This window comes from Taudactylus pleione, unplaced genomic scaffold (genome assembly GCF_031769625.1).
Source record: "Taudactylus pleione unplaced genomic scaffold, aTauple2 ptg000195l, whole genome shotgun sequence".
Taxonomy (NCBI): Eukaryota; Metazoa; Chordata; class Amphibia; order Anura; family Myobatrachidae; genus Taudactylus; species Taudactylus pleione.
This window is the reverse complement of record NW_028284597.1, coordinates 392,125-536,303: the sequence shown is the minus strand read 5'-3', so window position 1 is coordinate 536,303 and position 144,179 is coordinate 392,125.

The window sequence follows — 144,179 nt, the reverse complement described above, 5'->3', positions numbered from 1 at the left end:
GCTGAATCGTTTTTGTTTTTTTTTAAATGTGAGGGGTTTCCCCCCAAATCCGTAACCAGCCCCAAACCTTTAAGCCTGGGCTGATTTTTGAAAATTGGGGAATACAATAATGTTCCCCATATTTTGCAATAACCAGCACCGAGCTGAGCCAGGAGGTGCTGGGGTAATGCTATAGCAGGAAGACACAAAGCATGGGATCCCCCTGGCTTACTACTTACCAGTTAGTCCAGGGCTGTAATCCATTATAAAGTCAGGATCCCTCAAAAATGTGATCACCCTTCCCAATAAACAACCAGCCTGAGCTGAATTCTCAGGGCTCTTCACCGCAGCCTTGGGAAGTGGGTGCAGGGATAATGGTTTATAGATAGTTAAATAATATTGTACTTTACAGACAGCTTACAAGTCCCTGCAAGCCTGACTCAGCATGATGACAATTCTGGTATCTGATATGTGATATCTGTAGGAGCACAATATGGATGCATAGGCCTCCTTTATAGTATGTAGCAGCCAATGCAGTTATGCATTTAAATATCATATCAAGAGAAAATGTTCTATAAAATTAGCTTATGCAAGGTATATAGTAAAAAAATATATATACTGTATATTATCAATTATTCCCAATGCAACAGACACTTTGCACAATGAAAACAAATGTCAATATTTAAATTGGGCCTGATTCCGATTTGTACAGTATTGCACAGCCACATGCAGGGGTCTTCAACCTTTGTCCTCCAGCTGCTGTGGAACTACAGATCCCAGGATGCCCTGCCACAGCTTTAGCATGCTGTTATATCAAAATGGTGGCAGGTAATGCTGGGATGTGTAGTTCCACAGCAGCTGGAGGTCAAAGGTTGAAGACCCATAGCGGATTTGCAATACTGTAAAAAAAAAATACAAATGCAGCAGAAGTTGTCCGTAGGAAATAGACATGTCTTGCATGTATTCATGATCTAAGTACAGCATCGGCACAATTGTCACAGCGGTCACTGTCCTCGGCCAGTCTGTGTAAGCCAAAGCTAACTAAAAATGGCCGTCAGAACTGGTCAGCCGGGTACAGGAAGTCTGCATCCAACGACGCAGACCCTGGGCCCGGCATTATTACAAAACTGGGATGTCACACCCCGATTTTGTACAATGATCCCAGCCACCACCCTTCAAAAACTGCAGCATGTCAGTCTTGCAGCGGCTAAGGGAGGACTACGACCGATAACACAGGACCCATTCTGCACATGGACAGACCAAGTCCTGAGCATGTGCAGATTCCCAAATATCGGATTTGTACTTAAACCATCGAGTTTGCATACAATAATCAGGTCCTGTATCATTACTTTATGCAAACTGCTAAATTTTACACACATTATCAAAGCAAAACATTGTATTAAATTTAGGGGTGTGCACCGGCCACTTTTCGTGTTTTGTGTTTTGGTTTTGGATCTGGATTTTTGTTCTTGTTTTGGATCTGGATTGGTTTTGCCAAAACCACCCTGGGTTTTGGTTTTGGATCTGTGTTTTTTTGGGAAAAAGCATAAAAACAGCTAAAATCACAATTTTTCTTGTTCCTAAGCTATTATTAACCTCAATAACATTAATTTCCACTAATTTCCAGCCTATTCTGAACACCTCACACCTTACAATATTGTTTTTAGGCCAAACGGTTGCACTGAGGTAGCTGGATGACTATGCTAAGAGGCACAAGTGGGCGGCACAAACACATGGCCCATCTAGGAGTGACACTGTAGTGGTATACAGGATGGCGGTTTGAAAAACTAGGCCACAAAGAGTATATAATACAAAGAAAAAAAAGAGGTGCAAGATGGAATTGTCCTTGGGCCCTCCCACACACCCTTATGTCGTATAAACAGGATATGCACACTTTAACAAACCAATCATTTCAGTGCCAGGGTCTGCCACATGACTGTGGCTAAAATGATTGGTTCATTTGGGCCCCCACAAAACAAGCTGGCAATTAATCTGTCCCTGCACAAAATGGCTCTACAGAGGCAAGATGTCGTCCTCATCCACCGATTCCTCACCCTCTTCAGTGTTGTGCACATCCTCATCCTCACAGAGTATTAATTCGTCCCCGCTGGAATCCACCACCACAGGTCCCTCTGTACTTTCTGGAGGCTGGTCTTCCCAGAAGAATTGATAATTCATTTTGATGATCTTCTCCACATTTTGTGGAAGCAACCTCCTATGCCTTTCGCTGACAAGGCTCCCAGCTGCACTAAACACTCTTTTGGAGTACACACTGGAGGGGGGCAACTTAGGTAAAATAGAGCCAGTTTGCCAAATTGCCTCTTTTTCCTGCCAGTACAGGTAGGGACTGTCTGACATCCCGACCTGGATAAATATAAACCAGGGAGAAAAGTGTAGTATTAATCAATACTTTACTGTAGTATCATAAATAAAGGTATGTTACATGAATCAATTCAATCATAACATGAAACAAGGTAGGTGTATACATGAAAAAAACAATTAATAAAAATCAATGAATGGAAATAATAAATGGAAATAATAAAATGAAATATGCAAATGGTACCAATCATCAGTGGCTCTAGTTGGTGTCCACTTTCCCTAGGTGGGTCCTTTGATAGTTGGACTGGATGACCAGGTATTATAGTGTCTTTATGTCTATTAGAACAGAAATAGATCCAAAAGAAAAGAAAAAAGTCTAAAAGTCGATTGGACTTGTTGCAGTGGCCTCCCGCTGATATTGATAGATGGTGAGACTTCGTGATGATCAGTGTGGTGCAGGACAAGTGTATGGCTGGTGGGTTAGAGTGAACTTGTGCAGGGCTGTGTCAGGGTCTCCGGACTTTTTTACCTTGTCAGACTGCCGGGTGCATGAGTGCGTCTTGTGGTCTGACAAGGTAACAAAGTCCAGAGACCCCAACACAGCCCTGCGCAAGTTCACTCTAACCCAACAGCCATACACTTGTCCTGCACCACACTGATTATCACGAAGACTCACCATCTATCAATATCAGTGGGAGGCCGCTGCAACAAGTCCAATCAACTTTTAGACTTTTTCAGGGGTATTCAATATGGGAGCGATAACATCGTTTTTGCGTTAATATCGCACTTTTGACGTCATTATCGCAGGTTTGACTTTTACACCTTATTCAATTTCAAGGACTTATCGCAGTTTTGAAAAGTGTTTGATAAAAAACGGGGATAACTTTTCACCATTGAATAGGTGTCGAAAAAAAGTGCAGAATTGGGGTTTAGGGGTGCAGGCTTAAAAAAAATAGCCTGCACCCCTGGTAATGACATTTAAAAAAGAACTGTGTCAAAATAGGGACACCCCAAAAAATGTATTTAAAAATTGGGGTGAAAAAAAAAATGGGAAAAAATTGTTTAAGAATAGGGAAATAGGTTCAGGGCTATTCTGCAAGTATGCGGCAGGTGTTTTGAAGAATAGAATTATAGCGGCAGGTGCGCAAATGCAGAATTTTTAAAAACTTACTTTAGGGACATAAAAATATGCTAGTACCCATTTTCATGTACCCCAAATTTGATGGGACCACTTAAAAAAATGAAAAAAATAACCTAAGTGCTCTTCTGCATCACTTCTTCAATGTCAAGAAAAAAACAACTGCTGCTGCTATTTAAATCCCCGACTTTCAATTAAAGGCTAAAACGGGGGTACCCATAGTGATCCCCCATGTTTTTACAACTTTAGGGGGGTCTTACAATTTTTTTAAGGAAAAATTCGTAACTTTACGCAAATCCAACTTCGGAGTTTCCCGTTTTCGTTAATTTTATATTGAATACGGGGATAAGCGGGAGCGCGCCCGATACTTTAACGCAGGTAAAAACTCCGATATGAAACGTTAACTTCTACAGTGAAGTTAACGTTTCATATTGAATACCCCTGTTTGTCTTTTCTTTTGGATCTATTTCTGTCCTAATAGACATAAAGACGCTATAATACCTGGTCATCCAGTCCAACTATCAAAGAACCCACCTAGGGAAAGTGGACACCAACTAGAGCCACTGATGATTGGTACCATTTGCATATTTCATTTATTATTTCCATTTATTATTTCCATTCACTGATTTTTATTAATTGTTTTTTTCATATATACACCTACCTTGTTTCATGTTATGATTGAATTGATTCATGTAACATACCTTTATTTATGATACTACAGTAAAGTTTTGATTAATACTACACTTTTCTCCCTGGTTTATATTTAGACAGTGATTTATTCCATATATAGACTGGTATATACACACCAGACATATACTATTCACTAAGGCCCTCATTCAGAGCCGTACGCTCTGAGCAGAGCGCACGCTCTGAATGAGGGCCGCCCTCCATAATTATGGAGCGTCCTCCTGGACGCTCGTATAGCTGTGGGTCACCACCCACAGCCTATACGAGCGTGCAGTTTGATGGCCACGATGGTCTTGACCATCGCGACCATCGCCACTGCGAGCCGGAGCCTGTGGTTGAGTTTTTCAACCGCAAGGCCCGGAGTGATTTTGGCTCTATCAGAGCCAAAATCACTCCCACTGACATCACTAGTGATGTCAGTGGGCCGGCTTCTGACGGTAGGCATTCCCTTGGGAACGCCCCCGTCTGGGAAGCACGCCCCCGGCACGCCCACCAAAGGGGGTGTGCTGTCAATCAACATCGACAGCATGCCCCCTTTGATCAGACACAACGAGTGAAGGAAAGTCCTTCGCTCGTCGCGTCTGGCGCATGCGCACGACGGAGCTCCCGCCGTCGTGCGCATGTGCAGTGCACAATATCGACCCACTTGTGAGTGGACTGCCGCTTGCGAGTGGGTCTGAATCAGGCCCTAAGGGTGAGCGTGGTAAAATCCTTTTCAAATTCCTTCTATCATGAGAGGACAGGCAACACCTCTTTCTTTTTACCAGCAGCACACCCAAACAAGTTATATATTTTTTTTAAATCACAAGTCCAGTGCGCAGAGATTGAACATATTACTATGCCTACTTGGATGCTGTCACCGATGTAATCCTCCACCATTCTTTCAATGGTGACAGCATTATATGCAATTACAGTAGACATGTCAGAAATTGTTGGCAGGTCCTTCAGTCTGGACCAGATGTCCAAACTTGGTTCTGACTTCCCCGCATCACCGCCAGCGGGTTGCTTAGGATATCTAAGTTGTTTCCTGGCAGGCCCAGTTGTGGGAGAAAATAAAGAAGCTATTGCCATGTCACGTTCTGCTTTAGCTGACAGTGTTTTCACCAGCAGGAGCCTGTCATTTTTTTTAAAAATTCTGCACCTCCAAATTTATTGTGTGAGCAAAACATGGGATGCGCTGGAATTTACCCAGATATATAGCCCCGCACAATATTGATGGCGTTGTCAGATAGCACAAATCCCCAAGAGAGTCTAAGGCCCGTATTCAATTTGAAGCGTTAAGTCCGGATCCGCGTTAAGTTTCCGCTGATGACGTCATTATCGCCTGTTTTGGTATGACCCCGTATTCAATTTGAAAGACTTTCCGCCTAGGCAAAAAGTCAATGCAATGTAATAGGCGGTAAAGTATCGCCTATGAATGGCAGGCGAAAAAAGTGCAGAATTGGGGTTTTAGGGTGCAACATTGCGGGAACCCCCATGCAGCCTTCAGACAGTCCCTTAAAAATAATCTGCGTAAAAAAAAAAACCTTAAGGACACCCCAAAAAGTTACTTTGAAAAAGGGTGCAAAAAAAATGTTGGGGTACAAACTTAAAAACTGGTGAACTTGACTCTGGGGGGGTCCCCAAGCATGCCCCAATTTTTTTTATTGCAGATGTTGGCAGCAGGTGGATTTTTCACAATTTTTTCAACTTCACTTTTTCAACTTTAAATATGCTGACCCCCATTTTCAAGTAACCCAAATTGCTGGGATAACTTATTTTCTGGAAAAAATACTCCTAAATACTATTCTGCATCAGGTATAGAAAGACGCTATTTAGCAGCTATTGAGCCCATTTAAAAACACCAAATACCTTCAGCAAGCCAAATCGGGGGGTACCATAGTGAACCTCCATGTTAGAGCATCATTTGGGGGGTGTCAGGCTGATTTCCCCAAAACTGACAGTACTTTCCGCTTGTAAAAGTATCACCGGGTCCCGTTTACGCGTACTTTCAAATTAAATACGGGGTAAAGCATGCATGCGCCCGATACTTTTCCGCTTCTAAAACAGGCGAAGTCGGCGTTAAGTCCGGGCCTCGTTAATTTAACTCAGCTCAAATTGAATACGGCTCTAAGTGGGGTAAGCCATTGGGCGATGATTTCCCTCAGTTTCTCTAAGAGGTTGTCGGCAGTGTGCCTCTTACTGAAACCGGTGATAGAGAGTGTAGCCTGCCTTGGAACAGCTGGCATTTCTGAGATGCTGCTACTGGTGACACTGCTGTTGCTGTGTAAGGCGATACATCTACCCAGTGGGCTGTCACAGTCAAATAGTCCTTAGTCTGACCTGTTACACTTGTCCACATGTCCATGGTTAAGTGGACTTTGGGTACAACCACAGTTTTTAGGACACTGAGGACACTTTTTCTGACGTGATTTGGTACCAAGGACACCGGATGCACGTCTAACACCAACATAGCTGTCAAGGCCTCAGTTATCTGCTTTGCTACAGGATGACTGATGTCGTACTTCATCCTCCTCACAAAGGACTGTTGGATGGTCAATTGCTTAGTAAAAGAAGTAGTGGTGTTCCAACTTCCTCTATGGGATGATGAATGACTCCCAGCAGCAACAGCAGCAGCGGCAGCAGTAGGCTTAGCAATGCAGGATCCTCCAGAGGAATCCCGGATAGGAGAGGCGTCAGTGATGCCAGTGACATGTCCTGCAGGACTACTTCCAATGCAGATTGAGGAGGAAATTGACGAGGAGGGAGTTGCTGGTGTGGTTTGCAGGTGCTTGGATTCAACAGGACAAAGGGATATAGGTGTCCCTGGACTGCTTATGGTCTTAGCCACAGTTTCTGAACTTGACAGTGACTTTTTATGAATGCGCTGCAGGTGATGTGTAAGGGAGGATGTTCCTAGGTGGATAACATCCTTACCCCTACTTATTACACCTTTACTTAAGCTACATATGGCAAGACAGTTGTTGTCCGGATTTGGATTTCCAGACCGAAGAGGTGGATTTTTTTGGTATTCTGCCCAGGCATGACGATGGGCTTTTTCATCCCACGGACAACAACTGTCCCCTAGTGCCTGATTTAAACAAACCACATCACCATCAGAATCCTCCTCATCAACTTCCTCCTCAGCGCCAGCCACACCAATATCCTCATCCTGTTGTACTTCAACAGTGACATATTTTTGAATATCAGCAACTGGACTGTGGGTGCGCCTTCCAGCACTTGCAGAGGGCGTGCAAGTGGTGGAAGGAGCCACCTCTTCCCGTCCAGTGTTGGGAAGGTAAGGCATCGCAACCGCCAACACACTTGGTCTCTCCTTGGGGATTTTTGATATCTTCTTAGAACGCACAGTTCTTTGCTGTGCTTTTGCCAGCTTAACTCTTTTCATTTTTCTAGTGGGAGGAGGAAGGCTTCCATCATCATGTGAAGCTGAACAACTAGTTATGAACATAGGCCAGGGCATTAGCCATACCTTGCCACTCCGTGTCGTAAATGGCATATTGGCAAGTTTATGTTTCTCCTTAGACTATTTAAATTTATTTTTTGGGGTAATTTTACTGAACTTTGGCTTTTGGATTTTACATGCCCTCTACTATGACATTGGGCATCGGCTTTGGCAGGTGACATTGATGGCATTTCATCGTCTATGTCATGACTAGTGGCAGCAGCTTCAGCACTAGGAGGAAGTGGTTCTTGAGCTTTCCCTATTTTAGCCTCCAAATTTTTGTCCTCCATTATTTTAATGGAGCGCATTATTTTTATGGAGTGAATAACCCCTGTAAAAATTATTTGGATGAATTAAATTACCCCTTTTTATTTGGAGTGAATATACACAGCACACAGGGCAGTCCCTGTAAAAATTATTTGGATTAATTAAATAACACCTATAAAATTATTTGGATGAATTAAATTACCCCTTTTTATTTGGAGTGAATATACACAGGGCAGCGTACCCCTACACCACACATGGCAGCCCCTGTAAAAATTATTTGGATGCATTAAATAACCCCTTTTTATTTGGAGTGATTATGCACAGGTCACAGGGCAGCGTACCCCTACACCACACAGGGCAGTCCCTGTAAAAATTATTTGGATGAATTAAATAACCCCTTTTTTATTTGGAGTGAATATACACAGGGCAGCGTACCCCTACACCACACAAGGTAGCCCCTGTAAACATTATTTGGATTAATTAAATAACCCCTGTAAAAATTATTTGGATGAATTAAATCACCACTTTTTATTTGGAGACTGGAGTGAATACACAGCACAGGGCACCATAGCCCTACACCACACAGGGCAGCACCTGTAAAAAATATTTGGACTGAATATACAGCACAGGGCAGCACCACTGGACTGGACTGGACTGATACAGCAGACCAATTACCCCCAGACTGACAAAGCAGCACAGCACCACTGGACTGGACTGATACAGCAGAGCCGGTCTCCCCCAGCCCAGACTGATACAGCAGCACAGCACCACTGGACTGGACTGATAAAGCAGAGCAGGTCACCCACAGACTAATACAGCAGCACAGCACCCACAGACTGATACAGCAGAGTAGGTCGCCATGCCACGCCACTTTATCACAGACACTAGAGAGACACAGCCTCTCACTACCCTCTCCAGGACTGGAGTGAAGATGGTGGGGTGGGAGGCGCGAAATGTGCAAAGTCCGGGTCTCGCGAGAATCCGACACCAGGATGAAGACGTTTTGCCTCGTTCCAGAACCGGGCCTGGTGGGAAACCTGAGCCGGACTCGGTTCCCGGCTCAGATCGGGAGGGCTCGGGGGGGTTCGGATTTTGAAAATTCAATCCCGCTAATCCCTAATTAAAATAAGCAAAAACTTTATATATAATACATATCCAGACTATGGCACCTTAGTGAATCATTTATTAAGCATATTGAAGTTCAGTGTACTTATTCTGGTGCATGGAACGGCGTTTGGGCCTTACTCAGCAGTGTATCGGGAATCTGCGCAGAAGCCTGAAACGTTCTTCTCATGTGCAGAAAGGGTCTGTGATCCCACATGCAGACTGGCAGCAGACTTTCATTGATTGACAGTCTGCTGCCGTTTGTGGACAAGGAGGGGGTGACGATGACATCCTTTTCATCCTGCCTGCGTTCAGCTTTGCAATTGTGATCCTTGCTAAATCAGGCCCTATGTTTCATATATTAACTATATTTTGGAGGAAGATGTAACAGAACCTTCTAAAGAGGTCAGGTGAAGAAATTGTCCATAGCAACCAATCAGCTTCTCGCTGGCATTTATCTATTTGACCTACTTCTGTAAAATGATAGCTAGGAGCTGATAGGTTGCTATGGGAAACTTTTCCACGTGTCCTATTTAGAAGGTTTGATAAATCTTTTTTAGTAAAGTTTCTTTTTTCTTTCAGTAATGAATATTGTTGACATTCACATAGAGGGCCTGATTCAGACCCGGTCGCAAGAGCTGAGCGCTCGCAACCGGGTCGATGTTTGCCCACTGGGCAGGCGCACGATGGAGCCGGCTCCATCTTGCGCATGCGTGAGACCCGGCTAGCGACGGGTGCTCCGTCGCTCTGGGTCTCGCAGCAAAGGTGTCGAGTTTTCGATGGTGATTGACAGCCCGCCCCGTTTGGTAGGCGGGCAGGGGGGGTGACTGGCCAAAGTGAGGCGTTCCCGAAGGAACGCCTGCCATTTGGGGGCGGTCCCACTGGCATCACCAGTGATGTCAGTGGGAGAGCTTCCAGCTCTATTAGAGTCAAAAGCTCTCTGGGACTTGCGGCCACGAGACCCTATCACAAGGGTCTTGTCGCAAGTCCAATGGTCGCGATGGTCTTGACCATCGCAACCATCAACCTGGCCGCTCGCAATGGCTGTGGGTGGTCACCCACAGCTATGCGAGTGGCCAGGAGGCCGAACAAAAAAATAAAACAAATGCCCTAATTCAGAGCAAGCGCTCTTTCAGAGTGTCTGTCTCTGAATCAGGCCCATAGTTACATGAAAAAGATTTTTGCAGCTTACACTCTATCTTTTAATTACTTGTCGTCCCTTTAAAATTGCTGCTATGGCTTATCCTTAGAAACTGTTAAACAACAGTCGGTACACCTCTGTATTTCTCACTGCAAGCAAATGTATCTGACAACAAATTAGATAATATTAAATTAGCACAGTTTATTTTTTTGCTTACCTATTCAAATAAAATCTATTGCACTCTACAGATGAATAAGGTTTCATGTGGTCTTAACCTGGCAGGTTGATAAGTAAAAATTTAATTTTCCAGTGCAAATAAGTGTGAAATTAACTACATAGAAAGACTGCATTACAATCGTAGTCTCTTTATTGACTGCTTTCAGGGACACTTTACAATGCAATCAGTTTAAAAAGTCAGGTTAGTCAGATAGTAACAAGGCAGAAAAAATATGCATAAAAAGCAGCTAAAGTTGGAATTAACAATTTTGCTCCATAATATTTAGGGCAATGGTGGTGAATCGAGGAGGAGGCTGTACCTCTGTATTCTTCCATTATAGATCCTATTATCCCTGTCACTTACTCCTTCCAAAGTGTCTGGGCATAATACCGTAAATAGATCTATTTAGCTGAACTGCTAATCTGGCTTCAAAAGTCCCTGGTTTCTAAATATACAGTATAGGGCTCAATCCAATTTTCTGCGATGATCTCATGGGTGTGAGTCAATTCGACAAAAGTCGCACTTGACGGCAACTGGAATTCGTATAAAAGTGCTCACAGCCCCATATGGCTCTGAGCAAAATTATGTGAATTCGGGCTCAGAGCGGGCTTCAATGGGCACGTAAACAATTGGATTGACCCTTAAATAGCAAATTATTATTATTATTATTATTATTATTATTATTATTATTATTATTATTATTATTATTATTATGTGTTGTAGATATCTTATGTTTGTAGTTCTGTATAGTAAGCTGTGTTTTATGATACATTGTATAAATATGCATGAAGAGGGGCATGGGCATGCCTAAAAACTATTGTTAGTTTCAGTGTATGGGTACCAGAACCTATTAACTGCTGCTGGTCCTATAACCTATTAGCAGAGTAGTGGTAGGGTCAGGGAAGATGTGCAACCGAATCACACTGGGTTAAGGTTATGTAAATAGTCCCACTAGATAACAGTCAGTACACTGGGCCAGAGTGCTTAAGGTATTAAATGTGTTGCACAGTTTTTTGGTGCTGGTGGTGGCTGGTCTACATGTGGTACAGCATAACCAGGTCTTATGTTTGTTGAACCAGGTAGAACAACAAGTAGCATAATCAGGGGCGACAAGAAGGTGGGCAGTGGGTAATTACCTGGGCCTGGGCTTGTTGGTAGGGTCCAGCGGGTGCTGGGTTTGATCCTCACCCCTTCCCTCTTACCTGTCAGCAGCCCAGTACACACTGTTGTATGCTGGGCTGCAGTGGGAGACCAGGAAGACTGCTACCACTGAGCAGCAGTCTCCTCTCCTCTACCTGTGGGGGGAGTGATCACACTAATCATGCCCCTCCCTGGTTTTACGCCAGGCGTAGGGGCTCACAGCGCAACCCCTCCCCAGCAGCACCAAATAGTTTTAATTTTTTTCTAAGGGGGCAATGACCATGCCTCTCGTAAATAGGCCACGCCCTCCAATAGTTATTGAGCCCGGGCTTGCTCTCTACTGACCTGTGCATAAGACACAGGGATATAATAGTGTACAAAAAGTAGTAGTGATGGAGCATAAGAGTATTGCTGGTTATTGTAGTCTGTACAGTGTAAGAATGGTAAAAAATGGTGAATAGTAGCACTTTTCCACTAAAAATGTAGTGGTATTGTACACTTGGGGTACTTTGTGGGCTCTGCAGGGCTGGTATATCTGCAGGAGTCTCATTCACTAGGAATGCCAGCAAGGAGAGACATGCAAACAAGTAGAACAGTCAAATTCCACTTTCAGTAGTCCAAACAGTAGGTTATTTACAGATGTAAGTGGCTGGCGCTATGTTCCCTGTGAAGTCTAACGATAGACCCAGAATGCAGCCAGGAACAGCAGGATCTTTCAACATGGCCCCTCAAAAAGATAATTGTATTGTGAAGTAGTTCCGGCGCTTCCTGTGATCTAATGAAAATCATTTATTTTTGGCATTTTTCTCCAAAAAATATATGAAAAAGAAAAAGAAAACATATAGTGGAACACTGTAACAATGTTTTATAAATTGTGAAACGTTGATATAAACTCACCCATTAAAAGTAAGTTGTAGAAGTTGAACTCATTTTTCAACGTGGTCCTGCGGTGGTTGCAAAATGCATTGCTGGCCTGTAAGGTGAGGTCTTCAATTCCTCCCACACGTAGTGTTGTAAATGGGGAAATAAATACAACAAGCCTCCATGGTACAGATCAATTTACCCAATCAAAGATATTACACAATATGTAGTGTATTCACCTTGAATGGGATATATTATACAAGTTGGACATCATTCATTTTCTCATCCCGATGTCCGTCGGTATATTACTATGGGTCCTTATACCCAGTTCAAAAATAATTGTGGATATAGACTAATTTCTTTATAAAACAGTAATTTTATTTCTTAATCTGTATATGATAAAAAGGTCTTAGCGGTATGTTGTTACTTTGACCAGACCTCAAAAGACATACAACAATTTCTGTTTAAATAAAATTTTTAAATATATAAAAATGCAAAAATCAAAAAATAAATAAAGCAAAGATAATTTCAAATCTTAAAAGTAGAAAAAGGAGAAATGAATGAGTGGAGCATTCTAATAATGAATATCTAGCAACATGTTTCTTAGATCCTACGTCTGCTTCGTCAGGCTGGTAAGGCAACTGCACGTACGGTACTTTTCTATCTAATTCTTTTGTGGTTGGACACACAATCTTTGATACTTTTAAGCTTCCAAGACACTTGTATTTAACTTTAAGACTTATACCAGATTTTTATTCTTGCCAATTGCTACTTGGTTTTGGACTATGAAATGTCTGAGGTATACAGCAAAAAAGTCCAGCAAACTCCTCACTGTACTATCTTGGAGGTTTCCTCATGTTACTCCTCATGGAACTCCTGTTTCTTGAATGGTTATCAGATTCCATTTTCTGACACGCCTACAGCTCCAGGCATGTTTAGCATCACACATCTCTGTGGTTGTACACTACTCTGGTTGTCTTTAGCTTAAGTAGTCTCATGAAACACAATGTTTCAGTATCCTAGCATGATCCACTCGAAAAATTTCAAATCAAGTTTGTATGTTATCGCTTTAAGTACATTAGCAAGCTCTGCTTCCAAATACAAGTAAATGACTGATGTCTATTTTTTTTTACCAGTCCACGCATTCAATGGTATCTTTGATTGCCACTGTAGATAATCAAATTTTGAAGTAAACAGCGCTTTGTACTGCTTTGACCCAAAATCTTTTGTCAAGACTTGCATCATTCAGCGTAGCTCGAGTTTTTCAGCTATTGTCTTATTTGGCCTTTCACAAAAGTTCTACAGATTATGAGGTGTTCTGTAAATTACCAGCAAAAAACAGGTTTAGAACTTTGATGGCACATACAGGGTGTTTGCATAATACTTTTTTTCCATCTACTATACGCTTGTTGAACTGTAACAATGCATTGTTTTAGGTTGTGCATAAGGCTGGGTTATTCCACATGTTTTTCTGTATATATTGTTTGCTGTGCTGATATGTTTTTACATTGTAATTTCATCTGACAATTCACCTGTTTTGTTGATGACAATACATTTATATTGTACTTAAGCAAAAGATAGCTGATGCTGTATGCCTTTTTAGTTTAACGTAGTTGGCTAAATATTTATTCTTGTTTTCTCCGCTATTGTCAGATCTTAGAACTTTCAATTTCAGACCTGTTTGGTTTTCTATAAGATTCTTGTACACTTTGAACTAACTTGTTACCTAACCTTTATCCTTTAGAAAATAAACATCCTCATCCAACAAAAACAAATGAAACGCCAACCATAAATAACCTGTATGCAGTCAGTTTGTTGAATGTTATATTTTTGGTAATATAACTATTACTTAGTAATATTTTTTTAAGAATGGCATTAATATATTAATTCTGCTTACTTTATTATCATTTAACTAGTTCTTTTAGTATTGTACATTTTGTATGTATCTTTTGTCAGGTGCTCTGTCTCTAAATAACAGGGAGAACTACAGATGCAAAGGTGTATCTATAATGTCTATGGGTTGTGTGGGACACACAGGCCCAAGGGCCAGCGGGGGCCCACACAGCAAACCCTGCACCCATATTTTTACTACTTACCTACCCAGAGTCCAGAATCAGCACTAACAGCGCATGCGCAAATCGCCTTTAAAATGACAGCCGCGTCCATTTTCCCAGAATTTTGTACATGCGTAGTAGAGAAATTTCTGGGAAAATGGCTGCCGTGCAATTCTCCCAGTGATCTGTGCATGTGCAGTAGACTCTGGGCACTAACTGTGCTGCTGCGTTGTGCTCAGTGCACTATTAGCCGCTGGAGAGAGAGGGTTGGGCTCCGGACAGAGACTGAAAACGGGCCCCCTCCTCTTACAATGCCCTGTACAGATGATATAATAAACATAAACACAACTATAAACAGTACTCAAGTAGGGTACGTACTCACATCTGGCTCCATGGTGTTTCATGTTGATCTCACTGAGACCTGCTGATTGATGGCCCTGTGGTTGCCATTCCTAAAGCTGGGTACACACTATACGATATATTAGCCAACCTTGCGATCCATGATGGATCGCAGTGATCATTATACAGTTTTTAAACCCAATTTCATTCAAGTCATCATTTGATAAATTGTGTGGTCACATCTTCCCATCTGATGTGCTGAACATTAGATAGGACGATGCAATGTTTGATGCAGTATAGTTATAGTAAGCTTGAAACAATATATTGCATTGTTGTATAGCAGATCCTGCAATGTGTATTAGTACACAATCTATAGATCCATTGTATCACCACATTGCTCGGGAGCTGGATTGCTGAGATGTGTACTCAGCTTTAGGTAGCTACAGAAATGTGTAGTTTATTGAATGACTAAGGGGAGTGACTAAAGCTGGCCACACACTAGAACAACTTACATCCAACCAGCCAACTTGTTGATTGGTTGGAATAAAAATCTGGTAATGTATGGGAGTAAATGATGATCAGAAATTTACTCCTAAATGCCAGAAAACAGATGAAAATGGTCGTCAGACAAGTTTGTTAAATGTTTGATTTAAACTATTTGTTTATACAACAGTTTTGGTCCATTTTTCAGCGTCTGGGAGCAAGTTGCTGATTGTATTCCTTACCAGATTTTCATCCCAACCAATCTACTAGTTGGCTGGTTGGACAGATAATCTTTAGATGTGTGGCCAGCTTTAGCCTTAGATGGAGACAAAGTACCAACCAAACAGCCTAATTGTCATTTTTCAAACATAGCCTGTGACATGGCACCTAGTATCTGATTGGCTGGTACTTTATCGCCATCCAAATCTTAGTAGATAGACCCCTAAAGCACTGAAGAAGGCTTCTATAATTAAAAAGGATATATGGACCATATGGGACTATGACAATTTACCAACATTGAAGCAAAATCTATCTATCATCCAGGGGTGTAACTACCATGGCTGCAATGGATGCGTTTGCTATGGCTTCCAGACTGCCTTCCCTGCCCCCTTGTCACAACAACAAAATCTGGGGAATAAGTGACTCAGCTGCGTCCACTGAGCACAAAAGAAATTTGTGCTGCACAGAAGTATATGCCCTATACAATCAGTCACACCCTGCCTGTTACAAAATAGAGGTAGCAGACAGGCACTCTATCTACTTAGTTAGTGGGCAGAGCCTCTTCTTGTGCATAGTGCAGTGTGCACATGCAGATCCCCCATTAACCTCTACATTTCCCACTGACCTCTACTCTGCTTGGCTGCTCTGCCTCCTCCAGGTAAGGAAGGGAGCACTGCTTTGTCTACTGTACCTGCTTTATTCTCTGTTGTAACATGCTCCCTCCATGTACTCCTCTCATTTGTATCTGCTTCTACTTCTGTATGTGCCACTCTGTCTTCCACAATTTTTTTCACAATTTAGTATTTGTATTTTGACTAATAGACCCATAAGGTTTTCTAAAGTGCTTAAATTGCTTGTAATCTTAATTATTATGATGATGATTATTATTACATTTATTCATGCGTACTGTGCAGAACACTGTGTGAACTTTTTGTTTATCATCTTTATTGTGAACTTTTTATTTATCAGCTTTAGTATTGTGGGTGCCCCTCTCTGGGCACAGTTTGTCAAGTAATGATTTTCTAAAGTCACAGAACTTCAGCAATTTTTCTGGCAGGTTTTAAAATAAGATTTCATTACAGGCAAAAGCAGACATGGTGACTTGGGAAATATGTTTTTTCCTACCCAACATGATGGGTTTTACCATTAAGAGAATTGTTTCTTAATTAAGCTGCCGGGAAATTTGCCAAATAAGCAGGAGACTTAAAAAATGCGTCTTGATTAAAAAGGGCGTCAGTCTTCTCTGTGTGGATGTTTTTCCTTTATTTACTTTGCCTCTCTCCATCCCCTAATCATTTATACCATATATTTTATTCTTATTTTTATTATCCTTTATTTATATGGCACAACAAGGGGTCCATAGCGCCTTACAAAGTACATAAACAGAAGCAGTATGAAAAACAACAAGAAAAAAATTACTTACAGTACAGAACATTGCAGAACATGGACAAGACATTGGTGTATCTATAATGGGTTCAGGGTGTGTGGTGCATATAGGGCCCTAACTCCACAGGATAAAGGGTAACAGTGGAGATCATGCCCATAATGTTGGGGGAACAACCGCTGTTCAGAGAGGTGTCTCTCTATAAGCATTAGGGCAGGGGCCGCTTTAAAAATGTCGCTATGGGGCTCACAAAGTTCTAATTATACTCCTGCTATCATCTGTCTATCTAACTGTATTGCTGGGCATACAATGTCAAATAAAATGGCTGACACCCAGCAGATATCGTAGTCATACACTGTAGTTATATGGCCATGATATCTGTGTTCCTCCCCTGGGCAGGAGACATTTTCCTGTTCCTAAAGAAACAGGGGAAATGTTGTTCGGCTGTGGTAGTGCATACACTGTCAAATATGGCCAACCAATGATTGAATGCAACCCAGCATATATGTCAATCACTCCACATTTGTAAATCCAGTGTGCTATGGTGTATATTTAGTGTGGTCCAGCTCATATATAATTGCTTCACACTTTAAGTCTTTCTGCCAATTGCAGGTGGCACACAGAGGTATTGCTGCGGAGGTGGTGCGGTGGGCACAGTAATTTATAAGGTAAACTGTACCTGTTAATCCAAAGGGTAGTCCCGCTGTGTTGGTTTACCTTATATTTCAGGTTAACTCATCCGCTGTAAGGACAGTGCGGCTCATGTCGGGTTCGATGTATCCGCACTGTTCTTACCACGGCTGTCTTACCACAGCTGTTTTATGTTTTATGTTGTATTAATGTTGTAAACAGGTATTAGACTATATTTATCTATTTTTGAGTCATCATAAAACTGTTTACTAATACTCATCGCATATAGCGATTCTCATACCTTTATTATTCTGAATAAACTCAATATATAAATATTTTAGATCAAGTATGACTCTTTCTTCTACCTTACATATTGTAATAATTTATCATTTTCTACAGCAACCTGTATGATTGTTATAGGGCTGTAGTATGCGCTTAGTGCCTTTTCTTTTCAATGATCGAATCAGTCTGGCATGCTGGACGATTTCAGCATGTTTGACAGACCAATCTCCGCTGATTTGTTGCGGGCTAACACGGTGCGATTATTGGCTCGATATACTCATAATCTGCAGATCGGGCCAATAATTTCATAATGAATGCCCGGCATGTATCTGTCTGTCTATCATCCTGTGGCAATTAAGAAATGACTCTGCTTTTTTCAAAGTAACCATTGTGTGCTGCTTTTCAAAAAAATAACTGAGGGGGTACAGGGGCTTGTGTATGCCAAGGTGGTGTACCCCTGCCCTAAATGTGGTCTGGGCATGTAGCAAAGCATTGCACTAAGGCCCAATATTCAACAACAATATATTTTTTTATAGCGCAATTAAATTATATATAAAAGCATTAAAAATCAGCTTAGTCTTTAAAAAATAAAAACATACTTAAATCTTTGAAATTTGCTCTGAAGTTCACATGTAAAAATTTATTTTAGAATTTTTTTACAGATTTTATTTATTTCCTTTTTAAAAGGATGTTTTAGGTGACTAAAATATTACTTCTGCTAAAAAACATCTTGGTACTATAACATTATATTACGATTATTCTTCTTTTAGTGTAAAATTATTTCTTAAGAAGTAGCAGGAGGCAAGAGGGAAACAAAATAAAATGAATTACACTTCGACTCCCTGATAACGATTGCAAGTTATATTCTTGCTGCCTATGGCCAAGCTCCAGTATATGTCTGTGACTATGATGCTGAAACCACAGGAGATTATGCCCGGGCTCTCTTTGCCACCGGTTATATATCAAAGAAACCATAACACAAGACTCATCATTTTGACTTGTCCCTGGCAAAATGCAAGACACAAACAAGATAAAAATGTAAAGGATTGCTATGTCTAAAATACAAATGAATCCAATATGAAATGGCAGTTTACAACATTAAATTTTGTATTATTGTTACCTATCAACCTATAGATAGCTACAAGCTAATGGGCCATTCCACAATGACTGTTAGCAGCATGCCTCCAGCAGCAGACCCTTAACTGGCTTTTAACTTAAGTGTAATTAATTTCTTACAGCTTTTGAATTATATATCTATATATATATATATATATATATATATATATACACACACTATTTCTAAACATAAGAGGTGCTATTATGCTGAGACTTGTAGTACCACACAGAGAAACAACAAGAATGAGTTTGAGATCGGGGGCATGGGACCCACTGGGCTAGTGTGGCTGAGCTGTTTCAGAGCATCATTTTGAGTGAACTAATTTAACATTTGAACAGTCACTTTTTAGCACTTAAATTACTATTTTTTACTAATGAATCACATTTTATTATTTGAATTGCTGCTTCTTACTAATGTAACTCTATTTAGAACCTATGCTGCTACTTCTTACTAATGTAACACTATTTAGAACCTAAACTGTTACTTCTTACTAATGTAACACTATTTAGAACCTAAGCTGCTACTTCTTACTAATGTAACACTATTTAGAACCTAAACTGCTACTTATTACTAATGTAACACTATTTAGAACCTAAACTGCTACTTATTACTAATGTAACGCTATTTAGAACCTAAGCTGCTATTTCTTACTAATGTAAATGGGCCTATCCGTTACACGACTTTGTGAACAATCCGACCAAAACCAGGAGGTTTTGGTTGCATTGTTCACAAAGTCTTGTAATGGATAGCTGACAAGGACCAGTGATGCGTGTGCACGTTGGGTCCTTGTCGACCCCGACTATCTACTGAACATGCCCGTCAATCTGACGACGCTCGTCAGGTTTGGCATGTTCAGAGATAGGAAGTCGGGCTCCTGCACTGAATGATGTTCAGTGAACGCTGTTCAGTGCGGGCACCGCACCCTGGCGACCTGAAGGTCTGAACGCTAGACGTTCTGTCTTTTAGGTCGCCTAGTGGATAGGCCCCATAACAGTATTTAGAACCTAAGCTGCTACTTTTTACTAATGTAACAATATTTAGGACCTAGCTGCAACTTCTTACTAATGTAACACTTTTTAACATTTAAAATGCTACGTATTGCACACTGGTGGTGTTCTGGGGTGGTTTGTTTGTATTGGCCTGGGGGGTCCCATGTTCTAAACTTGAACTTTAGAAATGTTAGGGATCCACCTGATGAGGTCACCATGATGTAATAGGTGGGCTTGCATTTTTGGCTAAATCTCATTTGTACTCCATGCTAAATTGAAGAGTTTAATATAAGTGTTCTGACTATTAGCATTCTTAGTTCTTAGAGTGTGCACCTGCAATTTTCTTTATTCTAAGTTGTACACTTCTCTGTCACATTACTTTTCCCTGCTCAGGCTAACTCATGGGTATGGGTGCAAGGAATCCATTGATTGCCATAAAAATGATTATGTATTAGATAAACCTTGTCTTACACATGCTTCTCTTCTTCTCAAGTATATACAATAGGCTCTTAAGCACATATGTTTGTTTACTTTTAAATGGTATGAATATTCATATCAAGATGAATGTGAGGCAACAAGGTGCTTTTTAAGAAAGATAAGGATGATATATTGGAGTACATAATTGCTTAATTAATGTGATTTTGGACAACTCTGTGAACTGATTAAAATAATTATTTTTATACAACCATGTGAACTTCTCATTCACTACAGCTGATCTAACTGTTGATGAAGTTGGAACTCTATATAAAGGACTTAAGCATAGATCACAGATACCATTGAAAAAGCCTTCCTTAAGATGGAGAAACGCATCAGGGGAAATGCATCAGTCATTACACAAGTCACTATTGGGCAGGTGCACTTTCCTACAAGGAATATACACCAGTGTCTATCCCACAATGTATAACAGGACCAGCCAGCTGGAGCAAAGTGGAAGTCAGCACCCGGTTATACTGTATAGAGCGATCACCGGCCAAACCGCATACAACGCACTCACCACCCTATCTGCCTGCAGTAAGAGAACTCCAGGAGAACTGAGGAATATCATAACAGTCATATCTGCTTAACACTGACTGTCACAACAACAGGAATAATAAATATCCACTGGATACATAATTATCAGATTTTGTAACACATGGATTCATGAACATTACATTTACAAAAACCTCAAATTATCATCATATGAGTGAACTTTTTACACTTTATTGGAATTAAGGAGAACATTATTCCCTATACTTAATCATTGATGTGCCTGGCAGTCACATATGTAATCTTATATTTTATATTGACAAATGTAATAAATGCATTTTTTATGCTGATTCCAAATGGTTTGCATGCTTATTACTAAAGACATTACAATTATTAATTCAACGAATTGTTACAGTTATTTAGATATAACAGCACTGTTACAAGGGGTCCTTGCACATGCAGATTTGATAACAGTCACATGTTGTAGATATAGGTGTTGGTACAAGTATGTGTTGAATGCAGTGCAGTACAGTGAATTCTTAGAATGAGTTGAGCACCAGACCATTTTTTAATGGCAACAATCTGTACTTTATTTATACTGATATATCACTCCAGCACATGATTTAGGTCATAATTTGTATATAACTACGTCAAACTCTTCATTCTTCTTGCATTGTTCTTTCATTGCCGCTTTTTCACTACTCACAGGGTGTCTTCAGCTACCATTCCACCATTTATAAGTGGTATCAGACTTCAAAAGGGGTAGTATCACATTCTACTTCTCTTTGATCCTCAGTGCACAACAAAGTTTGCCTTTCCACAAAGGTCTGTTTCTCTGTACAGTACTGTGGGGTGTCTGTATGGTCTGTGTTGTGAGGTGTCTGTATAGTGGGGTGTCCGTATAGTGGATACATTATACTATACAGACACCTGATAGTGTAGCCTCTTCACACACATAGGCTAACACTCACACATAATTTTCTTTAGCCTTATTACCTCACAGTAACCCCCCATTTAATGGCTGCTGGGGCTATACTAGATAAGGATACTTGCCCCATATCTTCTTCTGGATTCTTAGCCCTCTTCCTGGGAGTCTCTTACTCTCTCCCATTATTGGGTCTCGCATTGCTCAATTTTCTCCTATATCTCTCCTGGGCATTGGGTGGGCATCATGGCTCCTCCAATTGCCCCATTTTTCTTCCTTGCTGGTGGTGCCCAGAAGCTTCCTCCCAGTTCCCCACTTCTGAGACTTCTCCCTTCTAACTGACATTTACGGGTTTTTAAAATTGGTGACAACTGTCAGACGGTTTTGTGATAAGGGATAGTATATTATCAATGTTCACTCTAAGTACATGATTGTCACTTTATGTTTTTAAATTTGATATGACATATATGTATGGTTAAGGCCACTATTGGCAGGACACGTGCGGAGCACTGTTAGTCTGTTTGTCCCACTATTTTATGTGATGTACTATCCTATGATTGGCTTTAATCACTTACATTGTGATGTTTATATGGTCATATTTTAGTGTGTATGTTTAGTTGGTTTATGTTTATCTCCATGGTTATGGGGGTACAGTTGACGTCACTTCTGGTGCAACTGTCTGTGGGCAACAGACACGGGAACGGGCGGGCTTCTGTCTTGCTGATTATGCTGTATAAAGGGGGTAAGTGTACACATGTCTTTTGTTATTGGCTTGATAAAAGTGATATTAAAAGCACTGAAATGTTGCCTAATCAGCCATGTGGTGTTCACGTTTTGTACCCGGAGTGCCGGCATATGGACTACATCTATAGGTAAGTATATTAAGCTGTGAGGGCTTATTGTTCAGCACTCTGCCCCAGGAAGAAGGTGCCTGTGTGCACCGAAATGGCCATCATTATATGCCTAATTACATATGAAGAATCTTTTTTGAAATTGCACTTTATGTAGTATTTGCACTTTTGTGGAACTGATTGTGGGACATATGAATTGTACAATATAAAAACCTCTTTTTGCAATTACATTGGTGTGCTGATCATCTACTTTGGGCTGCTGTTCTATTTTAATTCTTTATGGTTATGCACCCTATCATTGTGTCAAGTTTGAGTGTGCAGGTTTTCTGCTTTTTTCTATGAACAATGGATACATCAATGGCTGAAACATTTGACCTGATGGGCACTAAGCATTTTTGTGAGAAGGATATTTTGGAAATATTGTTTTCTAACACTGAATTATTGCAATTTGACAATGACAGCCCAAAAGAAGTTTACAATGATCTCATTAAATTAAAAAAGAGACATGTGGAGCTTTCATTGCATGGCTAAACCCTGTCGCAGTACCACAAAGAGAACTTAATACCATGTGATTTTAGGATTAAAAACCAGCTGACTTTGGGCAGAAATAACAAAGACTTTTCAATTCTCTTTAGATCTCATGATATCAGTTATTCAACAGGTCAATTTGGAGATCAGCCTATTGGAGAAAGAAATCAATTTGTGTGAGGTCATTGGTTTGGAAATACTCTCCAAAGATAAAGAAGTAGAATGGTTGACTAAGTTGATTATGTCTGTGGCTTCTTTTAAAACTGAATTGTTGTCTTTTAAAAAAATGAAATATTAAAATGTACGTGATGATTATAAAGAAGGGAAATTTTACCAATGGTTACAGGGAAGAGATATAAGATGCCCCTGAACGTCAGGACAAGGTAATAGGAGGCAGCGTATCAGCAGATCATATACTGATCTAGATTCACAGACCTATTATAGTGATTCAGATAACAGTAATTCTAGGGGTCTTTTTTTAAGAGAAAAGAATCTCCCACATGGTCTGGAAAAACTTTAGACAGAAACCCTGTAGGAGGGGAGGAAGGAGAAACAAGTCAAACCAGAATCAAAATTACACGAAACAGAGGCAAAGGCAGGAAGAAACAATAATCTTTAATTTGTCTAAGTATGTTCTATCAGCAGGTGAGATGGATGTGTTGTCAAAGGGGTTAACATTTGTGCAAACATATAAACAAAGAACTTTTGATATTGAATTGGATTTATATAAATTTCAGCGACAATTAAAATTAAAACATGTTTTTGGTAATAAGGAAAATAAGGTTGAAAATTCAGGGCACGTTAGAACTAAAAGCACTTTTGAACCTAATATAAATGTCCCCTTTGTTGACACATCTCATTAGTAAAAAAAAGATTTAATGCAATTGATTGCCAAACAGAAAACGTCTTTCTCTAACCTTTCTCCCAGTCAGAGGCAGTCAGTTACTGCTTTGAAGAATAACAGTGAAATCATGATATGCCCCGCCAATAAGGGCTGGGGTATCGTTATTTTAGATAGAATAGATTACATAAGTGAGGTTTCCAGACAGTTGTTAGATGAATCCAATTATGTTAAGTTACGAATGGATCCTACATCAGCTTACAAAAAGGAAATTGATAATGTGATTGATCTGGGGTTGAATAATCGTTGGTTGGCTGAACCTACTGCAAGATTCCTAAAACAGGATTTTCCAGTGATACCATTAATTTATGTACTTCCAAAGGTCCATAAAACACTGCACAATTCCCCCGGGAAGGCCGATAATTTCCTCCCGGGGGTCATTGTGTCAGAGTCTTTCACAGTACGTAGACTTTTGGCTTCAGCTTGTGGTGCAGCAGACAGACTTTTATTTAAAAGACACAACCCACTTTCTGAACAAATTGAATACATTGTCTATACCCTCCAGTGGCATTTTATTGGTCACATTTGACATTGTAAAAGTATATACTAACATCCCACATGATGAAGGGATGGAGGCTGTGAGGGAGGTGGTCACCTCCAGTCCACACTACAAGGGTCCACCTGTTGATTTTTTGATGCTGTTGATCCATATTATTTTGCATAAAAAATATTTTTTGTGTAACAATTAATTTTTCTTGCAATGCCGGGGAACCGTGATGGGTTCGAATATGGCCCTGGCATATGCTAATTTATATATGCAAAGTTATGAGATAAAACATTTATTGGTGCAACCATTATCCAAACATATTTTGTTTTATGTTTGTTTTATTGATGACCTGTTTGTGGTGTGGACTGAAGGTGAGGTGGACCTCCTAAAGTTTTTAAATGACTTGAATTCTATCGAGAGTACCATCAGATTAACCCTGAATTTTAGTTCATCAATGATACACTATTTAGATGTGATGATAATGATTGAAGATGGTCATTTTGACATTTTGGTTTACAATAAAGCCACAGACAAAAATATGTTACTTGCAGCAGACAGTTTTCACCCTCTCTCATTAAAGAAAGGACTTCCTTATTCACAGCTCATATGGATAGCCAGGATAACATCAGATCAAACCAAACTGCCAGTTGAATTGAAAAAAATGGGTGACAAATTTGTCCAGAGGGGATATGATTTGACAGAAGTACAAGAGGCAATTAAGAGATGCATGGAAGTAGATTGATCAACACTGTTGAGATCTGATGTTAGAGAACAATCTGAAAACATCAAAATACCAACCACATATTCAATCAGTTCCACTATTTTAAAATGTGCAATATTACGCCATTGGCACATAATATAAGATGACCTAATCCTGGGACTCATGTAAAGAACCTCTGATGTTTTGCTATAGATGGAGAAATAATCTGAATGATTTAAATACCAGATCCGATGTGAGCTTGAAGAATCCCACAAATTGGTTGGCAACAAAAAATTTAGTATTTCGTTGTCCAAGGTGCATCAATTGTAGGTTCTTGATCACAGGTAAAGCCTTTGAAGATCCTGTGACAAGAAGAGTGTATAAAATCAAGCACCAACTCGCGTGTGAGAGCAAATTCATTGTTTAGGCGATTAAATGTCCATGCAATCGCATATACATTGGTAAAACTATCAGAATGCTCATAGAGCGGATGGCATTACACCGCTCTTTGATTAAGATAGTCTTTTTGAACCTGGATGGCAATACTCCCCCAGTGACAAGACACTTTGTTGAGATAAAACATAACCCATTGGATTTTAAGGTTATGCCTATAGATCATATTCCACCAATGAAAAGAGGGGGTGATCATAATAGAAATTTGCTGCAATGTGAAAGTAGATGGATTACAACCTAAAATCTACATCTCCAATTGGTTTAAATGAGGAGCTTAGTTTGTCTGGTTTCTTATAACCAGTGATTTTTCATGTGTGGATTTTCTTTTACTTTTGTTGTCTTTTTATTTTCATTAATGTACAACATGTATATGTTATATGATACCTGTCCACCTATTCACCTATCTACATGTGCTCTAACTGTCTTATGTATAGCGATTGCTTTATATGTGACCAATACTTAAATTAGGACTTGCAGTACATGCATTGTCCTTTTAGCAACACAAGGTTTGGCTTGCTCTCACTAGCCTGATGTTGCTTAGCAATGCTGGTTGTGGCTTGCATTCCAGTCTAGAGAGGAAGTCTGGTATTGTGTCACTTCCGGTTTCGGAGTGTGGATGCGATGCAGCCTGTATCAGGCTCCCATGGCACTTGATGGCATTCTTCACAGGTGAGCGCTTGTTGGAGGTTTGTTGAGGGAGGCTAGGTAAGTATATTAAGCTGTGAGGGCTTATTGTTCAGCACGCTGCCCCAGGAAGAAGGTGCCTGTATGAAAGGAAACAGCCGTCATTATGTGCCTAATTTCTATATGAAGAATCTCTTTTGAAATTGCACCTTATGCAGTATTTGCACTTTTGTGGAACTGATTGTGGGACATATGTCTTGTACAATATAAAAACCTTTTTTTCCATTTACATTGGTGTGCTGATCATCTAGTTTGGACTGCTGTTCTATATATATATATTTATATATATATATATATATATATACAGAAAGATAGAGAGAGAGATCAATTTGCAGATAGAGAGAGAGATCAATTTGCATTTCAAGGTGAGAAGTTCATGCTTTTTCTCTATGAATCCCCTTGCTGCAGTTGACATTTCTCTATGTTTGGAATTCCAGATTGCGGGAAAAACTTAACCTACCAACTGTAGAAGTCTTGTGATAAATACTTCACTGTTTAACGCATAGAATTGAAATGTAAACTTCTGCAGCTGGACCTTGTTTGAATGATGAAGCCTAAAGACATCTTTCATCATCAATAGTTTACCTTTGGTCTCCGCTCTTGTTCTGCAGCTGATGGCAGGGTTGTATTGCTCCAGTACCACTTGGACACCCATGCTTTACCTAGTTGAGTACTAGGACTTATTAAAAAGATTGTCCTTTTAAAAGAGGAATAATTGTAAAAGAACCATGTCCAATACATAACCTAGAAAGACAGTGTAACCTGAAATGACAAATTCTAAAACCTGTGACTTCCTATTGGCCCATATTGATCCGTTCTCTTTTGGTAGGAGTGAGAAACCAATCTTCCATTATAACTGTCTAATACTGTAAGGTAATAAATAAAAATGTCTTGTTTTTACAAGGCATGGTCTAACAATTCCTGTTACCCAACCCTACAAAAAGATATAACTAAAATAATAATAATAATAATAATAATAATAATAATAATAGATATTAAATAATACAGTATATCCAATTTAAACATAGGTTTTGAAATAATAATTAAAAAAAACAATCCACAATTAATTTATCTGTGCTTAATCTTTACGTTTTGGTTAAAACTGTTAATTTTAAAGTTTATACAATGCAACAAAGCTATGGAAAATATGAAACATTCAACTTACTAAAAGTAACAGTTGGAATAATATAAAAATGTTTCTGTCACAAATGTCCTTTAATATACACATTTTGAAAGGTTGACAAAGTTCTAGAGGCTTGCATTTCCACAGCTAATATGCTTTATCTTATTATACTTTGTCACTGACTTAGCATTTCAAACAAGAATAGTGACAGATTTGAAAGCCTTGTTTATTTTTGAGGTGACTTTGAAATCAGTAGACCATCCGAGTAATTGTGTTTTTAAATCTGAAATGTGTTTTGAATTTTAAAAGAATTGATAGGAATATTGCTGTGTTTACACTGTGCTCAATTGTGAGTTCATTCTTTTTTATTTTTTGGAAAATGCATTTATGTTGTATATAATTGAAGTTACATTTAGACAGTTTAGTGCAGTCAGTACTGATCATATTATGAAAAGCAAGTTGCAGCATTACAAATAATGCTTAGTTAAGTTACATAATTAGTAAAGTATAGTTGGAGCAGACTTTATAACACAATGAATTGCATATTATGAGCTGCTATATTTCACAGACCACAGATATTAAAGGTCAGTATGGAAAATACACTGCTCAAAAAAATAAAGGGAAAACTAAAATAACACATCCTAGATCTGAATGAATTAAATATTCTTATTAAATACTTTGTTCTTTACATAGTTGAATGTGCTGACACCAAAATCACACAAAAATATGATTGGAAATCAAATTTATTAACCCATGGAGGTCTGGTTTTGGAGCCACACTCAAAATTAATGTGGAAAAACACACTACAGGCTACTCCAACTTTGATGTAATGTCCTTAAAACAAGTCAAACTGAGGCTCAGTAGTGTGTGTGGCCTCCACGTGCCTGTATGACCTCCCTACAATGCCTGGGCATGCTCCTGATGAGGTCGCAGATGGACTCCTGAGGGATCTCCTCCCAGACCTGGTCTAAAGCATCTGCCAACTCCTGGACAGTCTGAGGTGCAACGTGGCGTTGGTGGATGGAGCGAGACATGACGTCCCAGATGTGCTCAATTGGATTCAGGTCTGGGGAACGGGCGGGCCAGTCCATAGCATCAATGCCTTCGTCTTGCAGGAACTGCTCACACACTCGAGCCACATGAGGTCTAGAATTGTCTTGCATTAGGAGGAACCCAGGGCTAACCGCACCAGCATATGGTCTCACAAGGGGTCTGAGGATCTCATCTCGGGACCTAATGGCAGTCAGGCTACCTCTAGCGAGCACATGGAGGGCTTTGCGGCCCCCCAAAGAAATGCCACCCCACACCTTTACTGACCCACTGCCAAACCGGTCATGCTGGAGGATGATGCAGGCAGCAGAACATTCTCCTTGATGTCTCCAGACTCTGTCACGACTGTCACATGTGCTCAGTGTGAACCTGCTTTCATCTGTGAAGAGCACAGGGCACCAGTGGTGAATTTGCCAATCTTGGTGTTCTCTGGAAATGCCAAACGCCCTACACGGTGTTGGGCTGTAAGCACAACCCCCACCTGTGGACGTCGGGCCCTCATACCACCCTCATGGAGTCTGTTTCTGAAAGTTTGAGCAGACACATGCACATTTGTGGCCTGCTGGAGGTCATTTTGCAGGGCTCTGGCAGTGCTCCTCCTGTTCCTCCTTGCACAAAGGCGGAGGTAGCGGTCCTGCTGCTGGGTTGTTGCCCTCTTATGGCCTCCTCCACGTCTCCTGATGTACTGGCCTGTCTCTTGGTAGCGCCTCCATGCTCTGGACACTACGCTGACAGACACAGCAAACCTTCTTGCCACAGCTCCCATTGATGTGCCATCCTGGATGAGTTGCACTACCTGAGCCACTTGTGTGGGTTGTAGACTCTGTCTCATGCTACCACTAGAGTGAAAGCACTGCCAGCATTCAAAAGTGACCAAAACATCAGCCAAAAAGCATAGGAACTGAGAAGTGGTCTGTGGTCACTACCTACAGAACCACTCCTTTATTGGGGGTGTCTTGCTAATTGCCTACAATTTCCACCTGTTGTCTATTCCATTTGCACAACAGCATGTGAAATTGTTTGTCAATCAATGTTGCTTCCTAAGTGGACAGTTTGATTTCACAGAAGTGTGAATGACTTGGAGTTACATTGTGTTGTTCAAATGTTCCCTGTATTTTTTTGAGCAGTGTATATATAAAAAAAAGTTACCATCCAACATTTCAAATTATACCAGTATGTTCTATTGTTCTTGGATTTTTAGAACTGCTCTTATAAAGTTATTTTGTTACTTCGGTAGTGGGACTGTTGGTCCACATGAAGAAGTATCTACTGTACCCATCACTACATAGTAGAGATGTGCTACTGTCTTTTGGATTTGGATCTGGATTCATCTTCATGTTTTGATTTTGCAAAACCACCCTCAAGTGTTTTGGTTTTGGATCAGGAAAAAAAATGCAAAAAGTTTTCAAAAACAAAACAATGTTATTCTTGCTATCCTAAGCCTGAAATTCGGATTTAAAATCTGAATTTCCAAACCGCTGGAAGATCAGACCAGCAACTTGGATTTATCCAGATCTCCTCATGAGATTAGAACTATAATGCGCATCTGTCCGGATTCACGAAATTCAGGTGGATTCGGAATTTCTGGAGAACAAAACCACACATCTCTACTACAGAGTCCCACCCACTATCTCATTAGGATCAATTACATATGTGTCCTCATACACTGTGCTTGAGTCAAACCAAACAACCCCTGTCAGCACTCCAGGACCCAGGCAACTGAGCATCTTTCTCACTTAAAATGTGCATCTTATTTGAATAAATAAAACAACTGAAAGCGACAAAATGACTATTGACTTGCACTGATCAGGTTCATGTGCAACATTTGTACATCTGAATCTGTATAAAAAGGACTCTGATGCGAGGAGCCGCGGCTTTTTCTTATACAGAGTTCCGTTGTGCTTTACCTGCATCTTTGTATGTTCGGTATACCAATGGTCGTGCGACTAAAGTCGCAGCCTAGCTTCTCTGTTAAACTGTGAGCGGTATTCGCTGCATCCGCAATGTGACCAGGATGCAAAATATAACAAAAGATTACAGTGCGCTATTCCTCAAAGAGTATCTCAGTCCTGCAGAGCGTCTCACTCATGTGACGTATAGATGTTGCATGTATGAGGACACATCTGTACATTCTGCTGATGTTAGTTATGATAACACAATGTATGTATGCAGTATTCTTTGCAGTAAATTTGTGCCTATTTTGTAACATATTCTGCATCAGGCACTAAATGAGCATTACTACAATGCTCATTTAGTGCCTGATGCAGAATATGCAGATACATGATACAGTATAATGTATCTTACATGACGCATCTGGATGCTGCAGAAATGTTGAAATTGAGCAAATGCAACACTTGCCATAAAGAGAGACCTTTCAGTCCACCATAAAGTGAGACCTTTCAGTCTTTATGGCTTACATGATATTTTTGAATATCAGTGCCATCATATATACAGTACACTTTCAGAATGAGCATCACGGGGATGATTTAGTGGTTGCTAATTTTTTATGTGCAAATATGTGTCTTCACAGATATATTTACTTGTCTGTATTATACACTAAAAACACATTAACCACTTAACTGTCTAATAGTTTTCCAAAAATATCCCCCAAATTGTCAATTTTTGTTATTATCAAATTATGTAAATAATAGCTCTTTAAACCTTTTTCAACATAATTTTTTTTTTAAAAATGCTATTATAATAATGGAAAAAAAACCTAAAATTTTGAGTACATTTTTGATAAAAATAATTATATAGTTTTAAAAAACGAAATACTAAACAGTTAGTGGTGGGGGGAATTGGTAGGACGGAGCAAGGGGGAGGTGGGGTGGAGCGGGGGACAGGATATAGCTGCAGGATGGAGAGGTGGCAAAATGGGAAGGGGGCACAGTGGACAGGACAGAGTGACGAACGGAATAGGGACAGAGACACACAGTTATATAATATATATAATGTTTTCATACATACTCACACACACACTATGTTTTGCAACAAAAGCGAAGCCCCTTTACAAATTGTTAAGAGGTGAGGAATTTTCATTAAAATAGTGGGCAGAAACACAAGGAGTGGCACATTCTACCCTGAAAAGAGATCTTTCCTCTGCCCCAGTGCTTATATATATATTGGGATATGTTCAGCATTCCGCCACAGGGGATACCAGCACTCAGAATACCGGTGCCGGAATCCCAACACCTGTCAGAATCCCAGCACCAGCATCATTACTTCCGGCATCCCAAATGTAAGTAGCAGGGTTGGGGGGAGGGTTAGTATTAGGGGTTAGGGTTAGGAACTAGGGAGAGGGTTAGGTACTAGAGGGGGAGAGTTATGTTTAGGGTGCGGGGAGGGGGAGGTTAGGTTCAAGCAAAAGGGAGGGAAGGTTAGGGTAGGGAGAGGGGGAGGCTTAGGATACCTACCAACAAGTGTCGGTATCCTAATAATGTTGGGGTGCCGACATCAGGATTTTGATTGCCGGGATTCTGAGCACCGGCATCCCGTACCCATCCCTATGTATCTGATACAAACATATACACCTCACATACTTACATACAGTATACACAGGGAAGAGGGACTGCTGGGTGGGAGACTGGGTGCCCAGTCACTTATACCCTGTGGACAGAGTGGAGCCGCTGCTGCCGGAAGATGCTGGGCTGTGGCTGTGCTTGACAGTGGTCTGGAAACTCTGGGGGGGGGAGCCATGGCCAGTGCCAGGTGGGAAGTAGTTTCATCAGGACACTGAGGGCGGAGGTAGCCAGCAAGACATGGATGGCAGGGATGGATTGGGGACTCGGGGTGCCATGGAGCTACCTGATCACTATGGCCACAGTTATCAGGACACTGGGGGAAGAGGTAGCCACGGTTGCAGTGCAGTGTTGGATGGGGGACTAGGAGTGCCGGGGGATTATCTAATCACTGTGGTCATCTGTGATCGGGACAAATTGGAGGTGGACCCGTGGGTGCAGAGGAGCTGGGAGGTGGGTGGGTGATTCTGACTGGTCACATCATATGAAACCATGTCAGAGAAAGTCCAGCCTGGTGTGGTCGCATCTCATGTGACCACGCAAGTCAAGAGATTAAATCAATAATATCTGCCTTTTGTAAAGGCAAAATTTGGGCTTGGTAAGCAATGTACAGTATCTAAAAAATACCCACAATAAGATGCATCTAAATAGGTTTGTAATAATGTGCATATGCATGATATTTCTGTACTTTGCACCTGATCTACCAATGGAAAGCGATGTAAGAAAGAGATGTGCACAGCATAAAATACTGATGTAGTGTATGCACAGTTTGACAAATATTACGTGACATGCACAATTATGATGTTCAAATACACAGACATCGAACTCTATATAACCCCCTTAATACTCTATTGCAGAGGTTCCCAAACTCTGCCAATACAGTCCATGTTTTAAGGATGTCCATGCTTGAACACAAGTGACTTACTTAGTATCTCGGTCAATTTGATTTAATCAACTGGACTCAGTGGCAATTGCAGGATTTCTAGAGGAAGGGGGGGTTCCAAATGCTTGATTTTAGAGCGAGTGTGGCCAGTCCATGAAAAGGGCATAAATAACAATTAACCAGCTTTAATATGGATCATACAAAGTATATTGTGTGTCACAATTCCAGCATATACAGGACCTTTGATCACAGTAAGCCATTAGATGGGGCAGTTGTGCCATTCTGCCTGAGCTGAATGTTTTTATTTCAGATGTGGGCACCATTCCAGAACATTGGAGCAAGTCCGGGAGTTTGGGGGAGCAGCAGAAGAACATAGCTCTGCCCTGGAAATATATGTATAAAGGACTTATTCTAGTGTATTATTATACAGTATTAATAGTTAACCCTATTGATGGTCTACAGCAGTCCACCCCTAACAGTGCATGTTTATCAGATCTCCTAGATGATGCACAGTTGTATTATTGACTGAAACATGCTAAAAATCCACAGGTGGTGCTAATTATTTCATTTGTGATATTAAGAAGAACATGCAGCACCAGTAAAATGTTATTATACTTCTATTGTGGTCATGGTGTAGGCTGGGGAGGGGGATTGGGTTCCAGGCAACTGGAACCCCCTTGCATTTACCTATGGGACTCGCGAATATCTGTAAACCTTGGACTGTAATGGCAGAGTTTGGGAACCTCTGCTTTATGGTAACACCAACCTACAGATTTAAATATATTGTACTGTATAGTATATGGTGAATAGAACTGCTTATCTCACTGGTTGATAAAATAGTTTTGATTGCTCAGAAAAGCAGCTTTACTATTTTCTGTATACTTACTGTATCTTTTTCTGAAAAACATTTATTGCTGTACATAAACCAGGAACACTATATAAAATTTACTGAGGACAGGGGCGTATCTACCCCTTGGCAAGGGTATGTAGTCAGGAAGCCGACTGAAGGTAAGTCGGGTGGTGGGCATGGACAGCTGCGCGGGGGGAAGGTTAGGAGCTCCAGGGGGGACTAAGGGTTAGGCACAAAAGGGTTAGGGTTAGGCTATGGGAAGAGGGGGTTAGGGTTAGGTACCCCCAGGGGGAGGTTAGGGTTAGGCACCCCTCAGGAGGGATAGGTTTAGGCTGCAGGGATGGGGGGGTTTAGGTTTGGGCACTTTAGTAGGGGTTAGGGTTAGGCACTAGGGGGGGAGGTTAGGGTTAGGCACCACTAAAGGAGGGTTAGGGTTTGGTGAGTAGAGGGTTAGGTATAGTTAGTTAACTTACCTGTCGGGATCTTTACTGCTCCTGGTCTTCCGATGTCGGAATTTGAACTGCTGGACATAGGTCCAGCAGTCATTCATACCGATTCCCTTGGCAAGGATGGCTCCAGGGGTGCCAGCCGAGGGGGCGCTGTCTAGTGGTGTCACCTGTGGCCATGGGGTAGAATCAGGACAGGACTGGAGTCCCTAGCCTCCCCCTTGCTCCTATCCAGTGCCGATGCTAGAGCCATACAGCCGCTGGTTCAATGAATAAAGTCATGACGCCATGCGTGCCTCATTGCTGCACTGAGGAGCCGGCCACAGCTGCAGTCCTAGAGATGTAAATATCTCTGGGCTGCGGGGGCTGGGGGCTAGATGCCAGGGGGCCGGGGGTTGGAGCTGGGGAGACAGAAATGGGGCTGACTGATGAAACATATGGGGGCTGGCTGGTCAGACAGAAGGGGGGCTGGATTGGTAGAAATAGGTGGGTGCTGGATACAAAAGGGGGTGCTGGCTGATGATACAAAAGAGGTGCTGGCTAGTGAGAAAAAATAGGGGGTGCTGATTGGAGACAGAACGGGGTGCTGGCTGGTGAGATAGAAGGGAGTGCTGACTGAATTTGGAAGGAAGGTCCCTGGGGAATCTGACTTGGAGAAACAAGAAAAGTTTATTATTATTATTATTATTATTATATTTTTTTACATTAAATATCTACTGAGTGTAATTATTCAGAAAATATGGGGGGGGCTGTCTGTCCATTACATTGCCAGAGGACCTTGGACCTCTGGATACACCCCTGACTGAGGATAGCATTGTGTAAGAATGATGTTATCTGAGAGTCGAGAGGCCAATACAGCAGATTCATAATAAATAAAGATTGTTTTATTCCTTTGCAGAGAAAGATGATCCCAGCAGCTCTGATTTTGAATTGCACACAATCAGAGCAGACAATCAGCATTCTCTACCTTCTGTCTCCCACCATGTTGCTCTACCCAGCACACAGTAAAAATGGCTGCATTCACATGTGCAGTAGCACATCAGGTTGGAAGTAGAACCTCCATGCAGAATCTGGATCCTAGTGCCTAGCAAGTATGCACAATGAGAGAGATAAATGTATTCCCCCTATGTAATCAAGCATATATAGTTATAAATAATACTGATCTCTGATTATTGCTTTAATATCTTATGAACTAATAACCTTTGCTGGGAATGTGTGTTTCTGCATGTTCCCCTTTGTTTAGGATCAGCTGATTTAATCTGTGGGTTATTTCCCCTGCTGTCTCGTCTAGAAATTTATAGATGTTTATAATGTAACAAAAGTCTTGGTGTCATATGCTTAAGGTTTAAGACCATCTCAAAAGAGGAAGTGCACTAGACTCTGGAAATACCCTTGTATCTAAAGATTAGTATGTGTCTTACTTCTCCGAACCACATCCTGTTTTCTGTAACAAATGAGATACTGTGTGTTTTAAAGAATCTGCTATATTAACCCCATCGGAATAAATGAGCTTTCAGTCTCAATCTCTTAAACACGACTTGCTGTTTAATTTATTGGGGCTCCCAGTCGACTGGTAAGGGGGAAACACAGAACTGACAATCGAAGGGACTTGGTAGTGAAACATCTCCTGCATTACATGGGGGCTCGGAGGAGGGAGATTTCTTGATCTCGATCCAGGATTTCTGGGACCAGTGCCGCTGCTACAGAATAGATGACACCACGTCCGCCTGCTGTACACAACTACTGACAATCCCGGGTGAGTGATTTCAAAGTTATGATTTCAACTTAATTACTCCGTCAGTGTTTGTTTACTGCCTGTGAGACAGTCTATCTATATGTAGTAAGTATACCTGGTATATTTTGAACCCAATTGTCTGTTTCTGAATTATTTTCATGATACAGTAAAAATTAATGTTATATGAATGCCATGTAATAACTGTTTGTGTACTGTTACTCTCTGGTATAAGAAAAATATTAATGAATTCAACTGTCAATTGCAATCTGTAGGTTCTATTGTACATTCTGGTGTTTTACAAAACAAGGATATTTCTTTTGTGGTCAGTATTGGTTGTCATGTTGATAAAGACATAATTGACAGATTTGTAGGACAAGGGTTTCCTGATTGTTTGGTTGATTTACCTATTAATTTTGTACCTCTGCAATTTGAAATACTGTGTTATAGTGATAGTAGAAAATTTCCCCTGTCAGTACAAAGAATTATTGAAAGAGGAAGTCCAAGTGTTTATTCTCAACGTATCAGTCAGTGGCAAAAGAAAACGAACAATATACATAGAAAGCTCAGAAAATAACAGATTTTAGACTAATTATTACAGTAATCTAAGCAGTGCGATACAGTTGAGTAGCCCACTACAGTATTATCCCGTGACCTGATCCCTCACACAGATAATGGGTGCACAAGTTAGTACAAGGACTAGGGAGTTTAGTCCCCTAGAAATAATTTGTCAGAGAGAGGGCGTGAAAGCTCTCAAAGGTATTTCTGTTATTTTCAAAAGAGCAGGATTTCCACCTGAAGGTACGCTAGACCCTGACAAATGGAAACGGTTCAGAAATAATAATATAGACTGGTTGACAAAGAAGAGTTAATTGGACACTGTCACAATATTGCAAACAGTTACACAAGAAATAGAGGAAGAGCATAGGAAAAGGTCTGATTTAAATGATGTTATAGATAACCCACCACCATATGTACCAGTTAGACTGGCAGCTCCATCAACTGCAATACAAAATGAAGTATCCACATTAACATCTCAGAACTTGTATCCCAGAATTGACTTAAATACCATTCAAGGGTGTGGTATAGAATCACAAGATAAAGTAAATCTAGATATAACTAGAGGAAGAGAATGTACGTTTTGTCATTTTTGTGTCCCAGAGGGTTCAGAGAAATGTCCTGCTTGTGATAACTGGGTATCACCTGATGCCCCACCATGTAATCAAGGTAGTAATGTAACTAATACTTCCCTTACAAATAAACAAAAAATGTCATATGTACTAAAAAGACTGGCACCCCATAACATGAGTCCTTGTAGGGGTACAATAGCGGGACCAGAGGGACATCACATTTTACCTATAAGAGTACAAACATCTCCAAATCCCAGGTTTAATGCAGAACAAGTAGATCCTGCAAATGGTCCTGAATACATTGAACAAGAGGTATATAACCCATGGTTTCAATCTGATATGTTAAGAATTGTTAATGATTTGCCTGATATCAGACGACATCCACATACGTTTTATCAGAAAATGGAACAGGTTAAAACTATTTACAGACCATGTTGGGTAGATCTGGAACAAATTGTAAAAGCATCAGCAGGACATAGAGAATATGATAAAATGATTGCAATCATTGTTCAGGGAGTTCAACAGGGCAGACCAGAAATTGTGGCACTTCCCGCAGTAGGAACAAGATATAGCCAACATAGTGGAAACTTGTTACTAAATAGAATACAATGGAGATGTGCAGAGATTCAACAAACTGCTCCAGCTGCACCAGATTTAGTTCAAAAAACAGACACAGTACGGGCATATTATGATAAACTAATTACTAGACAGGAAGAAGAAGGTTATCCTGTTACAGAAGTAGCAGGAGCTAGGCTGTGTAAAACGAAGTTTTTGAATGGACTTAGAAATGACTTGAGAACTCAGTTATTTCAGATCAGACCGGAAGCCATGGTAATGGATATTGAAGGAATTTTACAAGTATTGGAAGGGATTGAGGATGTTGAACAGGATAAGAAAGACCGGAAAGCTACAAAAGCACAGGTAGTGACGGTGAATCTGGTTCAGAGTCAGCCACCGCGGCAGAGAACAACTGCAAAGCAACCAACTAAAGGTTATACACAGAGGAAGCAGTATGACTCCCAAGGTAATGATATGGCAGGCAAGTGTTTCTTTTGTAAACTTCCAGGACACCAAAAAAAGGATTGCAGAAAGCATCAGAAATATTTGTTATCACAGCGACAGATGTCTGAACATCCGTACACTGCAGGAATGCAGCACCCACAAGCATGAAGATATACAGCTCCCGTGTCATCAGTGCCTGTCTTTGCTTCACTTCAGGATAACAATACACCCACAGGTACTGTCACTGTTACTTTACCCACAGGACAAGAACTCGATTGTGTGATTGATACCGGAGCTCAGAAATCAGTTTTTATGCATGATCAGATCCCCCCTCAACTTCTTACTACAGAGACAATACAAGGCACAGGTCTGGGAGGTCAAGCAATGCCTCTCAAAGAAAGTAAACAACTCTTTTTGCTTATTAATGATGAACCTACTCCAGTTCCAGTGGCATTCCTTACCTCTCCCACCTGTCCGGTGAACCTGTTGGGAGCAGATATACTCGCACTTATGCAAGCCTCAATACAATACACACCAAAAGGAGTCAAGTACACCAGCAATATTCCAAATGAGGTGAGCAATAGTATTGAGGCAGCCATACAAGTTTATCTATTTCAGGAACATCCAGCAATTGACTCGCTGCCACAATGGATTTTAACTGTACCTGACAGACTGTAGTCAAAAGGAAAGACTGATGTGGGACTTCTACAAGTGCAGCCAGTACAACTATCCCTCAAACCAGGTACCATACCAGTCTCTGTTAAACAGTACCCACTCACACCAGCACTAGAAAATGCTATTTCACAACAGCTGCAAACATACTTGGACATAGGGGTCATAATACAATGCAGGTCCCCTTTCAACACCCCTCTCTTCCCTGTAAAGAAGCGGGGTACAGGAAAACAAGGAGAAGTACAATACAGACTGGTTCATGATTTGAGGGAAATAAACAAGAGACTTGTAGTCAACACCCCAATAGTACCAAACCCACAGACTCTCCTAAATCAGATACCACCCTCAGCAAGATGGTTCACCATAGCAGACCTTGCAAATGCTTTTTTCTCTGTTCCTATTACAACAGATTCCCAGTGTCTACTAGCATTTACACATAAAGGAAAACAGTATTGCTGGACACGCTTGCCACAAGGGGGTGCCACTTCACCAAGTGATTTTTCTGAAGCTATGTCCACAATACTTCAAGCATGGAGACCTTTATTTGCAGATGAAACTCAACTCATCCAGTATGTTGATGATTTACTGCTTGCTACCACATCTGAAAGCAAGTGCCAAGAAGAGACTGTATCCTTGTTAAAGTTCCTGGAGGAACAAAACTGCAGAGTTTCCAAAGAAAAACTACAACTAGCAAAACAGAAAGTGATCTTTCTAGGGCATTGCATCTCACACGGCACAAGGCATTTAACAGAGGAATGGAAGAAGCTGATATTACAAGCCAAGGTACCAAAGACTATAAAACAAGTCCGTTCCTTTTTGGGTCTCCTAGGATATTGCCGCGAATGGGTCCCCCTAGCCTCGGTATTCATGCAGACACTGTATGACAGCACCAAAAAGGAGGGCCCATATCCCACTCCCCAGCAGATGGAAGAAGCAGTGACGCAACTCAAAGTAGCTGTCACCACTTCCCCGGCCCTAGGCTTACCTGATTACAGCAAACCCTTCACCCTCTACTGCCACGAAGAAAAAGGCCATGCACTAGGAGTGCTCACCCAAAAACATGGACTGAAGCAACGACCAGTGGCCTACTACTCCAGCAAGCTAGACAACATTATCCAAGGGGCACCTACTTGCATCAGAGCGGTAGCAGCAGCAGCAGTCTTAAAAGACAAAAGCACAGACATCGTACTTGATCATCCGTTAACTATTCAAGTACCCCATGCAGTAACAGAAATACTTCAACAAGCCAGAACTAAACACCTTTCAGCAGCAAGGCTAACCAAATATGAAGTGGTATTACTCAGTGCAACTAGCGTAACTATAAGAAGATGTACTACCCTCAACCCAGCCACTCTCCTTCCAAGCTTACTCGAGCAACAAGAAGATCCTGAATCACTAGATTCAAAAGGAGGGAGAAATATGGTCTATTCAGACTTATATGCCTGCACTGCAAGTGATGAAGAGCAAAATGATCAAGTAAGGGACGATAAAATATACAACTCAAAAATTTTTTGACTGTCATGATTGTCTGGCCCTTATGGATCAAGAAGCCTCATCTTTACCACATGTTACAGACACTGCTCTCCCAAATGCACATTATGAACTGTTTGTAGATGGCTCTAGATATTATGACAATGGGACACCTTACACAGGATATGCTGTAACCACACAAGATGACATCATAGAAGCAGGACCACTACCCTCACATCTATCAGCACAAGCAGCACAAGAGACAGGGAAAAATTGGTTAGAATGTTTACCAATAGCTCTGTTTAGTATAAGAACCACCCCATCTAAAGCCACAGGGCTGTCTCCATATGAAATTTTGTTTGGGACTATCCCTAAGATAGGATGTTATTATCCACAAGAAATGCAACATAAACATGCTGACTTAACTGCATATGTAAAAGCCTTAACTGAAAAACTTACATCTCTGCATTCTCTAGCTTTTGCCTCTCTCCCAGATTCTAAGGCAGATCTCAGTCCACATCAGCTGCAACCAGGTGACTGGGTCTATCTGAAAAGACACGTCAGGAAATCGCTGGAACCCAGATATGATCGGCCATACCAAGTGTTTCTGACTACTCCAACATCGGTGATAGTTAAAGGGAGAGAGACTTGGATTCACGCGTCACATTGCAAACTCACTAAAGTTAAGTTTGATTTTTAAAAACAAAAAATAAATATGATCATGTGGAAAGAATTAATGGGTCCTAATCCAGATAGAGGTGTGTGGGGATGCATTATGTGTATAATGCATCCCTATAGTGCTCACCTATACATATTTCTTTGGAATAATGATAATAGAGGCTGAGGAACAGAAGAATTTTACTCAAACTAATCATACCTTGACAAGAGGAAAAAGGGACGTTGCAGTGTGGCCCAACTCAGTTATACAGTCCCACATGATGGTAGCTCGAGCATTGAATTTGACTGATTGTTGGATATGCACACATGCCCCAGTCAGTGCTAGGTGCATGCATTGGGTAGCAGTACCACTGACTTTATCAGAGCTTAAGGAACTTAATTATAGTCTGGGCAGCACATATAACAAAACGATGGCAGAGACTCCTGTCTCATTTATGACAGCATATACCATCGGATATCCACAATTCTGCATAGAAGCACCTCCAGTCACAACGAAACGAATCTTTCCAGATGGGTTCGTATTAACTCCTACTCAGGCACGAGTAGGACAGGTAAAATGTTCACAGGCCCAAGTAAATTTCACAACAAATTCCACTCATAACAAAGGATATGATCTAGGATGGTGTGACAAAGGACAACTGGTAGTACACCGAGAAATCAAAGTACAGATTAATCAAACCAATGCAATTATACGAGAGTGGTTCAAAGCAAACGATTCATGTATAAATAATCGAGACATATTAGGCCCATACTCCCAGAACATAAGTGAATATCGCAGAATAACCCGACACAGCAGAGATTCAAGTGTGCTTCAAGTGGCATACGGAGTGGTTCTTGGATATACATATATCCTAGAACAAGGGTTGTATTTTCTGTGTGGGAGACGTGCTTATAAGTGGATACCTTATGGGGCTTCAGGCATGTGCACTATAGGACGAGTCATTCCTGCAGTGCAAATTCAGAAGGAATATACTGTAGAACAGGTGCAAGCTGCCCAACATACTCACCAATTAGCCCGCCGTAGTATAAAGAAAAGTAATACACATGCACATGACTTAATATTCATTCCATGGTATAAGAAAATGGGCTTAGCACTAGCAGGAGGTACAATACAGAATGCACATAACATAGAAGCCCTAGCAAAACTGCTAGATAATGTAACCCAAATATATGATGAGACATTTAGATTGGTGCTGGATGATGTAAAATGATAAAGAGGGAAGCCCAGGCACATAGAATGGTAATGGATTACTTGACAGCAAAAGAAGGAGGAATGTGCATGGTAGTAGCAGAATCCTGTTGTAATTACCTCAATAGAACTGACTCTATAGAAGAAGCTATAGAGGAACATTTAGATAAAATACAGGAATTAAAGGAAGAATTCAGGAAAAAACACAATGACCCTGAATATGACATTTCCACAGATGGATGGTTTTCCTGTCTCAATCCAGCTAACTGGTTTAGTGGGATAAAAGGATGGATTGTGGGCATTTTGATGTTCCTTCTGAAAATAGTGAGCCTAGGATTATTGATATATGTATGTCTTAAAGTGTTTTTCTGTTGTTTTTCAGTTTGTAAGAAACGTGTGACTAACACATTGGACTCCTCCAAATACAAAGAACTGCAGAAGAGCTGGGCAAAGAAAAGTCGTGAACAGCTTACGAGAATGGATATGTGTGATTCGCGCCTTTAAGCCCCCCGCTCGGACAGTATGATTAGCATCATCTCAGTGGGGCCATAGCCATTAGCACCATTCTTCCTAAACTGTTTGCTTAACTGTATGATAGGTAGACAAATTGTACTGCCAGAAGCTCAACTGCTAGATCAGATTAATTATAAAAAGGAGGGAATTGAGAGAGATAAATGTATTCCCCCTATGTAATCAAGCATATATAGTTATAAATAATACTGATCTCTGATTATTGCTTTAATATCTTATGAACTAATAACCTTTGCTGGGAATGTGTGTTTCTGCATGTTCCCCTTTGTTTAGGATCAGCTGATTTAATCTGTGGGTTATTTCCCCTGCTGTCTCGTCTAGAAATTTATAGATGTTTATAATGTAACAAAAGTCTTGGTGTCATATGCTTACGGTTTAAGACCATCTCAAAAGAGGAAGTGCACTAGACTCTGGAAATACCCTTGTATCTAAAGATTAGTATGTGTCTTACTTCTCCGAACCACATCCTGTTTTCTGTAACAAATGAGATACTGTGTGTTTTAAAGAACCTGCTATATTAACCCCATCGGAATAAATGAGCTTTCAGTCTCAATCTCTTAAACACGACTTGCTGTTTAATTTATTGGGGTTCCCAGTCGACTGGTAAGGGGGAAACACAGAACTGACAATCGAAGGGACTTGGTAGTGAAACATCTCCTGCAACAATGAGGAGACAGTGCAGGAGCACACTGCTTTCTAACAAAAAGATTTTATTTTTTGTTCCATATTGAGGTTAATTTTACACCATGATCAGCCCCCATACTGTAGTAATGATAGGAATCTCACATTGCTGTTAAAGGGATTTTAAGAATATAGGGTTGTTTGACCATGTGTAATCAATATATGTGTCATATCACCAGATACCACTATCAAATTGGTAGCCCCTCCTTATTCCTTTCCCCTGCTATATCCCAATGGTTTATATTTATACATTAAAGTATCTGATTTGGGATTACTTAAGGTAAACTTGCAATGCAATGCTTGTATGTTAAGATTTACCAACTATAAGTAGATGGCGTTTGTATTAGGTAAAATAAGGTAGTACGATAAGTACGGGTATTGAAATGTACTAATAGGTAATATTGAATCAAATGTAAGCTAAAATAAAGAGTTTGAGGTTTATAGAAGTTCAATTTTAGAAAATGCACAGTTTAGAAATAAATGTTTTTAAATTCTAAAATGACAACCAAGAAAGTGCTGATATACGATCTGTGATTTGCTGCTGAAGGTAGAAAACATGTTTTTGTCTTATGATGCACTAATGCTTGTACTGAGTTGTAATCATCAGGGTCCACATGTCAACCATCAGGTGCTACCTGTCACAAGGTGGAATGCATTCTATTACCATGGGATAGCAAGTCATTGTCTCTTGGCCTGGTCGAGTACCACCTCCTCATGTCAGAAATAATCCAAGAATTGCAATATCTCAGAAGCCCCGTAGCCGGCTGCCTGCAGCCCTTCCTTGAGGGAGATACAGCGCCTACCACCGTCATTCTAATGTGGCACTTGTCACGAGCCAATCGGAGCTTGTGGAGCAGCAGCCACTGCTGATTGGCTGCCAGTCCACGAGCTCGACTGGTGCCACAAGCGGCCACATCAGAATGACAGTGGTGGGCACTGTATCTCTCAAGGCCTGCAGGCGGCTGACTGCAGATGCAGGTGTATTGCTTCAAATCCAAACCTGCTACACCCTTCAATTCTGCTCCCCAGGCACGTGCTCTGTTAGCCCCAGTTGCAGCCCTGCATACAGTACAGTATATGGCTATATGTAATGTTATTTAAACCTAGACTAGTTGAATAGTGAGCTGGAATTGTATTATGTTATGCAACTTTGTGATCAGACCTACAGTACGTGAGATTTTGCATGTGCTGCATCAAAGGTTACTTTACTGTGATTTTTGCTGACTGAAAGATAACTGAAGTACCTTTAATTTGCCTCAATCCTTTGGCATGGACATTATCAGTTATTCTCTGTTTAATATCACCATATCACCACACAATGCTTTAGGGGACCTTGCTCATCTCACTAAGTAATGTACTGTGGCTCCCTGTTAGTACTCCTCAGCACCTCACACCAACGTAACCACATGCAGCAGCCCTAAGCTTGCTGAATAACATTATCAGCATACCTAAATATATAAATATATATTTATATACACACCCCCACACACACTGTTATATTACAGAAAATCAACAATATTGACCAATTGTATTTTAAAGGTATGTTGTCTTTAATAAACATATATTAAGCCAACAATTATGATGTAGCTGTTCCCTTTGGAATATTTCAAATAACTAGTTCCACTTGGGAGAAGCAATCTCAAATAACTGCTTCCCCAACAGATTTGAAGGAACAAACCCAGCGTGTGGTTTGGCAGATACCCTTTTGTGAAAACAATGCTTATTGCAGAGTTGTACAAATAAAAAATGTATAGTCTTTCCCTGGAGGTCTGGCTACAAATCCTTTTTTTAACCACTGAAGAATGGAATTAAACTGAAAAATTCCTTGTGGCTCTTTACTTCTAAAAGCTGTAGAAAAATATTAGCAGTATTCATTGTTGAGTGAAGTGTGTAATGATTAAGTACTGGGGATTGTTTAGAAAGCAAGTGCAAATGTAAATGAATATTTAGCAACTATTTGCTTTTATTTAGTCACTTAAAATACTGCAGATGCATTCAAGGTACTTACTGCAGATTACTGTATTAGCAGAGTATAGCGGAGTGCGTCTGGGCACCTATTGGCAGAGTGACCAGGGAAGGACACTGGTGTCTGTAACATGATAAATTGTATGAGGTAAATATATGTATATAACCATAGACAGTACATTGGCTCTAGTTGTATAGGGTGTTAAGTGAGTTGCGCAGCAGAGGAGATGGTGGCGTTAGTCCACATGTGATACAGTTTAACCAGGTCTTTGGTTGTAACCAGATAGAAAAACAAGGTGGCAAAGGGATGAACAGGTACAATAACAATGCTGTAGCAGCCTGGAGCATAAAAATATTGCTGGGCATTGTAGTACTGTATGCCCGGTAGTTAGTGGCGCTATAGTTACCACTTAGTAATAGCAGTGGTGGTAAGGGGTACTTGTTTAGAATAGTTGGATGAATGATTTCATATAAGATTATTTGTGAAAAATGTATGATTTACATATCAATATATACATGTACATTCCTTTCATTTGAACTAAACATATTTGATTGCAAAGTAACATCCACATGTGAAAAAAAATATTTATTTTCTAAGGATTTACTTTATTTTGCTATATAATAATCATTGCTCTTCTCCAGCAAGTCTTGGTACTATAATGGTTCATACTCATCTGGATATTTTTCTCTTCTATGCGCAGTCCCTCGAGGTAGCCCAACTGATGGTAGCAACTGTCCATCCTCCAAAACTGTAGAAATATGAAATGCAAAATATTAGTGAATTAATCATGATTCATTTACAGTACAATAAGACATCATCACTAGAGATGAGCGGGTCCGGTTCTCTGAGAACCAGACCCACCCGAACATCGCGATCCGAGCCAAGATCTGAGTCCGGCTTGGGTTCTCCCGTCTAACTCAGATTGCAAAACGAGGCAAAACATCATTATCCACTGTTGGACTCTCATGGGATTTGGATTGTATATAAGTCCCTCCCCGCGGTGATCGGCGCTATTTGCTTGCTGAGTACCAGGCTGTCAGGGCTGCTGTTTGTCCAAGGGGGGCATTGTTGTCCAATACAGGGGTGTGCAGTGCTGGCCTGTGTTGTCCAATACAGGGGTGTGCTGTGCTGGGCTGTGTTGTCCAATCCAGGCAGCGTGTGCTGTGCTCGGTCCAGGGGGCTGTTGTCCAATACAGGGGTGTGCTGTGCTGGGCTGTGTTGTCCAATACAGGGGTGTGCTCCGTTGGGTTTTGTTGTCCTATCCAGGCAGTGTGTGCTGTGCTCTGTCCAGGGGGCTGTGTTATTTATCATTGCTTTGCTAATCCTGGGTTGTGCTGTGCTTTCCATCAGTGGGTGTGCTTGTCCAGGGTTTTGCTGTCCATATAGTGTGATGTCAATCCAGTGTGCAGTCTGTCTGGGCTGTAAGAAAAAAAATAACTAATCAGTTTTAAAAAAAATAAAAAAAAATAGAGATAAAAAAAGTTACAAATATTTTTTTTGTGCTGTACCCCACACTGTGAGGCTATATGCCGTACCCCACCAGTGTATCCAAAACACTGGAACGCAGCTGGCCATCTTGTGACACTGTAGGTTCATCATACTGCAGTGTATACTTTGTAAAGTATTGTGAGTGACGCTGTCGGTCAGTAATACTGCAGTGTAATATTATTCATACAAGTATTGTGACACTGTTGGTCAGTAATACCGCAGTGTAACATATTCATAAATATTGTGACAATAAGTTGAAACGCAGTGTACTATTCAACACATATTGTGACACTGTAAGTGGTAGCACAGTATACTCATAAAAAATAATGTGACACTAAGTGGAAATGCAGTGTTTTATTTCTAAAAAATATTGTGATACAGTAAGTTGAAACGCAGTGTAATATTCAACACGTATTGTGATACTGTAAGTGGTAGCGCAGTGTATTCATAAATAAAATTGTGACACTAAGAGGTAGCGCAGTGTATTCATTAAAAATATTGTGACACTAAGTGGTAGGGCACTGTTCAATTCATAAAAAATATTGTGACACTGTAGGTCATTCATACTGCAGTGTAATATTAATATTGGTATAAATTGACTTTATGCTGTAGCCCACTTAATTCGTGTTTGTTAATATGAAGAATGATCAGTAGAGAGGAGAGCAGGAACCACATACTAATGCTGGAGCTGCTGCCAGTGCCACCAGGCATGATGATACTAGTCCGTCTACTAATGCCGATGCCCATGGACATACAGGGCTTACAGGGCTTAGGTCAGGGCATCTAAAATCAAAGAACCAATCTTTTACATTGGTAAAGAAAAAAAATCAAAGGGAAAGTTATCAGCAGAAAGGCAAAACTGGCAATATGCCTTTCACCAAACGAAGTGGCAAGGAAAGGCTAAGGCCTTGGCCTTTATTTATGACTGCCTCTTATGATGATGTAAGCCCTTCTCCCTGTAGATGATTCAAAAAAATTTAAATCTTTAAGGCACAGGAGCCAACTGTGTGCTCAGAAATGTCACAAATCCCTGAGGAGAGAGAGTCTAAGTGTGTCAGTGGGTGCCATGTGTGAGCTTGACATTTCCAAAACTGTACTCGAAGAGGAGCCTCCTTCCACCACTTGTGCATCCTCGTCAAATGTGGGGATGAGCAACACAAGTCAACATGCTGACATAGAAATCAAGGATGCTTCTGTGGAAGTGCACCAGGATGACGCTAATAAGGATGTTGATGATCAGGATGCTGATGATGAGGATGTTGTTGATGAGGATGTTATATGTGTAAATCAGGCCCTAGTGGAAAGAGTTGTTGCCCATGGTAAGTAAGAGCCCATTGTAATGCCTGGGTATAAAACAAAAATCCACTTCTTATGTTTGGAATAATTTCTACCCAAATATGGACAACAATTGTCAAGCCATCTGTACACATTGTACATGCCAGAGTAAGTAGAGGTAGGGACCTTAACCATCTAGAAACATCCTTCCTGTTTCATCATCTGCAGTGCATCCATCAAACATCTTTGCAAAATTCTCAAACTTTGGCTAAAAAAGTAACAAGCAGTCCAGCATCAGCTAGGTCCCTTCTCTCTGCAAGATCCAAACACCTGGCATCTTCATCAAAAATATCCTCAATCATGACTGGAACTAGTCCTGCATCCAATTTGATAAAGCTAACTCAGTCCTCTCCTATCCTGGATTCCTCCGAAGAATCCTTGAGCGCTACGCTTGCTGCTACTGCTGGGAGTGGATCTTCATCCCAGAATGGGATCAGGAAGACTAGTAGTAGTAGTTCAAAAAACAATTGACTGTCAAGCAATCCTTTGCAAGGGGGAGCAAGTATGATGGCAGTCACCCAGTAGCACATCGGAACACTGACACCGTAACATCTATGCTGTTATTAGATGTGCATCCAATATCCACCATTAGTGCAGTGGGTTTTAGACAGATAAGTAAGGTTCTGAGTCCCCACTACCAAATACCATCTAGGTTCCACTTCTCTGAAAAAGCAATTCCCAGCCTGTACAGGGATGTTAAAAAAAACTTTATTAGTGTCCTCCAAAATGCTGTTGTACCGACTGTACACTTAACCACAGATATGTGGCCACGTGGAACAGGACAAACGCAAGATTACATGACTGTTACAGCCCACTTGGTGGGTTTATTGCCTTCAGCTGCACCAATATCATCAGCAGCAGCATCTAAGAAACAGCAGCTCATTCAAAGGCAGGCTACTCTGTGTATCACCAGTTTAACTAAAAGGCATACAGCTGACAACCTCTTAGAAAGCTCAGGGAAGTCATTGTAAAATGGCTTACCCAGTTTGGACTCTCCTTGGGATTTGTGATTTCTGACAGTGCCACCAATATTGTGTGGCCATTACAGCAGGGTGAATTACAAAATTTCCCATGTTTTGCTAACACAATAAACTTGGTGGTGCAAAATTAAAAAAAAAAATTACAGGGCCGTGCAGCAGATGCTCTCTGTGGTCCACAAAATTTCTGGACATTTTCACCTTTCAGCAGGTGCATTTAATAGATTGCTGAACCTGAAAAAAATTTATTTTGCCCTGTCACCAGCTGAAACAAAAGATAGTTACAAGGTGGAACTCCAACCTTATATGCTTCAACGGATGGAGGAACAGCAAAAAGCCATCCAAAGCTTCACAACAAACTATGACATAGGAAGAAGAGGGGGAATGTACCTTACTCAAACTCAGTGGAAAATACTTTCTGTGTTGTGCAAAGTGCTGAAACCCTTCAAAGTAGTTATCTGTGAAGTGAGTTCAGACACTGCCAGCTTGAGACAGGTAATTACCCTAATTAGACTGTTGGAGAAGCACTTTGAGAAACTGAAGGAGGAGCTGAAATGAAGCAATTCCGCTAAGCATGTCGGACTTGTAGATCAAGTCCTTTATTCGCTTCACCAGTATCCAAGGGTTGTCAGGATCTTACAATCGGATCAATACATTTTTGGCAACCATGCTAGATCCTAGGTTTGTCATGTTTCCCTTCTTTCTTTTCAGCAGACAAAGATCTGAAGAGATGCAAAGATCTGTTGGTAAGGAAATTGTCAGCCCAAGCGACATGTGATGTAGCAATGGCTCCTCCTTCAGTTTCTCCAGCAAATGCCGCTGCCAGGAAAAAACTAAACTTTCCCAAAAAAGATCCCACTGGTGATGCAGATGATTCAACACAACCAAGTTTTGACATATGTTTGGGTGTAAAAGAATTGCCTACAGTTATTGAGACTTCTACCATCTGATACAGTCACCATTCAAAGAATGGCTGAGGACTATTTTAATGATAGAGTCCAAATAGGCATGTCAGACAGTCAGTTTCACTACTGGCATGAAAAAAAGGCAAATTGGAGGCCCTTGCAAAACTGGCTTTGCTTTACTTGAACTGCCCACCCTCCAGTGTGTACTCAGAAAGAGATTTCAGCACAGCTGGGAACCTTGTCAGCGATCGGCGAGGGAATGTGGGAAAGATGATGTTCATTAAAATGACCTACAAATTTCATGAGGGAGACCTTTACCGCCAATTACATCCAAAAATTACAGAGGCACCTGAGGCTGTAATGGTGGATGATGATGTACACAATGATGAGGGTGAGGAATCGGATGATGATGGTGATGACATCTTACCTCTGTAAAGCCAGTTTGTGCATGGAGAGATCATTGCCAGCAATGTCAGCTGCCCATTGGTAGCTTGTTTTGTGGGGGCCCAAACAAACCAATTGCTTCAGCCACAATTGGCAGTCCCTGTCACTGAAGTGATTGGTTTGATAAACTGTGCATGTCCAGTTTACTATATACAACATAAGGATGGGTGGAAGAGCTCAAGGACAATTTCATCTTGCACCTCTTTTCTTTGCATTATGTGCTGTTTGGGGCACTGCTGTCTGATATTTTTCATTTTATAGTTTATTAAACTGCCATCCTGTCTGCCACTGCAGTGCCACTCTGTGCCATGTTTGAAGCTTAACTGACACATGTTAGTGCCACCCACTGCTGTCGCTTAGCTCATTAAGCCAGCTAGCTCGATGCAACCTTTTGGCCTAAACTGGATTAAATCAATATTGTGAGCTGTGAGGTGGTCAAAATTGACTGGAAATGACTGGAAATAAATGGTATTGAGGTTAATAATAGTGTATGAACAAAAACAGGCCCACAATATGTGATTTCAGCTTTTTTTATGCTTTTTTTAGAAAAAATACAGATCCAAAACAAAAACCAAAGACAAAGCAAGCAAGGGTGGTTTTGTATAACCAAATCCAGATCCAAAACTTTGAAGGCAATCCAAAATCAAAAACGGGTGTTAGCGCACATCCTTAACAATCACACAGTACACATAACATGTGTCTGAATGCAGATTGGTTGGTGGCCATGGTTTTAAGACATTTTTTCTATAATGTTAGGGGCCAATTTTAATTTATGTATCCAACTATAGTTTCACATTTGTGTCAAAATTAAGAAAACAGAATGTAATAAAGTACAATTAATGCAAAAACACACATGCAGTATGTTTGAATGAAGTCACACTCACACAGTAAATACCCTTTAAAACATTGATTCATCTAGGTTACTATTATCCACAAAGGATATATAAAAACAAGAATAACAGATAAGAGGGGATTTGCCCAATGAAACCAATCAGCTTCTTAATGTCATCTCATAGACTGTGCGAGATAAAGAATATATGCTGTAGAAGCTGATTGGTTGTTTTGGGTTACTTCTCCATTTTATCTCTCTCCAAGGCTTGATACAGTATACCTCCCCCAAGAAGAGAAACGTACTGTATCTCCTGTTGTGGTTCATTCTCACATGGTCCTGCCTTCTCTAACAGCTCCTCATCATCTGCCCCCCCCCATCTTGGTCTCAAGGGCATAAGGTTCCAGTAAAACACAAAAATAAATGTGTGAATGTAGGTTATTCTGCTGTAAATAAATATTGATATAGCTGTAAGGCTAAATGATGTCCAATGTGAGTGTCACTTCTGTGGTACACAGAAAACATTATTGTAACTCCTATTTTGAAGAATCTTCTTGTATTTTTAATTATGAAAACTAGTCAAAAACATTACTAAAACCCAGATATTTTTGAATACTTATGCCAGTGAATCTCACTGCAGAGTTATGCTATTTGCTCAGATTGTCTCTGTTGAAGATTGTTCCACCAGAGTTGTACAACCAGCATTGTGATAGCATGATGAAACATTCACTGGTTAACTCCAGGCAAATCTTGCATTTAGCAGCCCTGTAGGCCACATATTAGAGCCGAATGATGAAGTCATATAGACTTTCCACTCATGGATTGGATGAGGAGAAGTAGTTTCTCATAGTTGAAACTTCTTTCTCTTATGCTTTCAACTGATCAAATGTTAGATAGAAACAGTTGCAGTGCTAATTGGTTGCCTGGGATGATGACTGTCCTTGTCAACCTCAGGACACTTCGCCAAAAACCCTTAACTCAAATTTCCCTGCTGTTTAATGTAGTATGCAAGCTGTATGTAGCATGGTATAGCCATAGGGGTTGGGAGCATGACGTTATGGAGTGTATCTCAGTTCCTTCATCAAGAACCGCTACAAGGTGGTATGAATTCCCCATAACATTGAGGCCATTTAATTGCAGCATTAACATGACTAGCTGGGATATGGAGGTGTAGTATTGAGTTTGGTACAGAAACTTGAACCAAGAGAAGTAGCCAAAGTTCAGAGCCACAGGCACTGGTTCCGAAACAATAGACAAAAGGTCAGGGTCACAGTAAAGGATTGAGGACAGGTAAATATAAGTGAGGAGCACAGATTCAGAGACAACTAGCAAGTAAGGTTCAGTATACAAAGAATAAAATGATGGAGCTAGGAGAACACAACGTAATGAGCTGGAACTTGATCAGTGCTTGGAAAGAGCATATATGGCCTATACATTTGCTCCAGGATGACATCACCACCTACCGCCTGCTCCTTTATATCTGAAGCAGTGTCTTGCAGCTGCAAGTAGAATAAAATGCAGGACCAGAGATTGCTGAGAGACAGTGGACACCCAGCAAGAATATCACCTTGTTGCTTCACCGGATAAGATAGTGCTAAACACTGTGCGTAAAGACAAATCTACAGTACTATCAGCCAAAAATTAAAATAAGAGTATTTTATTTTCATATTATTGTCCCAGCTTACAATGTCTTTGCTATTTATTTTTTATGATATGCACAAACAGAATGGTAATTTGATTTTGTGAACATATTTTTGTCAAATCCTCACTTAAAAAAATGCATTTTTGTTTCCAAACATTCATTTGGTTTGTATATTAACATAAATATAGATGATGCATTTAATTAGTACTTGCACCAATTTTCTCCTTAAGATGATTTAACATTTATCTCTAAACATGCAGCATATCTGCCTGTTTTGGCAACATACTGTACATAGCCCTTCATTGTTTACAGGAAGATGTCGTTTAGTTTCATATATGTTAGGTTGAGACAAGAAGAGTGTAAGCAAGACTAGGTTCATTTACAAAATATTTACCAGAAAATTATTTTTGTAGCCTACACATCCTGGAAGACTGGGATTTTTGCAATGCAACACGCTTAGCCTCTACAATGTGTCAACATTCTCCTGGCAAGCAACTTAGCCCTCTTTCTTCAATGGCACCCCATATGCTTATATGTGATTGCACACAGAACGATAACATCACATACCACATCCGGTACATGCATGAGGACTCCTTCAGACCGGTCAAGGCATCTAAATCTTGATTTTAAAACATCAAAAGTGCACCCAATGATCAACCTGATAAAGGTTGTACAGTATGTTTGTTCCTTGTCTGTGTCTGGATGTAAAATAGAAGTGAGCAGAAAAGTTGCCAAATGTAGGGGCTATCTCCTGAAAGGTAAGGAAACAAAGCATATGTTTATACTTGTGTGTTGATTAATTTACAGATACAAATGACAAATGTCAGTATTATTAACAAATCAGGCCTTAAAGTAATGTTTTTTTTTTACTGTACAAATATCGTTGAGTGGCTTATCATCACCGCTCCCCATATATTTTACAACACAGAGAAATTGGGGCTGATTTTGCATGTAGCGCACAAATACTTTTTCATTGTTCTTACATAGAAATTTGGAAATGTAGTTATTTCTTTAATTATAATTGTTACATAAAAAAAACCTTAAAGGAATGTTTTTTTTTTTAAGTCAGTGGGACAAAAGCTATGTCTTGTGCTAAACACATGACATGATGATACTGTAATGATAATAAATATAGTTTCCTTAGAAGACACATACTGTATTGTACATGCAGGGTAATACTCCAGATAAGACACAGTCCATGACTAGAGTAATCAGTTCATTAAGGCCCTCATTCAGACCCAGACGCAAGTGACCGTTCGTACGTTCGGCGTACGTAAAAAAATATTTAAATTCAAGCACTCGCTCGTATTTTCGCACGCAGCCAAACATCCTCCCCAAACTCAAGCGACCCCTCCTCTAACTAACGAGCGTGCCAAATAGCGAGCGTACATCCCCGAAGTGGCTTGAAGGGAACGCACGCACTAGTACTACCCGGAAGTTGGACTGTCAGATTTCGATTAACTGCTCATTTATTCTGCCTACCTCCCTCAATCGTATCATGCCAATCAATATATCAATTCGCTAAATTGGGTTTTTTTTTTTTTTTTAACACAATGCAATAAACTTTATTCATGTCCGTGTTTGTGTTTACCCGCAGAATACGTACGGATGAAACATTCGCTTTTAATTGTCAAAATACATGTTAGCCCCAATTAAATAATTGTTCTATTTGTTTTTCTACCCGCATATTTCCCGGAGTTCATTTCTTTATTTAAATTTGCTTACGCATGTCACTGCATCAAGCCTATCATAAGTCTCAAGAGATTTCTGGCCCTGTTGAACACATGACTCATACACTAACCAACAGAATTGGTCCTGTTAATTACCCAAATACATTAGCCAATCAAAAAATTTTGGGGCACTTTATTAAAAATGATTTTTAATAAAAACACCATTGCCATCATGAGAGCCTCCGCATTCACCAGGCGCGAGCTGCTGGTGCTAACGGAGGTCATGGATAGGCGGATCACCAGCCAGCCTCCACCCATCACCAACCGCGAAAAACGTTCCGCATATGCGGAGGTACGGGCCCGCCTGCGCTCCTTCGGCTCACGCCGCTAGATCGGGCAGCTGGAGCGCAGGTGGTCGGACCTGCAACGGCAGACGCCCCACTTGCTGGCATGCTTTCGCATGCAGATCGCCGAAAGTAAGTTTTATGGATTGTGGTTTTCATGTTTGTCTTTGTGGCCCTAACTGCGTGTGCATGTTTTCCCTGTATTTCATATTTATTCATTGTACTCATATCTGCATGGCCATGTTTTCCCTGTATTTCATATTTATTCATTGTACTCATATCTGCATGGTTCGTTTTTTTGGGGTGGATTCGAAAATGGTTTTTTTCACGGATTTGTGTTGAAACTAACCACAATTTGTTTCACATCTTTTAGGGGCCCAGCGAAGACTACGCCGCCATCGTCCGGCCAGACGGCGCTCACGGCCACTCTCCCCAACCCCCAGCCAACACTCCACTACCACTAATTCCCCTATTCCCCACTCCTCCCCAGCCTTCCAAGACCCTCAGGCAGAAATTTCGGGGCTCCTTCCCCTCCGTCCCAATTCCCCCTCTCCTCCAACCACCCCTTTTAGAATTACCCCCTCCCCGGAGTCGGTAATTACCCCACCCCGATCTTTGGGGAATGGAGGCACCTCCGAGGAGGACGATGGAGGGCCTTCCGGAGCTGGCGTTGTATCTTCCGGTATGTTTTTCTTTGCGTTTTTTTATCGACACAAACTGTTTGTATGTAATCATGTGTGGTTCCTTTTTTGGGGTTTTTTGGCTACACTTTTGGGGATTTTGGCGATTGCCTTTACCTGTTACTGCTGATTTCAACATACACATATCACACCTGTCGGAATTTGTACATTGGCCTTGTATTTTTGGCCTACACCATTTTCGTTTGATGTGTTTTAATGGTGTAATTATGTTTTTTTTGGGGGGGGTTTTGGTTTTGGCTTGTTTTTTAATGTGGTTTCAGTATTGTTGTATTAATCCCCACACTTTTCTCACCAACAGAGGAACAGAGGCGTCGGGCAGAATTATCCGCCTGTGTGGCCCGGATGCGCCACAATATAATCGGTGTGCTGGTGGTCCTTGACCATATGTCGGTCCTCCTTAGGGATTATTTATTTATTTTTTTTGCCCATTTTATAAATAAAGTGTTATTTTCTAAGTAACGTTCTGGCTCATTCGTTTTTTCTAAATCACAGATTGTTTACCCTGACATAAGTAGACTGTTCCTGCAAGGATTTCCATTTTTTGACACTAAGATTGTGTGTTGTATTTTTATGTAAAACAGCCACAAGAAACACCTAACAGTAACAATCTCATTTCCCTTTTTTGGTGTAGTAACAATTAGATATTACTACATTTTACAGGTTCCTAGTTGGGGTGCAAGCTGCTTAGGCCAATCTTACGAAGCCAAATGATTGTACAGGCTTCCTTTGGGTGTTGGTTTGGACCCTGAAAACATATTACATTTTAGCTCAACTGGCGTCAGTACTGGATTACCCCTTAGTCAAATGTAACGTGTGTGAACCTGGTTACACTTGCTTGTAATGTTCCAAAAAAGGTACAACATTTCACTCTCAAAACATTTATTCACAACATAACTGAAAAATCAAAGTGGTCACTCACAAACAAAACACACAGTGATAATCACAAATACAACACATACCAACAAAACCAAATAAAAAAACAACAAATCAAGAACTGGTTGACGAAGGACCATGCCAACATGATTCCACAAATATGGCGTTGCAATATGGGTTCCATAATATATCCCCAAAATTTCCACATACAGGTTTTTTAAGGGTAGCAGGAAGTAGTCATCGTTGGAGTGCCAAAGATTATGTGAAAAAACAGAAGATGGAGAAAATAAAAATAAATAATTAGATGTTCTCAAACAAACCCTACCACATTACGTATAAACAATGTTGTTTTGTCAATAATTACCTAAAAAATCTGGCCACCACATCATTGCATATGGCCCCCCCACATACTGACCTCCGACCAACCTCGGGGGGGCCATCCTCAGGTAAGGCATCCTCTGGTTGCATTGGGACACCACTCCTTATGGCGATGTTGTGAAATATCCCACACAGGACCACAATTTTCGAAACCATATCCGGCAAACACATGAGCTCGCCACCAGAGCGGTGGAGGCATCTGAATCGGCCTTTTAAAAGGCCGATACAGCACTCAACCACTTGCCTGGTGGCTGTAAGTGCGGACTTATACTCACTTTGTGGCCCTGGTGTGGGAGCCAAATATGGAGGGAGCAGCCAGGGCGTGCAAGGGTAGCCACTGTCTCCTGTGAAAAAGAATAGTCAACATCAGGCTCACTCTGTATGAAGCTTAACATTGTTATATACTAAAGGTCTCCACTTACCCAGAAGCCACGCATCACCAGCTTGTAGGTTGGTTAATTTGTGCCATATCCCTGATTGCCGGATGACGATGGAGTCATGTGCACTTCCTGGTAATTTTGCATTCAGGGACAGGATCGGGAGGGAGGCATCACATACCACCATTACATTGAGGGAGTGATAGTGTTTCCGGTTTCTAAATATTGCCTCCAGCCGTGCTGGAGGCTGAAGTGGTATGTGAGTACCATTCACAACCCCTGTGATGTGTGGGAAGCCAGCTGTTTGGTAAAAATTGGCCTTTGCCACACTAAGGGCACCCATATCCAAAGGCATTTGAATAAAATGATGGAGGTGCTTGAAAAGGGCCTCCATCACTGCCCTCAGGATCCGGGAAAAGGAGGATTGTGATATGCCACCACTATTCCCACCGTTGTTTGGAACAATCCTGAGGCACAGAAATGTAACACCGCCATAAATTGCGTAAGTGGTGGTATTGCTGTAGGACTGTTAATTTGCCGCACAAGATCACTCTCTATTAATGAGAGAGTGTCTATGATGATTTTTGGAGGAAGACGGTAGCGTCTTAAAACCTCATCATCGGGCATTCCAAAAAGGGTGACACGTGTTTGAAATATCTGGGGCCTTGCACGCCTACAATGCCTATGCCTGGGACGAGATTGAGGTTGGTCGGCTTCCGGGAGCAGGGCCAGAACAATCCGACCCATATCAACCTGAAATTGAATGTAACACAAGATTTGAATGTCAGGCTTTTAACCCCCCCCCAAAAATTAAATTTTTTACTTAGCTTGAAGATACCATCCATTGATGCTTACATGCTGGGGTATTGTCATGATATGTTGAAACTGGAAATAATCACAACATAAATATACATCATTTTATGCTGGCCATTTCTGTTTCAAAAATTTAAGCAAGACAAAATATAAAAGGGGACACACACACATTTGGGTAAAGAACAAAACGACGTTGCGCACACTACGTCAAATTGAGGCCATATGTAAGCAACAAATGCTACCGAGAAAACACAAACAATTTTAAGGGATGAATAAGCATTTCACAAAGCGCTAATTAGTTCGCAAATACAAGTCACAATAGTAAGTAGTAAAAATTCGCTAATTAGTTTGCAAATACAAGTCACAATAGTAAGTAGTAAAAATGCGCTAATTAGTTCGCAAATACAAGTCACAATAGTAAGTAGTAAAAATGCGCTAATTAGTTCGCAAATACAAGTCACAATAGTAAGTAGTAAAAATGCGCTAATTAGTTCGCAAATACAAGTCACAATAGTAAGTAGTAAAAATGTGCTAATTAGTTCGCAAATACAAGTCACAATAGTAAGTAGTAAAAATGCGCTAATTAGTTCGCAAATACAAGTTACAAAAACGCAGCGTAAATAAAAATAAAAAAAAACAGATTTCGGATTTGGAAAAACAAAGGTTACATGTGTAAGGCCAACCAAAGTTGCGTAAAGACAAACAAGAACATTTCCAAAACAGTTTAACAAATGAACTTACCAAGAGATAATATATAAGAATCCGGATCAAAAGGTCTTTGGGGCAGAGCCAAAATAATACCTAAGAGAGATGAAATGACGGGAAAAAAATATTAGAAAATTCTTAACCAGAATGAGAGACAAATTGACCCAAAGTTAGACTTCCCCAAACTTACCAAAACTGGAAACGACCAAAAAAATTCAAAACGAAAAAAAACGAACGGAAATCAAAAAACGAATATTTCCAAAAAAACTACTTCCAAAAACGCAAACTCCTACACCAGCCAACAATCAACTCCAACCAACGTAACCTCCAACATTCAAAAAACGCCACCTCGAATCGAGACGCCCCAAGCCATAAATAGTGTTTCGTTTCCCGCACAAATTAAGGAGGGATCATAGGAACGCACAATCAATGATGCGGCCGCAAAATAAGGACGCATGTATAAATACGTCACGAGACAAAAACAAAATTCTGCTGTATTTCTTGTTTGGAGATCAGACATGGCTACAGACCAGGGAAACAATGGACAACAGTCTGGCGGTAAGTATTTCATGCATTTTGACTCAATGATTAATTAGAAACATAATATTGTGCAAGTTGTGAAGTTGAGAATTCTCCAAATTTACACAAATAGGTGAGGAGGATGACATGGAAGAGGCTGCTGGGCCCATTATTCCGGGCAAAGCTGCCAAAAAGAAAAGGCAGCCACAATTCACAAGAAAGGAGATGGAGGTTTTGATTCAGAAGTGTGTGGACATCCTGCCACAGGCAGACAGGAATATGAGTTCAAGCCAGAAGTGGAGAATGTGGGAAGAGGTAGCCGTTGAGGTCAATAGGGTGGGTGATTATGTCCGTCTAGCCCGGGATGTCAAACGGCGGTAAGTAAACACTTGACCACCCTAAAACCAAAAACAAAATCAAATAAAAAATAATGGTTCCTTTTTCACCCACAGATGGCAATACTTCAAATATCGCCTGAAACAAAAAATGGCGGACAGGGCTAGGCATGCAAGGGGGACAGGTGGAGGTCCCACCCCTGTGTCATTGGAGTTGACTGATTTAGAAGAGCTGGCACAGGGGTGTGTGCAGGCTGTGGAGGTGTTTGGCGTGTCCAACATGGATACGGACATGCCAGACTTTGCGGCTCCTCATGTTGTCCCAGGTAAATATTGTGATGTCACCAACTCTGAAATGTTATTGTGCCAATATGTAGATTCTAATGTGAGTCTTTTCTCATTTTTCCAACAGAGACACAGGCGGATGAGTCTGCTCCAGAGGGGAGCCTTGGCCGCAGAATTTCGGCAGGCTCTGCAGGGGATGAACCAGTACATCCGGCTGAGGACCCTGCAGAAGCCAGTCCAGGGCAATCCCCCTCGCAGGCAGTGTCCCTCCTCACAGAACTCAATTTTAAATCGGATTTCCATACGGAGATTCTGCAGAGGATGGACGCCAGTCTGGTACGGGTGGCTGAGGCCCTGGAGCAAAATGCTGCTGCCAACGTGACCATTCGTCAGACCCTGGCGGAAAATACCAGGGCCAACATCCGCATCGCCACTGCCCTGGAGCAGCTCGTTCGCCAGCACATGGTGGAGCCGACCTCCCTTCCTGCCGGAACATCAGCCAATCCTCCACCTCTGGCACAACATCAGCCAATCCTCCAAATGTGCCTAGCCCTGTGCCTAGTCCAGAGGCCACAACATCTGCCTCTGGACAGGCCAGCCCGATGACATCCCGGACCCGGTCTGGCGCCCTCCCCCCCCCAGCCAAACGGCCGAAAAAACGGTGACAGCATTGGCTACTTTTCCCACACTCCTTCTGTGCTTGCCTCATATTACTTTCTGGCCAAAATTTCCCTCTCCTTTCTTGTAAATTGTTTTTAATTTTTACATTTACGTTTACCAAAAATTTATTGTTTGCACAATTAATAAATATTGTGGAATGAACACTGCCAAAAATGTTTTGGTTAAATATGTGCATTTATTTTTTGGGGGATACCAATAAATTTACAACAAATGTACGACTTTGTATTCTGACATTATTGTAAAAATGGGTTACATTTAATCCGGACCCACAAGCCAACAACGTTCAACGTAAAAAATTACACATTGGAAAAAAAGGGCTCGTTAAGGAACGTTTAAAACATTACCTAAGGACGAAAAATCACCTTGCAAACACAAAATGAGGCACCAAACCTAAACATGATGACATTATTGTTACAATAGTCCAAACACAACACATTGCGGCCAAAATACACCCCCACAAATGTACGCTAATTGATTGTGTAATCCAGACATTAGCAGCTATGATTTCCACCTGCGTTCGGTTTTGTGCTATCCAAAAAAACTGCTTTCCAAACACATACCAAGCCGGGTTTCAATCAAACACTAATTGATTTTCTGACAAGCCGTGATTAATCGATGCTACATCGTGGAGGGCCGGAACGGAGGAGAAGGCCATCGCCACTGTGGTCGAGTTATCCAGCCCCTAAGCTGTGCGAGCATTTTGAAGGGAAAGAGGATCATCCAGTGACGTATGAGTTGGTACGAACACATTTGACGTTCGCATTTGTTAATGTATGTACGCCCAAAAAACGCCTCGCCACGCATGCGTTTTTCCATCTCCTCCCCTGTCAACACCCAAAAACGCCCTGTTCTGTCAATCACATTTGACGTGTCACTTCCTGTACGTTATTTGACTAACGAGACAAAATAAGCTCGCAATCTGCCGTACGCACATGCGCAGTGTAAGACCGACGCATGCGCGGGTAGTCAACATCGGAACGCAACGAGCGGCTCTGAATGAGGGCCAAAGTCTCAATGAACATACCGTACTTGTCAGAACATTTCACTCAATTCTGTAAACTGCCACAAATATGCGAATGCTCAATCAGCGAATCATGATAAACCTAATGACAGCAGTGTTGCCAGCTGTGCTTGTGATTCAGAAACCATTCAAAAAGTTTCAATGAGTTCAAGTTGCCATCGATGGTCATCATGTTATCATGCTGTATTTGTATTTGCCCTGTAACTGGAGAAAATTATACAAATCTGCCAAACTGCTGGCCTGTCTGGGTCACATTTGTGCTGGAGGTCCTGAGCAACAGGAAACTCCACCTGACTGCGCCTTTGTAAGATGTTCTCGTTTAGCCATCTTACTTTGTGATGATATAACACACCAGTATTCAGAAGCTCCCATTAATAATCTAAATGGGGTCTGATTCAGAGATAGACACAGTAGCTACAGCCGCATTGTCTTGTAAGCAGTGGCTGTGCTAAAATGTGGTAATGCGTCAGGAGGTGTCTTGTGTAAATAGGCGCCTCCTACTGGCTTCTCTGATATGCTGCATTGTCTGATGATGCAGCATTGGTTTATCTGCCTGGCCATCAGTCATCTGAGTAGCCCCCAGGTTACGCAGGATGGCCGGGAATTAAAGCTGCTAAAACCAGTAAAGCTGCATCCAAGGTTGCAGCTACTGGCTTCAGCATGCCCAGAAGGCGGGGCAGACCCGCTCCCATTTTCTGAAATGCTGGCACTGCGACCATCGTCACAGACATAGATCTGCAAGTTCACAGTACAGGCCCTATGCACAGTGGCGTCACAAGGGGGGTGCGTGCCGCACCCAGGTGTCAAACGTCGAGGGGTGACACTATGGTGCAGACTCCCCCTCAGTGACAGGAGCCAGGTGCAGCACTGTATAATAAGTGCAGCACTCGGCTCCTGAGAACTGTGAGGGAGCCGGCTGGCACTGCAAACAGGGCAGTCCGCAACTCCGGCAACCCCCCTTGCCCCCCAGTAATAACAGGACCAAGGGGATTCGGCCACAATGCCATACCCCCTTCCCATGTCCCTGTCCACGAGGCCACACCCCCTTTTTGGTGACGCGCGACTGCATATCGTTCTTCCCCGCACAAGGTGACACCTCGGGGGAAGGACACCACTGCCTATGCATGTGCAGATCAATAGCAATCGGAGATGTATGTAAACCATCGGGTTTGCATATATCTCTGAATTAAGGCCCTCATTCAGACCCACTCGCGAGCGGCTGTCCACTCGCAAGTGGGTCGATGGTCTGCACTGCGCATGCGCATGACGGAGTACTTTCCTTCGCTCGGAGTGTCTTATCAAAGGGGGCGTGCTGTCGATGTTGACTGACAGCACGCCCCCTTTGGTGGGTGTGCCGGGGGCGTGCCTGCCAGACGGAGGCGTTCCCAAGGGAACGCCTACAGTCCGAAGCCGGCCCCACTGACATCACTAGTGATATCAGTGGGAGTGATTTTGGCTCTGATAGAGCCAAAATCACTCCAGGCCTTGCGGTTGAAAAACTCAACCGCAGGCTTCTGCTCACAGTTTTGATGGTCGCGATGGTCAAGACCATCGCGACCATCATCCTGCACGCTCGTATATGCTGTGGGTGGTGACCCACAGCTATACGAGCGTCCAGGAGGACGCTCCATTTTAATGGAGGTGGGCCCTGATTCAGAGTGAGCGCTCTGGTCAGAGCGTCCGGCTCTGAATCAGGGCCTAAGCCCATAGTCTCATAGGTTGCTAAGAGATAAGACAGACAAAATGTATTATATGACTCACACACACAAAATACACACTTCAGCTGTTAGTAGGTTTAGAGATTATCAAACCATTTTGTTGAATACGCTCTAAAATACAAAAATTTGTCTAAATTTCCTTGAACTTTAAAACTAGTAAAAAAAAAAATTGACAAGACAAACAGGTTTAAACATGCTCTAGCCAGTTAGCGTTTAAGCCTGTTCATAAATGTGCATGAAAATTTGCACATATTTTAGATAAATTGGAATAAAAACGGTAATTTCTGTTGTGAATTTCAAATGTGAAAAGTGAAACTTGATTGATTAAATTCAAGCACTACTGTTTGCTGATAAAATAATTTCACATTAAATAAAAATGCTATTTTTGTTACCCTTACATTTCTTTTACAAAAACCACTAATTTTACCACAAACCTTGAGCAGCAATAATAAAAAAGCAAACTTTGAATGTAATCTGTGAACCATGAATCACAATTTTGAATAAGAGTTCATAGCCAATTCTGTCAAACATGTTCAGTACAATTGGATTAGTGAAATTTGATCAAATCTCAATCTGGTTGGAAATTTTTGGAGCATCTCTAAATCTAAGATCCAGAACATGGACCAGATTCAAAGTCCACAATCAGTCAGGTACTACCCAGAGTCGAGGAACAAAATCCCAGTTAAAGATGCAGTCAGCATCAAAAACTGCAGGTCAGTAGAATCAGCATTCAGGCATAGTTAAACATTTGAACATATCACATAGTTACAGTACGAATTTAACTTACGTATAGACATAAGAGAAAAAAGCAAAGGGCATAAGCTGAGTAAGATAAAGTCTGATATTTTGAAAAAGACATCCTGAACAGCATTTCAAAGAAAAATATATTTAAATGTCACATTTACGGAGATATCTTTATATTTGGTAGATCTCTGAAGTTACCACCCTTGACGTCTTCCCAAATTTTGCAGAGGTCAGCAAGTGTTTAAAGCTCTTTAAACATCAATTCTTCCAGGGGGAGTTGTATCAGATCTTTGAGAGAGATAAAGTGGGTAAGTTGCTGATAGCAACCAATCAGCTTCTAACTGTCATTTTATAGATTGTGTTAGATAAATCATAGCTAGAAGCTGATTGGATAAGCTGCACATAACAACCAATTTATTTCTCTTGTTTAATGCATATCCCCTTATTTTCAACAGCAGCATTTTGCACACCTGTATGTATCAGGGTAAATCAGCATTGAAGCCTAGTGACTTACAATGTATCAGACTATCAGTACTACAGTACAGCCACACTATTTGCTGGTAGAAGTAAAATTATTTTTGAGGGTTCGTATATCTCTGATAACGAATGGAAGCAGGTAGAGTATTGGTATATGATGCATCCAACTGATGTCAGCCTACATTTCTACACCAGTGCAATAGAGAAAAAATCATATCTACAATAAAGACACAGACATATTTATGTGGGAAAGGGGTCAGCTTTATTTAATTATTTTTTGACAGGAGGAAAAAAATATGGTGGCAAAGAAAGAATGGCCTTACACACAATATTGACATATTGCCAAATAATCCAATAAAATGCATAGATGGGAGCCTACTGCCAGTCCATCACCAACAACTCAAGGCACGAGATAAGATTCTTGGATACAAAGATGTTAATCAAGCCACACAACAAATATCAGTTAAAAATACATTTATTACAAAGTAAAAGAAAAATTTAAATATAGTAAACACTTAACTTGATTGTCAGATCATCTACTCAGAACATAAATGGTTTCCTTCATAGGAGCCCCTCCAACACCTTGGAGCTGGATCTTGTACATCGACCAATATTCTGATTGTATACTGACAAATGACAGCTTATATAGGAAAAAAATCTCATACATAATCATTTTAACAAGTATAAAGGTCATGTTTGGAAATATACATAAATATTAATAGTCAGAAGGGGGCACTGTTGCCTCAATTATGAATGTTGGCAATCTCAACAACAACTTGACTATTTATGGTGTAAGTACTCAGATAAACTGAAAATAAGACAATGATTAGGTATTTTTGGTCTCAGTGAACTTTTTCCATTTCTAAATTATCTCTGTCTAAAATACCCTATACAATTTCTGACCATTTTTTAATGGCTGATACATTTATAACATCACTGCACACAATAGGGCTTTCAGCAACCATTTTCTTCACTCCAGTTACATTGGGTGTGCTCCTATAGAGACAATAGACCTTCCATCATTATTATAAACAAACAACTCCCAAAACTGATCCTATTAACTGTTACGATACTACACAAATCAGACCATAAAAAGGGGACACCCCCTAAATTTTTTACCCTTGCTCCTAAATGTATTCTGACACAACCTAGTAGTTTAACTTCAGACAGTTATACTGTATGAAATGACTTCAGTCTTCATTATAGCACTCTGTGGAAGGGATGTAGTTATTATCCCAGCTATTGAGATGCATGCACTCATAATGACGATGCCGGAATCCTGACTGCAGTCAGAATCCAGGTGCCAGCATACTGACTACCAGCATCCCAATAATAAGTATTGGTGTTAGGGGGAGGGTTAGGATTAGGGTTAGGCACTAGGGAAGGGTTAGAGTTAGGCACTAGGTGGATGCAGTGTCGGATTGGGGAATGAAGGGCTCACCAGGGAATGCAGTGGTAGTGGCCCAAGTTTGAGGGGTGTGGCCAGCCACCAGAGAGGGTGTGGCTATCCCCCACAGAAGGCTTGGCCAACCATAACAGGAGATGCAAAGGACAGGGGCCCTTTATAAAAAATTGGCAGGAAAGCTACTTTTGGTGTAGTTTCCATAGAAACAAACCACGCAACCAACCTCATCCATGATCCTGCTCCATCAAGTTACCCACCACTAGAGGTGGGGCACTCAGGCAGTGGGGCCCACCAGGGATTTCCCCTATACACCTGTGGGCCAGTCCGACCGTGGATGTTAGGTTTAGGCTGAGCGAAGGGAAGGTTAGGGTCAGTGGTAGGGGAAGGGTCATATACTTACCTCTGTCAGGATTGTGACCCAGTTGGGATGCCTGTGTCAGGATTCTGACCACCAGGATCTGGAGCACAGGCATCCCATACTCAACCCATGTGGAGTCACACAACTTTCAAATGTTACCCCTCAACTATTTCTTCTGACTCTATAAAGCTGTCTGATGCAGCAGAGCTTCCAACTAGGGAACTTCAAAGTTGCACCCAAGTCAGCCACAGATGCAGCCACACTCCTTGCATCACAGGCCTTATCTGCTTGTGAAAACAGCTGTCATCACTAACAGCACACCTTGCACAAGCCCTCTTCTTGGTGCAAGAGAGCCATCTGAAATCAGCTTAGTGCATGGGAAACCCGAATCTGATGGATGTTTGCAAATACTCAACACTGATTAGCACACTATTATGCCTTCATGCTCACAACCTGCCCTCAGAACACTTATTCTGCATGGAAACACCAGTTACACCTGGCTCAGAGGTGACACGCCTGAGGTTTGGATTTGGTTGGTACAGGCGTGGGGGGCTGAAGAGGAGATTTGGGAGGTGTGGATGAAACTGGGTGGCTTGAGGGAACTTGATATATCATACTGAAGAGATGGGCAGTATTGGATTAGGAACGATGATGCTGGAATGAGAGCTGGATCTGTTTGAGACCGATATTGATGAATTGAAGAACTTGATCGGTTTGAGACCATTTTTGAATTGAAGAACTTGATCTGTTTTAGACCGATGTTGATGAATTGAAGAACTTGATAGGTTTGAAACTGATGTTGATGAATTGAAAAACTTGGTCGGTTTGAGACCGATGTTTAAAGATATTGAATGGAATCGGTATTTGGAGATATCAAATAGGGCCAATATTTGGAGATATCGGATGGGACCAATGTTTGGAGATATTGGCTAGAACCGATGTAGGCAGATAGAAACAAGTATCTGTTGTAAAACCAGACTGGATTGTTAGATGAAATGGAGACTTGTAACCAGACTTGGAATTGGAATTACACGGACTGAAACCATTCAAATACAGATTACCTGGGAGCTTAGCACAGACCTGTAACTTCAGCAGAAGAGATGTACTGGCAAAAGAGGCTGGTCAGGAAATGGTATTTATAGGGAAGGATTCCCAAGATTGGATGCTGCGATCAGCTGGTCTGGAAGCAGCACTCTGAGTGGAGGAAGAGCGTCAGGTGACAGATTCCAACATGGCTGCACCCATACTGTGGTTTATGAGGGAACGCTGACATGCAGTTTGTGTGCCATCTTGTTGGGAATACCCCCTGTGAGCAAGAGACTGCAGAGAACCATCTCCATGCTCAGCAACTAGACACTGAGTGGATGGAACAGTAGCAATGTGCAGCATGAGTGGACCTCTGTGCTATCCGGGAGTGATGCACAGAGCGAGCGGACCTCAGCGCTAGCCTGGACAGAGACCGGAGAGATAAGAAAGTGGTTTCGAAGGGCTGGAGCATGACATTAGGCATATTACTCTGAATCTCCCATAGTTGCTCATAGTTACATATGCCCAGAGAACAACAGCAAGCTCAATCTGCAAAATTGACAAACATGTAGCTTTGAATCAGCCCCTAGATTACCATGTACTAAAGTAGAAAATAATTGTCACTACAAAAAGTATACAGTGCTCATCATCTTCACTGCTGGTTGATGGGCTATGCATTTCATGAGCAGTTTGTGTACGCTCTTCATTCTTAAAATAGCAGAGTGAACTATTTCCCAACTAAACATGAATATTCCTTCTGCAGTCCTAACATTGTGGTATAAAAACAGATTGGCAGCTATTCTAGAACACTAGAATATGTTTAACACAGTGTTTATCACATTTGTTTCAAGCATTACCTGGTAATTACTGTTTGTCATTGCCAATGGAAATATATTTAATATATCTTTTATAGGACTCATACAGAGAGACTTCCCAGAGGAGTATGGGAGGAGAGTAGGAGTAAGCTGCTTAACACTTGAAGGGCAACCATAATATACAACAAAGCCATTTTTTGTATTATTTTGAAACTGAAAAGTGCTACTCGAGTGAGCAATTTGTTCACAAAACAGCGATGAAAAGTAATTTGAAAGACAGTAAATTTCCAATGAAGAAAGAATAACACTCAAGGCCTTTTCAAAAAGATATATTAAAACACAAATGTCAATATCTATTCTGTCGTAAATTTCTTTATGTGTGTAGTTTGAGCGTTTATTCAATGTACAAACCTGCATTCTTCTCAAAGTACTCAGATATATTAAAAAAGTGAAATTATTCTGTTTCTTGGTTCGCTTTTAGTATATAAGACCAAACTGGATTGCAATATTTGACAGATATATGGCTCTTTCAGGATATATATTTCAGAGACGGCAGAATAATAGGCATTTTAATCTTGAAACCACACGAATTCCACATAAAATAAACAGTCTCTACTAAGTTCACTATGTTTGTGGTGCTCCATTTCGTCAAAGCCTGTAGTATATATAGAGCCCTTAACTTATTTATTTATTTTCTCAAGGTTATGCCTATTTTATTTGTTCATCCCATGTCTTAGCGGTTTATAAAATAAAAGGTAGAAAAATAAAACTTTTGAGTTCGAAAGGTATCAAAAACAGGACAGTGAAACTTTACTTCAAATTATTTATACAAGATGAGAGAAATCGACATAATTAAAGAACAGTTCACTATAGAGTAGCTATGTTAGGCGTCATTAGAGAAGACCTCTGCATCTACATATACTGTATGTTCACCTATGTTTAAAGTTCTGTGTGCAAAAAGGATTCATAAACATGGCTGACCTAAGTTTCTGTTTTCAAAATGGCAGCCATGGTGTTATTGAATGAATGAACCATTATTGCTTCTGAGAAAACAGAAGTGTGGCCGGAGGCCGACCACACATGATTAAAATGGCTGCCAAGGCATTGAGTGGATTAACCCTCATGCCATTGCGCCATTTTTAAAAGGAAAGTGTAAAAGCACACTGTACATGGTTTATAATAAACTGTATTAAAGTATATATGTATTGCTGTAATGCACTGCAGGTGATCTGCAATGCATTAATGCATGAAGCAACGTATATTTAATAGGCTATGCACTATATGGTTTAAATGTATATTTTGTAGCGAAAATGCACTTATAAGGAATGTATAAGTTGTTTTGTTTTAGAAGGCTGTAACATTTAAGTCAAATGGTTATGAGACATTCTCACCTCCTGACATAGGAAGTGATATGTTAATTGTCCTGACCTATGATAGTGGTCAGACCATTGTGTAACAAAGCTTTCTTTGAAGTGCATTCCAGATTAGACCTGGCTAGAAGGTTTCTGTGTGGTGTGAAGAGGGTGAAATGGCCTGAGACTATCTGTCCTGTGTGTGTGCACTTCTGGGGGAGAGAAGTGTTTGTTTTTTCATGATTATTGCAGGAAGACCAAAGCGAATATTATTGCTGGTCATCCTACATAGATATTTTGTCACTGTGTGATAAATGTATCAAAGGATGAAAGTAAATGACCAGTTCCTGTGGAATGTGAGTTGTAATTACTTTTGGGATAGATGGTCTGATTGGGTTACAAGACCAACTGTGGGTGGATGTCACCGTGCTGTATTATGTGTTCTGACTATATATACAGGGCCTGTGAGCCTCTGTTGTGTGTGTACAACCCTGTAACTTCTTTGAGGAGAAGAGCTGTATGTGATTCCTGTATGTGGTACATCTTTGGAAATCCTTTGTGGAGAATTGCAGCTTGATTTCTGTGTGATATTCCCCTTCAGATGGAAGGGAGGGTCTTCTTTAAGGCATTGAGCAATAAACATCTTGCCTGACTTCAATTGTATCTCAATCCTGCGACTATCAGAATTGCGCCAAACGCTATTCCGTTCTCCGGCTGTTCTGGGTAAGAGCTCCATGTCTCCAAGTTCAAGTCCTCTGCCAAGCTACCGTGCAGACCTGGTCCATTGCGAGGGATCAGGAGGAATCAGCCGACACCAATCAGGGGGTGTGGCCGCAGCTAGTCAAACGCATACGCAGCAGAAGCGGTTCCAGGTAGGAGCCTGAGGGTAACGTAAAAAGCAGTTCCAAATGCTGATGGTAGAGCGTTACATGCCCACGGCGCAGTGGGCGGAGTCAGTGACAGGCAGTCACTGACGGTGAGCGGGAGTCCAAAAGCGCTAATCCGTGACCAGGGACAGCCTAAGCGAAAGGCGTCTGGTCACAAGAAGCATACTGTACATATGCATTTCTAAAGTCTCCTCTGTACATCCCAGTTATTCAGTCCTCTCATTAATAGGATGTTAACACTGTTCTGGTTTCAACAGGACAATTCAGAACAATTCTGCGTCCTGTACAAAAAGGGGAAGACCCAAATGATTGTGAGCTGGGCTATGCCTGACTACAATGATGTTGGGGAAATTTAGGCTGGTCTGTACAGTTCCGTGGTATAACCTGGGTGGATTTATGGAATCACTTAAAGTATCTTTTTATTTCTAAAAATTTTTTACGGGTATGTACCTCAAACAGATGTTTAAGATACTTCTGCTTGACATAAATTCAGACACAAAAAACAATAGTATATGGACACATTAATGGTTCCAATATAAGGTTCATATCAACAAAAAGAGAACTCAGTTGGCAAATACAGATCTTACTGTTAGGGCTTGCTGATGTAAGGTTTGCCAGCAATGCATTCAGTGCTAATAAACTGGATGTACCATACAACTGATTGCTATCCATGGCAGCATCTCTTCCCTGTTCATATATGAACTTCATGTTTAGCCAACATCAAATAGACAGTTGCAATATATCATATCAGTTTGCCTGCATGTCATAGCACTGGCTTCTCTAGGTTGGATCCTAGTACAATAATTTCTATGTTCAGAGCACACTGGTGCCCGAATATTGTTGTAAACAAAACATGATTTTATTTAAATATCATAACAAATGAAAGTTTACTTCCCACACTATATAATTCCCTTGGCCTATGTTCCACTTCCATTTTTCTAGTCATATTTCGGGAAGCAGTCGGGAAGCCGGCGGACGGAATACTGACCGTCGGCTTCCCGATTGTCTAATCCCAGCAAGGGGTTAAATGACAGGTGTCGAAATCCCAACGCCTGTCATTTTACCTACGCCAGGAGCCCGACACCCGTCTTACCAATCGAAGGTAAGCCGGGCGATAGGCACGGACAGCCGCAGGGGGATGGAGGGTTAGGTTTAGTGTTCTCAGAGGGACAGGGTTAGGCACCCCCCTGGGACTTTAGGGTTAGGCTAGGGGAAGGGGGGTTAGGTTTAGGCACCCCCGGGGGGGAGGATAGGGTTAGGAACCCCCCTCCCCGGGGACTTAGGTTTAGGCCACGAGGAAGGGGGGATTAGGTTTAGGCACTTAGAGGGGGGATTAGGGTTAGGCACTTAGAGGGGGAAGGTTAGGGTTAGGCATCCCTACGGAGGTTTAGGGTTAGGGGGTAGAATAGGTATACTTACCTGGGGACGATCGGGATTTTCATTGCTGCCGGGATATCATACTGAATCGTCATTTTTCTTACTTATCACATTGAACTTACAAAAAAATTAGGAACATTTTTCGAAACTGCCCCACAACAGATTCATCTTATTCTGCAGTTACTGTAGCTGCAAAAGTTTGCACATGTTCGTGGCAGAATTTAGCCTTAAGCTTTATGCATGTAATTTCCCTATCATCATTATTACCTTCACAATTCACCCTTATTATACCTGAATTGTCCCGGGAAGGGATCTGATCTGCTTGCACGGATGGCACTACCATTTTTTTTTTATCGCACAGTAGCATGGGATGCAACCTCTGCCTTTCAGGCTCTCACTGATACATCCCATTTGACTGTGTCCTCCTCTGTCCCCATGATTTTGCAAATGGCTAGAATTGATTAACTCTTGATGGTCCGCTGTCAGGGACCGCCAACATTTCATGCCCGTTTTACGCCCAAGATTTTTGGATTGTATGCTCCAAATACAAAAGTGCAAAGAGGGCGATGCTGAGTACTATTCCACTAATATTTTCGGGTGTAGAGATCAGCTGCAGTAAGTTAACTGATGATCAGTACTATCTAGGACTGGGGGCTACTGCCATTGAGAAATCTGTTGCTCTGGGTGGGTTGGGAGGGTGGGGGGGGTTATGCTACAATAGGAACATATGGACACTGGGTGGGAGTAAATACTACAATAAAGACCTGTGGACAAAAGGGGTGGGGGTAATGACACTTGGGGCTGGCAATGCTACAATGGGGACATATGGAAAGTGGGGGTAATTCTACAATGTAAACCTATGGACATGAGTAATTCCTTTAGGGGTTCCATTGCCACTGAGTAATGGCACTGAGGGATCTATTGCCACTGGGGGTGTACTGCCACAATGGTGACATATAGGGGCATATTTAATTAGCCGCAGGGTTTACCACATGGCTATTTGCTGCGCTGGACCTATTCAATTAGCGGGGATACCCCTAGCGCGAGTCCCCACAGTTGGACTTTACCTCGCAACTCATGGAGGTGTGAGGTAAAATCCACATAAAAACCACCGAATCGCGCGCCGGGAAAAACCCATTGATCCGCAGTTTACACAGAATCAGTGTGTTTCCACGTGTGAGTCACGATTTTTTGGTGCGGGAATAAGGCCATTTTATTGAATAGCTTTTCCCCGTACCATGGGGATTTTGGCTGACAATTCGTCTTGGGGTAAACCCTGCGGCTAATTGAATATGCCCCATAGACACTTGGGAAGTTGGGAAGCAAAGGATACCTATGGACACAAGGATAATTCTACAGGGACATTAAGACTACAGTGAAGGGGACCAAGGAGTAAAATTTGTCAGGAGGCACATCATTCTTATGTGTGGCCCTGGTTACCAGTACACAGTCAGGTCTGTATGACAGTTGCAATGAAAAGTGAACAACAGTTGAAGAGTTAAACACATGCAGAGTTTCTCAAAGCAGTCCTTCAGAGTGTAGCTAAATGCAAATGTAGATATTGGGCCTGATTTAGATCCACTCACGTGTACTGAGCACTCACAAGCGGGTCGATGTTGGCCAAGTGCGCATGCGCACGACGGAAGTGGCTCCGTCATGCGCACGCGTGAGACCCAGATAGCGACGGGCAAGCCATCGCTATGGGTCTCGCTACAAAGGGGGCGTGTTGTCGAAGGTTAGTGACAGCACGCCCCCTTTGGTGGGCGTGCCGGGGGGTGTGGCTGGCCAGAAGGAGGCGTTCCCATGGGAACGCCTACCATCTGGGGCCAGCCCCACTGACATCACAAGTGATGTCAGTGGGAGTGCTTTCAGCTCTGATAGAGCCGAAAGCACTCCAGTGCTTGCAGCAACGAGACCCTACCACAAAGGTCTCGTCGCAAGCCTGATGGTCTTGACCATCGCGACCATCTTCCTGGCCACCCACTATAGCTGTGAGTGGTCACCCACAGCTATATGAGCGGCCAGGAGGCTACTCTAAAAATTCAGAAGGCCGGCCCTGATTCAGAGCGAGCGCTCTGTCAGAGCGTCCGGCTCTGAATCAGGACCATTGTTCTGATGAGCACTTTAGAAAAAAATTGTATTCTATGGGGTCTTTTCATCATCCCTTAATTTCTACAAAAGTGGATAAATATGAAACTTTTCCCTACTTTTTGTAAAAATTAAGGTGCGGAACCAATCATTAAGTATGTAATGCAGGATAGGTTGGGTATGGGATGCCGGTGGCCAGAATCCAGATGTCGGCATCGTAACAGGGTTAGAATAATGATACTTATCGGTCAGTATTCTAACCCTCCCGCACTCCCTACCATAACCCTAACCCTACCTCCCCAGTGTCTGACCCTAACCTCCCCTCTGGTGCCTAAACATTACCTCCCCCTCCCCGCACCCTAAACCTAACCCTTCCCCTTCCAGCAATTTAAACCTAACCCTCCTCCTAGTGCCAAAGCCTTACCTCCCAGTACCCTAAACCTCCCCCTTAGTGTCTAACCCTAACCCTCCCCCTTGTGCCTATCCTTAACCCCTATCCCTAGCCCTAATCCTCCCTCTAACCCCACTACTTACAGTTGGGATGCTAGCGGTTGGGTTGCGGGCACTAGCATTCTGACAGGTGTTGGTGATCTGGCACCGGCATTCCTAGTGCTGTCATCCTGACTGTCAGGATTTGAGCCAGATCCCCGCAGGAGATATCATTGATATCTCCTTGTTATATTTCATCCCCAACAATTTCCACAGTCTCCTTCAATACTTTCCACAGTACCCATACTATAGTATGGGGATGTAGTAATTATGTAATTCATCAAGTTCGGAAAAAGCATTTTTTTCGGAACTTGTGAGTGGTACTGTACACCATCCTGATATGGCGTACAGCCCCTGACAGTTTTACAAGCTGCTGTTTAGAAGGTAGCTTGTGCAGTAAAGGGATCTTTTCAGATCCCTCCAGTTATGTCTACTCACCTCCTGCATCTCTGGACTGTTACTGGTTCAGTCCAGGCTCCACGAGCAGGCCCCTTGTGCTCACCTGCATGGGCCCCAGAAGGAGCTTATGTTAAAGGTGCGGGGGGTTGGTACTGTGACAGGCACCACAGGCAGCGAAGGAAATGATTAGTAATTACAGGCAGGGGGAGAAGGTGGCTACACTGAGCAGCAGCGGTAGCCACAGGGGGTTTTCACTGAACAGCAGCAGCGACCGGGCAGGGAAAGGCTGGTACGGATATTGTCGGCTATGGGGGGACGGAGGCTTGCTGGACACTGGCAGCCGCACGGGGGTGGCATGGTTAATTACAGTGGTGGGGAAAGCAGGGGACATATAGTGGCAGCAAGGGGGGCTAAAATTCTGGTGGGGGGGTGTCTGGGGTAAAAGCTAGCAGCAGAATTAGAGGGTGGGCATATATATATATATATATATATATATATATATAGACTAAATAAGGACACCATTACACATATTCTGCAGCTTATTTAATAATACATATGGGCTGCATATACATGTCATCAGTATCACACTTTACATTATTATCACTTTAACATGTCTAACAAATATTTTACTTGCTGCGGGTATTAACACCAGTCATATGTGGCCACTGTCATCAATGTTCCTGGTATTTGCAGTATTTTACCAAAACTTTCCCCAAGTCATGTTCCAAACAGACAAGGTACCTTTCTAATACCCCTTTTACACCAGAGCTAAAACCCGGGTTATTGCAGCTTTAACCCGGGTAGCTCCTTGGTTTAAAAGGGGACAGGCAATCCAACCCAGGTAACTTGCATGGTTTAACACTGGAATCACTCCTGGAACCCTGCAGTGTAAATGGCACAATCCGGGTCACGATGACCTGGAGCGCGCCGCATGTCGGTGGCGCTTGGAGATGACATCATCTCCAAGCATCCACTTCCACGCCGGAAGAGCCGGGTCACTGCAGATCCGGCTCTGGTGTGAACGGCGCTGACTCTGAAATTTCCTGGGTCGGCATCGGCTACATTCCGGGTCTGATCCGGTTTGGAACCCTGTTCCAACCTCCGTGTCAGACCTGGAATTTAGGTATAAAAGCAGTATCACCAATAGAAAAATTTAATTCTTTCCTTTCCAGAAGACTCACGTTACAGGAACCAAAGTATTTTTAACCCTCAGCTATGCACTTTCTGATAGACATTACCCTCCCTCTTAGTTGGTGAAACTTTGGCAAATATCAAAAATGATCTATGAGCATAATTTGTGCAATGTGACATTAACTAACTGCTTCACACCTTAACAAGGGCACCATTGGATTGAGCCACAAATGTTCACATGATGTCTACCAGTACCTGCATGACTTGGTTCAGAAAAAAAAAAAATCTACATAAAAGGATTCTTTAAGCAGGTGGTTTTACAATAAAATTGTCATTTTATAGCCTTGCCCAGGTTTTTAGAACAATAATTAGCTCAACATTTAGCTTAGTGATGTGTAGAACAAATTAATTACCTTTTAATTAGAGAAATCCCAAAACTGGGGAATGTTAGGGGCCCTCGAGGATTAAACTTTACACTTCGGCTTTGTATCATTAGCGCAATCTTGTTGCAGAATCCTTTCAAGATTCAAGGCTGGCCATCTTTTATTTCTGGACTTCACAAATTGCAGTACTTTTAATTTATCGAGCGCTGGTTGTAATCTATCTGTACCATTGTCCTTTGAAAACCGCAAGACTGTAGTTCATAGAGCCAGACGTACTGTACAGGAGCTGCTCTTGCAAAACATATCGAACAGTGCTGCGTTATCAGCTGTGTGTAAATACATGCTAACCATTCTAAGACTTGGGCTCTTGTCCTTGGGGCCTGGAAAAGTGTGTTTTCCACTAGATAATTACCCTCCTAGGGAGAACCCCACTAATAACTCACATCATCTCTCTCTCGAGGGCGATTATCTAATGTAACACAACTGATGAAATGCTTTGATGCTGTACAAAGAGGAGGAAATTAGCTGAAAAAGGTTCATGTTTACACATCAGCTGCAGTTTTAGTCTTTCCTGCTGTTGAAACACTTACAGTAGCTTGGGATAAGAAATATATATATATAAACCTTCAGTCAATTATTAATTACTGATTAATGAAAATTACAAGAGAAACATGTGCTTAATATTATGTTGATGAGATAAGTACAGTAGATACGATGAGGCATTTCTTTTGACATTGTTTAAATGGTTGATACAATGTCCCTCCAATTTGCATATGTCTTTTAGTTACAACATAAAGCAAGTTTCACACTGGTGGAGCAATTTGATAAATAGGGTCTTTAGGCATATTTATTAGAGTCATTGACAAAGATGTAAAAGATAACAGCCTACTGTAGCTGGGATTACGATTACTTATTTATTAACAATGTGAGGCTAACTTGTAATGGGCAGATTAAATCTTATTGCTGATAGTTGCCATTATTCTGTGCAAATGTTTTCCCTTTAACCATTTATAGCAAAGTATTGTATCTGTCAATGAGGCACTTTATATTAATAATAATAATAATAACAATAATAATAATAATAATAATAATAACAATTATTATTATTATTATTATTATTATTATTATTATTATTATTATTATTATTATTATTATTATTATGTTGCTATTATTATTATTATTATTATTATTATTATTATTACATTGTTGCTATTATTATTACTACTATTATTACTACTACTATTATTATTATTATTATTATTACTACTATTACATTGTTGCTATTATTATTATTATTATTATTATTATTATTATTATTATTATTTGAAGGTTTTGAATTTGCTACATTATGGGGGTTATTTCCTAAAATTAGGTAATACAATTGAGCAATGTTTATCGCATGCAAATGCATCTGAGTCACACTGCAGCTGCGTCCCGATTTATTATGTAGATTAATGTAATCAGTGGATTAAATAGTTAATTTCTACATAGGCATATAAGTTACAAACACATATACCCCTTGCTAGGCCTCTTGAGGTTTGAAATGAGATTGTCTTATTACAGTTGCTGTTTTTCCATAGAATGGTCAAATGACCTTTTGGGGTCAAATAAGCCATAATTTGAGGGGTCTAGCTCTTCCTATCATTTCTATTGCAACTATAAGTATAATGAGCCATTCATAGCTTCTATGTTCTTATCAGTTAGATACATTCCATTGGAATGACCATCATAGAGATGTAGAGATGCTAAGCATTATGGGTAATTAGCAGTGATGTCCAGACTCTACACACAAAGGAGCCTTGAAATAGAGTTCATCTCCAGACATTAGGATACGTCAATACTGTATGAATTTGTCTGGTAATATCTTAGTGCTTACAGAGCATGTGCAATAGAGATAAGTTTGGTCAATGCTATGCTGGACCAATGAGTGCTTGATACCTAGCACTGTATGTAACTAGTATGGGCTTAATATCCGAAAAGCCAACACCACATACTAAGGTATATAAACCAGAGGTACACAAAGGACCCATTAGCTCATGTATGGATCTAAGACTCTGCAGTAGAGGTGCCTGAAATGTAAATTGAATTATCTGGGCGTTGGAAAATGATGGGCTCCCCAGAGGAGTAGATAAGATGAAGTACATCTTTTGCTGAAGATAATGATTTACCGGTGTCATCTGAATACATAGACAAAAGTTGAGTATACTGTATACTTTGTATGTTGTTTGTTGTTTGTTTGTTACTTGTAAATAAAGTGTGTTCATTTGTACTCACTCATATTGGTCACATGTGTGTGCTATTTCATTTCGATTAGAACGAAACCCACCATTATGCAATTTGCAGATCACATTTAGATGCACGTAAGCAGAAATGTAAGGGGCATTTCTGGAGGATGATTGGGAGGTAAAAGGGGGTGGCTAAAGGAAGCACAAAGGTGTTGCATCTTATGGAGTGTCAGAGGTGTGTCATGGGCGTGCTGTGAAGAGCGGTTACATACTGTACAGTACAAAGATGCTCATATAGGAGGCCATACTCAGATGAAGAAACTACAGCTGCCATAGGCCAGGTGAAGTTTAATGATGCAACCAATTTGGTATTTCAGCATCTATGGATGCTGATAGTGGGAATCTTCTCTTGCACATTTGGACGCATGGATCTACACAAGGGAAGGACTTTGTAGTGGTATTCACATAAAGATGCAAATGCAATGGCAGAAAAAGACGCACGTCCAACTCAGAATTAGCACCACTATGGATAAGTGCTGTAACCAGCTTCATAGGCCAAGGCATATTATGAGTTTAGTGGGCTGCTGTACAAGAGAAGAGTTTGTCCCCTTAAACTCCCCTTAATGTTGTATAAGTCTTGGGGGAACATATGAGACAACTGGAAAATGTGTAAGGCCAGGGCTATCATGAGATATTTCAGGCTCTGGTGGTGGGAGTTTTTGCCAAGCATGTTGGGTGTCACCACACCCCATTATGAATACCAGGCCTCCAGCAACAGCGGTAAGCCACTAATAGTGGCATGGCAACAGTATCTTGGGGTTGTGACTGATTTTCCTTAGAAAGCTCCCATTCAACTTTATATCACTCCCACTCTTAGTTTCTTAGGTAAGGCATTAAAATGCTCCATGCACACTTATTTCTTGTGACATATAACATTTTCATTACCTGCTGCTAGCAGTACTTCTTGTTGGCTGGATTTTGGAAAAGTGCAACCATGTTAGGAGTATAGTTAATATTTACCTCCAAATGAACACTCAAGGCCTCCCCTCCCCAACCAGTCCCAAGATTATATCAATAACGCTAGCAATATACCTTCTAAGAATGTGAGAAAATGATAGTTTCTGAGGAGAGAGTGATAAACAGAAGGGAAGGGCAGAGAGGGGGGGTGAGAAGGAACACAGGTGAAATGGAGGTGAATACCAGGAACGGAGCCAGCTGGATCATCAGAGAGGAGTGGAGATCAGACCCTGCCCTAACTGGCTGGAAATCCTGCCTCTCAGTCAATCACAAGTCCCAAACTGGTGTATCTATGGCCTGAGACCCCTTTCTCTCCATTGCATCTCATCTGTGGGCAGGGGTCACCAATAAGAGAAAGGGTTGCTGCAGAGTAACTTTGGGGGTCATTCAGACCCGCTCGCGAGCACAGGACGCTCGTAAGCGGGTCGATGTTCCCCCACTGCGCATGCGCACGACGGAGGGAGCTCCGTCGTGCGCATGCGCGAGAATCGGCGAGTGACGGGTTCTCGGTCGCTCCGGGTCTTGCACCAAAGGGGGCGTGCTGTCGATGTTGATTGACAGCATGCCCCCTTTGGTGGGCATGCCGGGGGCGTGCCTGCCAGACGGAGGCGTTCCCATGGGAACGCCTACCATCTGAAGCCGGCCCCACTGATATCACTGGTGATGTCAGTGGGAGTGATTTTGGCTCTGATAGAGCCAAAATCACTCCAGGGCTTGCGGCAGCGAGACCCTACTGCAGGGTCTCCGTCGCAAGCGTGATGGTCGCGATGGTCAAGACCATCGCGACTATCATCATGGACGCTCGCATATGCTGTGGGTGGTCACCCACAGCTATGCGAGCGGCCAGGAGGACGCTCCATTTTCATGGAGGAGGGCCCTGATTCAGAGCGAGCACTCTGGTCAGAGCGTTCGGCTCTGAAACAGGCCCTTTGTTCACTGCATACCCTGCACTCATTATTAATATGCTAGTCTTCATATGGTATCTTTCAGTTTTTAAACTACACTACTCATACTAGATCAGGGGTAGCCAACCCTGGTCCTCGAGAGCTTCCAGCAGTGCATGTTTTCCAGGTCTCCTCACAGAATCACAAGTGAAATAATCAGCTCCACCTGTGGATCTTTTCAAATGTGTTAGTGAGTAATGAATACACCTGTGCACCAGCTAGGTGGTCTGGAAAACGTGAACTGTTAGTAGCTCTTGAGGACCGAGGTTGTCTATCCCTGTACTAGATGATCTGACCATTATCAATAGGGTCTATAAGGAATATTTACAATTGTAATGGTTTATATGGGTTATCATACATTTATACAGATTGCATAAGGGGCACTTAAACAAATTTGTGCAATTTATTGCTGTCAGCAGCCTGGTCTGCAGGCTTCAAGATTTTAAAAGTTAATTTCACCTTGCAAGAAAAATGTAGGAGATGCATGATACTCAATTTTTTTAATTTGAAAATATAACACCTAGCCTATGTAAGGATATTAGGTACACCAAGTAAGAGTTAATAAAGAGAACGGTAGCAGCATATGCCAGATAGCCAAAGTCCAGCTTTGTAATTTTCATACCTAGGAGTATATGTACTAAAATGCTGGTTTTTAGAAGTGAAGATGTTGCCCATAGCAACCAATCAGATTCAAGCTATTATCTTCTAGAAGGTTCTAGATAAATGTTAAGAAGAAAATGATTGGTTGCTATGGGCAACAACTCCACTTCTAAAAACCATCACTATAGTAAATATACCCCTTAGTGTGTGTGGCCATGTCTGAGGGTCATACAGTGAGATTAGACCATGCTTCATTGGCATATTCACAGGGTTATGAGTTTTTGTCTGACTGAATTTGCTGTCATTCTTAATCAACATCTGTTGGCTCCCCAGGATTCAGCTGCATTTTGGACCAATTTATTTGTATTTACAGTATGACCAATTAGATCTAAACTGGCATAATTGGCCATCTGAAGTGCAAAATTTTGTGCAACTTACTAAATCATATCCTTCTGACCATGTATTTAAATGCTTTTTTCTGTTCAGTACATATAAATCTACTTTCATATTAAATTATACAGATATGGTATGTGTGCTCTGTGGCATATTGCAAATATTGTGGAACTCAAGGTGCCAGCCTTTATGTCTTCAGAGCTGATGCACTCCCATAGTCTCACATATTCTGGTAAGAAAACACATAGGGTGTCATTCAATTAGATTCGCACCCGCAATAAAGTTTTGCATTCCGGACTTTTCGCCTACATCACATTTTTTCGCCGCGGAAACTTTTCGTGCGCGTACCCTCTATTCGCCCTTTTCAATTCCAAAAGACGCGAAAACAGCGACACGCAAAGTCAGAACAGGCGAAAAGTAGTCTCAGAATCAGGGAAATCAGCCTGAACCACCCAAAAAGATGCAGAAACATTGGGGATCAATGTAGTAGTGCCCGATTAGCCCTGTTAAAACTGTTTGAGGTACTTATGTTAGCACAATTGCCACTAATTAGCGTCTTTGCACAAGTGGTAAAGAATGGCATAAAGCAGTATTTTTGTGAGAAAATAAGTAGCCCTGTCAAATTTGGGGTACCTGAAATGGGTGCAAGCATATTTTAATTAGGGGTGAGCGGGTTCGGATTTCTGAAATCCGAACCCCCCCGAGCCCCCCCGATCCGAGTCCGATCCGAGTCAGGCTCGACTTTTCCCGCCTGACTCGGATCTGAAATCGAGGCAAAACGTCATCATCCCGCCTTCCGAGTCTCGCGGGTTTTGGATCCTATATAAGGTACCCGCGTCGGCGCCATTTTCTCACTCGGCTGTGGACAGTGAAGAGGGAGGGTGGGAGTTAGGGCTGTGTAGTGTAGTGTAGTGTAGTGCTGCTGTTGTCCACTACTTCAAAGTCCATAGGGGCTGGCTGTGTTGTGCTGCTGTTGTTAATAGGGGCTGTGTCCACTACTTCAAAGTCCATAGGGGCTGGCTGGACTGTGTTGTGCAGTCAGTTCTCCATAGGGGCTGTGTCCACTCCAAAGTCCTGTGCAGTGTCCCAGTCCTAAAGGAGTGCTGTAGTGTTGTCCAGGGGGTGCTCTGTCCATCAGGGGTGCTCCCCCCAAGTGCTAAAAAAATAATATATTTTCTGTGTTTGTGAATTGTGTGCGCAGTAGCCGCACGTGCATCAACAAAGTAGTGCCAAGCGTGCGCCTGTGTCATAAGTAAAGGGCCGGCTGGCTTGACCGTTAAAGGGTGCTGTAACCCCCGAAAGTACACTCCAGTCCAAACCAAAAAAAAATTATTTTCTGTGTTTGTGAATTGTGTGCGCAGTAGCCGCACGTGCATCAACAAAGTAGTGCCAAGCGTGCGCCTGTGTCATAAGTAAAGGGCCGGCTGGCTTGACTGTTAAGGGTGCTGTAACCCCCGAAAGTACACTCCAGTCCAAACCAAAAAAAAAATTATTTTCTGTGTTTGTGAATTGTGTGCGCAGTAGCCGCACGTGCATCAACAAAGTAGTGCCAAGCGTGCGCCTGTGTCATAAGTAAAGGGCCGGCTGGCTTGATCGTTAAGGGTGCTGTAACCCCCGAAAGTACACTCCAGTCCGAACCAAAAAAAAAATTATTTTCTGTGTTTGTGAATTGTGTGCGCAGTAGCCGCACGTGCATCAACAAAGTAGTGCCAAGCGTGCACCTGTGTCATAAGTAAAGGGCCGGCTGGCTTGACCGTTAAGGGTGCTGTAACCCCTGAAAGTACACTCCAGTCCAAACCAAAAAAAAAATTATTTTCTGTGTTTGTGAATTGTGTGCGCAGTAGCCGCACGTGCATCAACAAAGTAGTGCCAAGCGTGCGCCTGTGTCATAAATAAAGGGCCGGCTGGCACGACCGTTAAAGGGTGCTGTAACCCCCGAAAGTACACTCCAGTCCAAACCAAAAAAAAATTATTTTCTGTGTTTGTGAATTGTGTGCGCAGTAGCCGCACGTGCATCAACAAAGTAGTGCCAAGCGTGCGCCTGTGTCATAAGTAAAGGGCCGGCTGGCTTGACCGTTAAGGGTGCTGTAACCCCCGAAAGTACACTCCAGTCCAAACCAAAAAAAAAATTATTTTCTGTGTTTGTGAATTGTGTGCGCAGTAGCCGCACGTGCATCAACAAAGTAGTGCCAAGCGTGCGCCTGTGTCATAAGTAAAGGGCCGGCTGGCTTGACCATTAAAGGGTGCTGTAACCCCCAAAGTACACTCCAGTCCAAACCAAAAAAAAAATTATTTTCTGTGTTTGTGAATTGTGTGCGCAGTAGCCGCACGTGCATCAACAAAGTAGTGCCAAGCGTGCGCCTGTGTCATAAGTAAAGGGCCGGCTGGCTTGACCGTTAAAGGGTGCTGTAACCCCCGAAAGTACACTCCAGTCCAAACCAAAAAAAAATTATTTTCTGTGTTTGTGAATTGTGTGCGCAGTAGCCGCACGTGCATCAACAAAGTAGTGCCAAACGTGCGCCTGTGTCATAAGTAAAGGGCGGCTGGCTTGACCGTTAAGGGTGCTGTAACCCCCGAAAGTACACTCCAGTCCAAACCAAAAAAAAAATTATTTTCTGTGTTTGTGAATTGTGTGCGCAGTAGCCGCACGTGCATCAACAAAGTAGTGCCAAGCGTGCGCCTGTGTCATAAGTAAAGGGCCGGCTGGCTTGACCGTTAAAGGGTGCTGTAACCCCCGAAAGTACACTCCAGTCCAAACCAAAAAAAAATTATTTTCTGTGTTTGTGAATTGTGTGCGCAGTAGCCGCACGTGCATCAACAAAGTAGTGCCAAGCGTGCGCCTGTGTCATAAGTAAAGGGCCGGCTGGCTTGACCGTTAAAGGGTGCTGTAACCCCCGAAAGTACACTCCAGTCCAAACCAAAAAAAAATTATTTTCTGTGTTTGTGAATTGTGTGCGCAGTAGCCGCACGTGCATCAACAAAGTAGTGCCAAGCGTGCGCCTGTGTCATAAGTAAAGGGCCGGCTGGCTTGACCGTTAAAGGGTGCTGTAACCCCCGAAAGTACACTCCAGTCCAAACCAAAAAAAAATTATTTTCTGTGTTTGTGAATTGTGTGCGCAGTAGCCGCACGTGCATCAACAAAGTAGTGCCAAGCGTGCGCCTGTGTCATAAGTAAAGGGCCGGCTGGCTTGACCGTTAAAGGGTGCTGTAACCCCCAAAGTACACTCCAGTCCAAACCAAAAAAAAATTATTTTCTGTGTTTGTGAATTGTGTGCGCAGTAGCCGCACGTGCATCAACAAAGTAGTGCCAAGAGTGCGCCTGTGTCATAAGTAAAGGGCCGGCTGGCTTGACCGTTAAAGGGTGCTGTAACCCACAAAGTACACTCCAGTCCAAACCAAAAAAAAAATTATTTTCTGTGTTTAGCCGCACGTATATATCAAATCGATATAACATAAATGGAGGACCAAACTTTCTCCGATAAAAATAAAATAGAGAAAGATCAAGAACCACTTCCTCCTAGTGCTGAAGCTGCTGCCACTAGTCATGACATAGACGATAACATGCCATCAACGTCGTCTGCCAAGGCCGATGCCCAATGTCATAGTAGAGGGCACATACAATCCCAAATGGCAAAGTTCAGGAAAATGACCTTGAAAAAGACATTTAAATCAGCTGAAGAGAAACGTAAACTTGCCAATATGCCATTTACGACACGGAGTGGCAAGGAACGGCTAAGGTCGATCCCTAGTATGTTCATGACTAGTGGTTCAGCTTCACATGACGATGGAAGCACTCCTCCCACTAAAAAAATCAAAAGAGTTAAGCTGGCAAAAGCACAGCGAAGAACTGTGCTTTCTAAGAAGATATCACAAATCCCCAAGGAGAGTCCAAGTGTGGTGGTGGTTGCGATGCCTGACCTTCCCAGCACTGGACGGGAAGAGGTGGCTCTTTCCACCATTTGCACGCCCCCTGCAAGTGCTGAAAGGAGCACCCACAGTCCACTTGCTGATATGCAAATTGAAGATGTCACTGTTGAAGTACAACAGGATGAGGATACTGGTGTAGCTGGCGCTGAGGAGGAAGTTGGCGAGGAGGATTCTGATGGTGATGTGGTTTGTTTAAATCAGGCTCCGGGGGAGACAGTTGTTGTCCGTGGGATGAAAAAGCCCATCACGGTCATGCCTGGGCAGAAGACCAAACATTCCACCTCTTTGGTCTGGCAATATTTCTATCCAAATCCGGACAACAACTGTCTTGCCATATGTACCATATGTAAAGGTGAAATAAGTAGGGGTAGGGACGTCAACCACCTAGGAACATCCTCCCTTATACGGCACCTGCAGCGCGTTCATAAAAAGTTACTGTCAAGTTCAGAAACTTTGGCTCAGACCGTAAGCAGTCCAGGGACACCTAAATCCCGTTGTCCTGTTGTATCCAAGCGCCTGCAAACCACACCGTCAACTCCCTCCTCGTCAATTTCCTCCTTAGTCAGGATCGGAAGTAGTCCTGCAGGCCATATCACTGGCATGACTGACTCTCCTATCCGGGATTCCTCCGGAGGATCCTGCATTGCTACGCCTACTGCTGCCGCTGCTGCTGTTGCTGCTGCTGCTGGGAGTCGTTCATCATCCCAGAGAGGAAGTAGGAACACCACTACTTTTACTAAACAATTGACCCTCCAACAGTCCTTAGCGAGGAGGATGAAGTACGACAGCAGTCATCCTGAAGCAAAACGTATAACTGAGGCCTTGACTGCTATGTTGGTGTTAGACGTGCGTCCGGTATCCGCCATTAGTGCAGTGGGATTTAGACAATTGATGGAGGTAGTGTGTCCCCGGTTCCAAATCCCGTCTAGATTCCACTTCACTAGGCAGGCGATACCGAGACTGTACAGAAACGTCAGAAAAAGTGTCCTCAGTGTCCTGAAAAATGCCGTTGTACACAATGTCCACTTAACCACGGACATGTGGACAAGTGGAACAGGGCAGACTAAGGACTATATGACTGTGACAGCCCACTGGGTAGATGTATCACCTTACGCAGCAACAGCAGCAGCGTCACCAGTAGCAGCATCTCAGAAACGCCAGCTCGTTACAAGGCAGGCTACGCTGTGTATCACCGGTTTCAGTAAGAGGCACACCGCCGACAACCTCTTAGAGAAACTGAGGGAAATCATCGCCCAGTGGCTTACCCCACTTAGACTCTCCTGGGGATTTGTGATATCTGACAACGCCACCAATATTGTGCGGGCATTACATCTGGGCAAATTCCAGCACGTCCCATGTTTTGCTCACACAATAAACTTGGTGGTGCAGAATTTTCTGAAAAGCGACAGGGGCGTGCAGGAGACGCTTTGGGTGGCCCGAAAAATTTCTGGCCACTTTCGCCATTCAGCGACTGCGTGCCGAAGACTGGAGCGCCAGCAAACACTCTTGAACCTGCCCCGCCATCACCTGAAGCAAGAGGTTGTGACGCGGTGGAACTCAACCCTCTATATGCTTCAGAGGATGGAGGAGCAGCAAAAGGCCATACAAGCCTATACATCCACCTATGACATAGGCAAAGGAGGGGGTATGCACCTGACTCAAGCGCAGTGGAGAATGATTTCCGTGTTGTGCAAGGTTCTTCAGCCCTTCGAACTTGCCACACGTGAAGTCAGTTCAGACACTGCCAGCTTGAGTCAGGTCATTCCCCTCATCAGGCTTTTGCAGAAGCAGCTGGAGAAAGTGAAGGAGGAGCTAAGACGGAGCGATTCCGCTCGGCATGTGGGACTTGTGGATGAAGCCCTTCATTCGCTTTGCCAGGATTCCAGGGTGGTCAATCTGTTGAAATCAGACCACTACATTTTGGCCACCGTGCTCGATCCTAGGTTTAAAGCCTATGTGGTGTCTCTCTTTCCGGCCGACACAAGCCTGCAGAGGTGCAAAGACCTGCTGGTGAACACACTGTCAGCTGAAGCGGAACGTGACACGTCAACGGCTCCTTCTTCATTTTCTCCCGCAACTGGGGCTGCCAGGAAAAAACTTAGGTATCCTAAGCAACCCGCTGGCGGTGATGCAGGGCAGGCAGGACCAAGTTTGGACATCTGGTCCGGACTGAAGGACCTGGCAACAATTTCTGACATGTCTACTGTCACTGCATATGATACTGTCACCATTGACAGAATGGTGGAGGATTACATCGGTGACAGCATCCAAGTAGGCATGTCAGACAGTCCATACCTGTACTGGCAGGAAAAAGAGGCAATTTGGAGGCCCCTGTACAAACTGGCTCTATTTTACCTGAGTTGCCCCCCCTCCAGTGTGTACTCCGAAAGAGTGTTTAGTGCAGCCGGGAACCTTGTCAGCGAAAGGCGTAGGAGGTTGCTTCCACAGAATGTGGAGAAGATGATGTTCATCAAAATGAATTATCAGCTCTTCCAGGGAGACCAGCCTCCAGAACGTACAGAGGGACCTGTGGTGGTGGATTCAAGTGGGGACGAGTTAATACTTTGTGAGGATGAGGATGTACACACTGAAGAGGGTGAGGAATCGGTGGATGAGGAGGATGAGGATGACATCTTGCCTCCGTAGAGCCAGTTTGTGCAGGGACACATTAATTGCCAGCTTGTTTTGTGGGGGCCCAAACGAACCAATCATTTCAGCCACAGTTGTGTGGCAGACCCTGGCGCTGAAATGATTGATTTGTTAAAGTGTGCATGTCCTGTTTATACAACATAAGGGTGGGTGGGAGGGCCCAAGGACAATTCCATCTTGCACCTCTTTTTTTCTTTGCATTATGTACAGTTTGGGGCCTAGTTTTTCTAACTGCCATCCTGTCTGCCACTGCAGTGTCACTCCTAGATGGGTCACGTGTTTGTGCCGCCCACTCGTGTCGCTTAGCATAGTCATCCAGCTACCTCGGTGCAACCTTTTGGACATAAAAACACTATTGTGAGGTGTGAGGTGTTCAGAATAGACTGGAAATGAGTGGAAATTAAGGTTATTGAGGTTAATAATAGCATAGGAGCAGAAAAACCTACAAATTCTGTGATTTTAGCTGTTTTTATGCTTTTTTTCAAAAAAATACAGATCCAAAACACAAAACCCAGAACCCAAAACACGGAAGGGTGGTTTTGGCAAAACCAATCCAGATCCAAAACACGAAGAAAGATCCAGATCCAAAACCAAAACACAAAACACGAAAAGTGGCCGGTGCACACCCCTAATTTTAATGTCTCTAAAATGTAGTTTTAATAAAAGTGAAATTCCTCAATCATAAAATCAGCATTGCACCTGCAATCCCAAATACACTTGACCCCTTCTTAGAGCACCCCCAGACCCTTATTTCGCTAGTTTGTGAACTTGTACCCCCACTTTGTGCTTTTTCACCCCAAAATTCAAAGTACTCCTTTGGGGGTGTCCTTAAGCTTTTCCTGGAATTTTTTGATGCAGTTGTCCTTTGGGGGGGCTGTCCTAAGGGTTCTGAGTGGTTTCCCCACCTTTGCACCCCAAAATAAAAATGTTGTACTTCTTTTCTCCTGCTATTCAGTGGCAAATCTGTTTTGCCTATTACATTGCATTGCGTTTCCGCATACGCGAAAAGCAGATAGAATTGATACAGAGATAAGTTTCCGACAGGTGAAAAGTCACAATCAGCGATACTTTTTCACAGATCTCGGCTTTTCGCTTCTAATTGAAAATGGCCCATAGTTGGAACTCTACTGTGTGATATTTCCAATAACTCTCTGGATGCCCTGAACTCAATGCACATAAACATATTATTTAACCATGATTAAGTGATGACTCAAGTCCTAAAATGACATTAATGGAGTTAACCACTGCCTCAACTCCCATGGGTAACGAGTTTGCCTCTGGGCGCCAAGTATTAGGGGAAAGGACAGCATAAGTAGTGGCTTTGTAGACCCAGCAATGCACTACCTGGTGCCTTAGAGCATTAAAGTGGCACACCATGACTTTTTACTTAGGCTACACAGCTTGTTTCTGCAGCATCACGAACAGGTTAGGCTATGCTGCCGACAGAAAGGGATATAGTTTGGAAGCCGACAGTCTAAATGCCGACCGCTGGCTTCCAGACTTTCTAATCCCAGTGTGGTACTAATGACAGGCATCAAAAACTCGACGCCTGTCATTAACCAGACGCCGGAAGACCGACACCTGGCATACCGAACGAAGGTAAGCCGGGTGCCAGGCACGGACAGCCGTGTGGGGGGAGGGTTAGGTTTAGGGCTCCCGGGGGGACTTAGGGTTAGGAACCCCCCCGGGAGGGTTAGGTCTAAGCTAGGGGAAGGGGGGGTTGGGCACCCCCCGGAGAACTTAGGTTTAGGCTGCGGGGAAGGGGGCATTAGGTTTGGGCACTTAGAGGGGGGATTAGGGTTAGGCACAGGGGGGGAGGTTAGGATTAGGCACCCTAAAGGAGTGTTAGGGGGTTAAATTAGGTTAGTTTATAGTTACCTTTAGGACGATCGGGATCTTCTCCCTTGTCGGGCTGCCGCTGTCGGTATTTGAACCGATGGCCATGAGGCAGGCGGTAATACCTACTACACCCGACAGCAGAATGTCTACATTTATAATGTTGACATGGATAGAATATCAATATGGAAAGAATGTAACATGTCATCATTCGCAATGTCAATACTGACATAATGCTGACATTGGCAGACAACCATAATGTCGATAGTCAACATTAGGGTTAGATTGAGTTAGGATACGGATAGGGTTAGGGTTTCATTCATATTGAATATAAAATCACATTCTCGACATGCTGACAGACATTTATAATGTCAATATTCTGTGAATGTCGCCACACTGTCCATGTTGACATTTTGAATGTCGACATTCTGCACTGCGACTTTTTATACCACACATGAGGTAAGTGGTTGGGTTGCTGTTAGGGTTGTCCATTGAAGCAGTCTCAAAGGAAGCTTTTTACCATCATTAGGGATCCATTGACGGTTGGTCACACCTCCACAATTAAACCTCTGCCACCAATGTGCCATATCAGACCTCACCAATTGATGGTAAAACTATTGACCATAAGACACAATCTATTGATGGTTGCAAAACTATTGATGTTCAAATAACATTTGATCAATCTATAGGGCTGATTCAGAGTTGAACACTATGCCGATGTTATCACAGTTGAGCAATTATCGGCAATCTACACATGCGTCTAAGTCACACTGCACATGTGTCAAGGTACATTACCATAGTTGCTCTCAATGACAATAATTTGTATTAGCATATTTTCGCCCAGCCACAGCTGCTACAATTGCAATAACGTACAGGTCTGAATCAGGCCCCGTGTTGGTAAATTAGTACTTAGCTGGGATGCCAAACATCATTCTGCTGAGTGGTATGTTTGGAGTGGAACTGGGACTGCTAAAGGCCAAATTCCTTTGGTAGAACGTGATAATTTGGCCAAATGAGAAATGGGGCAAATATTTTACAATATACAGTAGTTTTGAACATTTTCTAGTATTTGTTTTTAAAAGGTAACTGCATTTTTTTTTTAATTCTGCAATTACAGTTACACATTTTATTAATAGATAATTTCAATTTAAAAAAAATACTAGATTTAACTCTTTATGCTGGGTACACACCGACAGATAAATTGGCTGATCAATTGAACGGCCGATATAATTTGTGTGCATCGGTCAGTGTGTACCAGCAATAGATCTGTGAATGACATAGGGCCTGATTCAGACCCACTCGTGAGCGGCTGTCCGCTCGCAAGTGGGTCGATGTTCTGGACTGAGCATGCGCACGACTGAGCATGCGCATGCGCCAGACGCGACGAGCGAAGCAAAGTCCTTCGCTCGTTGTGTCCGATCAAAGGGGGCGTGCTGTCAATGTTGATTGACAGCACGCCCCCTTTGGTAGGCGTGCCGGGGGCGTGCCTCCCTGACGGGGGCGTTCCCACGGGAACGCCTCCCGTCAAAAGCCGGCCCACTGACATCACTAGTGATGTCAGTGGGAGTGATTTTGGCACTGATAGAGACAAAATCACTCCGGAGCTTGCGGTTGAAAACCTCAACCGCAGGCTCCGGCTCGCAATTTCGATGGTCGCGATGGTCTCGACCATCGCGGCCATCAAAATGCATGCTCGTATAGCCTGTGGGTGGTGACCCACAGCTATACGAGCGTCCAGGAGGACGCTCCATTTTCATGTAGGCTGGCCCTCATTCAGAGCGTGCGCTCTGCTCAGAGCGTACGGCTCTGAATGAGGGCCATTGTTCACAGACATATCGCGGCGGCTGTGCTGCACAGCTGATGACCAATATATATATATCATGCCAACCAACCATACAATTGCTGCAGAGGCTGCTGTGGAGGGGACGCAACCCCAGCCAGATATATCTTTAGATGGAAGTGATGGTTGTTCAGGGTGTATGAACAACCATCATTTGCAGATATATCTTTCAGGTGTGTACCCAGCTTTATAGTACTTCAAACATCTATATGTTGTCATTTAGGTTATTTCTCCTGAAGTTTGTATTTTGTATCAAGGACACTAGTGGTACAAAAAAAAGTAAAATAAATAAACAAAACACAAAGCAACACAAAACCTACACATTATAATAATGTTTTCACTTTACACAATGTAAGATACAATGACTAACATTTCATGTTCAAATAAAAAATGCACAGTCAAAAGCCCTGCTCTTTCAAATGTCAATTACATATTTTCACAGATGGAGAGAGAGGGTAAAAAAGTGACATTAAATAATACCAATCACTATTGTATTACAGTCTGTTTGTTTTGTTCAAACACATAATTATATTGGCTTCAACTGTTTTACATTGTTCAGAAATGAAAATGTCAGCATGACAAACATGACAATCACCTCATTCACCAAGTGGATCAATCTGAATTCGCTTAAATGACAAAGGTTTAATAGAGTCCATTTATGAATTTGAAAGTCTTTTGTTTATGTTATGTATAAATAACAATTAATCTAAGTCTTGCCGGCATGAGTAGTTTCTCAATTTGCATCCCAAACGGAAAACAACTGTAGCCAACTGCCAGAGACATTGGGCCTCATTCAGAGGCGGTCGGAGGATGCAAGCGGTCGCTCAGACATTGATTCATGTATCACAGTACCACGAGCTCTGACATACACAGCACCACCTAGTCAGCAAAACTGATAGTGGAGACCTAAGGTAATCATAACTCTTAATAGCCCTAATTATGGTGGGACTGTCAGATTTCTTAGACCCTACAAATGCAAGTGGCTACATAAAAATATTTTATTCTGATTTTGATTTCTAATATTCTGAGAGGTATAATGAAGTCATTTTAAAATACAATTTTATTGCTTTACCCCTTATAGAATGATGCATCTTATATGGAAAATTACAATAATGTTTTCATTGTTTTTCATTTATTTTCACTTTAAGATAAGGGCCAATGAACTTAAAATACAGATGGATTCCATCTGAAAATGTCATCTAGAAATACTTAAATGACATTATAATACTGTGCTTGCCATACTGTGACAAAGTAAAGATATTTAGAGTAGCCCTGCCATTTACTGTACACATGGTGAAATAAGCTATTTTTGTAGTATAAAACAAATGTCAAGTACTATAAGCAAATATTGTGACAACTAAGACAATAATTGCAAAACAGAGGCACCAAGAATTAACGGACCTCCTGGTATTCACCAGGGAGCAGAAACTTTGGGCTTTGCTCTAGATATCTAAAGGTCGTAGTCCTGGTATTAGCAAGTTGGTTGGCTAAAAACATGTGCCACAAAATCAATAGTCAGAATAATGGGCTGAAGGTACGCACAGGTTGCTACAGTGTCTGGAAGCTGAATTATGGATAGAGCAGAATTAACAATGTCCTCATTGGCAGGTCGGAGTGATGCTATTTACTCTACCCACCAATGCACAATTATCTAAACTGCATCTATGAGCAGTGAGCAATAATGCGCATTTGTAGAGCAAACCTCCAACACTCTGCAACGAGTGTGAGCTTGCTGTGATGACCAGAATAACAATATATTACTCTTGTCTTCACCCACTTCTCCCACTGTCCGGAAAATTGTAGACTTTCTCAGAATATTCTGTAAGAGTTGGTAAATTAAAATATATTTGCTCTGTTTAGCTAGATGAGAGATCCGTACTGCCTATTCACTTGATTTAAATTAAATTTTAAACACAGTGTTACAGTGTATATATTAAAATCAATAATAATAATTCCTTAAACAATTAGAATCAAATATATATATGTGTAATTCACATATTCCAGAGATAGTCAGGTCCCAAACAAGTTTACATAGAACTGGTTATTCCAGCATATCAATAGAGATGGCTAAATGATACTACAATCTAATTAACATTTGTTAAGGAGTTCACACTCCACAGCATACCCCCGGCAAGAGGCTTTTTCCTCTTGAAGCTTCCTCACAGGTGATTGGACATGAGTTTCAAAGTAAAGGATTGAAACACCCCCTTTTTGAACACACCTATCAGGTAATAGGAAAACAGTTGGATTCTCACAGAGATCAGACAAAGGGTCACTCTCAGATGCTGGCAGATACTCTGGGAACACACATGCTTGCAAGGAAACACCAGGGAGACACAGGCAGAGCAGACCCCCCCCCCAGAAGGAGTCCAAAATGCAGCTTCATTCCCCAGGGGCCTGGAGATATCTGCTCATAATGGCTAAGTAAACTGTACATTTGATGCCTATATGATATCTGTAACAAGTTAAGTTTTAACCTGTTCTTAGCTTATAAAGATTGTATGTAATAAGTTTGTAGTTTGGTAAGGGAATTCATGTCTGTGTTAGCATACAGTGGATGATATGGTGTAGTCTTTGTCTATTCACATGTGTTTAATGGAGATTGTAGTTCGTTCAAATGAACCACCATGTGCTTTAACAATAGCACTGTCTGATAGAGATAGGTTTAGTGTGTGTTGTATTCTCGTGGTCTGACTGTATCATTGTGTAGTTAAGATTAAGATGGAAATTGGGTAAAATATTGCAATCTGTAGATATATAATTGTTTGATATCAGCTGGTGATGAAGGAACCTGTAATTCGGTAATGGTCAATGCAGCTACTGGTTGTGGTTCCATGGGAGTTGCGGATTGCTAGCCATATTGTGATAGTATTGTGAAGTTATGTATTATCATAGTTTGGGGATTTAAAGATGGCTACCTCCATGTGGTGTGAACAAAGGAAATTCCATGTGCTCCACGTTTCCCCATTCAATCATGTGCTTGATTCAATGGAAGTTGTGAATTACTAGTCTTGTGATCATAGTTATAATTCTACCCAGTTTTGGTGATGTATAGTACAAATAGGTTGTTATAGATATTATAATTATGATCATTAATGGATATATGATTTACAGAAGTTACAACATTATGCAAGTTTTCTTACTTTCAATATGGAGTGTATTATGGAAGTTTTCAATGTGAGTTTTCAAAATGGAGTTTGCCTAGGCATCATGAGGCTTGCAAACAAAGGAAGAGCATGTGCTTCGGCCCTTCCCCCTCCCCATGGTCTAGTGGGTACTGGATGAGGTCTGTTGTAGGATGGCATTGTTGTATATTGGAATCAGCTTGTGTTGTACATGTCGGAATATTAAATGGTGCAGTGTTTGCCTGATGTGTTGGCATATGATATTCAGCTTGCATATTTAATTAACTATGGTATTATGGGAGATTTCAATGAGGGTTTTTCTGACATTCAAAATGGAGTTTGTGTTCAGAGACCATGCGGTTTGAACAATAGGATATGAGCCTTAACAACAACCCCCACACACATCTCACACAGCAGCCATTTTCTCTCTCTCTCTCATCTTTGTATCGTCTATATCAGTGATTCCCAACCTCGGTCCTCAAGGCACACTAACAGTCCTGGTTTTGGTGATATCCAGGCTTGAGCACAGATGGTTAATCAAAATAACCGAGGTACTAATTAAGTCACCTGTGCTCCAGTATGGCTAGCCTCAAAACCTGGACTGTTAGTGTGCCTTGAGGACCGTGGTTGGGAACCCCTGGTCTATATTGTATTTTAACATTGAATCTATGAAGATTGATTTGAAGAATATAAAAACATTTTACTTATAACACTTTGTGTGCATCGTTATCTTTATGAAAGGAAATTATCCAAATTATTTAAAAGATATATAATTCTGGTTAACACTTTGCGAAGTTCATATATTTATGTTACTTATAACCTGATAGTTATTATATGGAAATAGAATAATTTGCTTCAGATATATTGGGATTAAACAAGCTGGCAATGGCCTGTGTGTACAACAAGAAAGAAGGAAAAACACCCTTCATCACACACTCATATAAAATAGTTCCCAAAATATCAAATTATCTTAAAGAAATGGGAAACCTCAAAGTTTGGCATTTTACATACTGCAAAAAGTTATTACAGGTTAAACCTTAAATTTAATTGACTAAAACTATAAATTGCAAGTTTATATTCTAGTCACTTTTAGGATAAAATAATTTTAAATCACCATGACCAATGATTGAAGAATTTTTCACATATTTGAGATTTATTTACAGGAATAATTCTTGTATTTTTTACTTTAACCAATCACTTATTATTATTAATTTTTTTTGAGACATATCTTTTTGTCTCAAAAAGATATGTCTTTTTGTGGAATAAAATAGTTTTATTATGATAGTATTATATATGGAAATATAGAAAATTAGATAAAAACAGTCTCACTGTGTAAACTGCTATAATGTAATAAAATAGTGTACCAGTGAGCAGAGAAGAAAACATTAATTTGAAATTCTACTGTTGTTACACTGAGAGAAGACATCAACCTATTTTTAAAGCATCAACTATGATAATGTTGCTATTAAAGACTTATAAAGATGTTCAATTTCAAATACATTGTAATTGCTATAAGACCTTGAATAAATCTCTGGGATGACCAGTATTATTAAAAATTTATAAAATAAACCTGTTTCATGAAGCGAACAGACTGCAATAAAATATCACAGAACCATGTATTTTGTCACTGCCTTCGAAATAGCCACACTTACACAATATTTACGTTTTCTCCGCAGATTATATAGCCTACATGACTATAAATTGTAATTTGTTTCAGGAAATATATCTGCCTATTGCATCACATAAAACAGATATGTGGCCTTTAAAATCCTTGTAAATGAGGTTTGTTGGCAGAACAATTAGCATTTAAAAGCTGGGCTGACCTTTACTCTGTGCATCATTGTGATTAGTTTGGACTTTAATATCAGGTATAGGACCAAAATCTGCCTTACTTGGCAAGATAAAAAGCTTCCAGCTCTAGCAAAAGGACATTGAGTGTTAGTGTGAAACATGTGCACTGAGACATAAAGGACAAACTTGTATGATTAAGTTTGATTTGTGTTGACTTAGCAACCTAGCAGAAGAGGCTTCTATACTGAACAATAACCATAGGCAAATCGAGAGTAGGAGCAAGCTGTTTCTGAGCATCACCAACACTTGCCACACAGTTTAACCTTAAAATACCACCCAAAAACATGGCACAATAAGAATAAAGTGAGAAACAACATGCTTCAGCCAAATACCTGTAGCTGGTCTGTTTTTTTTTCATTATTATGTGAAGGTTTTCAGCTGGAAATACTTTCTGTAGCAGGTTACAGCACGCTTGTATGAACAACTATAAAACACATCCGTATCTTTGGTGGTTGCTAATGTCATCACCTTCTAATTGGCTCTTTTTTATTAGCAATATCAGAATGTGACAAAAAGAACATATTGTATATTATATAGTTGTTCATACCGTGTTCCAATCTCTTTTTTTGCTCGCGTATCCTTTGTCCATTACCGTTTTAGGTATTGCATGAAAATATTACACCATCAACAATGCAACCCACATGCATATCTTCCCACAGTCCTGAAGATTCTGGATCATTCCCTATTCTCAACTTCCAAATAGGGCATGACAGATTAGGGTGAGCGGTGTGCAGGGCAGGGTATGGTTTCATTTCATCAGGAGTATGGCCTATAATAATTAAATTATTCAAACAAGTGTGTTGGTGGGTACACGCAGAGGAGTGAATAGATAAACAGAAGGCTGTCAAAAGTCTGGAGTGTATTAAACCATGAGGCTGGGGGCTGTTTTGAGTGTTGGTCACTTTGTATGCTTTGTATGCTTTTACCATTAGCTATTGTTAGGGGTGTGGTTTGATAAACTTATATATGACTCTAGCTTCAGGGTTTAGGCCTCTTTCCCTGAAGAAAATTCCCCACCCTTTCTTCCCATTTCTTTACAGTTTACTTGTAAGCTATTTTGGTGAGAAAATCTGGCTATTCATCAGCCTAGGTGTAGTTGGTTTGTTAGGTGCACTTTCCCACTCTCTTCATGGAGATTGTTTGGGAAGTCTGGACTACTTCTGGGGAAATTCTATTTTTGTTACACTGAGAGCAGACATCAACCTATTTTTAAAGCATCAACTATGATAATGTTGCTATTATGTCAACTGACTGCTGGCTGGGTGGCCAATCACTTAATATGGGGTGGAATATTCTAGAATGATCATGGAGTGAACGCCAAACATATTAATGCATCTCGCCTTCTAGAATGTTTTTTAGACCACATGCTATGATGGCACCTTTGTCCATTGTGTGCAGTAGTGGGATACTTCCCAAGCAGTTCACAAATTGACCAAATGTTCTGTTTGAGGGAGTGTGGGCCATTCCCATAAAATAGTAATTGACCCACCAAAACTGGCATGGTTTGGAGCTATAGATTATCGGGGGGGCTCCTCCTTTCTTGACTTAATTTGCCATGTCAAGCTCTTGGATGTGGGCATAGGAGACCAGAGGACTCCCGCACATATGGGTCTCACAGCAACTTTCATATGTGGACTCACAGTCACACTCCTCTTCCAGGGGACTCCTGATGATGTGATGATACAAATCGATGATGTGACTTGCTGTAAATTTCCCATGGATGGGGACAAAGAAACGATGGCAAGAATGCTCCAACGCAGAAATTGAGTTGTAATATTTATAGAACTATGTACATTTTTTCTCCTTCTGCATTTTTCTTATAGGACAGTTGCAGTAAGATTTGCGTTCAGTAAAATCATAACAGTCCTAGCTGTACTTTGTAGTTCCACCGTCTCTCTTCGCTTGCAAACAGTTTATGGATCTTATTACTCTTCTCTCTGTTGGTGGTTATTGGATGATTAAAATTCTTATATTCTTAAGTGTTCCTAGAAATATGCTGCTCAGAAGAAGTGTAATTAGAAGGCACATTATGAGGGGTAACCTGCAAGCTGATTGAAGAGTGAAAGTGAGTGGGCATGGTGCTTACTTGCAGCGGTGTGCTACCTCTGTAAGAGTGAAAGTGTGAATAAGATTAGTACAGTAAGTGCTAACCCAAGCCAGGGACATCACAGGCAACACCAAGCCTGAATCCTTCACTGCCACACTCACACAGCAACATGCACTTGGGGAGATATATCAAAGCTTGGAGAGAGATTATGTGGAGACATGAAAGGGGCAAAGGGAGAGACTTGGAGGGTGCAAAGGGACAGACATGGAGTGTGCAAAGGGAGAGACATGGAGGGGGCAAAGGGAGAGACATGGAGGGGGCAAAGGGAGAGACATGGAGGGGGCAAAGGGAGAGACATGGAGGTGGTTGCAATGAGAAACATGGAGGCGGCAAAGGGAGAGACTTGGAGGGGGAAAACGGACAGACTTGTAAGGGGCTGCAATGAGAGATATGGAAGGGGCAAATGGAGAGACATGGAGGGGGCTGCAATGAGAGACATGGTAGGGAGAAAAGGGAGAGACAAGGAAGGGGGCAAAGGGAGAGACATGGAAAGGGGCTAAATGAGAGACATTGAGAGGGCTGACCTAAATACTTGTTACATTATTTTTACCTAACTACTTAAAAAACGTGACTGCATGGTAAGTATTTGGGCTTAGGGGTGCCTTGAAAAAATTATGGAGACTCTAAGGGTGCCTTGAACTAAGAATTTTGGGAACCACTGTGCTAAAGGATATACACAGAAATCCAGGATTGACTATGGGGATACATTGTCACCTGTTGCAAGGTACAGTACATTATGTTTAGTCATTGCCATATCTGCCATACAATATATGTTGCTGTACCAATTAGACAAACTCAGCTTTCTTAAATGGAAGGTTCATAGAATAAATTTATATGGAACCTCCAGAGCCTCACATTGTGGACATGTTACAAGAGGGAAAGGTCTGTTTATTGAAGAAAACATTGTATGATCTAAAGCAGAATACATGTTGTAGTTGGTACATTAAGCTAGATACTGCACTATTAGAGACTAATCACTGTCATTCTATACCACAAGACAATAGAGCATACATTGTTTATCATAGTTATACAGTATAGGTGGATGATCTGTTGCTATAAAGTCAGGAAAAGCACATACTGTAGTCAGTGTAAAGTATCTGTTAGAGCAGAAATTCAAGTAAACAGACCTAGAACCTGCACATCACCTGTTGGGCTTAAGGATCTTACAGTACAAAACTTGAGATAAGAACTGTCACAGATGATCAACAGGGATATATTGAAGCAATACTTGCAAAGCATACAATGCCAGATGCAAAACTAGTTAGTTTTGTACCTTTTTGTAAATGGGACTACTAACAAAAGCCATGTCACCAACAAGTGAGGCAAAGATAGAGGACATGAGCAAAGTTTAATGTATACAATATAGAAACTTGTCCAACCGTCACACATGCTGTGAGCTGAATCAATTTGCCATTAACTCTAGGTGGTAGCACTGAACTTCAGTTAAAAGAATCCTGAAGAACCAAAAGGGTTCAACTTCCTTGAAAGTAGAGTTTTCAAAGTTTATGAATTCTATATTAAATACTTTCTGTGATGCCGACTGGGGATCAGATGAGTATGACCGCTGTTCATACACAAGATATCTATTTGCATTGGCAGTTGCAGCCGTCAGCTGGGAAAGCAGAAAATTAACCCACTGCAGCCATATCCACCACTGTTACCTACCAACATTACACACTCCCTCATCCACTAGAGAGCGCGCCTTATGCATATTCTACCAATATCCACCAATGAGGCAGAATTCATGGCACTTACAGAAACTGCCAAGGAAGCTTTATGTTCCAAAGAGTCTTTTTGTGAATATATTTTCTTAGTCAGAATGGAACTATCAGAATACAGTGCAATTTACTTGTTCTACAGCACCAAGTACCATGGGTGGTCCAAACACATTACTAATAGGCAACACTTCATCCGAGAGTTAGTGGAAAGAAAGTCTATAAGTGTCACCTTTGTAGCAAGCAACGATAATGCTGCTGATATGTTACCAATGGGACTGATGCCACAACTACTAAATGTGTTCCTGAGTAATTGTGGAATTGAACATTGGACCTTCATTTGATGCAAAGACTGAGTAGGTGGTGCACATAAAACCACAGACAGCATATCCAAAACCTAGGTTCACAAAGACTTTGGCCCTCATTCAGAGCCACTCGCTATTTGCGGTCGTTCGTTCTAAAACAAGGGGTGGCTATTCAAATGAACCGTTCGCTGTTTGCGGTCTGTTCATGCCTCTATGTCTGAACGAGCGAACAAAACTTGCGTTCGTTTTTTGGAAAAATACGCCCCCTGGCCGCTCGCCGCCTACGTCATGTCCGCTATTTATTAGATTAATCGAGTACATCGACAAGGGTATGAACTGCTCGCTATTCTTGGGGTTGGTGTTTGCTACCACAATTTTGCGAGCAGTTCTGACTATAAAATAACCCAGTGACGTGGTCAATGACGCTGCTGTTTTAAATATGCACACCCATAAAACGCCCGTTTTGACCTTTAAGCACGCCTGCGTTCTGATTTCCACTCCCCATTTTCAAGCACCTTCCCCTATTACCACCCACATACGCCTCTTTCTTTCACTCAAAATAGCAGGCATTCGCTATTTTGCGAGCACATGAATTTCGGCCGCACTGACTGGTTAGCGCATGCGTATAACGATCCGTACGCATGCGCAGTTGGGCTAACATCGCTCGGAACGAACGAGCGGCCGCTTACGAGCGGCTCTGAATCAGGCCCTTTGTTAGCATATCCTACTAATGTTAATTGACCATTCATGCATATTCTCTGTGCTACAAGTTAATACACTATGTAAAATAAATGTTATTTAATTTAACATTGTTTTTTCTCTTGTATACTTACACTTTACTTAATGATATTAGGTGTCATTGGTACATATACAGTATGTATACACACTAAACAGGCAGAGCACTAACATTTACCTTCTTCATATTTCAACTAGAAAGTACCAATTGCATAAAATGTAAAATATACAGTGCATCAGGAAAGTATTCACAACGCTTCACTTTTTCCACATTTTGATATGTTACAGTCTTATTCCAAAATGGAATAAATTCATTTTTGTCCTCAAAATTCTACACATAATACCGCATAATGACAACATGTAAAAAAATGTTTGAGATTTTTGCAAATTTACTTAAAAAAACCACTAAGAAATCACATGTACATAAGTATTCACGGCCTTTGCCATGAAGCTCAAAATTGAGCTCAGGTGCATCCTGTTTCCACTGATCATCCTTGAGATGTTCCTACAGCTTAATTGGAGTATACCTGTGGTAAATTCAGTTGATTGGACATGATTTTGAAAGGTATACACCTGTCTATTTATGGTTCCATACTTGACAGTGCATGTCAGAGCACAAACCAAGCTTGAAGTCCAAGGAATTGTCTGTAGACCTCTGAGACAGGATTGTCTTGATGCACAAATCTGGGGATGGGTACAGAAAAATATCTGCTGCTTTGAAGGTCCCAATGAGCACAGTGGCCTCCATCATCTGTAAATGGAAGAAGTTCTGAACCACCAGGACTCTTACAAGAGTTGACCGGCCATCTAAACTGAGTGATCAGGGGAGAAGGGCCCTAGTCAGGGAGGTGACCAATAACCTGATGGTCACTCTGTCAGAGCTACAGCATTCCTCTGTGGAGAGAGGAGAACCTTCCAGAAGGACAACCATCTCTGCAGCAAACCACCAATCAGGCCTGTATGGTAGAGTGGCAAGACGGAAGCCACTCCTTAGTAAAAAGAACATGGCAGCCTGCCTGGAGTTTGACAAAATGCATCTGAAAGACTGTCAGACCATGAGAAACAAAATTCTCTGCTCTGATGAGACAAAGATTGAACTCTTTGGTGTGAATGCCAGGCGTTATGTTTTGAGGAAACCAGGCACCACTCATCACCAGGCCAATACCATTCCTACAGTGAAGCATGGTGGTGGCAGCATCATGCTGTGGGGATAATTTTCAGTGGCAGGAACTGGGAGACTAGTCAGGATAGAGGGAAAGATGAATGCAGCAATGTACAGAGACATCCTGGATAAAAACCAGCTCCAGAGTAGACTTGGGTGATGGTTCATCTTTCAGCAGGACAATGACCCTAAGCACACAGCCAAGATATCAAAGGAGTGGCTTCAGGACAACTCTGTGAATGTCCTTGAGTGGCCCAGCCAGAGCTCAGACTTGTATCCAATTGTACATCTCTGGAGAGATCAGAAAATGGTTGTGCACCAACGCTTCCAATCCAACCTGATGGAGCTTGAGAGGTGCTGCAAAGAGCAATGGGTAAAACTGCCCAAAGATAGGTGTACTAAGCTTGTGGCATCATATTCAAAAAGACTTGAGGCTGTAATTGCTGCCAGAGGTGCATCAACAAAGTATTGAGCAAAGGTTGTGAATAATTATGTACATGTGATTTTGTGGGTTTTTTTTTTTCATTAAATTTGCAAAAATCTCAAAAACTTTTTGCATGTTGTCATTATGTGGTAATGTGTGTAGAATTTTGAGGACAAAAATTAATTTATTCCATTTTGGAAGAAAGCTGTAACATAACAAAATGTGGAAAAAGTGAAGCTTTGTGATTACTTTCCAGATGCACTGTAGGTCAAGACCCATCAGAACCAGTATAAAAAGTCCTTTTGCATAGCAGAAAGGGTTGTTGTCTTATTTAGCACAGAATGAAACACCACTGTATAATTTCAAAAATCATCCTCTGCCTATTAAAATATCTGTTTTGAACTGTTCTGCATAATTAGGTGCATTCTGTAGTTACCACGGAATCCTCTCACTTTGTCCATCTACACCCATTGGGTGTCAACTTCTGTCCTTTCCCAATTTCTTCCCCAGTACTGAAATGTTGCCTTGTAAACCTAAGTACTTTGGCAGAAATTAATCAAACACATGAGTCAGCATAATGCTACTGAAATGGAATTTGGTGTGTGCTTTGTGCATTTTACACTTCACAAACTATGTCTAGTGGTTCAAATACAAAAATGTATAAGAATATAATAGGTCTTATATATATGCATGTTTGTTAAATTTATTGTTATCTTTGACCATTTGTTAGAGTATTTTTTGCACAATACTAACCTATTAGACAACAGTCTTATCTAAAAAGGACATTATAAATCAGATTTATAACTTGAAAAACACTGATTGGAATGTGCCACTATTATTATTATTATTATTATTATTAATAAAAACAATAATTTTTCTCTCTCTCTCTCTCTCTCTGTCATATAGAATTTGGATTTGGTCCAGCATCCTGAAAATATCTCTAATCCTCACCCACAAAATCACAAATTAATTTTAGACACTTGAATTACCTAAAATATGATTATTCAAAAGTAAAATGCCAGCCTCATTTGCTAACAGTAATCTCCCTGCTATATATAGAGTATATCAAGACCACCCATGTAGATAGCATACGTACCACCCATGTGCATACATAGCACAGCTACAGCCCTGTAGATCTCTATCCTGCCCTATTCCCCTTCAGCTTTTATCACCATGTGTGTGTGTGCGCAAGTCCTTAGGCTGCATCCTGATGTTTTTGAAGTAAATGTTATAGATGCTTAACATGTGCTCTTAAGATAATTCCTAAAATGTGTCTGCATTCATTTGAATGGAAATCTAGAAAAATAATAGCTAAACTCCTATAAGTCTTTTCCCTTCGTATATGCGAGATTCAGACATGGGAAATAAAGGCTGTCTACTGGACACAGAGGCATAAACTAAAATATTGTTCAAAAACAAAAAAGAACGCCTGTCTGGACATAACCTTGCAGAAAAGAGAATCAGGAGACTAGAAGATGCCTCGAATGTCAAAATAATGGATACAAAAAGTAAAACACAGGAAAATAACTAAATCCAGAGACTAATTTTCAACTGCAACACATCTATCTCTCTTTGTCTTCTCCCCACTGTCAGGGAGTCAATATTTCAGTTTACAGTCAAGTTTCTCTCTAGCGGATCCATCAGAGAAGTGTAAAATGTGTCAAAACTCTAATCAAACTGAAACACTATTGAAATAATAAACAAGTAATTATTACTATATAATAGTATTATGCTACTCTTTCTCCCTGGTTACAGCAAGTAAGTAATTGACATTTAAAAATAAATTTAGAAGCAAATAAATTATTTATGTAGAAAGAACCTGTCTAGAAGCATGCAAAGTGGAATAATTGTATTGTTCTTTTCCCCTTCCCATCCAAAAAGTTCAAACTATACTTTTTGGGTTCCCCTCAACTCCTGTTTTATTACTAAATGTGACAAAATATACCATGAGCCTCTTTAGACACACTTAGAGGCATATTTACTAAAGTGTTAGTCTTTAGAAGTGGAGTTGTTGCCCATAGCAACCAGATTCTAGCTATTATCTTCTAGAAGGTGCTAGATAAATGATACTGTAAGTAGAATCTGATTGGTTGCTATTGGCAACAACTTCACTTCTAAAAACCCACACTTTAGTAATGAAATATACCCTTTAAAGTTTGCGTAGACATCTCTCAAGAATGCACTGTAGGTATGTACCTTGAAGATGCTGGACAGACTAGGTGCAAACGTTTAAGTGATTGTGGCATGCATTCAGTACACTTTGTAAATGAAGTCCATAAATCATACATAAAAGATAAAGGTATGTATTTATTTAGCAATGGTTTTATAGGAACATGCAAAAGCTAATACATTACAGTTATATGAAGGTGGAAAATACCATTAGGAGCAAAGAATGAAAAAGATACTACTTTTAAAATATATTTTTTCTGTAACCCCAAGGAAGTAGTGTGCACTAAGTGTTTCCACTGTTTATATAACTCTTCAGAATGTCATTTCATTGTCACTGTTTCCTCCTCTAATCTACTGAGAAAGTAATAAATTCCAGAAATATACATTAGCTTTTGAAAGCCAGAGTTGAAAGTCCCATGACTGCTGTGTTTCGAAAATGGTGACCTTGTTTGTTAACATTTTAGAGGTGATTCTCTAGAGTACTTCAAAATGAAATATAATCCAGCAATCGCTTGCCCCCTTAGCTCTCTAGCCCTGTCACTCAAAGAGGTTAGAGGATTGTGTCAGTAAGGTGCATGGAATAAGCAAACAATATTTTAACCTTATTTGAGCATATGTAATTAGTGCTCGTCAAATATTTGACCTTCCAGGGGCCCAGATGAATATCTGCATGAATACATTTTTTTAACCTTATGTTTTTTTTTTCTGTACACTGTTATTGGTGAGTTTAGACTCCAAAATACAGATGAGTAACAAGGATCATTCACAAGATGTGTTTATGTTCCATTATAGATGCTGAGTAAACACTTTATGAATGTATGTATTATATACCTAATATTATAATAACTTACTGTATGTATATGTATGTATGTGGGTGCTTGTGTATGGTTTTTTTAGCATATTTTGAAGATTTAATGAATTTATTGGAACCAATGTATTACAGAATTTTACATTTTCATTTAAAATGAATGTCCTATTTATATAGCTTTTTCCCCCATTAAAGGTTTGTAATTTCATAGAGACAATTCTATTACTGGATGCCAGTAGTTCTTAAACTCGGTCCTCAGGACCACACACAGGTCAAGTTTTCCAGGTCACCCAGCAGGTGCACAGGTGTATTCATTACCGACTGACACATTTTAAAAGATCCACAGATGGAGATAATTATTTCACTTGTGATTCTGTGGAGACCGGGAAAACATGCACTGTTTGGGGTCCTGAGGACCAAGTTTGAGAACCTGTGCTGTACACTAATTATAATCTATTCCAGCAAAAAAATGCTATCTGCACATGAATATGGGTATTACCAAAATTGGTGCAAGGTGTGAACAGTAATGCTCAGCTCGGCATGATTGAACTATTGTATATCAATAATATATATATATATATATATATATATATATATATAAAAATATATATGCCAGTTGACTAATGGTAATGGCTACCCATGATATCCATGGTTCCCCAGTGGACCAGTCGGATATTGAGGCATTCTTCCAGCCTCAGTTTGCGATGGCTTTACATCTTCTCCTGGTCCTGGGGTGATTGGCACATATGTGGATTGAAGGGGAGGGGCGTCTTGGCTGCGTTCCAGTGTGACCTGAATAACAGAATGGGAATTGGACTGTGCAAGCTGTGTAGTATCCAGCAGTGTTTGATTAAAATGCCATGAGTGAAGCCACCATTCAAAACAAAAAGAATGGTATAAAGAGATATTCCCAAACTGTCTAATCTTAGCACCGGCCCTAGTCCCCATAGATTACAAGTAATAAAGGCTTTGCTTCACTGGATTTTGCCATCTTGAGATGACATTACCCTTTACCCAGCAATGGAGAAGTATGAAACCGGAAAGAGATCGCTTGATCTCCATTGCAGGTCAAGCTACTGTTCTGTGCTCAGTCATTTAGTGTGACCCTGAGTAAGGCGACCAATTGAGGATAGAACCTTTATAGTGATGCAGATTGGTAAACTGTATAATATCTGTACCGCTGTGATAAATGGTGATACAGATTCTGAGCTAGTGGCAAGTATTATTAAGTAGACTGCTTAAGCTTGCAGCACAACGTCAAGGATATTTTATTTTCTGATATTTCTGAAAAATATGCTAATGTCTGCAATCGCAAAGCCAGCATAGAGACACCCAATACTGCTTTCACACATCTGTAATACATTGCAGTCCTGCATATACAACGGGAACATTGAGTAACATCGGCCCCTCACGTACAAATACAACAGGTCTGACCTTACTCAAAAATTGCTATCCTCATCGCACACAGTGAGTACACAAGCTGCATATGCCATTGCAGTGGCTAATTAATGCACGCCCATGCAAAAGAGTTCAAATGGACAGGCACGTCTACGTTTCTCCTACCACTCTCCCATCGTGGGGACTCACGATTTACTCAGGATTTGGCCATATTTTACACGATCTGTTGTTCCAATGTGTCAGAATCGGCCAGATCGGGTAAAATATTGCTATGTCTGTGGCCAGCATTAGAAGAGTGATGGGTACCTTAAGGTGAACTCACAGCAAAGCTGACAGCTCAGATGAAGGATTCAAACAATGAAAAGAAGATGCTGCAGATACTGGAGACTGCTAGGCAGAACAGGATAACGATTACCCACACACAGGGGAAATAGCTAGTTGTAATCCAATACTCCAATGATGGGCTGGAAATACCTCAGCTGGGAAGCAATAATGCTTGAATTGAAGTGCACAAACTCAAGCTGGATACAGGAACAGGCTGTAATCTGTAGAGCATCAATGTAGATAGAGCTACATCTATCTACAACAGCGCATGTGCACTGTACGTATTCAGGTCACTGCTGGTAAACACAGGAATGAATTTTTTACATGTAATGTTGAAACTATCTTTATTAGGTCCTTAGAAAGAGAAGTCTATGTGTGTATATATTTATTAAATAATTTTCACAATCTCTATGTATCCTATTATTATTTATTATTTATTAGTTATTATTTTTTATTTTTTATTATGAATATTTTTTATTATATATATTTATTTATTTATTATTATTCTTTTTTTAGTACGAATAGGATTATATGTTAATCTAAAGATGTGTAATGGATATATCTATATATGAAGGAATGTTTTATGCACTGTCTATACAATTATTAAAAAGAAACAAGTCCCTAGAAATAATAACAATTTGTGTTTAGGATAATCATATATCCTTGGTTGTGGATACCTGTCTATGCTATGTTTGTATCTAAATGTATTTTGAGTGCTAAATGGATTAGATATTATATAGTGATGAAATACTGAATAGAACTAAGGCCCTCATTCAGAGCCGTACGCTCTGAGCAGAGCGCACGCTCTGAATGAGGGCCGCCCTCCATAATTATGGAGCGTCCTCCTGGACGCTCGTATAGCTGTGGGTCACCACCCACAGCCTATATGAGCGTGCAGTTTGATGGCCGCGATGGTCTTGACCATCGCGTCCATCGCCACTGCGAGCCGGAGCCTGCGGTTGAGGTTTTCAACCGCAAGGCCCGGAGTGATTTTGGCTCTATCAGAGCCAAAATCACTCCCACTGACATCACTAGTGATGTCAGTGGGCCGGCTTCTGACGGTAGGCGTTCCCTTGGGAATGCCCCCGTCTGGGAGGCACGCCCCCGGCATGCCCACCAAAGGGGGCGTGCTGTCAATCAACATCGACAGCACGCCCCCTTTGATCAGACACAACGAGCGAAGGAAAGTCCTTCGCTCGTCGCGTCTGGCGCACGTGCACGACGGAGATCCCGCCGTCGTGCGCATGCGCAGTGCACAACATCGACCCACTTGCGAGCGGACAGCCGCTTGCGAGTGGGTCTGAATCAGGCCCTAAGATCTAACTGTTCCACCTCTGATCTGCAAATATAGTTCTAGATTTTAATTATCACTTAAAGCATTTCATGTTCTCTCGACTGTTATCTGTATATTATAGTAAATCTAGAAGCAAGATTGTAATTGTAATTGTGTTTATATAGCGCTGATGATTATAAGATCATGTGAACACATGACTCGCAGCTGAATACAATACTATACTATTCATGAGAGTGTCTCCAGAACTTTTTAATTAACAATTATGAGAGCAGGTATTTATATCAGGAATATCTGGAGACAACACTCTCTCACATTGCCTCTGACAAAGCTGTGATACACAGGGAAACGCGTTAGGCTCTTGCTGAAGGGTGATTGATCCAAAGCTATACGCTAAACACCTGCATCTTTGGAAACTGAGCTTCTTATATATACGGGACATCGTGCTGATTTCCAAACAGTGACCGGTAATAGTGGCTATTGCACATACGGAGCTTTTGGGACAATTACTACCATAGGAAGAGCCCGTTTTTGATGCAGTATACTTAGCCGCATATCATCAGACTTCCCTTCCGGGCGGGTGCTTGCAGACTGCAGCTGCTGAACTTCACCCTGCCCGGCTTGCTCACACAGCGAGTCATTACATTTGAGTTATGTGAACTCATTGCCGCTGCCACGGACGTCCCATATCCCTTAATACAAGACAAGTCTGTGCCGTGAGAAACAATTACCGCCGACTGCACTGGAACCAGAGCCTCTCAACTACCAGCTCCACCCGATAACTACACCAGGGACATTATAGGTATTTATCCCAGGTGACTGTCCCCCCACCTGGTTGTGAGACATCTACCTTCATGTAAAGGGCTGGTACGGGGCTGTATGGTGGCTTCATTTATCCCCTATTGCTCTCCAATATACCGGGACATTACCTTGAGCACATTTCTTCTCTCACTAATCTTGTTACCAACAAAAAGAGATATTATTGCCTTTGGAACTGTTCCGATACAAATTGTAAACATAAGAATATTAGAAACTGAATATATGCAAGTGTTTTTTTATCTTTTTTCACCGTTTCACCCTTCAGTGAATTACTATATGTATAGGCTGTGACTTTTTAAATTATATGTGGGGATTTAATTCTCCTATTTTTAGTTTGTTTGAAATTGTATATATTATATATTCAATATTTCACTTATGTATGAATAAATATCTTTTTCCCTATTAATTGAATGCTACAAGCGCTGCTTATTTCTTTGAGATTCGCACAGGAATGAATGCAGCAGGATGTGCTGAAATAGAACAAACACAACAGAAACAGGAATAAACACTGTAGAGCCAAGTTCTGAGATCTGCAGGCAGATATTAATGGATGCTGCACTGGGAGTAAGTAATGGCCAGGGAGAGACTTATACCCCTTTTACACCGGAGCTAAAACACAGGTTTTTGAAGGGTTAACCCGGGCAGCTCCCTGGTGTAAAAGGGGAGAGAGTTGGATCGCCGGGTCGAGTGACCCGGCAATCCAACCCAGGTAACTAGCAGGGTTTAACACGGGCAGGGCGTGAAACCCTGCTGTGAGAACAGCACACTCCGGGTCACGATGACCTGGAGTGCGCTGATAGCCGGCCGATTGGTCCGGCTTCAGTGGCGCTTGGAGATGACATCATCTCCAAGCGACCACTTTCACTCCGCAAAAGCCGGGTCTATGCAGACCCGACTGCGGTGTTAGCGGCGCTGACTCGGGAATATCCCAAGTCGTCGCCGGCAAAATTCCGGGTCTAATCCGGATAGGAACTTTGCTCCAACTCCGGGTCAGACCCGGAATTTAGGTGGAAAAGGGGTATAATATAGGGTGCCCTGGCTGTGGATTGGATACAGGAGTCATGTGCTGGAGATCCGGAGCAGGATTGGAGGAACCGTGATCAGCTGACTGAGCAAGATGGCAGCCTGCATGTCCTGGATGTGTCAGCTCCAAATTAAAGTAAACAACCACCTAAATGGTTCTTGGGAACATGTCCAGTGGCTACTGGTGAGTGAGTACTGCTATAAAGCAGCACTGCTTGGTTAATAAATGGGTTTTGTTAGCCTGGTTAGTGACACATGACAAATAATATATTACTGCTGGCCAGAGATGCCGACATTCTGTGAATAAAACACATATTTTAATCCAATTTTTAGAAACCTGCAGAAGCTTTTTTTTTTATTTATGCCTGTCTGTCAATCTCAGGAGCATCTATTATTCTAATTAATTGCAGTATTTGTCTGCAAATGTACTTGATTTCTTCAATAAACAGGGAAATGTATTTTAGCTGTCTCATGAATTCAATACAATTGAGTATTATTTAGGAAAATTATTCGTTCTATACCAAAAGCTTCTGAGCACTGAGACCAACTAGAGCTACAGTAAGTTCTGTACTGGAACAAAACTTTGACACTTTCTCCCCCCCATCCCCTGTTGTTCATGTGCTTAATTAGCTTCAAATGAATACTGAAAGAAATATGCTATGCCGTAATTGTTTAATTTATTTTGATTTTCCACAGATATTATTTAGTAATGACTCATTTCCATAGTACGCCTCCAGCAGAAAAAAAAAGAAAAAGAGAACTATGAGATTAGACCTTTCTTAATCATGTCTTGTATCAGTTTAAAACATCAAAGTGTGCGTCCAGGAATATCACAGCGACTTGCCGCTGAAATGCTCTAGGCCTTCATCAATGTGGTTCACAAGCAATTGACTCCTCTGCTGCTCAGCTGCTGAATATAAAGTGGGATGGAAACAGTTAACAGGGAAAAAGTACAATTTTCACCTACAATATTAACAAATTTGATTACCTTGAACTATTTTAAATTAGTTTATGCTTACTAGCTAAATTATCCACAGGATAGAGCATTCGACAGGATACTTTGAAGACACATTAAATAACAATGCTAACAGATATAGGGGTCTATTTACTAAGTTGTTAGGATATAAAGTGAAGGTACCAGCCAATCAGCACCTAACTGTAATTTTTCAAACACATGGATCAAAAGAGAGAGTGAGTTCGCACTAGTAATGCATCTGACAATTAGGCAGAAGGAAATTGGAAAGTTTTTAAGTAATTATGAACCAACATTAAGGTTATCTTTAGGAGAATCTTGGATAACACATGGATGGTGGTGCACCCATAGGATTTGTACTATAAACATACAAATTTGTCTTTTGTTCCTGCTTTAAGCAAGACTACCTTTGTATTTTTCAAACACAGCCTGTGACATGGCAGTTAGGAGCTGATTGGCTGGTTCCTTATCACCGTTCACTTTATCTCCTAACATAACTTAGTAAATAGACCCCATAAGGACTGATTCAGCAGCGGACGCTAATACGATCGCACCTGCAATTTTGCACGGAACGCAGCTGTGAATATACTGTATGCTAATAGTTGAAAAGCTTACCCGAGCAAAGGGACGCCCACGACTGCCTTCTCATTTGTGCCCGACACAGCGGACCTGCATAAACATCGGGCAGCCATGCGGTCATTGTGGCAGGGTCTGACCTATCTAAAATACTGCAGCTCTCCTTGCAACGCAGAGAGCTCTCATGCTGCAATGACTAATTTATACACAGCCACAGAATGGCGTTTAAATGATCAGACATGCCTGCGATCACCTAACCACCCCCCTGTTACCTCCCCTGCTGACCACATGACATTCACTTTGCAAATGATTCCTATTTGCATATATGATCGCAAAGCGATCGCAACATGTGCGCAGTGCGATTTACACACATGCGCAATGGCAAATAATCGCCCGATCTGCATAAATCGCAAAATTGCATCCGCTGCTTAATCAGGCCCATTGGCATGGACACCTCATCTTTAATCCCCCCTATATAAAATAACTACTTTCTCGATTAAATAAAATACAGTAATAAGACTGTTTTATGACAAAATGAAGATATTATTATTATTATTATTATTATTATTATAACCTTCCTATGCATTTTGTATCCATTTTACATTACATTTATTATATGTACATATAAAGATGTTACTGAGATATTTTTGCCTCTTTAATTGTCCCTACTGCCACCCCAACCCCATGCTGTTATCCCACTTGACATCAATCAAGTAAATCTGAATTAAATATGCTGCATGCTATATTTCCTTTATGTAGACAGTGCAGCATCCATGCGGACTAGTTATAATGAACCCCTGTTGCATAAGTCTTTCATACAAAGATCAAGGAAAATCTGTACATCAAGGTCAGTTTTAACATATATCCAGCACACTACTCAAAGTCAACCAAGACCGTGATAAAGTGGCTTTCCCCTCACACCAAGTAGGTTGTGTGGCTGATACATAATGTAAAGAGATTGCTGTTATGTATAATGTAGATGGCCAAACAATTTATTATATTAAGTAATAGTGGCATTTCCAGTAAGCTAGTTACAAAATATTGTACCAATATTTAAAACTAAGAACAAATATTTAAAACAATGCTTTAAAACTAAAATAATTAGTAATTTCTAATTGAAATCTGAAAATATGGTCAATCATTTTTTTTATGTTATTATTATTATTATATTAAAAATGACATTTTAGAGCCTATTCTGTTGCAAAATTACGTGTTAAAAAAAAACCTGTTCAAACTAAGGAACAGTATTAAACGGTATCCGGTTTTTACGTCTACATTGTCTGGATAGACAGTGTTTAGGTAGACAATGGAAGATAGACAGGCAATAGATAGACAGGGACTGAAGGTCGACATGGTCTGAAGGTCGACACACTAAATGTCGACTGGTAACAAGGTCGACAGGTACAGAAGGTCGACAGGCAATAGGTCGACAGAGTCAGAAGGTCGACACACTAAAGGTCGACTGGTAACAAGGTCAACAGGTAAGCAGGTCGACAGGCAGAAGGTTGACAGGGTTAGAAGGTCGACACACTAAATGTCGACTGGTAACAAGGTCAATAGGTATGATGGTCGAAAGGCAGGAGGTCGACAGGGTCATTAGGTCAACACACAAATAGTCGACATTTAAATGGTCTCCACTCATATAGCCAACATGCAAATGGTTGACACACGTCGACACATAGTCAGCATGCAAATGGTCAACACGTGTCAACACATAGTCGACATGTGAATGGTCGATGCTCATATAGTCAACATGCGAATGGTTGACACATGTCAACACATGGTCGCCATGTGAATGGTCAACACAGTATAGACATGCAAATGGTCAACACATGGTCGACGTGTGGGTGGTCAACACAGTTGACATGAAAATGGTCGACACATGTCAACACATGGTCGACGTGCACATGGCCTACACGTGTCGACACTCATATAGTCGACATGTAAATACCCGACACATGTCGACACTCATATAGTCGGCATGTAAATATCCAACACAGGTCAACACTCATATAGTCGACATGCGAATGCCCATCGCATGTCGATACTCAAATAGTCGACATGCAAATGCTCGACAGGTCGACACTCATATAGTCGACATGAAAATGGTCGACACATGTTTTTGTTTGTTTTTTTGCCCTAATCTTTATTCCTAACCCTCCTCTTGGTGCCTAACCCAAAGTGCCTAACCCTAACCGTTGGGGTAAGTGCCTATTCCTAACCATCGGGGTAAGTGCCTAACCCTAATCGTTGGGTTAAGTGCCTAACTAACTGTCGGGGTAAGTGCCTAACCCTAACCATCAGGGTAAGTGCCTAAACCTAACCGTTGGGGTAAATGCCGTCGGGATAAGTAACCCTGACACTGACCCTAAAAAAAAACAAGTATCAACCATTTGACTATATGAGTGTCGACCTTGTTACTAGTTGACCCATCAGAGTAAGTCCCTAACCGTTGGAGTAAGTGCCTAACCCTAAAAAAAAAAAAGTGACGACCATTTAACTATATAAGTGTCGACCTACTGCCTGTCGACTTTCATACCTGTCGACCTTGTTACTAGTCGACCTGTCGGAGTAAGTGTCTAACACTGTTACCAGTCGACCTTTAGTGTGTCGACCTTTAGACCCTGTCGACCTTCAGCCCCTGTCTATCTATTGACTGTCTACCTAATCACTGTCTATCTAGAAATTGTAGACCCAATGAACCATACCTGTTTTATGATTCAAATAATTTATAGTGCTCACCCTTTGCAAATATTGAACTTAAAAGTGTGTGATGAATAGATAAAAAAAAAAATTGTTGTCAAATGTATAAACAAACGTGGATTTATTCAAATACTGGTTGCATGCATTGTCCACACTTGGGTAACAATGCCTAATGTCTTAAGGATAGGGTATTTATTAAAAACAAGATTGGCAAGTATCGTGGGAAACGTCTATGGTGTTCCTAATGGTTGATAACCCCCGGAGGGGATAGGTATTGCGAGCTGTCTGGCCCACAAGTACTAATAGTGTATTCAATCTAGATTGATACACATACAATAAAGTCACTGGAAATGCTGATGATTAGGCCCAAATGAGATGGACCTAATAACGGCGCCCGTTACTGGTCCCTAGGAAAATGGAGCATAAAGTTCGTGGTGGCGGCTTGCGGTGCCCGGGTTCCCTTCAGGACGGGACGCTGCATCTGTGCGGCAGTGTGGCAGGGATACCTGGCAGGCAAGGCTGACGGCGTCTGGGGCTGGTGCCACATATGATTGAACCAACACTGGGTCCCGACTGCACACCTGCCTGTACCGCCTAGAGATGGAGTGAACCAGCGTCGACCTTCCGATCTTTGCCGGGCACCCCCTCTCAGAAACGGGACTCAGCTGACTCTTGCCGTGTCGCTGCTGGTCTCCCTCTTCTGTCCTCTGTGGATGTCTGCACGGCTCCTGACGTCAGCACCATTCCTGGATACGGACTGCTGCTTGGCTCCTGTCGTCACTTCCAGGTCACGTGACCGCTACTGCCGGAGTAGTGAAGTTCAAAACTACAGATGATGCTGTGTTGATTACTGGTTGGTAGATGCGGATTCTGGACCTAATTCAGACCCGCTCGCGAGCGCTGAGCGCTAGCAAGCGGGTCGATGTTGGCCCAGTGCGCATGCGTACAAGGGAGCCGGCTCTGTTGTGCGCATGCGCGAGACCCCGGATAGCGACGGCCAAGCGACCATCTTTTTGGCCGCTCGCTATAGCTGTGGGTGGTCTCCCACAGCTATGCAAGCGGCCAGGAGGCTGCTCTAAAAAGAGGACGGCCCTGATTCAGAGCCTCCGTGTGTAAGAGCTCCGTTTTAAACATATTCACAAAAGACAGTAGTAAGATATCACACAAATTGCACTCACTAGAGTGAGTCTATCCCAAGCCTGCATCTTACCTTGTGCCAGCAAGCGGGTTTTTCCTCTTCCGCGGCAGCAACATCCCAATAAATGTATTTATTAATTATTCATTAACAGTTTCTTATATAGTGCAACATATTTAATTGCACTTTACAATTGGAAACATTAATAGAACAAATCTGGGTAATAACAGAGAGACATAGAGGTAGGAAGGCCCTACTCGCAAGCTTACAATCTATAGGCAAGCTTACAATCTACAGTAATGTTCAGGAAGATGGCACATTCGCAAAGAGAGTAAAAGATGGGCACCGCCAGACAGGGGGCACTGTTTGGGACTGTCAATTTTATGTTTATTATCATTCTCACTTGAATATTCCCCTTATTTTCTCCCCAGCATCTTCTAACCTCCCTTATCTCTACCCTGGCCCTTCCCCATGAGGCCATGTCCCTTTTTCGGGTGCATTATGTTCCTATTTGAAATATAGGGGGACACCAATTCTCTTTCTGGCACAGGGCACCAAAAAGTCTAGTTCCGGCTCTGGAGCGATGTATTTGACTGAATTTTTTTCAACTGTAGTGTACTATCCCCCATGAATCCCTTCCCTGTCATCTACTCTGTTCTCTCTCTTTTGATGCTTGTTCCCTACCTTTTCACCCAGTCTCTATCATCCAGAACTATACCCTCCTCCTTCAAGTATTTCTATGTCTCACCCATACTGTACTTAAAACCTATTTAGACCCAGATTCTTTCTCTAAATAACTCCTCTCTTTTTGCCTCCAAAATCCTTCAGCGACTTGTCTATCACCACCTCATCACTTTCCACACCTCCCACACTTCCCTGGACCCACTATAATGTTTTTCATTCCCTACAATCTGCTGAAAATGCCCTCACTAAGGTCTATAATGACATCTTCACTTCTAAATCCAAGTGTCCATTCTCTCTTCTAAGATATCTTGACCGGCCTGTCTGCCGCCACTGATACTGCGGACCACCCTCTCCTCCTTCAAACCAGTGGCGTATCTATAATGGGTGCAGGGTGTGTGGGGCCCACACCGCACAACCTGCATCTATACTCTTCTACTTAGCAGCACAGAGACGGTGCTGCAAAGTAGCAAAAATCACTGGGAAAATGGCGGTGGGCATTTTCCCAGTGATCTGCATATGCACAGTACTAATGTCCCCAGTAAAATGGCAAAGGTGCCATTTTCCCAGAGACCCGTGAATGCGCAGTAGATTTTGGCACTTAACCAGAATATACAGTGCACCGCGGGACCACCGGAGAGAAGAGGGGGCTCACACTGAGTCTGCAAGTTGGCCCCCTCCTCTCTTAAAATGCCCCTGCTTTAAACACATTACTCTTTAGGACTGCATCACTCTGTATTCTCATTATTAACTTTGTACCTCTCTAGCCATTCCATTTTTGTTTCTTATACTCCACCTCCCTCCTTATAAATGTTGGTTTTCCCCAGGGGTCTGTTTATAAGTACTCCTCGTTCTACACCTCCTTGCATGGAGATATCATTAGCTCATTCAGACTCACAAAAACATCTTTATACTGATGACACCCAAATTTAGCCCTCCTCACCTGACCACCCTCTTTTTTTGTGTCTCCTGCTTGATGTCCATGCATGTCCTCAAGTTCAATATGTCCAAATCTCTGTATTTACATCAGGGGTGTATCTAGAGGTCGGAATACTCCTTGCAAAGTAAGGGACCTCCCCCCTCCATAACCCTCCAGGTATACTTTGTGTCTTTCCAGGCTGCCCCTGTGTCACTCCAGACCTTAAGATGCACTGATGCACCCAATTGGTTTTGCTTGGTACTGTGGATAAACTCCCTTCACCCAATACAGAAACCATAGCTCTAGATCAGGGGTTCCCAACCACGGTCCTCAAGGCACACTAACAGTCCAGGTTTAAAGGATAGCCATAGTTGAGCACAGGTGACTTAATTAGTACCTTAGTTATTTTGATTTAACCATCTGTGCTTAAGCATGGATATCACTAAAACCAGGACTGTTAGTGTGCCTTGAGGACCGAGGTTTGGAATCACTGCTCTAGATACTGGTGTAGTATAAAACCAGAACATCAAAGCTTCCAATTTTTTTTTATTGAAGGCCAAAGTGCATTCTCTGGGCAACCAGTGCTGGATGTATGGGACTTTGGATCCTCACCATCCCCTCCGAGCCGCATGGAGGGGAAAACAGCATCATTATAATGCCCTTCAACAAAGCTAGGAGGAACCCCTTAACATCCCAGACACGTAGATCCAAAAGCCCCCTTAGGGGACAAGGTCAATTCTTACAAAGACCTGTTCTTCCAAGTGTGTGCTAACAATAGCCTGAGTTTTTTGTTTAAAAAAAACAAATCCATTATTGCCAAAAAATTCATAGTGTATTATCCTTCCAGTGTGCAGTGGTGTCCCACCCTTATTCTGCATCCCAAAACAATTTTCAAGTGTAAATATAAATAATTTCTTGGCTAGTGTCAATAATTAAATTAATAATGGATCAGTCAATAGAAGAGCAGGAGCAGCAACCCAGTATTAGTGCTGTGGCTGTTTCCAGTCATGATAGTACTTCAACATCTACTAAATTTGGTCAAGGGGAAAAAAGTTTTAAGATAGGGCACCTGAAACCTAAACAATATTTCACAATGATAAAGAAAAAATCATCTCCTCTTTCAATAACATAATAATAAAATTTACTATCTAAAAACGTAAAGCTGCCAGCATGCTAGACACCACATTTAGTGGCAAGTAAAGGCTCAGACCATGGCCTTTCATTGCAAGTGTTTGTCCTGTCACTGCTGTTTTATGCACTAAAATTTCTATTGCAGAAGCTGGGAAAAACACAATCAGGCATCTTCTTAAACCTCACATGCAACACCTTCTCGCTCTGAGGGCCTGATTCAGACCCGGACGCTATTTGCAGACAGTCGTTCCAAAAAAGGGGCCGTCTATTTAAATTGAGCGCTCGCTCTTTGCGATTTGTTGACGCCTCTATGTCTGAGCGAGCGAACAAAAAATGCGCTTGCTATTTTGTAAAGACACCCCTTTGCCGTTCACATCACACGTCATCTCCGGTATTTATTAGATTAATCGGATACATCGAAAGGCATCTGAACTGCTCGCAGTGCTTGTGGTAGCTTTTCCTTACCGCTATCACTGCGAGCAGTTCAGGCTAAAAGACAACCAAGTGACATGGTCGATGACGCTCCTTTACTAATTATGCACTCCCATTAAATGCCCTTTTGACCATTAGGCACGCCTGCATTCTGATCTCCACTCCCCTGTTTTCAAGCACCTTCCCCTGTTACCACCCACAAACTGTACATTCTGTCAATAAAATTAGCAGCCCCTTGCTGTTTTGCGAGCGCACAATTTCTGACCACAATGAGTGGTTGGCGCATGCGCATTACGACCCATATGCATGCGCAGTTGTGCGAACATCGCTCAGAGTGAACGAGTGGCCGCTTATGAGCGGCTCTGAATCAGGCCCTGAGTCTAGAGGTGCCACCTTTAAAACAGGCAATTCAGTGCAAAAAAAACCACTAATGCTGAAGAACAAATGTGTGTTCATAAATCCCTGAGGAGAGTCTAAGGGTGTCCACAGGTGCAAGGTGTGAGTCTGACATTTCTGACACTGTGATCCTAGAGAAGCCTCCTTCCACCATTTTGCAAATGTGAGGATGAGTAGCAGTAAAAGTAATGGTGGTTACATAGAAATTGAGGATGCTACTGTGGAAGTGCAATAGGATGAGGGGGATATTGGTGTATCTGATGCTACTGAGGATGCTGATGATGAATGTGTTTGACAATAAAAGTTGATCAAATTCAGGAGGATGATGTTGTTTCAGCCACCAGACAGTACGTCAGCCACCAGTGGCAGCCATTTTTGCCAGTGATAACAAAAAGGCCATTGTCATGCCTGGCAATAAGCCAGGAATAAACCACCTCTTTTGTGTGAAATTATTTTTGCCCAAATCCTGACAACATTTGTGTAGCCATCTGTACCATTTCTGAGGCCAAAGTAAGTAGTGGCAGGGATGTTAACCATCTAGGAACCTTTTCCCTGTTATGTCACTTGCAGAGAATTCATGAAAATTATTTGGGGAAATCTCAAAAATCCTATAAAATAATGACAAGCATTGAGCACAAGCTACCAGCAGCATGGATAGATCTCAGAACATGCAATCTCCTGCGCCCACACCTTCATCATCAATCTCCTAATTAATAATTAGAGGTAGTTCTCCTGCATCTAATTTGCAAAGACTAACTGACTCCTGCCCTATCCAGAATTCCCCAGAAGAATCCTTGCATGCTAGAGCTGCTGCAGCTGAGAGGGACGCTTCATCACAGAAGGGGACTAAGAATACTAGAAGTTTCAAACAACAATTGACTGAAACAGTCATTTGCAAGAGGAAGCAATTATGAAAGCTGTCATCCAGTTGAACAGCAGATCACTGAAGCTATGAGGTGTATGCTAGCATTAGATATGTGCCCAATAGCTACCTTCAATGCATCTGGTTTTAGACAGTTAGATGACGTCCTGTATTCTGGCTACCAAATTCCATCTCAATTCCATTTTACCAAAACAGTATTTTCTCGCCTGTAGTGGGAAGTTAAAAAAATAATCATTTTCTCTGCCTAGAAAATGTCATTGTGCTAAATATCAATTTAACTACATATATGTGGAAAAACTGTATTGGTCAAACGAAAGATGATATGACTGTGGCAGCCCACTGGGTGGGTATATGGCCTTCAGCAGCAGCAGCATCTAGACCATAATGCCTGATGTTCATAAAAATTAACTACAAATTCTATGAGGAAGACCTATGACTCCAATTACAACAAAGTACAGATTTGTCTGTGATGGTGGATTCCAGTGGGGATGAGCTAATATTGTGTGATGACGATGTTAACAATACTGATGAGGGTGAGGAGAAGGATGAGTACTGTAGAGATGATTAACAACACTGTTCGACACCTTAGTCAGATTGGTGGTTTGTTTTGAGGGGCCCAAACAAACCAAGCACTTCAGCCACAAAAGTGTCAGTTTCTGTCGCTGAATTGCTTGGTTTGTTAAATTGTGCATGTATTTAAATACTCAATCAATCAAGTAATGATTTTGTAACCTAAGTAAATTTTAACATCTGGAATGTTCTGTAATCTCACTATTAAATATACAAAAGAGTTGATTCACTAGGTATTAGATGCACTACTTTAATATTACTTTATTCATTGAGCTATCTGGTTTATAGGTTGACCCATTCCTTGCCAGAGAGATCGTGGACAAAGTGAAATTAAAATATCTGATGATTTTACTGACCTCATTAAAATGCAAATACAGCACAAGCTCAATTTATTTTACTGCTGTAATAATCTTAGTTTTTCTCATATAAATGGTAAGGTTCAGCCATAATTTAAGCTTCAATTTAGATGTGATTTGATGAATGTTAAATTGCAAAGTTGTGAAATCCATATATGGATAAATTAGTGAAATTATACATTTGTCATTTTTTCAAAGCCTATTAAGTCACTCTAATGCAGCAACGGGTTATTAGAACATCCCTGTCCATGCAACAAATTGCTCACAGTATACTGCCAAAGTTCTGTGAAAGTCTGTCACTCCTCAAGTCAGTAACTTGGCTTAAAAAACAGTGGGCCTGATTCAGAGCCGCACGCAAAAAGAGTGTGCTCGCTCTGAATCTTGGCGGATGCATTTTTAAGAAAATCCGGCCTCCTGACCGCTCGCAGCTTTTGCGAGTGGCCAGGTGATGGTCACGATGGTCGCAACCATCAGGCTTGTGATGAGACCCTTGTGGTAGGGTCTCATTCCTGCAAGCACCAGTGAGCTTTTGGCTCTATTAGAGCCAGAAGCTCACCCACTGACATCACTTGTGATGTCAGTGGGGCCGCCCCCAAGCGGCAGGTGTTCCTTCGGGAACTCCTCCGTTTGGCCAGCCACCCCCCCTGCCCGCCTCCAAAACAGGAGTAGACAAGAACAGACTGATCCAGATTTCCAATTGGTTGACCATAGCATTTAGTGTAAAAGCATCCAAATAGATAAGCACCCTGTTTTTTATGGGATTTTTATTAGGAAATTTAAGGGTTTAGGGCCGAGGTGGTGCGGTTAGGCAGTACTCACTTGTTAGATTTGAACCTATGATAGAAGTCAGGGGAGGGACTATAGGACCCATATATATATATATATATATATAGTCTGGTCAGAGGAGACATCTTCCTCTTTCCAGTTTATTTCAACAGGCTGACTAAGTGTCATTTATCAGTTCATTTACTTCTTTCTGTTTTTCATTTGCTCTCTTTTCCCTCCATTACTTTGTATATCTCTTCCCCTCCTCCATTCCTCCTTTATTCCTACTTGCATTTTTTTTATCTCTCTCCTTCCACTCTCTCCTCCTGCTTTCTCACCCACCCCCCCTCGTTTTTGTGCCATTGCCCTTTACTCCTGTCCCATGCCGCATCCCAGGTGCTCCGGACCCCCCCCCACCGCTTAAAGGAGGCACCCGGCTGCTCACCTCCATGGCTTCAGCTCAGGACAGGCGCGGCTCATGGTAGCACCAGGCCACGATGCCGCACATGTGCGTCCCGCGCTTCTCCTGCCTCCCTGATGGCCTGGCTCACAGGCACATCAGCCACAAGCAGCCCAAGCAGCTCCGCCCGCAGGCTTCCACCTCCATTGTCCTTGTAATAGCGGTTGGCCCCACCCACAGGGTTGTGGTGGCCATTACAGCAGGCCCTGCTCCTGACACCATGTCAGGTCCACTGGCCCCTCCCCCACCCCCTCCTGCTTTGATTGTAGCTTCCCCTGGGGGGTCCTCCATCACTGGGGCTCTGAGTGTTCCTCCCCCCCAGCTTGCACCCACTGACATCACCAGTGCCGCTCGGTGGTCATTTTAGTCCTGCCCCATTACGTATCTTTAGCCCGCATGCCTTATATAGCCTGCGGCACCCCGGCTGGTCTCCTTATTTCCCCTCCACCGGGCTACAGTAGTCCCTGACCTTACCATTTGTGGCCTCTTACAGACTGCCCCCCCCCAGTTTATCAGCAAGCCACTTTTGTTGCACCTGTACAATACCGTCAGACCCCTTTCCCCATGGGGCAGCTGGTAATTATCAGGCATATAATTTCCCACTTCCCCGGCCACCTCCTTCTTTAGCCACTTATGTCCAGGGCCCTTCTATGCTCAATCCCCTGTGCCCCCTCCTTCTCCTCTTTTCGCCTCCAGCTGATGCCACCGACCCCTGTCTCTCTTCCCCTGATGGACTCTTGTGTTCCCACCCCTGCGCAGATTATTCCTGGCCAGCATGTCTCACATGCTCTTCCCTCAAGTCCACAGGTTATCGTCTCTGAATGTTCCAGGTCCATGGAGGTTCCCTTGCAGGCAGCAGGTGCTGTCCCAAAGTCGAGTCAAGCTGTGGTTGGCACAAAGTGCAATGAGGGACAGATAAGGTGCATGCAAGAGGCTGTGGCTGTTACATTGATGGCTGGTTCTGGTGAGCATGGTGTTTTCCCATCGCGCAGCGCATATTCCATATCCTCATTTTAGTCCAGCAATTCTTCCAGTTCCTCTGGCAGGCCATGTAAGATCATGAGTTATTTAGCTCAGAAATTCAAGGGGAAGAATAGGAGCCCTGACGTGGCAGGGGATATGGTTCACTGCACGAACACTGCAATCCTCTGGTGTTTACGATCTAAGGTTAGGGAGCGGGTCAAAATGGAAAATTTGTGGACATGTTTACCATTATGGCTTATGCAAAAAAGGCAATGGATCAGGCCAAGACAGCTGGAGTAGTGGCAGTGGATGCCCTCCAGACACACCAGAATTGGTTAACAGGGATGTTTGTGTTTGTGGCTTGCTACCTGGAATCATGGCCAGGGGAATGTATGAATGTGCTGAAATATATGCACATGGTGCACAACATGCACTCATAGGCAAAGGGTACTGCATTTAGGAAGAAGCAGGAGGGGCAAGAAGTTTTTCAATTTGGGTTTAGGGATGTAGCATTGTGGCTGGAATTAATCAGCAGCCTCGACATCCTGCTTATTCCTTGGCTGGCCGCAAGCAGCCCTTTCTGTCATGCTCCGGACCCATCGGCATTAGTCGCAGGAAATGTTACATGTTTAAAAATGGGCAGTGTAACAAGGGAACGGGCTGTAGGTACAGGCACGTCTGCATGCTCTGTGGCAGTGCTCATCCAGCCAAGGAGTGTGGTAGGGCTGGTGGCGAAGAGGCAGCCCGGGGGAGCAGCATAGCAAGCTGCGAAGAAGTGTTAAGTAAGGTGCCATCATCAGTACACATAGGGGTTTTGAGGAGTTGGTTGGGCCATTATCCTCTAAGGGAGGAAGTAGCGTTTTTGCTACAGGGTTTTACCGAAGGTTTCCGTTTGCCTTTGACTGAGGAGATTTGCGTAGTTTCCAAGCGGAATCTAAAGTCAGCACGAGAACATCCAGAAGTGGTGAAGTGTAAGGTCGACTCAGAAGTCAAATTGGGGTGCATGCTCAGCCATTTTTTTCCCTTCCCTTAGAAGGTCTATGTATATCACCATTGGGGTTTGTTCCAAAGAAGGATTCGGGCAAGTTTAGGCTGAAACAGCATCTTTCCTACCCAGATGGGGGATCAGTAAATGATGTGTTGGATCCATTGGATTGCCGAGTCATTTGCCAGTCTTTAGAAAATAGGCCCTAGAATTAGTGCAGGGTTTTTGGGATTAGGGCTTTGCTTGCTAAGGTGGATGCTGAATCCGCTTTTCGCTGCTGCCCGTTCACCCCGAGTCCTTTAAGTATATGGAGTTTAAGGTTGAGGGACTCTATTACATAGATTGCTGTTTGCTGATGGGTTTTTCCATTTCATGCTCTTCTTTCACATGCTTTACTTCATTTTTGCAATGGTGCATGCAGGTGGGTACCAGGCATACAGGGGTATGCCATTACCTGGACGATTTTATTTTGGTGTGGCCAGTGGAATCCCCAGTTTGCAAACATTAGCTTTTTTCCCTGCAGGCGCTTTTCACCATTATGGGAGTCCCCATCGCCCACGACAAGATGGAGGGCCCTGTTATGCGGTTGATGTATTTGGGCATTGAGATCGATACCTTACTGGGATTATGCCGCTTGCCAATGGAAAAAGTATGGCATTTGGGGAGGTTGCTAGAGTCGTTTGTCTTGGCAAAGAAAGTTTTCCTAAGGCAGATACAGTCACTGTTGGGCAATTTTGCGTGCAGAGTTATACCAATGGGCAAGGTTTTCTGTCGGTGGCTAGAGCGGGTTTCGGAGCTTGTTTAGAGAGGGAGTGGTGCGCAGAACCTTGGACAGAGTTGTGGAGAATATGGGGTGTAACTTCAAATATGCTACTGCTGGAGCTTTTCTGGATTTTTGTGGCAGTTGAGCTGTGGGCTAAAAAGCTTAGCAACAGGCGAATCCTGTTTTGGCGCAATAACCTGGGAGTGGTGCATGCCATCAACATCCAGAGATCTGACTCAGCTCCGGCTTTGCGGTTGTGGAGGCATTTAATGCTTTTGTGCTTAAAGGGGAATATTGAATTCAGGTCACAGCATGTTCCGGGTGTCCAGAACGAGATAGCAGATGCTTTATCTCATTTTCAGAGGGATAGGTTTCATTTGCTTGCACTTTGTTCTAGTTTACATGGCTTATCATGCCCTGTCCATGTCTGGCAGATCATTATGCTTTGAAGGACTCGCTTTGAAGTCATTGGCCCCGAGTACCCTGAGGACTTACTTGGCGGCTTGGAGCGATTGGCAGGGTTTCTTAGCTGCTTACAAGGAGGGAGGAAAGACCATTCATGACAGTATGCTAGAGTTCGTCTTAACCTGGCATGAGCAAGGTCATTCCAAGGTGGAGATGTCTGCAGCATTATCTGGCATTGCTTATTTCTCAAAGTTGTATGGATTGGTCGACCGAACAAAATCATTTATATTAGCTAAGGAGTTGAAAGTTTGGGCGCATGAGCGCCCTAGCCAGGGAGATCTGCGCAGATCTGTTGACCCGGCACTCTTTAAGCATTTAATAGAGGCGATTTCTGGGGTAGCGGTGGGTGAGTATGAGCTAGCGCTTTTTGGGTCAGCTTTTTCCTTGGCTTATTTTGGGGCATTTAGGATCGGCGAGCTAGTGGCAGCTAACAAGAATGATACATCATCAGGTTTGCTGTCAGCTAATGTAGTTAAGATGAACTTGATTATATGTAAAATACATAAGTCAAAAATGGACCAACTGGCCAGGGGGTGCTGGATTTCTGTACCGGCACATGCGGACATGGTGCTTTGCGCTGTGGCCTGGGATGAGCGTTTTAACGAGATTCACCCTCCAGTTGGTGAGCAGTGGCTTATCCACACCGTTATGACACCATTGTCTCGGTACCAATTTACAATGGTTTTTCACAACTATTTGATTGCTTTAGGCTTGCCTGTAGACCAATTTTGCACTCCTTCATTTAGAATAGGTGCAGCAACTTGCGCAACTATGGCACGGGCTTCCGTTGACACCATAAAGCAGCTAGGTTGGTGGAAGTTGTCAGCTTATAGGACATATTTAAGGGAGGATAAGTTGTATGGTTAATGGCACTTCTTGCGAGTTCGCAAGGAGTGCCATTAACCTTAACCAAGTGGCCTTATGCCTACTGCTGCTTTGGTGTCTGAAGGGCTTTTCAGATTTATCCTCAAAGAGGTTTTAGGTTTTTCACATTCATCTGGGTCACCCAACTATTTGTTTCCCTTTCCTTGGCTAGGTTGTTGTTGTACAGTTACAATTACTGACTAAGTGAATTTTTTTTCAGGGTTGTCCGGGCGAGCAACCTGTTGGATGTAGTTTGTGGGGCATTCCTATATTTACTGGGCTAGCCAGCACCCATTGGCATTGCTGGACCCACGTCTGTTGAGAGCAAATATTGTGCGTTGGTTGGGTGTCCGAGGTATGCGCTGGAAGTGCCTGCTAGATGCCTTATGGGCGGCGGAGGAGAAGTTTGGGGCCCCTGATTGAATGCCTGCAAGGGTATCGAACTGATACATGCTATCACGGATGATGTTCAAGTCCTCGTAGATCATTGGCAAGATGTAGGGGTAGCATGGTCAGACATTGTCCTGCGGAGGTTTTGGAGGGTCTTTCAGGGTTGAGCAGCATTAGATCGAGTCCGCAGGAAAGTCATTGCATATTTTGCTATTAACCTGGGGGTCGCATGAAAAGGCACCCGTTTGCATTACGAGGAGAGATTTATAGGTCCAATAAGGTACACCTCACTGGCGTGGGACTGGAGCTTTTCATTAAGGACCTCTTCGGTTTTCTTTGAGGATCAAGAGGGTCATGGTTTTGTGGCGGGCCTGGTTTCTAAAACCAGACTTTGGCGGGAAGCAGTGCTCCTGGGTGGCCTATTATAGTGCAGGAGTGCCTGGGTTGCATCCTTTCTTTGAAATTGGCAAGCTGGTCATCACCTAAGGGGGGGCCTGGTCTCTGTCCAAGGGAGGTTCCAAGGCTGTGCCAATTAGGGGGGATGGTACTGCCTCAGGTCAGTCTGCGCGAGGTGGGGCTCCGCCCCTATTATTTAGATATTGTATCCAGCGGGTTGTGGCCTTGGAGCACTGCTTTCTTTTTGCCACCTATTCTCAGATTTCAATTCCAATTAGGTCAATAAATTCTGACTGTGACCTTCATTTACGTGTCAGTGTGTTTATTTATAGGTTTAGGTTTAAGTTAAGTTAGTAAAAGATAATAAAACAAATGAGTGACTTAACAGAGAAATGTTTGTCACTGAGATTCCTGTTAGGGAATATCACAGGGGAAGGTGATATCTGATGCCCCCTTAACTCACAAGGGTGTTTCAATTAGCCACAATGGCCCTCATTCAGAGCCGTACGCTCTGAGCAGAGCGCACGCTCTGCATGAGGGCCGGGCTCCATTTTCATGGAGCGTCCTCCTGGACGCTCGTATAGCTGTGGGTCACCACCCACAGGCTATACGAGCGTGCATTTTGATGGCCGCGATGGTCGTGACCATCGCGACCATCGAAATTGCGAGCCGGAGCCTGCGGTTGAGGTTTTCAACCGCAAGCTCCGGAGTGATTTTGGCTCTATCAGAGCCAAAATCACTCCCACTGACATCCCTAGTGATGTCAGTGGGCCGGCTTCTGACGGGAGGCGTTCCCGTGGGAACGCCCCCGTCAGGGAGGCACGCCCCCGGCACGCCCACCAAAGGGGGCGTGCTGTCAATCAACATTGACAGCACGCCCCCTTTGATCGGACACAACGAGCGAAGGAAAGTCCTTCGCTCGTCGTGTCTGGCGCATGCGCACGACGGAGCTCCCTCCGTCGTGCGCATGCTCAGTGCAGACCATCGACCCACTTGCGAGCGGACAGCCGCTCGCGAGTGGGTCTGAATCAGGCCCTATGTCCCATCAGAATCTCACATGCTAATGTATTGCAGGTTAACCCAGCAGGTTTCTCTCCCGTAATTGCTTCAATTCCCCGATCCTGGTTCTAGTGAAACCTTAAGCTTAATTAAATCACACCCCTAGGCTAATGAATTAATGTGTAACTTTGATTTCCACATAAATTTCTTCTAGATCACACACCTGCAGAAATGCGTGGATGTTGCACACAATTTTAAAAATACACCCTGACATTTGTCCTCTGAACACCAATCCTACCCGAACTCACCTTAAAGATTTGCGCATGTGTATATTGCACTCATGTACATTGAAAGTGCAATGTGTTGGTAAATAACATACTTTTGACCCTGAAAGTTGTATCGATGTTAGAACTTGTATAACGTGTGCATACTGTGGGCCTGATTCAGACCCACTCGCGAGCGCTGAGCACTCGCAAGCGGGTCGATGGTGCCCTAGTGCGCATGCACCCGAAGGAGGGAGCTCCGTCGTGCGCATGCGCGAGACCCACATAGCGACAGCCAAGCTGTCGCTATGGGTCTCGCGCCAAAAGGGGCGTGCTGTCGATGGTGACTGACAGCACGTCCCCTTTGGTGGGCGTTCCAGGGGCGTTGCTGCCCAGATGGAGGCGTTCCCATCTTGCGGCAGCGAGACCCTACAGCGGCAGCGAGACCCTACCGCAGGGTCTCGTCGCAAGCCCGATGGTCGCAATGGTCTTACGGCAGCGAGACCCTACCCGGTGGTCACCCACAGCTAAGCGAGCGGCCAGCAGGCCGTTCCAATTTTAGGTAGGAGGGCCCTGGTTCAGAGCGAGCGCTCTGGTCAGAGCGTCCGGCTCTGAATCAGGCCCTGTATCTGGTATGCCAGTACTCAGGGGAACAAGTTCATTATATTGTGTAATAATTGTCTTGAGTAGCATTGTTTGCATAAACAGAATATAATTATTTTTATTTTGCTTTATTTTTCTTATTTTTACCTGTTTTGTCCTAAATAATTACTTTAAAATAAAAACTAATTTATTTCATTCTTGCTCAAAAGGCAACAATAGAACAATATCAAAGTCACCTGAGTAGACTAAAGCTGGCCACACATCTAAAGATTATCTGTCCAACCAGCCAACTAGTTGATTGGTTGGAATGAAAATCTGGTAAGGAATAAAGGGCCTGATTCAGAGCCGAACGCTCTGACCAGAGCGCTCGCTCTGAATCAGGGCCCTCCTCCCTAAAAATGGAGCGGCCTCCTGGCCGCTCGTATAACTGTGGGTGACCACCCACAGCTATAGCGAGCGGCCATGATGATGGTCGCGATGGTTTTTGACCATCGCGACCATCGGGCTTGCGACGAGACCCTGCAGTAGGGTCTTGCTGCCGCAAGCCCAGGAGTGATTTTGGCTCTATCAGAGCCAAAAGCACTCCCACTGACATCATTACTGATGTCAGTGGGGCCGGACTCAGACGGTAGGCGTTCCCATGGGAACGCCTCCGTCTGGCAGCCACGCCCCCGACACGCCCACCAAAGGGGGCGTGCTGTCACTCACCATCGATAGCACGCCCCCTTTGGTGCGAGACCCCGAGTGACGTATTACTCGTATTGCCCGAGCTCCCTCCGTCGTGTGCATGCGCATTCGCCCAATATAGACCCGCTTGCGAGCGTCCTTCGCTCACGAGCGGGTCTGAATGACCCCCACAATCAGCAATTTGCTCCCAAACGCTGGAAAATGGACCAAAACGGTTGTTTGAACAAATAGTTTAGATCAAACATTTAACAAACTTGTCTGAACGACCATTTTCATCTGTTTTCTGGCATTTAGGAGCAAATTGCTGATCATCACTTACTCACATTCCTTACCAGATTTTCATTCCAACCAATCAACAAGTTGGCTGGTTGGATATAAGTTGGTCTAGTGTGTGGCCAGCTTAAGAAATAAAATGTGACAATTTGCCTGATCATGAAGACAGCAAGACATTCGGTCATGAAGTGGTTAACTCTGTAACATATAAAATAACCCCCCAATGCTGTGTGACATGTACAGTGCATGCGTCAAGGTACGTTACTGTAGTGGCTTGCAGCAACTATTTTTTCGCAGTGTGATTGACAGTCAGGAAACATTTGTGAAAGGTAATGGGGAGAGGTGACAAAGAATGTAGGCGTGTTGTGACCATTTTTGGGACGTGTCCCAGTCGACGTCTGTGGCTCCAGCGTCTCAATATATGCAGCCATTCTGTGTGACGATACGGCTACTCAGAAGTCTGATTATCAAAGGATCTGCGACCATCTTTGTACGCAGATACTTGGATTTGCAAAACCACAGGTGGGTGTCCAGTATATTCCTCGGCGTTGGCAACATTTGCATATTATCGCACATCAACTGCATACGGGATCAAAGCTGCGATGGCATTAGCGCACATCTCTGAATTACATCCTGAGTCTGGATAAAGTCACAGTTAGGTAATCATTTATACATAATAAACTTTTTAAGACATACAATAAACAGTACAACTCATATGTAACTGTGGGCCTGATTCAGCAAGCACTGCAATTGCAAAGCTGCACGCAGGTAGCTTTGAAATTGCGATCTTTGCAATAATGGTAATGCAGCAGGAGGCATCACACCTCCTGCTGCATTATGTATCCGAGCTGCATTGTCCAACGCAGCATCGGATACTATGCGATCCATCGTCCAGCTGCGGGACCCATGGGGTCCCGCAGCTGGTCGCCGCAGATTAGAGTAAGAGGACAGGAAATCTCCGTCAGCTGATGGAGATCCTGGCCTCTTCCCTCTCCCACAATGGCAGCGACACGCCTATATTTCGGGAAACGGAGGCCATCACCGCCCCCTCCCCGCCCACAGATGCCAGCAGATTGTCATTCACTGACAGTCTGCGTGTGGGTTCGCAGACCCGTTCTGCACATGCACAGAATGGGTCATGCGCCTGTGAAGATTCCCGATCATTGTGTGCATTGCTGAATTAGGCCCAGTGTTGCTAGTTATATGAACATAATTTCAGGGAAGGTGAGTGAGGGAGGGGGTAGCAGGAGAGTTTAAACACAAGCCACAATTATTGAAAGAAAATAGATACAAACTGACAGGTGGAGAAAGCGGTGATTTCAGAGTTTAGAGAGAAATCTGTGCACAGAAGTGTAAAGAAAGTACATTCTAGATTTCCTAAAGCAATACAGGTACCGTGCAAAATAAAGGAAAATAACAAATTATAGTCTTCTAAAGTCCACAATTTGGCTATAGGCAGAGAGAACCTGACAGAAAATGTCAAATAGCCTGTAGGCAAAAGCAGCAAGCAAAATAAAAAATGTATATTGCAGTGAATATAAAGCAGCCAACATTTAAACCTATTCCTGCATATTCAGTACCACTGTAAAACGCCCCTTTTATATGTAGCACTGTACATTTATACAGTAAGGGGTCTATTTACTAAGCAGTGTTAGTAGACAAAGTGAAAGGAGATAAGGTACCAGCCAATCAGCTCCCAACTGTCATTTTTCAAACACAGCCTGTGAGATGGCAGTTAGGAGCTGATTGGCTCATTTCACTTTGTCTCCTAACACTGCTTAGTAAATAGACCCCTGTGTTCTTAATTGGCCAAAATTATCAGGCAAATTACTATAAAACTAAAGGTGGCTATACACAGGTATTTATCATTTGTCAGATTTATTTGTGTGAGCACTGTCGGTGGGTCAGTCAGCAGAGCAAAATACACTTAACAATGCTTCCGATATCTGAGCACGTAACGGGCCTGATACAGACCTGCACAAAATGCTGATGTTTGGAGCAGTTGTTATCTGGACAGATACTCAGCTGATGCAGCAAACTGCTGAGATACAGACCAGAGTGTGCTAGTAGTGCATGCAAAATTTGTCCATTCAGTGGGTCTTATGGAAGTGTTGCGGGCGTGTCAATGCAAGTAGCTGCATTTACAGACACACAGCCGCAGGCATAGGTGACCATAGCCAGACAGAGAAACTATAGCTGCCATAGGACTGGTGCGCCAATCGGTATTACAGTATGCACTGAAGCTAAAAGTGCACGTCTTAGTCATTGCACATTTGGCTGCACGGATGTACAAGGAAAGGGGTGGAGATTGTAACGCCATTTGCATAAACTTGCAAGCGGGCAATGCTTCTGTGTTCAACTCAGAATCAGGCACATTAATGCATCTGTCGGACATGCTGTCAGATATTTCAAGGCTGACAGACCAATAATCGGTGCTACACTGTTCAATTATCGGCCACATCAGAGAGATGTGTGCAAATATCTTAGTGTGGAGTTTGTATCCAAACAACACATATGTCCTTTTGGTAAAAGGAGGCAGCAGTCTTTCCATTCAGTCCGTGTGGCAACCGGATGGATGTGATCTGGGAAAAGGGTCTGGAAAGGGAATGCGCCTAATAGTGTTATACAGTCAGGTGCATAAATATTGGGACATTGACAGAATTTTCATATTTTGGCCTCTATTCACCACCACAATGGCTTTGAAATTAAACAAACAAGATGTGCTTTACCTGCAGACTTTCAGATTTCATTTGAGGGTAATTACTTCCAAATCAGGTGAACGGTGTAGGAATTACAACGGTTTCTATATGTGCCTCCCACTTTTTAAGGAGCCAAAAGTAATGGGACAAACTAAACAATCCTAAATCTAACTTTCACTTTTTAATACTTTGTTGCAAATCCTTTGCAGGCAATTACAGCCTGAAGTCTGGAACGCACAGATATCACCAGACGCTGGGTTTCATCCCTGGTGAAGCTCTGCCAGGCCTCTACTGCAAATGTATATATACATAGCCAGTACTGGTTGTGCTAAATACAGGAGACAAATGACATAGGGGTCCCCCGTGTGAAGCACAACCAGCACCAGGTTATTTAGAACCAGCCCTGGTTGCCAAAATACAGAGGACAAATTACGTAGGGGTCCCTCGTATTCATCGCGACCAGCACTGGGCTATGAGCCGGCCCTGGTTCTGGAAATACAGGGGGAAAAAATGCCTAGGGTCCCCTTTTGTTTACCAGAACCAGCACCAGACTCTTTCTAGTGGGGGGGGTGATGCCACAGCCAGGGGAGCCCTTTCACCAGGCCTCCCAGCAAAAGCATCACCCCTGACTGCTAGTCAGCCCAGGCCAAGGATCCCTGGGGAGCTGGGGACCCCCCAATAAAGGGGTCCCCATCTCCTCGGCACCCCAGGCCCAGGCTGATAGCCCGGGGCTATCCCCGGCACCCCTGGGTGGTGGGTGCCGGGTTGATTTTATAAAGTGTGGTGCAAGTAAAGTTCAAATACTGTCTTTTGCTGTTGAACTACAGTTCCCAGCAAGCCTCCTCTGCATGCTGGTACTTGGAGAACCACAAGCATCAGCATGCTGGTACCTGTAGTTCCACAGCAAAAGCAATATTAAAAAAACACAGAACACACACACTGTATAAAAGTACAATTGTATTAAAACATACATGCACACACACATGTACTCACACATGCACACACTATCTCACATACTCACCTAGTATCCCTGAAGCCAATCTGTCCTCTTCTCCAGTAGACAATGTAATGGAGTACCTGTAATAAAAATTGCATACTCACCTCCTTCTATGCATGGATCTGTCCTCTTTGTTCCAAAGTGAGCAGTCCAGGGTCTTGGCAAAAAAAAACCCACAATTACGCGAGCCCACGGACATTAGTAGTGTCCACTAAGGACACTACTACCTGCGGGATTTTAGTCCAGAAATCCCGGTGTGGAGCTCTCATTGACTGAGAGAGGCAAGCCTTCCACCTCTCAGCCAATGAGCTGTTCTTACCATTGACTTCAATGGTGAGAACCGAGTGTGCCCTTTACATAAATGGTGCCCGAGCGCCATTTTTGAAATTCAAAGATGGCCGCCGTGAGCCAATCACGGTTCTCGGTGTAATCGCACCGCCCCCTCAGCTGGCTTATATACAGCCAACGCGATGACCCATCCATTCAGTTGTCAGCCGGGGAGCAAGAGGGAAGACCAGCTGAAACAAGAAGATGACGCGGAAGCCCTGGATGGTTGGCGGCCACCGCCCTCCATGTGAAGATGCCAAAGAAGTCTGGGGGAAAGAGCACCAATGGAAAAGAGCTTAAAGGCTGCCGCCCCACAGGTGAAGGTGCGGCTAAATAAAATACTTTAAAAAAAGGTGACTCTTTGTTTTATTTTAATATTTGTTTTGTAGGGGTTCTATAGGTAACAGCAGGCCCTTAATGCCCCGCCTGCTGGTACTTGTGGTTCTCTAAGTGCCAGTATGTGGGGATGCCTGCTGGGACCTGTAGTACTACTGCAAAAGACAATATTTATATTTTCATATGCACCGCACAACACAATCAACCCAGCACCCACCGCCCGGGGGTGTTGGGGATAGCCCCGTGCTATCAGCCTGGGGTGCCCTGGAGAGGGGGACCACTTTATTGGGAGGGTCCCCAGCTCTCCAGGGATCTCCAGCCTGGGCTGACTAGTGGTCGGGGTGATGCTTTGGCTGGGGGGCCCGGTGAAAGGGCTCCCCTGGCTGTGGGGTCACCCCCCCTAGAAAGAGTCCAGTGCTGGTTCTGGTAAATACAGGGGGACCCTATGCATTTGTCCCCCTGTATTTCCAGAACCAGGGCTGGCCCAGAGCCCAGTGCTGGTTGCGCTGAATTTGTCCCCCGTATTTTTGCAACCAGGACTGGTTCTGAAAAGCCTGGTGCTGGTTGTGTTTAAGTACAGGGACCCCTACGTAATTTTTCCCTTGTATTTAAACACAACCAGGACTGACTGCTAAAATTCCGGTGCTGTTTGTGCTTTGGGGGTGAGGCACCTTGTTTTATTTTACACATTCAATTTTTAACATACAGTAGATGCGTAGATGGATCTCACTGCTGCGTTTGTGCATCTGTGACTTATTGATTTTATTTTCTCATCTGCATGAGCACTACCAGTGAGCCCTCTGTCGCCCGCTGATGCCCCCTTTGGGCCGAGAGCTACCTGGTTGATCCTGCCAGTAGCATATGCTTGTCTCAAAGATTAAGCCATGCACATGTAAGTACACACGGCCGGTACAGTGAAACTGTGAATGGCTGATTAAATGAGTTATGGTTCCACTACTGCAGCTGCTACCCCGCATGCCTACAGACGTCTCGCACTCTGCACCTCCCAAACCATCTCCTGTGTGATGTCCCCTCTTCCACCTGCGTTAGTGTACAATTTTGTTGCCCTTCTCCCCTGTAGGTGGCCAGGTTTGCTCATCCAAACCCTGATAGTTAATACATTTTTAAAAAGCTATGAAGTCCATAGACAAAACACCTTAAGGTTTTACATGTCCCATTAAGGCTGCTTGATCTGAAATTTCACAAAACCTTCTGAATTTGTGCCACTCAAACTAAAAAAGCAATGAAATTATGATCATTAAGGCTGACGCCTTAATGGACATGTTCCTTGTGTAATACAGATATGGTATGCCATGACACCATGTCGTTAACTGCAAAATCAGCACTCACAGAGTGAGATTGCTGTCACTCACAAAATGGTGGAGCTGCTAATTCGCAGAATTGTGTGCTCTTTGAAATACACACATGCAGTCTGTGCAACTGAGGTCTGAGCAGTTATGTGGCACACAAATATCATTCAGTGCCCACAATCTTCCCATTCAGTCACCACAATAATCCCACTGGGTTCCAACATCCTTCTAATGCAATACATCTATCTAATTTATTATACACATTCAGCTTCCTAATTGCTAAAACTATCAAACTCTGTCTATGCATGTACACTAAATTCGCCTCCCTGCTGCTATAACTTCCCCAATCCCTACAGTTGTGAGTTCTCCTAACTGTGCTAGTCTGCATGCCCTCATCCACATTATAGGCCATCAGTTGGGACTGAACCAGCTTATATTAATATGCACAGACAAGGGGCAGGATTGCTTTCTAATTACTGATAGATTTCAGCTGCTGTCTTTCCATGCCTTTTTGCACCTCCCTTTCTTCATGTATTCAATACTTTTTCTCTGTGTCATTTCACATTATTATACATAACTTAATTTATGGACATCTATGGTTTGATTTCTTTGCATGTGTGGATTGCACGGGTTGTTGCTGACACTTGGTAAAAATTTCAATACAATACCCCCGTTACAGATATACTTACTGAGAAAAATGTTGATGTGTTCAATACTTATTTTACCAGCTGTGTATATGTGTATATTATATATATATATATATATATATATATATAGTGCTTTCTCTCAATAGGACTCAAAATGCTTTAATACTCAAGATCCAAAATAAACATAACAGAAAATAGAACATTTGTTTTTAATATTTTTAGAGATGAGCTGGGGGTTCTGTATCAAACTGAGGCATGCCATGATTCAACCAGCCAAATGCAGGTCTCAAATCGAGGCAAAACATCATCCCAAAATAGAATATATGTAATTTTCCGCACTGATGAATGGTACTAAGCAGCCTGTTTAGGTAAATAATCAATTTGTGTAAATGAACAAGCACTAAGAGGAGTAAACCAAATTAAAATCAAGCTAAAAATTAAAATCAATATTTAAAAATATTTTTTTTTTAAAATTAAATAAAATTAATGCTGAGATAAAAAAAATGAAAGGGTGAAAATAAATAAAATAAAACATTAAAACCATATGTGCATAACAGATGTTCAATTAAAGTTTAAGGCTCTTTAGTGAACAAGTGGTGGAAGTGGGGATGGGTAGTCCGATTAAGTCCTGCTCCGTGGTCCACAAAAAGAAAATGGGGTTCCCCCTCCCGAGGAACAATAAAGTCAGTTCTATCAGACTTGTATTTGTTTGTGGACCCAGTGTCTGAGAAAAGTCTGTATGGGTGTCTGGAGGTGTGTAGAGAAAGCTGGCAGGCCTGAGGAGACCTCCTGGCATTAGGTAGAGAACACTTCCCCGATGAGGAATTGAACCCGGGTCTCGAAGGAGAGATGCCGAATAGCCACTAGACCACCAGGGACTACGGTGGAGACAGGTTGGTATGTATAGCAGAGAAGAGTGTAGAAGTAGATTGACCAGGCAGGTACTGGGTTGTTACTGTAGATAACATATAATAACACATTTCTTACTTGTATCTGTAAACTGGAATGCTGGAGTGGTAGATCTTGGCAATGTATTTACCAGGCTTCAACTGGGTTGTCACTGTAGTCCAGGATCCGGGAGCACTCAGACATTAGCAGGACCGGATACAGGCTGAACACCGGAATAAGTAGTGGATAGTGATACCAGGAATGGCACCAATGGAGCAGGAACCAGCAGAAACTCACTGTGCAGCATGGATGGTACTGTATATACACAGGTGTGGTACTGGTTCGGGTAACTGGAACAGGCTGAGATTACCTGTGCAGCCAGAGGAATAGCTTCCACAGGTGTAGAACACTTGCAGGGATCTGTGCGGCAAACATAAACAAAAAATTAGGTAGAGTCAACAGCTGGGATATATACCCCTAGGTTACCTGGGATAGGCTGAACCGAGTCAGGTGGTACAGGGAGGCTAAGGCTGTCACTCAATTGGACACTACAGTTAGCTGATAGGGACTTGTCATCACAGAACTTTAGCACAGGCTTTGATGTTGTCTGAGGCCTAGCAGGCCGGGAAATATTGCAGCCTGTATGACCAGGATGTGACAGAGAGCACTGGCAGAATAGGTAAGTGACTTGGCGGCAAGGAAAACAGACCCGGGTTGTGACATGTTCGCAGACACTGAATAAAAAAATTATACATACCAGACTTATGGATGGCATTCTCTTGGGGCCATGTAGGCATAGCAGCACAAAAGAAAATGTTTTTATTCTTTACACGGGGCACTCTCAGGACTTAACTCATCCAATTATTAACATATTTTTTCTAATCAAGATAATTTGTTCACCAGATCTTGGTAGAAAAAATATATTCAAAATTGGATGAGATTAATCCTGCGAGTGCCCCATATAAGGAATACTTTTTCTTTTGTGCTGTATTGGATCCAAATAGATTCCTGGGTGCACCCCTCACCGGTAATATAATTGAAGAACTAATTTGGTATGAGGAAGGAGTACTTAGACACTTCAGATAATTTGAGGTCTGTGCGGATATTTATTTTTTTCTTGTTCATGTAGGCATCCTTGTTCTTCAGTAAACAACATACCACAAAACCAATCCATATGGACTTGCGCTGTTACTACTGTACAAGTGCCTACCTTGAATGACAGGTTACCATCTGTCACTCCATAGGATTCAATTAGGGAAGCACTGATTTGCTGAGAGCAGATCGCAGTGTCTGCTTTCAGCCAATCAGCACTTCCCTCATTGAATTCTATAAAGGGACTGGCAGCAACTGGTCATTCGGGAGAAGAAACACCATTTTATTTTTGGGGTCCCAACTTTCTAAAGAATTCCGTCCCTGAGCTGACCAGTTTGGGGCAAGTTGATGGTATGTGAGGTTGACTCCATGCTGTTTGTCTCCCTGCTATAGTGTCAGTCCCCAGGTGATGCAGCCTGGTGCTGGTTATTGGAAAATAGGGGGAACTTGTTGTCACAATCAGGGTTGTGACCCCATAGATTAGTATTTTCAAGCACATCTTATTTAACAGTTATAGAAGACTTGATCAATTTGGAACCCATGGAAGGGCAGACAGTATTTTCACAAAGCTAGTGTGTATATGAAGAACTTAATAAATGCTGGTTTAGCATTTATTTCTGTTGCCACTTTAAATCCATTGGTCAAACAGCACAATAGTAAATCTAGACCAACATGGTTACAAAAGTTCCATAAATTCATATCTCCTAAAAGAATATAGAACACTAAGGAGTAGGTTTAATAAAGCTTCTAAAACAGACAAGTGGTGGTATAGTATAGTAAGCAATGACTATCTGTCTATCATTTTTCCATTGCACCTCACTGGCGTGAAAAACACTATCCAGACTGCACTAACCACATACAGTACAGGGTCTGTGATCTGACAAAATGTAAACAGGTCTCTAAAAACACCTCATTCACTCTAGACAAATGCACACAAATCTATGATTGTGTATATAGGAGTACAGCAGGAAAATACAATATCGTATTAAAATATTAAAAAAAGTATCACTTTATAATATAAAATAATATATTAGCATATGGTGAATCAGTGAGTGTAATTAAAAGCAATTACAATTATATCCTTAAGAACTGCCTAATTATTATAATATATACATTAAAACTATAATCTTACCTAATTATGACACTAACATGTCCTATTCCAAAATGTAAAATGCTATAGCGTAGCATAAATGTATCCAACTACTGCAACATACTGTACTGCAAGATAATAATAAATTCTATTAATGTGTCAGAAGTATTACTAATGTATCTCATAAACCTAATGCCACCTAGCATTATTAGGAAATAAGATTTATGCCAGTTATACCTATATTCTATTAGTCTCAGCCTATAAAACAAACATAAACTAATAAAGATGTTCAAATAGATTATTAAAATATCCAGAAATAATCCAGTATTACCTCCAGTGATAAAAACAAATGCATTATCTGAATTCCTTCTCTATATCATCTTGAAAAATGGACACAAAAATTGCACATTAATATGAGATTTACTGATAAGTTTCAATACAGTCACACCCTAAATTGTAATTATATCCAATGCAAATAATTATTAAGTACTCTAGAGCAGAGGTTCTCAACTTGGTCTTCAGGACCCCACATTGGTCACATTTTGCAGGTCATCCAGCAGGTGCACAGGTGTATTCATTTATCACTGACACATTTTAAAAGATCCACAGATGGAGCCAATTATTTCACTTGTGATTCTGTGAGGAGACCTGGAAAGCATGCACTGTTTGGGGTCCTGAGGACCGAGTTTGAGAACCTGTGCTCTAGAGGCATTCATTCTATTTAATATTAACAATGGACCAAGCCCTTACCAAGGGATGGTCTGGAGCTGTAGAACAGCTATGGCATCCCTCTGCACGTGCTAGCTGCAGGCATTGAAAGGGGCATGACCATGCCGCATGGTGTCCTTCAGTGAGTCATGGGGTGTGGCCTCATGGCAAGCCCCCATCTTTCTGCATGCTGGCCCATCAGGCCATCAACATGTAGATATTCTAATATTGATATATTTAATTTTTTTTTATTAATTTCAGTAGCATTTCATCATTTAGTTGCTTTTAGTGGGTAAGCATTTATAAATTCCTTATACATTTATTACATTCTTGCAAAATGGTCCATGCTTGGTATAAAGCTTTAAATGTTCTTAATAAACCCACTGGCTTTGTGAAACTGCTGTCAGTATGTGGGGGCCAAAAGAATGTTCTATAATTGCTGGATAAGCTATGCTTGATATATATATATATATATATATATATATATATATGAAAAGAAATATGCCCGCGCTCGGTTTTACCAATATCATACATGGTACCAGCAGCATGGCAATATTAATGCCATATATGTATACAAAACAGAAAAACTTTTGCTATCGGCGCTAACAATAATATACTGCAAATTTATGTGTGTGCAGCAAATAAAACAAAGGGGATTTTGTCATGATTTGATCAAAGCATTTAAGCCTGCAGCCCAGCATCAAGGGACCCCAGTTTTCTGCAGGTCCCTAACACTAGCATATATGCCTAGCACATCATTACATTGCAGTTAAATGTACTCACCCCCTAGACACAGAGGGACACATCTATACAGGGCTGGCTGTTAGCCACACCCAACTAGGCTTTTTATAGCCTTAATTGAATGCTGCCATGATGGCACAAGGCAAAATTTTGAAAGAAAACAGAAAAGAAATATGCCCGCGCTCGGTTTTACCCATATTATACATGGTACCAGCAGCATGGTAATATTAATGCCATATATGTATACAAAACAGAAAAACTTTTGCTATATATATATATATATATATATATATATATATATATAGTGACAGGATCACCTGAGATGCTGATAATGAGCCATGGATTCTGTGTGGGGCTGGAGGGATCAGCCCACACAGGGAATTAAAGGCCAGGTAATAGCTCACCTTATTGCTGTCTAGTAGATTCAGTCTAATGAGGACTGAGGCAGACCAGTCAGACAGAGCTCATTGTGCCAGAAAGCCATTTGAGAGCCAGGGCCTGAGCCTAGACCAGTGGGAGACAGGAAAGGCCATCAATCTCTGGGACTGAGCCTATGTTAACTGCAAGGAAGCAGGCCAGACTGTGAGGCTGAGTCAGGACAGCTGACAATTGAGAAGCCAGAGTGTTACTCTGCAGGAGGTAGAAAGAGACTTTGGGTTATGTTTGCAGACTAGCTGCCAAAGGTTAGTCAGGGGTGAAGAAGTGAGTCAGTGCCCAAATGGGGCTAGGCGTTTGTTATTTTTGTTTCCAGATTTATGCTGACAGTAAAGCACTTTTCTTTTATTTATAACCTGAAATGCTATGTGTGGACCCTGATTCAAGTACCTAATACTGCACCACTGACCCATCCACCAGCTAATTACTCTGTGTTATCAGAATATGGTGGAGAATGTGGGCATCGATCTGCACAGAAAAAGTGGATTACAGCAACTAATGGAAATATGGATGTGAACTGCACCTGTATAGTGGACTCAGGGCCTGATTCAGACCCGCTTGCAAGCGTTATGCGCTTGCAAGCGGGTCAATGGTGGCCCAGTGCGCATGACGAAGCCGACTCCGTCGTGCGCATGCACGAGACCCGGATAGCGACGGGCAAACCGTCGCTCCGGGTCTCGTACCAAAGGGGGCATGCTGTGAATGTTGAGTGACAGCACGCCCCCTTTGCGGGCGGGCCGGGGGCATGGCTGCCCAGACGGAGGCATTGCCATGGGAACGCCTACTGTCTGGGGCCGGCCCCACTGACATCACAAGTGATGTCAGTGGGAGTGCTTTCGGTTCTGTTAGAGCCGAAAGCACTCTGGGGCTTGCGGCAATGAGACCCTACCACAAGGGTCTCGTCGCAAACCCGATGGTCGTGATGGTCTTGACCATCGCGACCATCTTCCTGGCCAGGAGGCCGCTCTGAAAAACAAGAAGGATGGCCCTGATTCAGAGCGAGCGCTCTGTCAGAGCGTCTGGCTCTGAATCAGGCCCTTAGTGCAATGTTAATCAGACTGGTGAGTGAGTGAGGATAAGTCTATTATGAAGTATTGTTTGAACAAAAAAGTTCTCTGCATATGGAAACCATTATGACACATGCAAATGTTTGGAAATTGCCAGATATGAAATATATATTGTGTCTGTGAAGAGAAATGTGCATGAATATTGAAAATCCAGCAAAAAATAAGCAAAGTTTTAAAAGTATTTATAGTGTTGCAGCATTGGAAGGGTTATATGTGTGGCTAATCAAGTGTAGTGTGGAGCAGAGATTCCTTTAGAATGGCTGTTAAAGAGACAATACTTGAGACATGCTGGTAATTGTAGTGCCACATGAAGAAAAAATATTTGCTGTATTGAAAATACTTTTGAAGACAAAATGTGATATAGTTAAAACAAAATCAAGTTATTCATGTGTATTGTGTGACAAGAATTATGGGAAATAAAAAGAAATATGTTAAAGGCAGAAGGCCTGCTACAAAGGTCAAGTTTGAAGCTGGAGATTTGTAAATCCAGGTCTGGAGTTTACAGTCTGAATGTAAAGTAAGTGTTTTACAAGGAAGTGATTTAAAGTTGTTTGAAATCCTCTGTGGTGACTCTTTTCAAAATGCTGGGGCTCCGAGTAATGTTCCAAAGAAAGAGCCAAAGCGGAATAAAACTGTCAGTGTGTGTAAAAAGGTGCTTGGTCCACCAGATTATGACAGCATGGAAGAGTTTGACCATATGATCAAAGTGATGCATGATAGAATGACATATTATTATGCACAAATAAGTGACTTGGAGAGGAAATCAGCTGAAGAAATGTTTGCACATAAGCAAGTTGCAGAAAAGTTTCTCAGTGTATTATCCTTTTTGAAAATGTCACTTAAACATGAGCAAGATGAAATAGACCTGGGAATTGAGGCTCTTAAAGAGAGAGACCTCAAATTGGTAACTGTGTCTGAATGCCTTGAGGAGGCTGAAGCATTCAAATGTATTAAAAAGTATGAGAATGATGTGCTGCTAGCAAATAATTAAGTATTAGAGCAAGACATTGTTGCATTGCATCAAAAGTATGTGGTACTTTAGCAAGAAGTGGAAGAATTAAAAGTATTTGTCAAGGCACACCAGAGTGACGCAGCTCGTTTACAAGGAAAAGTGGTGGATCAACTTTGATGTTAGAAGTAAAAGACTTTTTAGTAGTTTCCACAAAAGCAAGACTTGCAGAATGTGAGTTAGAAAGAAATTCTCTGTCTGAGAAGCTCCTTCAATGTTCAGAAGAAATGTTTCCAGATGTTGCAGAAAGAGCATGATGCAAAGGCCATGGAGGTTGTCTGTCTTGAGGCAAGCTTTAAGGAACAAGTACAGACACTCCACTCCAACTTGGTTGCA